Genomic DNA, 144,179 nt, shown 5'->3' with positions numbered 1-144,179 from the left:
CAAAGGGACAGCTCTGAGACCAAGAGCTAGGACACAGCTCTGAGAGCCCTACGCAGGACATAGCTCTGACAGCCCTACCCAGGGCAAAGTTCTGAAAGCACTAACCAGGGCACATTTTGGAGAGCCCTACCCAGGACACAGCTCTGACATGTATTTTTAAAGGTATTTACCCATGATTGACGCCCTGTCCTAGCGTTGGTCCTGTTCAGGGCTCCTGAAGAAGCAATGGACGCGAAATGTACGTTGGGGAGCAGGACCAATGCTAGGACAGGATGTCAATCATGGGTAAATACCTTTAAAAATACATACTGCTCATTTTTACTATTTACAATAATGCACTCCAACAAAGACTGCAATTACATTATTTATGGCACTTTTTATGCTTACCAGTAGAGCATTATATATCAATTTGTTTGGTAATCCATTGAAGTTTATACAATCCTTTGCCTTACAGGACTTTGTACGGATTTGGACAAATATTATCTTGCCCTGTCCTGTTGTTGGTCTCCTTTGTTTTACCTTGGGTCACACTTATAGAGACCTACAGTGGGTACGGAAAGTATTCAGACCCCTTTAATTTTTTCGCTCTTTGTTTCATTGCAGCCATTTGGTAAATTCAAAGAGTTTAATTTTTTTCATATTAATGTACACTGCACCCCATCTTGACTGAAAAAAAAAACAGAAATGTAGAAATTTTTGCAAATTTAATAAAAAAGAAAAACTGAAATATTACATGGTCATAAGTATTCAGACCCTTTGCTTAGACACTCATATTTAAGTCACATGTGGTCCATTTTCTTGTGATCCTCCTTGAGATGGTTCTACTCCTTCATTGGAGTCCAGCTGTGTTTAATTAAACTGATAGGACTTGATTTGGAAATGCACACACCTGTCTATATAAGACCTCACAGCTCACAGTGCATGTCAGACCAAATGAGAATCATGAGGTCAAAGGAACTGGCCAAGGAGCTCAGAGACAGAATTGTGGCAAGGCACAGATCTGCAATTTAACAATACAACAATCCAGAGGTTCTATTCTGAATCTATCTGACTCCAAATATAGACTAAATTCAGCAAAGTCAGTCCTTAAATCATAAGTTAAAACTTAACATTTAATATGCATACCTAAAAAACATGAATAATACATAAAGTGCTCATGATTCACAGTATAATAGTTAAAAAATGGCACAATCTCACCCAAATTGCTGTTTGCTGGCACTCAGGATTTTACTCCAACATCATAGTATCCGAGACCAGAAGATGGGGAGAAAGGACATCAAGACCAAAAAACGACAGCGGGGGGAGGGGAGGGGACGCCAGACAGAGAAACAATAGGGGGCGACAGAGAGGGAGACAGAGAGGTTATTCCGGGAAAGAGAGGTATACAGCTTCCTCACCAAGGGGGGGTTTTTTAGATATGGCATACCCCCTGAGGAATCGGAACAACCCTCCAAACAAAGAATAGACTTACAAGTCATTAATCTATCCCAGAGATCTATCACGGACACTGAGATGACGGTTCTTAGTAAAGGGTTGTCATTTGTGCCCACAACTGATATGGCAGCCTTTGATGTTATTAAAGACGTGAATCTTTTTGTTAGAAAGCTTAGGTGGCACAAGTTTTTTAAGGATAAGGACCAAAAAAACCTGTCGTGAATATAATATCCCCCCTGAAATGTTATCTGATGTACAGTGTTTGGCTGAACTGGATGAGGTGCCACCGATGTCCATGGGTTTGGGGCCGTTCACCCCCCTAAAAAATTCTAGCACTAAAATGCCCCCTAGTGGAGGGGATGTGTCAGTCATTGATGTTTTCCTCAATCTGGTAACAAAAGATATTAAGGAGATGGGAAAAGCATATGTACCACATAATCTATCTGGAGAACAGATGAAAGCCCTCCAAAATTTGGAACAGGATAAGTCCATAGTAATAAAACCCTCTGATAAAGGGGGGAATATTGTTATAATGGACATCAAACAATATAAGGACATGTGCTTCTCTCTTCTCCAGGATACCGCCACATATGAAATTGATAGGGGTAATCCGTTGGCAAAGTGTATTGATACCCTTAAGAATCTGTTGTTGGGAGCGAAAGGGAGTCAATTGATTAGCCAAGATGAATTGGCCTTCCTCCTGCCCCAGTACCCGATTATGGCCACATTTTATGGCCTTCCAAAGGTACACAAAGGGTATACCCCTCTAAAAGGAAGACCGATAGTCTCTGGAATAGGGAGTATTTGTAATAATTTGGGGACATATGTTGATCACATTTTAAAACCTTTTGTGACCGCATTACCATCATACATTCGTGATACAACAGACCTGTTGCAAAAATTAGAGGGGATCCCTATTGAGCAGGAGACGCTATTGGCTAGCATTGACGTGGAAATGCTATATTCCCCTATATCCCATGGTCAGGGGATACAAGGAGTTAAGTATTTCCTTGGGTCTAGAGGATGCCAATTTGAAAAACACAACCAATTTGTTGTAGAACTCCTGGAATTCTCCCTCAAGAACAACTTCTTTACCTTCGATGGAGACACCTACCACCAGCTCAGGGGCACTGCAATGGGTAATCCAGCAGCGCCAAGCTACGCAAATTTGTTCCTGGGCTGGTGGGAGGATACAATAGTCTTCTCCGAGGTCTTGAATGAATTCACCAGATTTGTGGATCTTTGGGTGAGATTCATTGACGATGTTTTTGTCTTGTGGAGTGGTACGAGGGACATGTTCGAGTCATTTGTGGCAGTCCTCAATATCAATGAAATAGGCCTTCGGTTTACCTCAGTGATTGAGATGGATAGGTTACCCTTTCTAGATATCTATATCATCAAAGCACTGGATAAGGGTGTCCTTACAACTTCTATTTTCCGTAAACCCACATCAACAAATTCCCTATTAAGATGGGATAGTCATCACTCGGCTGCTCAAAAAAGAGGTATACCGAAGGGACAGTACCTAAGACTTAAACGGAACTGCTCAGAAAAAAAGGAATTCAAATTCTGGGCAGATGATTTAAGAGAGAGATTCCATAGGAGGGGTTACCCAGATGGGGTCCTGAGACAATGATTTCAATTTGCACAAACCCAATCAAGAGAAGTCTTGTTGAAACCCAAAATAAGGAATGAGGAGAATATGGGGCTTATTCGCCTAATCACTATTTTTGACAATGGGTCATCGGCAGTACGTGATGTCCTGAGGAGACACTGGAATGTTCTTCTAATGGATCAGGACCTGGCTAAAATTATTGGAAGCACTCCCCAAATTACATACAAAAGGGGGAGATCCCTTAGGGATAGACTGGTACATAGTCACCTACAGAGACCCGAGGCTAGAGGAACGTGGCTCCCGGAGAAACCTAAGGGGTGTTACAGGTGTCGGCAATGTGTGGTATGTGATTTCATACAAACTGGAAAAAACTTTGTGAATGATACCACTCAGGAGAGTTTCACAATTAGACAGTTTATAAACTGTAAAACAACAGGAATAATTTACAAGGTTTTGTGTATCTGTGGAAAAGCGTATGTGGGAAAAACAATCAGAGAGTTTAGGCGCAGAGTGGGAGAGCACCTAGGGGACATACGTAATGACAGAGACACGCCATTGGCAAAACATGTGAATAACTGCCATGGCGGTAATTGTGGAGTCATTAAATTCATGGGTATTGACCAAGTGAGAGCACCCAATAGAGGGGGGAATCATGACAGATTGATTCTACAGAGGGAATGCCGCTGGATTTACCGGCTGGACACCCAGTGGCCCCTAGGATTAAATGAACAACTCAATTACAGCTGCTTTCTATAAGAAAGTCTCCCCCTTATTGTGAATAAATATTGACAGTGTTTTCTCATTGAGTAATGTTGGTGTCTGCACCATGATGACTGGTGAACAGGGCCAGGAGAAGCAACCTTTGATGAAGGTATAATAACGACCTTTAATATTAAACCTTGGCTGCATCAGCAGAATACAAAGGTGTATATACTTTCACTGTCGTATCTTTTATTTTGGCGGCACACATTGAGAGATTTGCGTGTACCGTAGTTTTTTCTGGCAGCAGTGAAAGTTTTGTATATGTATACCCTGTATTGGGGAGGTAGAGATAACATTAAACAGAATAACTGGTTTCCAATAAGAAAAGATGTTTATTAAAGTAGATTTTCTACCCCGAGTTCAGTATAGACGGAGATAAACTTGATGATATACACCAGCACATAGAAGGTGCACATGCGTAATCGCCTAAGGGCGGCATACCTAGATCTGGTGGTTATGTTACCATGGGTGCTGAAATTATTTATAAGAGGACGCCCGGTTGGTTCCGGCAATATACTAGGTTGGTACTTGCAGCAGGGGCGGGCAAGCGCATCGCCGTGAATGAACGACGATTAGGACCTGAGATCAGCTGACCAGGTTCTCTATACTAATCCAGACGCGTGCGCAGACTGAAACCAGTGCCGACCAGGACCTGCGGTCACATGGTCTGCATTATCGCTATGGCGCCTGCGCATACCTTGGTAAACATTAAGGAAAACGCCGAGAAGCAGGTAATAAAGAGAACGCCAGCGTTTAAAAGAAAAATAAGTGGAAACAAGGGGTATGGAATTAATATATAGAAAATATATGGTTATGTAGTAAGAAAGAAACATAATCGATCTAAGAATAAAAGAGGAAGTGATGACAGACGCTAAACATGAGCACCACCCTCTAATTTATCTCTCCCTCCCCTATATAATGGCAGTTAATACTGAAAAGGTGAGAGACCATTTTTTCCTCACATAGAGGATTTTGACATACAGAGAGGTCGTACCCTGCCACTGCAGGAGACTTCGGTTTTTTAGCCTGGATAACTTCCCCTGATGAACCCCCCAAACGGGAGGGGAAACGCGTAGGGAAGACATTTTTTTCAGGGAGGCTATATCTGACCATGGGCATCACAAAACAGGCTCACACTTGGGTACTGCCCTTGTAAGGGCGGGAGTTGGTTGCATAGGGCACGACAGGGTAAATAGGCCCCCGTGTTTTTACCCTCCCCTCCCCCCGCTGTCGTTTTTTGGTCTTGATGTCCTTTCTCCCCATCTTCTGGTCTCGGATACTATGATGTTGGAGTAAAATCCTGAGTGCCAGCAAACAGCAATTTGGGTGAGATTGTGCCATTTTTTAACTATTATACTGTGAATCATGAGCACTTTATGTATTATTCATGTTTTTTAGGTATGCATATTAAATGTTAAGTTTTAACTTATGATTTAAGGACTGACTTTGCTGAATTAAGGCACAGATCTGACCAAGGTTACAACAGAATTTGTGCAGTACTCAAGGTTCCTAAGAGCACAGTGGCCTCCATAATCCTTAAATGGAAGAAGTTTGGGACCACCAGAAGTCTTCCTAGACGTGGCCATCCAGCCAAACTGAGCAATCATGGGAGAAGAGCCTTGGTGAGAGAGGTAAAGAAGAACCCCAAGATCACTGTGGCTGAGCTCCAGAGATGCAGTAAGGAGATGGGAGAAAGTTCCACAAAGTTAACTATCACTACAGCCCTCTACCAGTCGGGCCTTTATGGCAGAGTGGCCAGACTGAAGCCTCTCCTCAGTGCAATACATATGAAAGCCCGCATACAGTTTTCTGAAAAACACATGACAATGAGAAATAAGATTCTCTGGTATGATGAGACGAAGATAGACCTTTTCGGTGATAATTCTAAGCGGTATGTGTGGAGAAAAACAGGCACTGCTCATCACCTGCCCAATACAATCCCAACAGTGAAACATGGTGGTAGCAGCATCATGCTATAAGGGTGTTTTTCAGCTGCAGGTACAGGAGAACTGGTTGTCATTGAAGGAAACATGAAAGCGGCCAAGTACAGAGATATCCTGGATGAAAACCTCTTCCAGAGTGCCCTGGACCTCAGACTTGGCCGAAGGTTCACCTTCCAACAAGACAATGACCTTAAGCACACAGCTAAAATAAAAAAAAGAGTGGCTTCAGAACAACTCTGTGACCATGTTTGACTGGCCTAGCCAAACCTAACCTAAACACAATTGAGCATCTCTGGAAATACCTGAAAATTGCTGTCCACCAACATTCACCAACCAACATGACGGAATTGGAGAGGATCTTGAAGGACGAATGTCAGAGGATCCCCAAATCCTGGTGTGAAAAACTTGTTGCCTCATTCCCAAGAAAACTCATGGCTGTACTAGCTGAAAGGGGTGCTTCTACTCAATACTGAGCAAAGGGTCTGAATACTTATGACCATGTGATATTTCAGTTTTCTTTTTTAATACATTTGCAAAAATTACTACTGTTCTGTCCTCACTAATTGAGACAGGCCCACGTAGATATACAGTCAGCTAAACCACTATACCGGAGTCCAATAAGGAGACTGTGGTTGAGTCTGTGCTTTATTAAACGTAGTGGTATATTGATGTGGTGAAACTGTGAACAATGATATACATGGAATCAGTACATGGTATAGAACAAATACATACTACACATGATGTTCATTATGCATAACATTTAGAAAGCTAGTAACTGAACTAGGAGTGCAACTGGTTAAGCTAGGCTAATATAGAGCAGAAATATCTACAGAGAACATAAAGACATACCGGCAATGCAATCGCAAGGGGGATGAAGTGTAAGCGTCTTTCCTGGAAGGCAAACTAGAGGAAGTGAAGGAAAAATGGAGGGAAATATAGGCTGGGCTACCATAATGCATTGCAAGGGAGGAGAATCAGACATGAAAAATACAAAACAGAAAAATAGAACTGTCAACATGACTCTGACCGCTAGAGGGAGCCAAAACACCACAGATAAATATGAACAAATTAGATGGTGGAGACAAAACAACTACATTGATGTTTTTTTCAGCCAAGATGGGGTGCAGAGTGTACATTAATGAGATAAAAATGAACTTTTTTGAATTTACCAAATGGCTGCAATGAAACAAAGAGTGAAAAATGTAAAGGGGTATGAATACTTTCCGCACCCACTGTATATGTATCCATTGTATCACTTTACATGTTTAACAATTTTTGTAACATTCAAGTAAATAAAATTTTGTATTAAATTTCTAATGGCATAAAGTGACTCCCTTTTTCTCCTTATTATACTGATTGTTATGAGTCGCCAATTTATGGGTAGACTCAATATATGGAACCGGTACCTTTTTTGTATTGCACTTCTAATTAGCGCTAGGTGGATAAATACTCTGTAAATGTAAATGCTAATACAAGTTAAATTTATATTACTAATAATTACAGTGCACAATGTGGCTGCTGCAGGTAATTACAGGAACATTTACATAATTCTAGATATGCTGATCAGTAGCGTAGCTACTGGGGGGGCAGATGGGGCTGTCGCCCCGGGCCCTGTCACATGAAGGGGCCCACCGGGAGCCAGGGCAGGGTCACTTCATAGGAGCAGAGCAGTATAATGTCTGCTCTCATCTGACGGAGACTCTGCACGCTGCTAGCACAGTGGCCGGCTGCAGAGTCTCCCTCCTGCAGTGAATGGTTTCGCCCCTCTGACCTGATCATGAAGCTTTTCCCATGGCTGCAATTTTCTTCACTCTGTGCACGCTGGGATTGGCTCAGGCACTCTGGGTCCTAGTGCCCACCTTGCATTTCACGTAGACACTTCCTGGTCCTGCCTGCAGTGCAAACGTTATCAGTAAGTGCTGGGGATGGAACTTATTAGGTTTATTAAATTCAGGTATGTCAGTGTGAGGTGAGTGTGAGACCATGGGGGTATTGTGGGGGCTGAAAGTGAGTGAGGGGGGACAGGGTACTGAGGGGTAAATGTGAGACCATGGGGGTATTGTGGGGGAGGGGAGACAGGACACTGGGGGGTGAATGTAAGACCATTTGGGTGCTGTGAGGGCAGAAGGTGGGTGAGGGGGACAGGGCACTGAGGGGTGGATGTGAGATGATGGGGGTATTGGGGCTGAAGTGGGGGAGGGGGGACAGGTCACTGGGGGCTGAATATTATAATGTTTTGTTCTGATATTATATGTACTCCATGTAATATTTGCTGTCTTGGGAGGCTGAAGATGGGGGGGGGTACGGGGCTTCTGATGCGCACCACCTGTGTCTTTTATGAGTATTAGTATAAGGAGCCCCCATATAGTAACCAAGAGCTGCATCACATTTACAGCACCACTCCAGCATTTTTTCTTATTTCACTGCTGGAGCGGTGCTGAAAATCCAAGTCCCCTACCCCCTGTCTGATACTCACCTTCTGGCGTTATCATCTGTTTTTGTCTCCGCTCGGCTCCGTCTCCTGCAGTTTGTGGCCTGTCCGAGGCTCCAGTGTTTCATGGAGCAGCACAGAGGTCACTAATCAATGTGAGTCTGCGGGAGCCTCGTTCTGGCCTCTTTCTCACTCTCAGGCTATGTGCACACGGTGCGGATTGGCCGCTGCGGATTCACAGCAGTTTTCCATCTGGTTTACAGTGCCATGTAAACCTATGGAAAACCAAATCCGCAGTGCACATGATGCGGAAAATACCGCGCGGAAACGCTGCGTTGCATTTTCCACAGCATGTCAATTCTTTTTGCAGATTCCACAGCGTTTTACACCTGCTCCTGTATAGGATTCCGCATCTGGTAAAACGCAGGTGAAATCAGCACAAAAAGCACAGGAAATCCGTGGTGAATCCGCAACAAGTGCACATAGCCTCATAGTCTTTCAATGAGCGCTTGTGACATAGCTTCTAAGTTCTGGCCTGTCAGAAGCAGTGCTCACAAGTTTGAGCAGCGGCACTGCAGCAGTGCCAGAAAATAGTAAATACGCCGGAGGATGAGTAAATGACCGGGACATCCAAATCATGACAGGGAGCTGTGAGTCCATCATACTGTGTATACGGGAGCTGTGGGCCCATCATACTGTGTACAAGGGAGCTGGGGGTCCATCATACTGTGTATACGGGAGCTGGGGGTCCATCATACTGTGTATAAGGGAGCTGGGGGTCCATCATACTGTGTATAAGGGAGCTGGGAGTCCATCATACTGTGTATACGGGAGCTGTGGGCCCATCATACTGTGTATAAGGGAGCTGTGAGCCATCATACTGTGTATAAGGGAGCTGCGGGCCCATCATACTGTGTATACGGGAGCTGCGGGCCCATCATACTGTGTATAAGGGAGCTGCGGGCCCATCATACTGTGTATAAGGGAGCGGTGAGTCCATCATACTGTGTATAAGGGAGCTGGGGGTCCATCATACTGTGTATACGGGAGCTGTGGGCCCATCATACTCTGTATAAGGGAGCTGCGGGTCCATCATACTGTGTATAAGGGAGCTGTGAGTCCATCATACTGTGTATACGGGAGCTGTGGGCCCATCATACTGTGTATAAGGGAGCTGCGGGTCCATCATACTGTGTATAAGGGAGCTGTGAGTCCATCATACTGTGTATACGGGAGCTGTGGGCCCATCATACTGTGTATACGGGAGCTGTGGGCCCATCATACTGTGTATAAGGGAGCTGCGGGTCCATCATACTGTGTATAAGGGAGCTGTGAGTCCATCATACTGTGTATACGGGAGCTGTGGGCCCATCATACTGTGTATAAGGGAGCTGTGAGTCCATCATACTGTGTATACGGGAGCTGTGGGCCCATCATACTGTGTATAAGGGAGCTGCGGGTCCGGTCCATCATACTGTGTATACAGGAGCTGCGGGCCCATCATACTGTGTTTATGGGAGCTGCGGGCCCATCATACTGTGTATAAGGGAGCTGCGGGTCCAGTCCATCATACTGTATATAAGGGAGCTGCGGGCCCATCATACTGTGTATACAGGAGCTGCGGGCCAATCATTCTGTGTATAAGGGAGCTGCGAGCCCATCATACTGTATATAAAGGAGCTGCGGGTCCATCATACTGTGTATAAGGGAGCTGTGGCCCCATCATACTGTGTATAAGGGAGCTGCGGGCCCATCATACTGTGTATAAGGGAGCTGCGGGCCCATCATACTGTATATAAAGGAGCTGCGGGTCCATCATACTGTGTATAAGGGAGCTGTGGCCCCATCATACTGTGTATAAGGGAGCTGCGGGCCCATCATACTGTGTATAAGGGAGCTGCGGGCCCATCATACTGTATATAAGGGAGCTGCGGGCCCATCATACTGTGTATAAGGATGCTGTGGGCCCATCATACTGTATATAAGGGAGCTGCGGGCCCATCATACTGTGTATAAGGAAGCTGTGGGCCCATCATACTGTATATAAGGGAGCTACAGGCCCATCATACTGTGTATAAGGAAGCTGTGGCCCCATCATACTGTGTATAAGGGAGCTGCGGGCCCATCATACTGTGTATAAGGGAGCTGCGGGCCCATCATGCTGTGTATAAGGGAGCCGTGGGCCTATCATACTGTGTATAAGGAAGCTGTGGCCCCATCATACTGTGTATAAGGAAGCTGTGGGCCCATCATACTGTGTACAGGGGAACTGTGAGGGACATCATACTGTTTGATGGGAGCTGCATGCCCATCATACTGTGTATAGGGAACTGTGAAGGCATATTGTGCATATGGGAGCTGTTGGCCCATTACACTGTAAATAGGGGAGCTCTGGAGGGCATTATGCTTTCTATAGTGGAGTTCTGTCACCATTATACTGAGTATAGGGGAGCATTGGGCTCATACTATCTATAGGGGAGCAGTGGGAACATCATACTGTGTGAAGGGGAGCAGTGGGAACATCATACGGTGTATAGGGGAGTTATAGAATCATCATACTGTGTATAGGGGAGCTGGGGGGCATCAGACGTGTATATGGAAGCCTTGAGCTCACCATACGGTGTATAATGGAGCAGTACATGGGGGAACTTAGGGGACATTATTAAATGTTAAGTGGGCACTTAAGCATTATTGTTATAGGGGCACTCAGAGTATTGTGACCATCAAAGTTGCATATGGTCACAATATGGCGGTAAAGTCAGTTTGTTTTTGTATATAGATTTATTTTCAATAACAGTAGGGTCATATTATGAGGTTCCCCTGTATTCACAATTAGAGTGCGCAACCGTAGCTGTAATCAGGGTTAGCTGGTTAGGGGCCCACTCAGATGTTTCGCCCCCCCAAGTTGAAACCCTAGCTACGCCTCTGATGCTGATGGATAGATTTTGCATTGAGAATCATAATTTTATCCTTACAAGTCAATAGAGGAGAAAAAAGAGTTCTGCACTAGGAAATTTAGTTTCTGCAAACTAATGATTAAGTGACTTTTCATCTTCAATGGCTAACCTTTAAAAGTATAATATGTGTTTGGGGAGTGTTTGATTTCCATTGTTAACCCTAGTATTGTTAAAATGGGAACACTGTGACCACAAAGGCTGAGCTAAGAGGTCAGTACATTGTATACCGGACTATTTATTGATGTCATTTATACTGTATGAATTTTCAAAATGAAGCCTGCCACACTCCATATGTCAGACAATCAGATAAATTCTGCTTTTTTTTTATTTCTTCTCAGATTCATCAAACTGAGGTGCAAACGTTTTATAGACTTTTTATGGACCCACCCTAAAATTTGTTTGAAACAAAGGCTGAAAAAGATACCAAATCAGACATCTTAGCCAAGGAATGGTGGTTTCATAGCCTTTGGCTACATTATGTCACACCAAGCCTTTGTTCAGGTGTTTTATTGCTGATCTTCTATATCAAGCTGGGAAAGACCTCAGGCAATTATCAATACTATATGAAGAAAGAGCTACAGAAAGGAACAGGTGGGGTTATAGTCAATTTCCCATAAATAGAAGTTAGTTAATAGATTGTAGAACTTTATTTTATACTAGCTGAAGAGCATAGTAACTAACTGTGGTTAGTTATAACAAATTATAATGATTATATTGCACATAAAAACATTTCACATCATATATGCAGCACTACAGATTTTCATTTCCCCCTCACATCTCTCATTTTGCCCTCACTCCTCTCATTTTCCCCTCACACCTCTCATTTCCCCCCTCACACCTGTCATTTTGACCTCACACCTGTCATTTTCCGATCACTCCAATATTTTCCCCTCACTCCTCTCATTTTCCACTCACACATCTTCAATTTCACCTCACACCACTATTTTCCCTTCACTCCACTATTTTCCCCTCACTCCTCTCATTTTCCCCTCACTCCACTATTTTCTCCTCACTCCTCTCATTTTCCCCTCACTCCTCTCATTTTCACTTCACTCTTCTATTCCCCTCATACGTGCAGAGCAACTTCCTGTTATGAGCACAGCGGTGTAATCAATGAAGCTCCTCCCTTTCCCTTGAAGTCATGCCTTACAGGAGCAACTCCATTCTAGACATGATGAGCTAGATGTGGCCTGCGCCTGTCACGCACTGATTGTAGCTCCCAGCGGCTGGGACATCGATCAGCCTTATATACATAGTCTATTGTTTTTCCTCAAAACGTTAAACCCAACACATAACTTACATTTTATTAACTATCTGCTCATCCAATGGCAATTCATTGATTATGTATTTATGCTGATTCAACACTTATCATTTAGCACTTATTTTTGTTGGTTTTCATACTACAGAGAATGCATATACCATTGTCCTGTATTTCCCAAACAGAACTAAGTGACAACCACTAATTGAAATTTTTGCTTTTTTACTGCAACTACAGCAATATTTCTCTATTAAGCAAAATTTTTGAAAATGGCAGCTAAAATGTTTCGTTGTGGCAAAAAAGCATTGCAGCTGTAATGTAAACGCAGCCTTAGTGCTCCATGTTAGTTGTAAGTCAGGTAATTATGGATAATGTTCTGTGAGAGTGGTATACAGAACCATAGACTTTCTACTGAGGCTGTATACCGCTCTATGTGCGCGCTCAGGAAGGAGCTCAGAACTGCATAGTATGTTTTGAGCGATTGGTCAGGGTTTCCCCTTGAGTACTGATAATGTAATAGGTGTTATACAAGTCTTCTATTTTTCTGCCCTCCTCCCAAAATCCAAAGTTTAATGCTGCTAACATAAATATTGATGTAGTAAACCTAAACTTGACATATAGCACACTGCTTTATTAATATAGCCATGCAGCATGTCATCTAACAAATCAAGGATTTACTACATTTACTTTGTTGCGGGATCAGAACCACCATTAGTACTTGATTACAGCAGCAGTATCAGTATTAGTACATGCATACAAAACCAAAACTATAATCAGTATATGAATATAGCTTAAATAAGCAGAAAAAATGTAGGGGCCACAAAGAAGCCCAGTCAGCTCACCAACAGATCACAGGAGCATGTGAACCCGTCCTGACCCAGACGTAGCAACAGCTGAAGACATGAAAAAATGTTAAGATTGTTCCAGCTCATTCCAATTAAAAAAATGTTCTTTATTGATCCATATATTTAAAAATCATCCCTGCACACAAGGGAATATGAACAGACAACAGAAACCTGCCTATAGCTATATGAATATAGCCCCAGAACAACCAACAGTACATGACTACAGCACCAGAATCATCATTAGTAAATGAATACAGAACCAGAACCACCATCAGTACATTAATATATCACCAGAACTACCATCAATACAAGAATGCAGAACCACAACCAGTGCTATCAGTACATATGAAACATCGTCAAGTTTAATACAGCCATCAATTGCAATATCAGGTCTACCTCCATCCTATATATTGTATGACATTTATGTGCAACTACCAGTATGACCTTAACAAAGTTGAGGAGATGCTGGGAGTTGTTATTACTAGCTACCTTCAGACTGTGGAACATACAGGAATCACCATACTGATTAGAAGCAATCAGTATCACTATTAAATATTTAACAGTAACTTAACTTCGTGGAGATATTTTATATGTTTTAGCCCTTTAATTTTAAGTAGATCATTGGAAGTCTGCATCCTAAGAGCCCTACCTATTTCTCAAAAGACCTTTTTAAAGTGTTTAGCTTAGAAGACAAGAGAGCACAGAATGTGTATGAATTTCTTCTACATCTATACTCTGCTGTGTGTGATCACACTCCTGAGCTGGGCAATTCTAAGAGGTCTTTTGAGCGATTGGTGTGGATTCTGGGACTTGATCCCCACCAATTTACTCAGCATTAAAGGGTATAAAACTTGTAATGTAAAATGTAATAAAAAGTTTAGTTACTCAGTTACTCTTTACGGTGCAATTACACTGTCAGTTAATCGGTTATCTAAATCTAAATGGTTGTGAATCACCCGATGCAAGGGCAAAACTTCCATTTATCAGGTGAAACGATTTATCAGCTTGCTTAAATATTATCATTTTGTCAGCACATCGTAGTGTGTAAACAAGATATGTGCTGTTAAGAAAAATTTAATAATATGTGTACAGAATGATCATGTTACCGATTATTCAGTGTACATTAAAGTGCAATCAACGTGTCTAAACAGGCTAATAAACTACTGCTGATAGGTTTTATATAGCCATTGCTTCTGTAAATACACCACTGGATCCAGATACCTTATAGGGGATGTCTTCTCTAATTTGAGTCATTCTCATACCTTAATACTCTATTTGGTGCATATGCCAGGGTGATTTTTCACTACCACAAAAATTTTCTGCAGACTTCCCTCTTTGGTCTTCTGCAGCACATCCCGGCAAAGTGCCCTTTAAAATAGCAATCTAATTATAGTGCCCCCTGAATAAAAGTAGAAACCTATGCTGTATCCTAAATAAGCACTACACTGTGCCCCTGAATAAACTATTTGACCCTCCTAAAGGTACCCAGGGCTGCCATGAGGAATTTCAGGGCTCATACTGGCAAAATTTTTTGGCCCCCTTGAGACTTCGCCCAGGCTCCACCCCAGCTCCGCCTTTACCCTTCAAAGCTTCCACAGTCCCACCATCCACTCTTGTAAAAACTCAACTTTTCCACCACATCCTCAACAATCAAATATTAACAATTTCCAGCAAACACTAGATCACATTCATAACCAGCAGCTTTTGTTCTGGCCAAAATAATTTTTAAGCTGCCACCACGACATGGTAGACTCTTTTGGCCGGGCCCTACTCTACTCTAACCTATTAAATATAAATATATATTTGCATATTTCTTTACGGGAATGAGTCACATACATATTTTTAAAATTACCATTAATACCACATACAAGGGACAAATACCGTCACACCATGACCAGACCACATATTACCACCACATAGTGACCAAATAATACCACATACAAGGAACAAATACCAACATACCATGACCAGATCCCATATTACCACCACATAGTGACTGAATGCTACAATACTGATCATTAATAAATAACCCCCACCTTCAAATCAATTGAGAGTCCCTCACTCTCAATTCATCATTAACAGTCTCCCATCCTCTCCCCCACTTCATCATGTGCAGTCCTCCTACCCCTCATTTCATGTGCAGTCCCCCTTACCCCCACTTCATCATGTGCAATACCCTTTACCCCCACTTCATGTGCAGTCCCCCTTTAACCCCCCACTTCATCATGTGCAGTCCCCCTTACCCCCACTTCATTATTTGCAATCCCCTTTACCCCCACTTAATGTGCAATCCCCCTTTAACCCCCAACTTTATCATGTGCAGTCCCCCTTACCCCCACTTCATTATTTGCAATCCCCCTTTCCCCCACTTCATCATGTGCAGTTCCTACTACCCCCTCCCCATTTAATTAATTTTATAGAAAATAAAAAAAAAATTTATACTTACCTCACAGATGTTTCCCAGCAGTGCAGCTCTGCTTCTATCGTCTGGTACATGTCGGCGAGTACGTGATGATGTCATAGTGTACACGTCGTCACCTGACAGGAAGTGCACAGAAGATGGAGGGAGCAGGAGCTGCACAGCTGTCAAGGTAAGGCGGCCGTGCACAGCTCCGAGAAAGCTTCCGGCCCCAGCACTGATATGTGCGCTGCAGTGCACACCACTTTAATGCAAGATGGGGCCAGTGAGTAGAAGTGCAAGAATAGGGCCCTGGATCTGCAGGCCCCTCTGTGTACTGCTGCTCACCAGGCCCCATACAGCAGTAAGGGCAGTAAGGGTAGTAATGCCCTGATGGTAGCCCTGGATGTACCTCCACAAAAAATGACCTACACAATGTCTCTCTTATAATACTTGGCCGCCACACTATCCTCTCCTATTAATTTTGCCATTGCTCTACACCAGGGCCGGACTGGCCATAGGGCAGTTCTGGCAAATGCCAGAAGGGCCGATGGCAGTAGTGGGCCGCTCGAATGTGCCGCTGTCGGCACACTCCCCACGCTGTCGCGGCACACTCCCGGCCCCGCATTCAACTATACCGGCGTCATAGACGCCGGTACAGTTGAATGCACTGATGGAGAAGAGAGCGTCTGCTGACGCTTCCTCTCCCATCATTCCCCGCTCTGCCTGCCGCTGACACTGCGGGTGCGCGATGACGTCATATCATCGCGCACCTGCTGTGTGACCGGGCGGGCAGACTGCGACTGCTGAGGCCGGAGCCAGGAGCAGCGCGGGACACGAGGAGAGAGGTGAGTAGTGTGTTTGTTTGTTTTTTTATCAATGAGTGATGACTGGATTGTGGAGCTATTGGGGGGGGCTGCCTGCATTACATTCTATGGGGGCTGCCTGCCTGCATTACTTTCTATGGGGGCTGCCTGCCTGCATTACTTTCTATGGGGGCTGCCTGCCTGCATTACTTTCTATGGGGGCTGCCTGCCTGCATTACTTTCTATGGGGGCTGCCTGCCTGCATTACTTTCTATGGGGGCTGCCTGCCTGCATTACTTTCTATGGGGGCTGCCTGCCTGCATTACTTTCTATGGGGGCTGCCTGCCTGCATTACTTTCTATGGGGGCTGCCTGCCTGCATTACTTTCTATGGGGGCTGCCTGCCTGCATTACATTCTATGGGGGCTGTGCTGCATTTTATTGTATGGTGTCTGCCTGCATTATATTCTATGGGGCTGGCTGCATTCCATTCCATGGGCCTGTGCTGCATTATATTCTATGGGGCTGGCTGCATTCCATTCTATGGGCCTGTGCTGCATTATATTCTATGGGGCTGTGCTGCATTACATTCTATGGGGCTGTGCTGCATTATATTCTATGGGGCTGGCTGCATTATATTGTATGGGGCTGTGCTGCATTATATTCTATGGGGCTGTGCTGTATTACATTCTATGGGGCTGTGCTGTATTACATTCTATGGGGCTGTGCTGCATTTAATTCTATGGGGCTGGCTGCATTACATTCTATGGGGGCTGTGCTGCATTACATTCTATGGGGCTGGCTGCATTACATTCTATGGGGGCTGTGCTGCATTACATTCTATGGGGACTGTGCTGCATTAAATTCTATGGGGCTGTTCTGTATTACATTCTATGGGGGCTGTGCTGCATTACATTCTATGGGGACTGTGCTGCATTAAATTCTATGGGGCTGTTCTGTATTACATTCTATGGGGGCTGTGCTGTATTACATTCTATGGGGGCTGTGCTGTATTACATTCTATGGGGGCTGTGCTGTATTATAGTCTATGGGGGCTGTGCTGTATTACATTCTATGGGGACTGAGCTGTAATGCTGGATACAGCTGTAATTATACACTCACCGGCCACTTTATTAGGTACACCATGCTAGTAACGGGTTGGACCCCCTTTTGCCTTCAGAACTGCCTCAATTCTTCGTGGCATAGATTCAACAAGGTGCTGGAAGCATTCCTCAGAGATTTTGGTCCATATTGACATGATGGCATCACACAGTTGCCGCAGATTTGTCGGCTGCACATCCCAAAGATGCTCCATACAAGGCAGGATGGATCCATGCTTTCATGTTGTTTACGCCAAATTCTGACCCTACCATCCGAATGTCGCAGCAGAAATCGAGACTCATCAGACCAAGCAACGTTTTTCCAATCTTCTACTGTCCAATTTCGATGAGCTTGTACAAATTGTAGCCTCAGTTTCCTGTTCTTAGCTGAAAGGAGTGGTACCCGGTGTGGTCTTCTGCTGCTGTAGCCCATCTGCCTCAAAGTTCGACGCACTGTGCGTTCAGAGATGCTCTTAGGCCTACCTTGGTTGTAACGGGTGGCGATTTGAGTCACTGTTGCCTTTCTATCAGCTCGAACCAGTCTGCCCATTCTCCTCTGACCTCTGGCATCAACAAGGCATTTCCGCCCACAGAACTGCCGCTCACTGGATTTTTTTTCTTTTTCGGACCATTCTCTGTAAACCCTAGAGATGGTTGTGCGTGAAAATCCCAGTAGATCAGCAGTTTCTGAAATACTCAGACCAGCCCTTCTGGCACCAACAACCATGCCACGTTCAAAGGCACTCAAATCACCTTTCTTCCCCATACTGATGCTCGGTTTGAACTGCAGGAGATTGTCTTGACCATGTCTACATGCCTAAATGCACTGAGTTGCCGCCATGTGATTGGCTGATTAGAAATTAAGTGTTAACAAGAAGTTGGACAGGTGTACCTAATAAAGTGGCCAGTGAGTGTATGTTATATAGTCGTGTTCAGGGCCGGACTGGCCATAGGGCAGTTCTGGCAAATGCCAGAAGGGCTGATGGCAGTAGTGGGCCGCTCGAATGTGCCGCTGTCGGCACACTCCCCACGCTGTCGCGGCACACTCCCGGCCCCGCATTCAACTATACCGGCGTCATAGACGCCGGTACAGTTGAATGCACTGATGGAGAAGAGAGCGTCTGCTGACACTTCCTCTCCCATCATTCCCCGCTCTGCCTGCCGCTGACACTGCGGGTGCGCGATGACGTCATATCATCGCGCACCTGCTGTGTGACCAGGCGGGCAGACTGCGACTGCTGAGGCCGGAGCGAGGAGCAGCGCGGGACACGAGGAGAGAGGTGAGTAGTGTGTTTGTTTGTTTTTTTATCAATGAGTGATGACTGGATTGTGGAGCTATTGGGGGGGGGGCTGCCTGCATTACATTCTATGGGGGCTGCCTGCCTGCATTACTTTCTATGGGGGCTGCCTGCCTGCATTACTTTCTATGGGGGCTGCCTGCCTGCATTACTTTCTATGGGGGCTGCCTGCCTGCATTACTTTCTATGGGGGCTGCCTGCCTGCATTACTTTCTATGGGGGCTGCCTGCCTGCATTACTTTCTATGGGGGCTGCCTGCCTGCATTACTTTCTATGGGGGCTGCCTGCCTGCATTACTTTCTATGGGGGCTGCCTGCCTGCATTACTTTCTATGGGGGCTGCCTGCCTGCATTACATTCTATGGGGGCTGTGCTGCATTATATTGTATGGTGTCTGCCTGCATTATATTCTATGGGGCTGGCTGCATTCCATTCCATGGGCCTGTGCTGCATTATATTCTATGGGGCTGGCTGCATTCCATTCTATGGGCCTGTGCTGCATTATATTCTATGGGGCTGTGCTGCATTACATTCTATGGGGCTGTGCTGCATTACATTCTATTGGGGCTGTGCTGCATTATATTGTATGGTGGCTGCCTGCATTACATTCTATGGGGGCTGGCTGCATTCCATTCCATGGGCCTGTGCTGCATTATATTCTATGGGGCTGGCTGCATTCCATTCCATGGGCCTGTGCTGCATTATATTCTATGGGGCTGGCTGGATTCCATTCTATGGGCCTGTGCTGCATTATATTCTATGGGGCTGGCTGCATTACATTGTATGGTGGCTGTGCTGCATTATATTGTATGGGGCTGTGCTGCATTATATTCTATGGGGCTGTGCTGTATTACATTCTATGGGGCTGTGCTGTATTACATTCTATGGGGACTGTGCTGCATTAAATTCTATGGGGCTGGCTGCATTACATTCTATTGGGGGCTGTGCTGCATTACATTCTATGGGGCTGGCTGCATTACATTCTATGGGGGCTGTGCTGCATTACATTCTATGGGGACTGTGCTGCATTAAATTCTATGGGGCTGTTCTGTATTACATTCTATGGGGGCTGTGCTGCATTACATTCTATGGGGACTGTGCTGCATTAAATTCTATGGGGCTGTTCTGTATTACATTCTATGGGGGCTGTGCTGTATTATATTCTATGGGGGCTGTGCTGTATTACATTCTATGGGGGCTGTGCTGTATTATAGTCTATGGGGGCTGTGCTGTATTACATTCTATGGGGACTGAGCTGTAATGCTGGATACAGCTGTAATTATATGTTATATAGTCGTGTTACACTCCCCTCACTTCTTGTAGCCTACAAGTGTACAAAGATATTATACAGTCACCATGCGACAAGTGGGCCTGTGTGACTTCAAATGCCAGGGCTGAATTTTAGTCCCAGTCCGGCCCTGCTCTACACCGTTCACTTTTGAGCTATTACTGCCACACCTTCCCCTCTCATTGACTATGACCACCACAACATCACTCCTTATGAATTATAACCATCCTACCATCTCCCCTTATCAACTATTGCAATCACAATGTCATCCTATTCAAACTATACTATACATTGGGGCAAGGAGTCAATTAGGGCTCTTCTACCCCTGCAGCACCATCATGCTTGTAGCTCCATTTCTAATCACATTTTACAGAAACAACTATAATATAATGCATTGAACAACATCCATAGTTTTTCTCGTTGGCTCGACCAAATGTCATTTTAGCAGCTGGTGGAGAATTGGCTCAATCCCACTCCAACCCCTCCACCCTCCTGAAAAGACATTAGACATGCCATGAAGTCCAACAGAAGAAAGGGGAGAGGGTTAAAAGAAACAAAAAAAAAACAAAAAAAATATTTTTTTTGCCTTTTATGAACTGGCAATACCCCCTACTGCTTGTCACAATATGTATAGGGACTAGTAGAAAATATGTTCTTGTGAGATGCATATTCCTTAACAAATAAAAGTATCGTCATTTTTTTTAGTGGAATTTTAAATTGTCACTGCTATGTAAAAAAAAATTATATAAATCAATAGTAAAGGTGAATAAAAAAACACTTCAAATTATTATTTTAAAGAAATCTGCTTCTTTATGAAATAATGAACCACTTTTTCACCACCACACCACCAACATTCTGCCCCACATCGCACCCTGACTCCTGAACTCACTAATCAAATGCGTCTTGGCCAAAGTAAGGCCAAATACCAATAAACCAATAAATAAGTATATATAAGTGACATTGTAGCAGCTAGTATCCACCCACTAGCTCAGACATAACTGAAAATTAGAGCCTGGTGAAACTGCAAGATGCAAGTCATATATTGGTCAGAAATAGTGGTATTCCTCATGCACACACCACTGCCACTTCTGAAAATAAACCTGGAATACCAAAGCAGGCAATGAATGTTTATTCAATGACTAAACAGAGATGTATTAATCATAAAAGAAAACTAGGCACATGCCCAAAGCAACATAGAAATGTAAGCGTAATAATGGTATTTACTTAGGTGGCAATTGGCAATGAGACATAAGCATGCTTGGGTAAACTGTTGTTAATTTAGAGAAAACTTATACCATGTGCCAAGGGCAACTTTAAATAAACTTCTGACTTTATTTCTTGCAGGTTCATCTATAATTTTATGTAAATACTAGACTGTGGCCCGATTCTAACGCATCGGGTATTCTAGAATATGCATGTCCCCGTAGTATATGGACAATGATGATTCCAGAATTCGCGGCAGACTGTGCCCGTCGCTGATTGGTCGAGGCAACCTTTATGACATCATCGTCGCCATGGCAACCATTATGACATCTACGTCGATACTGTGCCCGTCGCTGATTGGTCGAGGCCTGGCGGCCTCGACCAATCAGAGACGTGGGATTTCCATTATGACATCATCGTCGCCATGCTGTGCCCGTCTCTGTTTGGTCGAGGCCTGGCGGCCTCGACCAATCAGAGACGCGGGATTTCCAGGACAGACAGACAGAAAGACAGACAGACAGACAGAAAGACAGACAGACAGACACGGAAAAACCCTTAGACAATTATATATATAGATTTGTGCACTGCTTAATATATATATATATCCAATCTTAAAGGGGTCATTCCTTTTCAGATACTGTTTGACTCTGTCCACACTGCGCTTACCTTGTCACTTCCACAGCACAGCAGCCAATCAATAAGCTCAGCATCTCTGAAAGTGTGTTCCGCCTACATTGGCCTAACCGCTAAGCTCACTGATCAAATGCCGTCCAGTTAATGTGATGTCCGCCCTCTGCCAAAGAGCAGCATAGGAGACTAGCTGGTGGACCTGGGGAAGGGGAGTACAGTGCTTTATTTGATTTTTTTAACCCCTTGACAACCTGGCAAATTTAGTTTTTTTTGTTCTTCTTCTACTAAGAGCCATCCTCTTTTTATTTACCCATCCATGTAGCTGTATAGGCTTTTTTTGTGGGAGTAGTACTTTGGATTGACAGCATTTATTTTATCATGTGAAATACTGGAAAGTAGATAAAAAAGATCCATGTGCATTTAAATTGTAAAAAAAAGTGCAATTTAACAATGTTGTTTGTTTTGTTTGCTTCTTTTACCATTTACTATATGGTAAAATTGAACTGCCAATATGATTCTCCAGGCCAGTACAATTACAAAGATACCAAACATGCAGTTTTGTTTTTATTTAAGTGGGGAAAAACTTTCAGAAATTTGTAAAAAATAAAAAGCTTTGCTTTTGTCGCCATTTTCCAAGACCCGTGATGATTTCATTTTTCGGAATATAGTGCTATGTGAGGGCTTATTTTTTGTGCCCTTAGCTGATGTTTTTACTGATACCATGTTGGGTTACATACAATGTTTTGATTGCTTCTTATTGCGTTTTTTTGAAATGCTGCGGCAGCCAAATTCTGGAATTGCTTAGGTTTTTTTTTTGTTACACCTTTACAGATCAAATTAATTTACCTTATATTTTGATAGATCAGACTTTTAAGAGCACAGCCATAAAAAAATCTGTGTAATTTTTTTTTAATTGTTTTATTTTTAATGAGGCAAAGAGGAGTGATTTGAACTTTTGTGTTTTCTTATTTTTTCATATTTTTAAACTTTTTTCTCAAGTTTTTATTATATTTAATAGTCTCCTTAAGGGATTTGAAGCTGTGGTTGTCTGATCGCTTGTGCTCTACATAGATCATCAGTGCTGTAGAATTTAACTATAATTATTATTATGCATTAGTTACATTGTATACCAGTATCATATTCCACAGCACTTTACAGACATTATCATCACTGTCCCCGATGGGGCTCACAACCTAAATTCACTATCAGTATGTCTTTGGAGTGTGGGAGGAAACCAGAGTACCTGGAGGAAACCCACGCAAACACGGGGAGAACATATAAACTCCTTGCAGATGTTGTCCTTGGTGGGATTTGAACCCAGGACTCCAGCACTGGAAAGCAACACTGCTAACCACTACAGTTTCACTGTAACCCCTGATTCTGTTACAAATGGAGTGCAAAACATTGTAGAGATAAAAGTATATATTCTAAGTAAAAATTGGCAACAAGTTGGGCTTCCATTTAAAGGGAGATGTAGAACAAAAAAATCATTTTAACATCAGAGATTACTTGTGATGAAATCTTAATGGATAAGAATGTAATAATCACTGCTCTATGAAAACTAGGGATGGGTTGTCCAGTCACTTTACTGTTAAAAATGCTTAAAATGCTTAAAAATGCTAAAAGTATAAATTGCCTAATTTCTACAAAGTTTTTATTTTCTTTTGTTTTTCAGTTTAGTGACTTGGCAGGCCTTTCAATTTACTTTAAATAACCATTTTAGCAGATTATAGCTTTAACATCTTCTATAATGCTTCTACTCCTACAAAACATGATGTGATTTATTGCATGCCGCTATAGAAAGTTGTGAGCAGCATGTTATTGATACGGCAAAGCAGGGGGCCTATGGCTTCCAACAAAGTCTTTTCCTCTGAAGTCACCTGCAATCAGAAACCCTAGGGCAATTCCCGGGGTTTCTATAGCTTCACATTTGATCTTTATAGAGGCAGGAAACAGTTTTTTTTCCTTCAACAAGGTTAAAATTGAGATTAGGACTGCCCAATTATGTCTTCACAGACAACATTGTATACAGAAAGTCTCACTACCTTCTTCTACAGTGAATAACGTGTTAAATATTTAGTGTGCAGCCGTTAAAAGGATAGTCAAGCAGAATGAGGCAATTTGAACAGATGCATTGAAAAAAAGACACCAAATTTATATCCCATATAGCTCCAGCTCAAAAGCCAAACTACATCATATAACACCAAAAAAATCAGGTTTCCATACCACCATACATCGATAAAATATTCATTTTTATTAGCAAAAAAATTATAGAAAATATTAAAAGATGGACAAAATATCACAGGTACAGTAAAATTAATTAGGTGGATAACCCGGGAAATACCATAAATTAATACAAAATATTACTACCCAGGCAAAGAATCATGAACCATAATTAAATAGTCACACTACATAATTCTCTTTAAGCAAAAGGAGCAATCACCAGAGGGGTTGGAATCCCCATGACGTTCCTCCAGCCAATTTAGTGGCCTAGCCACTTTTTCAGCATTGAAATAACTGTGTCAAATAATAATCCATCAAATTCCTACCCCCTTGGGAAGTAATCGACGGACATCCACCAAAGATCTCCCTCAAATTTGGTTGCGCCATAAGGATAAGCCAGTAATTCTGAATAGTATTATAGACTGCACTTGCCTGATCATCATATGAGCCAATACATCTAACAATCCTTTCCTGTTATCTTGTTTGAGTTCATAAGTGAATTCCTATTGGCTATCTTAGCCCTATTAAAGGCTTTATTTATGTTCCTCTTTGGGTATTTATGCTGAAAAATGCATAAATAAGTTTTCACTTTCTATAAAAGAGTAGGTGTCATCAGCGCAATTCCATTTAGCATGGAGATGCTGGCCTACTGGTATTCCAGATTTTAAGGCAGGTGGATTCCAACTTTCCCAGTGAAGGAGACCATTGATGGATGTAGGCTTCCTATAAATATCTGTAAGTACAGATCCATACATATCGATATAGATGGTTCAGTTAAAAAATTGATCTTTTATGCCCTATTTCACATGTGAAATACATTCCTATCTGATTTTGATTTAAAATACAAACAAAATTCATGAAAAAATCAGTCTCACCATCCCTAAACTTCAAATATCATCAATAAATCTACCTCAAAATAAAATGTGATTGGTGTAGAAAGCTAAATCTTCATTAAAAACTTGCTGATCCTCCCACCAACTTAAAAATAAATTAGCAAAAGTACGTGCACACATCGTGCCCATTGCAGTTCCCTTCATTTGATAATAAAAGGTGTTGTTAAGCATGAAAAAAAGTGTCAAAACAAATCTTAAAAGTGAAAAAACAAAAGAGTTGTGTGCAGAAAATGTTCCACTCTTACTGTTCAAAGAGTGCGCTGTGGCTGCAATTCACAATTTATGATTAATATTACTGTATAGGGCCTTCACGTCTAAACTGGCCAGAATAGTGGTGCCCAATAATGTAATGTCTCTCAACTTTGACATTTTGTGTTATGGATAAACTGGCTCCCTCAGTTAAATTATCATTTCCAGACACTATTGGTCATCCTGGTATTAAGGTGAAATTTTATGGACTTTAGGTAGCGCGTAAAATTATCTATGGTGGGTTGAGGGTTAAATAGGATCTTATATTAAATAGAATCTTATATTCATCCTTCAAAATCAGTCCATCATCTGAAGCCTTACTGATGTTATTCATTCTATTTCTATTAGATCTTATCTTCATCCAAAGGTATGGACAAGTCCTGTCAGATCCATGCCTGGTTCATTTTAAGAAATGTTAGTTTCTCCACATTGGATGTGGAAAGATGGATGCGCCTGTCTGTGATGACACCCCCTGCTTTGCTAAACACACATCCCAACAGTACACTTGCCACAGGGCAGACCAGAACCTCTAAAGGTACCTTCACACTAAACGATATCGCTAGCGATCCGTGACGTTGCAGCGTCCTGGCTAGCGATATCGTTTAGTTTGACACGCAGCAGCGATCAGGATCCTGCTGTGATATCGCTGGTCGTTGAACAAAGTTCAGAACTTTATTTGGTCGTCAGACCGGCGTGTATCATCGTGTTTGACACCAAAAGCAACGATACCAGCGATGTTTTACACTAGTAACCAGGGTAAATATCGGGTTACTAAGCGCAGGGCCGCGCTTAGTAACCCGATGTTTACCCTGGTTACCAGTGTAAAATGTAAAAAAACAAACAGTACATACTCACCTTCGCGTCCCCCTGTGTCCGCTTCCCACACTGACTGAGCGCCGCAAAGTGAAAGTGAAAGTACAGCACAGCGGTGACGTCACCGCTCTGCTGTTAGGGCCGGCGCTCAGTCAGTGCAGGAAGCGGACGCCGGGGGACGCGAATGTAAGTATGTACTGTTTGGTTTTTTTACATTTTACGCTGGTAACCAGGGTAAACATCGGGTTACTAAGCGCGGCCCTGCGCTTAGTAACCCGATGTTTACCCTGGTTACCCGGGGACCTCGGCATCGTTGGTCGCTGGAGAGCGGTCTGTGTGACAGCTCTCCAGCGATCAAACAGCGACGCTGCAGCGATCGGCATCGTTGTCGCTATCGCTGCAGCGTCGCTTAATGTGAAGGTACCTTAAGGCATAAAGGGCCAGCTCAGGCCATATGTCTAATTTGGAGACCCAGAAGTTAAATTGGGCAGACCCATCTGTTAGTACGTTGAGACATGTGGCATATACTCTTCCATTATGTTGTTGTAACGCTGCCTCAGACAGTATCAAATGGTGGTGCCGGATGTTATTGCATGCTCATAAAGTTTTGAAACACTTTGGCCCTGCTAACCCTGCCTTCTGAAAGTGTTGGTGGTGCTTCAGCTGCATTGGCGACTTCCTTCTCCTCCGCCTCTGCCTTCTTTTTCCACTGAGTCACTGCTGTCAGGTGGAAAAGTCATTAGCAGATATACTACAAGCATATGCTAGTATTCATGTATTTTGCGATCCCCCTCTAGTGATGGAAGTAATAATGATACATTTCAGCAGGCATCCAGCACGGTGGCCATCCGGTAATCTGCACTGGTAACAATATGAGCAACTCGGCGGTCATTGCACAGGCACTGCAGCATGTTTTGACTCATGTGTGCCAGGCTGTCCAGAGATAACGACAAGCTCACCTTGGTGGGAGGTACATTGGGTACTCTGCATCATGCTCCAGTGATGCCCATGAGCTGATCTGAGTGCCACCCTGCTGTGAAAATAGTTGTTCGTCCTCCCCTGCTTCCTCATCCTCATCATCATGCTCTCAACCTGTCTCCTGGCTGTACTGTTGGGTACCTGACCAATATTGGGACACTAACCCATCGTCTGAGCCATGTGCAGACGTCAGGCTTGATGTCAGTGTGAATTGGCTCTGCTCCTCTTCCTCCTGTGCTGCCACCTCATCAATCATGGTCTGAATTGTTTTTTCAGCAGGCATATCAGTGGTAAAATAACACTGATGATGGCATCATCAGCGCTGGTCATATTGGTGGCTTATTTATTATTATTATTATTATTATTATTTATTGTTATAGCGCCATTTATTCCATGGCGCTTTACAAGTGAGGAGGGGTATACATAATAACAAGTACAATAATCTTGAACAATACAAGTCATAACTGGTACAGTAGGAGAGAGGACCCTGCCCGCGAAGGCTCACAATCTACAAGGGATGGGTGAGAATACATTATTTGAAGTAGCACAACACGGCACACACAGCTGACATGGAGACCAAGTCATTGGTGGTGAAGTGGTGTTGTTCTGCATTCTGCAGAGCAATTCAGCCTTGCATGATGCAGCTGAAACTCCAGAATTGCCTTCTGCTGCTCACACAGTCTCTCCAGCATATGCAAGTTGGAGTTCCACCTTGTCGGTACGTCGCATATCAGCCTTTGAGCAGGAAGGCAGAAATTACACTGCAGCACAGACAGGTGAGCAGTATCATGGTGAGAATGACGAAAGTGTGCACATATTGCCCTCACTTTCAGAAGCAGTTCCGACATGTGTGGGTAGTTTTTCAGGAAGCTCTGCAATGCCAAGTTTAGTGCATACACCAGGCAAGGGATGTGCGTCAAATTGGCTAGGCTAACAGTTGCTGCAAGATTTCTCCCATTATCTGACACTAACAGAGCGAGCTGGAGGTTCACTGGCACCAACTACTCATCTCTCTGCTGTTTGATCCCCATCCACTGCTTCTGACCTTAGTTGGATTTGTCCCTCAAACAGAGGAGTTTAAGAACAGCCGAATGTCATTTCCCCCTGGTTGCGGTCGAGTTGGTGGTGCTGGTCTTCCTTTGACCGAATGAGGAGGCAGTGGAGGAAGCAAAGTTGGAGGAGGCAACTTGGACAGATAACTGTCCAGCAATACTAGGTGGTGGGTGGTAGGACATGAGCTTGAACACCTGCCACCTCTGTCCCAACCGCCTCTGATGAAACTGCGGGGGCAGTGAAACGCGTGTCGAGGTGTGCTACGGGACCACCATCCAGGCTTGCATCATGACTACAGGTATTCTATGAGTCTTCTGTGGTGCAGTTCAACCCCTGTTATATAGGACGATCTTTTGGCAGGTATTTTATCAGTATGCCACTACTAGTGTTGAGCATTCCGATACCGCAAGTATCGGGTATCGGCCGATACTTGCGGGTATCGGAATTCCGATACCGAGATCCGATACTTTTGTGATATCGGGAATCGGTATCGGGATTAATATCAATGTGTAAAAGAAAGAATTAAAATAAAAAATAGGGATATACTCACCTCTCCGACGCAGCCTGCACCTTACCGAGGGAACCGGCAGCCTTCTTTGCTTAAAATGCGCGCGTTTACTGCCTTCCGTGAATTAGGCATTCAGGACCTGAAAATTACGTCACGGCTTGTTGTGATTGGTCGCGTCGCGGTCACATGGGCGGCACGCGACCAATCAGAAGCTGTGACGTCACGGAAGGCAGTAAACGCGCGCATTTTAAGCAAAGAAGGCTGCCGGTTCCCTCGATAAGGTGCAGGCTGCGTCGGAGAGGTGAGTATATCAATATTTTTTATTTTAATTCTTTATTTTACACATTAATATGGATCCCAGGGCCTGAAGGAGAGTTTCCTCTCCTTCAGACCCTGGGAACCATCAGGGATACCGTCCGATACTTGAGTCCCATTGACTTGTATTGGTATCGGGTATCGGTATCGGATTAGATCCGATACTTTGCCGGTATCGGCTGATACTTTCCGATACCGATACTTTCAAGTATCGGACGTTATCGCTCAACACTAGCCACTACATATGAATTCTTATATGTTGTAGGTTGAGCACCCTATAATTGATTCAGGATACACTATGATAATTGTCTGTTTGTGCCTAGTAGTAGGTAGGACCTGGTACATACTATTGATATGTGCATTTGATATTGGTAACTTATGACAGACCTTGCTACTCTTGTTATCATAATATTGTTATATTAGTGCTTTAAAGCTCATATTGGCAACATTGGACATTGATTAATGAGCAACAGCAATCTAAGTGTGTATCTGCTCTCTTATTCAGTCATGGTGTGACATACCTGGATGGACGTGGCCCCATCCGTTTTTTTCTTATACACAACCAACTTTATTGCCCCCTCATTTATAGGGATATGTCACTTTTTGTGCACTATTTGTGGTAATTTTGTATATATATATGTAGTGTTGATATTTTGATATTTCAATAAATTTATACTTTTTTACATATTTGTACCTTCATTGTCCTCTATGGGATATATGTTTATAGTTGAAGGGATCAGGTGATCATATGTTAGGCCTATCTCTTGTAGGTTTTTTGGTCCGCAACATGTTTGTACAGGGCAGGGATGGTCAGCCTAGAAAAGTAGTAGTGGCTGGGAACAACGTCCTGTGGGACAGCCACTGCCATCAGTTTTTTCAAACTATCCATTTGCACAGCAGGAATGACAGCATTTCGAAGGAAAGTAATTCGGAAATGCTGCAATTCAGGACCATGGCTCGTGGGTGGCTAGGGGCGTATTTCCTGTTTCTCCTGAGGATTTGGGGAATGGAAAGATAAACATTTCCATGTGATGGTGTGGAAATGCTTGGTGACAATGGCGGTGGTGTTGGTGATGCTGAAACATCCTCTCTTTGCAGGGAGGCAGGTGGCTCTGCTGATTGTGAGTAGGAAGAAGACGTGAAGACCGCAGCAGAAGAGGGATCAGGAGGAGGCACTGATCTGTCATGCTTTTTAAGGTGTGTATTCCACTGCATTCATGCATACCCGTCATACAGATGGTGCTCAGATTCAGTACATTTATGCCTTGCTTCAGGGTCTGTGGCACAAGGTACAAACCACCTGTCCCTTGTTGGCAGCACATTCCCTAAAGAAATGAGATGCCAGGGAGCTCCTTTGAGCTGTCTTTCGTGTACTGATTTCAGTGATGTGGTGGACAGTAGCAGCTGATGTACTGGCTAGGGGCTGCCCGCTGTGCCTTTGCACCCTGCTCACTCTTTTGCTAAGCTGTTGTGGTAGCGTGGCCACCTCCTTTTCCTCCAAACTGCACACTTCATAACCCAAGAAATCAAATGGTTACCCTCAACAAGGAGGACGCAATACTATTATAGTCAATAACCATCAACAGAGGGCATGTAAGGCGTCCAAAATAGTTGGAAATCGATATACGTTCAACGCTATATAGATATAATCATATAAAAAAATTGCGTATGAGAACAAATAATATAATAATCTTTATTAAAGAAAAAACAGAAACGGGATATAATCCCTACAGAGCCTAAAACACATTTAAAACTGGTAGCCACAAGTGTGTCAAAAATGATGAGCCAGAAGATGTTAGTGGCACCACACTGAGTGAATATTGTGACAAACAAATAGAAGAAAACGCTACTCTATAATGCTCCTACTATTATCACATAGTACCAAAAGGTACATATACAGCTGCAGTCCTACAATCAGAAGTTACTGTTCAAGCAAAGCTAATCAAGCAACAATGGCATATACTAATGAACGCTGCATAACACGCTACTGAGGATATTCGCAGCTACATGGCAAATATTAGAGCAAGAGAAGCGAGAAAGCTAATACTTTACCTAAACACTCAGAAGATGGTGCCACAGCCCCTACGCGCGTTTCGGCGGCGTGCCTTCGTCAGGGGGAGTGCACTCCCCCTGACGAAGGCACGCCACACTCAGAAGATGGTGCCACAGCCCCTACGCGCGTTTCGGCGGCGTGCCTTCGTCAGGGGGAGTGCACTCCCCCTGACGAAGGCACGCCGCCGAAACGCGCGTAGGGGCTGTGGCACCATCTTCTGAGTGTTTAGGTAAAGTATTAGCTTTCTCGCTTCTCTTGCTCTAATATTTGCCATGTAGCTGCGAATATCCTCAGTAGCGTGTTATGCAGCGTTCATTAGTATATGCCATTGTTGCTTGATTAGCTTTGCTTGAACAGTAACTTCTGATTGTAGGACTGCAGCTGTATATGTACCTTTTGGTACTATGTGATAATAGTAGGAGCATTATAGAGTAGCGTTTTCTTCTATTTGTTTGTCACAATATTCACTCAGTGTGGTGCCACTAACATCTTCTGGCTCATCATTTTTGACACACTTGTGGCTACCAGTTTTAAATGTGTTTTAGGCTCTGTAGGGATTATATCCCGTTTCTGTTTTTTCTTTAATAAAGATTATTATATTATTTGTTCTCATACGCAATTTTTTTATATGATTACACTTCATAACCCGCATCATCTTCCAATGACTCCTCAACTATGCCCTCCTTGCAAGGCTGCACACTGTAGCAAGTCGCTGTAGTTGGCAACTGAGTTTTGTTATCATCTGACATGTCCTGCGGTGGTCTACTGACTGTGTGCACTAGCCCTCCCATGTCGTCATCCTCCAACATAGCAAGTTGTTGGGCATCAGTGGACTCAATCTCTTCCACTTCTGGGCCAGGGCCAGGTGGATGGGCCATGGAACCCCAGCCAGCAGAGTCATCAAAAAGCAAAAGAGACTGTTGCATGACTTGGGGCTCAGACTGCTTAGCTAATTTGCAAGGAGTGAGTTGGATGCCGGATGACCATGGTCATCAGGTGTCAACAGTGCACTTTCTGCAGTGGACTGGGTGGAAGATAATGCAAAGATACTGGAGGCACTCTCTGCCATCCAATCTATCACCTTTCCAACATCTTGTGGCCTCACCAGTCATGCAACAGTATTCCGGTCTATGAAAGGACACATAACGTCCTGTTACCTGTGTGCACCAGAGGGAGGTGTTGTATTTGGACACGTAGCAGGTGCAGAACGACCATGTCCTTTTCCTGCATCAGCTACACCACCATCAGCAACTACACTAGCACCACCAGAGTCACATCCACGTGCCTTATTTGAAGTTCTTCTCATTTTTGGAAGTGTTTTTTCTAAACACTACTCACGGTGAGATGGCGGAAAAGTTGATTTATATATTTGCAACAGATCTAGAAAACAGCCCCAAGTCCAGAAATAAATAAAATAAAATAAAAATAAATTATTTTTTGGGCCTAGAGATAATAATAATAATAAAAATAATCTTTTTTATATAGCGCCAACATATTCCGCAGCGCTTTACAAATTATAGAGGGGACTTGTACAGACAATAGACATTACAGCATAACAGAAATCACAGTTCAAAATAGATACCAAGAGGAGTGAGGGCCCTGCTCGCAAGCTTACAAACTATGAGAAAAGGGGAGACGTGGATGGTAACAATTGCTTTAGTTATTCGGACCAGCCATAGTGTTAAGGTACCTTCACACGAAGCGACGCTGCAGCGATAGCGACAATGATGTCGATCGCTGCAGCGTCGCTGTTTGGTCGCTGGAGAGCTGTCACACAGACCGCTCTCCAGCGATCAACTATGCCGAGGTCCCCTGGTAACCAGGGTAAACATCGGGTAACTAAGCGCAGGGCCGCGCTTAGTAACCCGATGTTTACCCTGGTTACCAGCGTAAAATCTAAAAAAAACAAACAGCACATACTTACATTCACGTCCCCCTGCGTCCACTTCCTGACTGACTGAGCGCCGTACAGTGAGAGCAGAGCGGTGACGTCACCGCTGTGCTGCTTTCACTTTCACTTTGCGGCGCTGAGTCAGAGGAGGAAGCAGACTGCAGGGGACGCAATGTGAGTATGTGCTGTTTGTTTTTTTTACATTTTACGCTAGTAACCAGGGTAAACATCGGGTAACTAAGCGCGGCCCTGCGCTTAGTAACCCGATGTTTACCCTGGTTACCAGTGTAAAATATCGCTGGTATCGTTGCTTTTGCTTTCAAACACAACGATACACAGCGATCGGACGACCAAATAAAGTTCTGGACTTTATTCAGCGACCAGCGACATCACAGCAGGATCCTGATCGCTGCTGCGTGTCAAACGAAACGATATCGCTAGCGAGGACGCTGCAACGTCACGGATTGCTAGCGATATCGTTATAAAGTTGTTTCGTGTGAAGGTACCTTAAGGCTCGGGTGTTCATGTAAAGCTGCATGAACAAGTTCACTGCCTAAGTATGTAGCAGCACAGACACAGAGGCTATTAACTGCAAGAAGTGTATGAGAATATGATGTGAGGAACCTGATTATGTTTTGTTTTTTTTTAATGGGCCACACAGGGATAGTTAGGTTAATGCATTGAGGCGGTAGGCCAATCTGAACAAATGAGTTTTTAGGGCACGCTTAAAACTGTGGGCATTGGGAATTAATCGTATTAACCTGGGTACTGCATTCCAAAGAATCGGCGCAGCACGTGTAAAGTCTTGGAGACGGGAGTGGGAGGTTCTGATTATTGAGGATGCTAACCTGAGGTCATTAGCGGAGCGGAGGGCACTGGTAGGGTGGTAGACTGAGACCAGAGAGGAGATGTAGGGTGGTGCTGAGCCATGGAGTGCTTTGTGGATGAGGGTAGTAGTTTTGTACTGGATTCTGGAGTGGATGGGTAGCCAGTGTAATGACTGGCACAAGGTAGAGGCATCGGTGTAACGGTTGGTGAGGAATATGTTCCTGGCTGCAGCATTCAGTACAGATTGGAGAGGGGAGAGTTTGGTAAGAGGGAGGCCGATTAGTAGAGAGTTACAATAGTCCAGACGGGAATGAATAAGTGAAACAGTAAGAGTTTTTGCAGAGTCGAAAGTAAGAAAAGGGCGAATTCTAGAAATGTTTTTGAGATGCAGATAAGAAGAGCGAGCCAGTGATTGGATGTTGGGGGTGAATGAAAGCTCGGAATCAAGTATGACCCAAGGCAGCGGGCATGTTGCTTTGGAGTAATGGTGGAACCGCACACAGAGATGGCAATGTCAGGCAAAGGTAGGTTAGTAGAGGGAGAGAACATGAAGAGTTCAGTTTTTGACAGGTTCAGTTTCAGATAGAGGGAGGACATGATGTTAGAAACAGTGGTAAGACAATCACTGGTGTTTTCTAAAAAGGTCAGCATGATAACAGGAGAAGAAGTGTATAATTGGGTTTCGTCAGCATAGAGATGGTACTGGAAACCAAATCTACTGATTGTTTGTCCAATAGGGGCAGCAAACAAAGAGAAGAGGAGGGGGCCTAGGACTGATCCTTGAGGAACCCCAACAGTAAGGGGAAGGTGAGAGGAGGAGGAACCAGCAAAAGATACAGTGAAGGAGCGGTCAGAGAGATAGGAGGAGAACCAGGAGAGAATGGTGTCCTTGAGGCCGATGGAGCAGAGCATAGTGAGGAGGAGCTGATGATCCAGTGTTGAATGATGCGGAGAGATCCAAGAGAATTAGCATGGATTAGGGACCATTAGATTTAGCTGTTAGTAGGTCATTAGAGACTTTAGTGAGGGCAGTTTCAGTAGAGTGTAAAACCAGAAAACCAGATTGAAGAGGGTCGAGAAGAGAGTTATCTGAGAGATAGCGGGTAAGACGTGAGTGGACCAGGCGTTCGAGGAGTTTGGAGATGAAGGGAAGGTTAGAGACAGGTCTATAATTAGCGGCACAGTTTTGATCGAGGGATGTTTTTTTAAGTAATGGATGTATGATGGCATGCTTAAATGAGGATGGAAAAATACCGGAAGTGAGAGAAAGGTTGAATATTTTTGTTAGGTGAGAGGTGACAGCCGGGGAAAGGGACTGGAGGAGATGTGACGGAATGGGGTCACTGGTGCAAGTGGTTGGGCGAGAAGATGCAAGGAGCCTGATTACTTCTTCTTCTGTAACTGGCTCAAAGTCAGAGATTGAACTAGATGCAGTGGGGGAGGGAGGACAGTGCATGGTATGAAGAGATTGGGAGATGATTTCCTGTCGAATGTGGTCAATTTTTTCTTTGAAGTAATTGGCCAGATCATCAGCACAGAGATCCGTAGTTGGGGCCTGCACTCTTGGGTTGAGTAGGGACTGGAAAGTGTCAAAGAGATGTTTAGGGTTATTGGACAGCGAGGTGATGAGGGTGTTGAAATAGGTTTGTTTGGAGAGGTGAAGGGTAGAGTTGTATGTTTTTAGCATGAACTTTTAATGGATGAAATATTTGGGTAGATTAGATTTTCTCCACAGACGTTCGGCGCACCTGGAGCACCGTGCAGGAAACGTGTGCAGCGTGTGCCATGGTTGTCGCCGTCTGTGCCGAATTGTTCTATGTATAGGAGGTGCAGCTTTATCCAGGGCACTTTGCAGAGATGGCAACTAGCCAGCTGATTCCAATTATTTATTTCACAGACTAGTAAAAAAACAGACACTAGTCCAGATAAATTATTTTTGGGGCCTAGAAATGGCAACTAGACAGCTTATAGCAATTATTTATTTCACAAACTAGTAAAAAACAGACACGAGTCCAGATAAATTATTTATTGGGCCTAGGAATTGAACTAGATTGCTGATGCCAATTATTTATTCCACAGACTAGTAAAAAACAAACACTAGTCCAGAAAAATGTGTTTTGGGGCATAGAAATAGTACTAGACAGCAGATGCCAATTATTTATTTCATAGACTAGTAAAAAACAGACGCCAGTCCAGATAAATTATGTTTTGTACCTACAAATGGCAACTAGATGGCTTATGTCAATTATTTATTTCACCGACTAATGTAAAACACTCAGCAGTCCAGAAAAAAATATATTTTGGACACAGAAATGACAACGGGACAGATAATATGATATATTTATTTGGACTGCTAATGGCCATGGGACAGCTGATGCCAATTATTTATTTCTCAGACTACTAGAAAACACACAAGCAGCTTCAAGGAATCCCACAGGTGGGGGGAGCTGAGTTCACACAGCAGAATTTAGCACAGTACTCTCACAGACGGGTTTGTAGCACAGCTAGCACCTGTCCCCTGCGTCCGATCCCTACATTAATGAGAGCAGAATGGCAGCGGCACTTGTGATCCGGCCTGTATACATGATAGGTCACGTGGGGCACCGGGCAAACATGCCAAAACTTGGCATGGCTGTTATTGCTCTGTAAGTACCTACAATCTAAAAGCATGTTAATTGGCTATGAAGCAACCTTTCAACAAGCTTTATTAGACTGGCGAACCTGAACAGGAACCAGATATACAGCAAAAAGTTAGTGTTCGGGGTTCGGTACCAAACCCTGAACTTTACAGTTTGGGTTCACCCATCCCTAATTATGACTAGCATTTTGTACACCAGTCTTAATGAGGTGCGTGCAGGAATAAGATATGCCAAATTAATTTAAAAGTGCACATCACTTGATGAATTTTGTGCAACTTCTCAGTGGTCTCGATTAAATTGTTACTGCAGCCAAGCATTGGAGTCACAATTCTGGTATAAGAAATGCAGCCACTATTCATGAATTTGATGGGTGCCGCATCACTCCCCTACTCCTCTCCTGCTCTGCCCATATTGGCGGAGCTGCCAGTAACTTGTAGGAATACACCAAAAGTTGCAACAGTTTTGTGCAACTTAGCAATGTAAAACATTTTGCAACTTTCCAAAGTGTTTTACACCAGTTTTCCAGCATAAACACTTTGATGAATGGGCCCTATATGTAAAGTTTTCTGGTCTGGTACTTTAACCAATGCACTTGTGGGTGAGAATGATCTCATGGAAGTTTTATGGGATCAATTCAATCAGTTTCCCCATGAAATTTCTGAACCATGCCAGAGGAAAAAAAATTGATGACCGGATAATTGGAAAAAACCCTTGAAATGGCAATATACATTTGATAAATGTGAGAATTTTGACACAATTTATCATCTATCTGAACAATGGCTATGATGACAGCAAACTGTCTTTTGTGGGAAGAAAGGCTCTAATATGTTGGGAGGCAACACATAAATTACTACAGTTACATAGTTATTAAGGTTGAAGGAAGACTTTAAGTCCATCTAGTTCAACCCATAGCCTAACCTAACATGTCCTAATATGTTGATCCAGAGGAAGGCAAAAAAAAACCAAGTGGCAAAGAGTAAGCTCCACCTTGGGGAAAAAAATTCCTTCCCGACTCCACATACGGCAATCAGACTAGTTCCCTGGATCAACGCCCTATCAAAGAATCTAGTGTATATACCCTGTAACATTATACTTTTCCAGAAAGGTATCCAGTCCCCTCTTAAATTTAAGTAATGAATCACTCATTACAACATCATACGGCAGAGAGTTCCATAGTCTCACTGCTCGTACAGTAAAGAATCCGCGTCTGTTATTATTCTTAAACCTTCTTTCCTCCAGACGTAGAGGATGCCCCCTTGTCCCTGTCACAGGTCTATGATTAAAAAGATCATCAGAAAGGTCTTTGTACTGTCCCCTCATATATTTATACATTAACATAAGATCACCCCTTAGCCTTCATTTTTCCAAACTAAATAGCCCCAAGTGTAATAACCTATCTTGGTATTGCAGACCCCCCAGTCCTCTAATAACCTTGGTCGCTCTTCTCTGCACCCGCTCTAGTTCAGCTATGTCTTTCTTATACACCGGAGACCAGAACTAGGCACAGTATTCTAAGTGTGGTCGCACTAGTGACTTGTATAGAGGTAAAATTATGTTCTCCTCATGAGCACCTGCAGCGCCCCAGAGTCCTGGTCGTTGCAGTACTGTGGCTCCGCCGCTAAGGGGGGCTATGGTACGTCTGATGGCACTGAAGGAGTTTATCTGACCAGGTATCACAGACACCAATACATTTCACAGTCTGGCCTCCAGGGGGAGCTAAGGGTACTATTCATTAGGCCACTCCTCACAATCTGGTAAAACTGAGGGTTAGGCAGGAAGTTAGGAGATAAAGCTGACTGGGTTGGAACCAGGCAACACCTTGTGGCAGAGGGTGTTGTAGGGGAAGATTCAGAGGGGTCCCTGTCAGGGGTGGGATCCTGACAGAGGCCTAGCAACCAGAGAGAACGTTACGGGACCGCGCCTGCACGATATAGCGGCGGTACCCCAAGAAAGGACAAGAAGCGAGGTTTATTGTGCTGAGTGAGAAACGAGATCAAAGCAACAAGGAGAATACCAGTAGGAGTCATGCTGTAAGACGAGGCAACATCCTATTGAGGCGCATAACCGGTGGCCGGAATGCCGAGGAAGTATAGAGCTCCAAGCCAAACTTCAAACCTACGGCAGGACAGTCAGTTACAGGCGGGCTGTCTCACCCAGACCCAGGAAGACACAGGGGGGTAACAACAGGAGTGGGGCGACGCTGGAGTCCCGGAAGAGCTCCGAGCCTCCCCATCATACGGGTGCGTCCTAACCGTAAGATCAGGGGGACGTAGAGGGAGAACATCAGATCGAGTTGTGAGGGAACACGAGAAACAGACACAACAGTTGTGGGGTACTATCCCGTAAGCACAGCAGGGGAGGACCACAACACATGAGCAGGAAGGTAGGCACAGATTTCCACCTGCAAAGGGAACTCTGGAGGTGCCATCGGACCGGCCGGACTTGCGCAGCCCTGTTAACCGTATTCCGGATTGAGGACTCAGAAGCCTTCAGTAAAGAGGTAAAGAGACTGCAACCTGGTGTCCTCGTTATTGACAGCGACCGGCACTACACCTCACCATAACATCAGCACCATACCACCACCTTTCACTGTGTGCCCCTCAGCAGGGCCACGGACCGGATCTAGCCACCGTGACAACCCCAGAGCAGAGATTCAAGAGGCCCGGTACCGGGTACCCTTCGGCCCTGCGGCAGTGGGGGCGCTACAACTTGGCGTCACGAACAGGATCTACTTAAGCCTGAAGAATCGGGTCATGTGTGCCTTGGAACTGTGATTTATTGTACTTGGACTGTGATTTATTGCAAAGACTGTGTATTGCTACTTGCCGCCAAAAGTTCCCACCAAAACCCGCCGCCATTGCAGCGCCACAGGGAGCGCAGAGGAAGAAGGAGGGCGTGCCATGGGAGGAGACTACCAAAGCGGCGCCAGAAGTAGCGACCACCCCCTCCGACTTCTGCTGCGAGATGACGACTTGCCCAGCAGCAGAGGAGAACCACCCCCTGATTTGCAATGGCGGGAACAAGGTGAAGAGAGAGCTCGACCTCAGAGAAATGGCGGAGCCAGGTGCATGCATTGCCGCCGAATGCCAGACAGCGACGATGAGCAGCAAGTGCCCGAGCAACGGCAAAGTGATCCCGGCTTACCCTCACCCATCAGAGGCGGACTCGTGTCCACCGCCGGTGAAGGACCTGAACTCCTTGGAGCCGCCAGTGGAGGAGCCGAGCCTACCTATCCCAGCCACGGAGCCATGGAGGGCGGAGCCACATCAAGAGGCCACTCCGGAAGAGCCGCGGTCCGGGCTGCAGCCGATTCCAGTGTCCTCGTCAACGGAACAGATCGACATCGGTGGAATCACATCAGGCGCAGGTATGGACGGTGCCCCTACTCCCCCGGCCGATTCTGCTCCCCCGAACGATCTGGCTCCCCTGACCGATCCCGCTCCTGTGACCGCTCCTCGCCCCAGCAATAACTGCTTGCTCTCGGTGGAACGGGTGATCATCACCCCCGATGCGATGGGGAAGCTGGTACCTCCACTACCGACCAAGATGGGAGAACCCATGGACGTGGGCCCAGATGGGGTGGTCCTCCGGTGGGACATCACCTGGACCGGGCCGGATGGAGCCCGGGAGGAGGGCCTCACCCTCGCTGTGCTCACTTGGGAACAGTATAAACAATGTCTGATCCTACATTGGAAAAACCGAGAAGAGACCGAACAGACTGATCCAATAGCGGTACGACGCTCAACGCCTGCGCACGGCAGGAAAGATGCAGTAAAGTGAGGAACTGTGCTGGCCTTTCACCCAAAGCGGGGTTGGGGCTCCATACAGGAACCGGGACTACCGACTGACATCTTCGTTACTAGTTACGACGTGAAAACTCCCTGCTGTAACCAATTTGGTGACCCATTGCAGAAGGGGGATCAGGTGACCTACACCTGCCACCGGAGTGCGCAAGGGTGGTGCGCCCGGAATGTCCGATGCTGTGAGCCAGAAGGGGTGTCACCTGTTGCCCCGACCATGACTGATCCGGGCTTGACAGATCTTGTTACTCTTACCACCGTCCGCCTTTTGGCGGCTACCGAACTTGCAAACAGGGTTAGCCTTCAGATTCAGACACCGAGTGATCTGACGGCACCTGAGAAATCAACTACCGGTACTGATACCGCATCAGCTGCGGATCAGAAGACCACCCCCTGCACAGCTACAAGATGAGTAAGCAAAAATGCTTTAATGATTGTACATAGTTAATTGTTTTCACCGTTTTGCTGCTAAAACCCGTCTAGGGTTACTCTTAAAGGGATCCCTTTGTTGACCCGGGATCCCTATTGTTTTTGTTTGTTTTCTACTTTTGCACAGTTATCAAAGGACTGCCGAATCATGGAAGGTGAATGATTCAAAAACTGATATTGTAAATAGTTTGCACCTTCTTAAAGGTGCTCTCTACTGGTTTTATACAAGAAAAGGACTCTTTGCGAAGATATTGTTTTTGAAGACATTACCGGAGTCCTTATTGCGAACAGACTTGCAGCTTGAGAAGTTGCACTACCTCATAGAGACTTGGTCCCCTCTTAAAGGGGATGTTCATTGATAGTACTTAGAGAATGATGATGCTCTAAAAGGAAAAGTAATAATGCTGACATGTGAAAGTTAAATGTAGCTAACTAGTTGATTGTAAGAAATGTTTAATGATGTTGATAGAAGAACGAGGACAGGAAGTGAACCCGTACGGGGTTAGTTAGTGAGTCCTCCTAGGAGCCATACAGAAATGGCTCAGTGATCCTGAATTGAAAGAAAAATGATATGTTCTATACTGTGTATAGTAGTGGAAGGACAGTAGGCCCGGGCGGAAAGGGGCGGTCCTGTACAGAAAGGAGAGGCAGTAGGTCTGGAGCAGTTAGGACAGGCGGTCCTGCAGATTTAAAGAAGGAGAATGCCTAAAAGTTAAGTAGCCTTATATGTGATATAAGAAGGTCTTTAGTGGATTTAGCGAGTACGTCCTTAAAGGCAATGTTAAATTATTGTTCAAAGATTTTGCACTTAGTAGAATACCCGGTTGGGTAAGAGAAGTTATTTATAGTCTGTTATTTAAAGTATTTAACCAAGTTTGTAACGTTCAAGTGTCCTCACCTCCCATAAAGGGAAGCTCTGTTAAAAAGTTTACTTGTACTTGCATTTTCAAAATTGTATGTCTTTTTGCTGACATGTATTGTTGTTTTCTTCCCAGTCCAGGAGTACTGGATTTAACCGGGGGGGAGTGCAGCGCCCCAGAGTCCTGGTCGTTGCAGTTCTGTGGCTCCACCGCTAAGGGGGGCTATGGTACCTCTGATGGCACTGAAGGAGTTCATCTGACCAGGTATCACAGACACCAATACATTTCACAGTCTGGCCTCCAGGGGGAGCTAAGGGTACTATTCATTAGGCCACTCCTCACAATCTGGTAAAACTGGGGGTTAGGCAGAAAGTTAGGAGAGAAAGCTGACTGGGTTGGAACCAGGCAACACCTTGTGGCAGAGGGTGTTGTAGGGGAAGATTCAGAGGGGTCCCTGTCAGGGGTGGGATCCTGACAGAGGCCTAGCAACCAGAGAGAACGTTACGGGACCGCGCCTGCACGATATAGCGGCGGTACCCCAAGAAAGGACAAGAAGCGAGGTTTATTGTGCTGAGTGAGAAACGAGATCAACACAACAAGGAGAATACCAGTAGGAGTCGTGCTGTAAGACGAGGCAACATCCTATTGAGGCGCATAACCGGTGGCCGGAACGCCGAGGAAGTATAGAGCTCCAAGCCAAACTTCAAACCTACGGCAGGACAGTCAGTTACAGGCGGGCTGTCTCACCCAGACCCAGGAAGACACAGGGGGTAACAACAGGAGTGGGGCGACGCTGGAGTCCCGGAAGAGCTCCGAGCCTCCCCGTCATACGGGTGCGTCCTAACCGTAAGATCAGGGGGACGTAGAGGGAGAACATCAGATCGAGTTGTGAGGGAACACGAGAAACAGACACAACAGTTGTGGGGTACTATCCCGTAAGCACAGCAGGGGAGGACCACAACACAAGCGCAGGAAGGTAGGCACAGATTTCCACCTGCAAAGGGAACTCTGGAGGTGCCATCGGACCGGCCAGACTTGCACAGCCCTGTTAACCATATTCCGGATTGAGGACTCAGAAGCTTTCAGTAAAGAGGTAAAGAGACTGCAACCTGGTGTCCTCGTTATTGACCGCGACCGGCACTACACCGCACTATAACATCAGCACCATACCACCACCTTTCACTGTGCGCCCCTCAGCAGGGTCACGGACCGGGTCTAACCACCGTGACAACCCCAGAGCAGAGACTCAAGAGGCCCGGTACCGGGTACCCCTCGGCCCTGCGGCAGTGGGGGCGCTACACATCTATGCCTCTTTTAATGCATCCCATTATTTTATTTGCCTTTGTAGCAGCTGCCTGACCCTGGCCACTGAATGAGTTTGTCATCCACCCATACACCCAGGTCTTTTTCATTGACGGTTTTGCCCAGAGTTTTAGAATTAAGCACATAGTTATACATCTTATTACTTCTACCCAAGTGCATGACCTTACATTTATCCCCATTAAAGCTCATTTGCCATTTATCAGCCCAAGCTTCTAGTTTACATAAATCATCCTGTAATATAAAATTGTCCTCCCCTGTATTGATTACCCTGCAGAGTTTAGTGTCATCTGCAAATATTGAAATTCTACTCTGAATGCCCCCTACAAGGTCATTAATAAATATGTTAAAAAGAAGAGGGCCCGATACTGACCCCTGTGGTACCCCACTGCTAACCGCGACCCAGTCCGAGTGTGCTCCATTAATAACCACCCTTTGTTTCCTATCCCTGAGCCAGCTGTCAATCCACTTACACATATTTTCCCCTATCCCCATTATTCTCATTTTATGTAACAACCTTTTGTGTGGCACCGTATCAAAAGCTTTTGAAAAGTCCATATACACTACATCCACTGGGCTCCCTTGGTCCAGTCCGGAACTTACCTCTTCATAGAAGCTGATCAAATTAGTCTGACATGAACGGTCCCTAGTAAACCCGTGCTGATACTGGGTCATGAGGTCTAAGGGGTAAGGTGTCTCCTTGAGGAGAGTGACATACCAGCTCTGGCTTGTCAAGGTAAGGAGGCTTATTCGCAGTGCAATGCTCCTCTGGGAAATTTAATATGCAAATTGTCTCTTCAGAGAAAAAGAGGACTTGAACTCTATAGCGCCACCTGTTGGAAGTAGCGATCCTACAAGTCATAATCAACCCTTTAACAAGTCTTGCAATATGACAGGATAAGTGAAGATAGATACTTTGATGAAGCACAGTTGAGCTACACATGAATATTTATTTGGAATCTGATAGCTATCAGCAGAATGAACATCAGTAACCATGTAACGACTGTGGATGAGTACCTTCTGAATTTCTCTGGCAGTTACACTTCTGCTTCCAGTGCATTTTTTGTTTGTATGTTTGTTTGTTTTTTATATTGTCAAGTGAAATAAAAATGCATCTCTGGCTGCCTCAGGCTGTCAGCTGTCAGTCATCCCCTTGAATTACCATCTTCATGCTTTCCTAAACAGAACAATGAAGTTATTTTAGTTATTTTGATTGGAAAGTAAAAAGCATTCATATATAATGTCATAGATATAATTGTAAAATCTATAAAAGCCATCTTATAGTTATCATACTAATATTGAAGCATGGTTTCATCAGGAATTAAATGGAACAAAATCTAGCACTCTAATTTTCACATGACCCTTATTCAGTAAAGACAGCCCTGCTGCAGACAGGTAATTAAGGTTGGTCATCTGATAGATCGCAGACACAAATTCCATGTCCAGCTTGCAGAAGAATGAGGGTGGTGACAGATTTATCATCCTTGTCTCTCTATGTCACAGAACTGGAGTTCAGACTCTAGTTATGAATATTGAGGTTTTTATAAATGGCATAGATATGACAAATATGAGAGACATATTTTTGGCATTGTGAGGAAGTGGCAACGTAAAGCATTGTCTTTCATCACTAGGCAGTTGCAGCAGCACATATTAATATCAGGCAGATGGATGCCTATATATGCCATGCTTCCTGTCTTTGGATAACTAAAATCAAAGGAAATATGACATTATAATCTTCCTCCTGCGACCCCAAGGGAGGAAGATATCCTGAAAGTTGGAGATCTCTTAATTTTTGGGACCCTACCCAATCCCAAGAATCAGCCCCATATGATCTCACCAAGGAGAGGTATGTGGTCATGGATTTTATCTAATAAAAGCAGATTTTGAGTTTTTGCCAGCCAGTCCTGGAAGATATAGTTCGCTGTAGTTCTGCACCATTACCCCCCAAAAAAGAAGGGTTTAGAACATTCCTTCTTTTTATCCTTTTTATTTTATGTGATTGCATATACTGTATTGTTTTGTTCCATTGTGTAAAAACTTTGTATATTTTTTACAAAAACTGCCTACTTTTCAGACTAAATATATAAAACTAGATGGTGGCCCGATTCTAACGCATCGGGTATTCTAGAATATGTATGTCCGCGTAGTATATTGCCCAGCCACGTAGTATATTGCCCAGCCACGTAGTATATTGCCCAGTGATGTAGTATATTGCCCAGTGCTGTGGTATACAGCACAGAGCCACGTAGTATATTGCACAGCCCATGTAGTATATTGCACAGCTCATGTAGTATATTGCCCAGCTACGTAGTATATTGCCCAGTTACATTGTATATTGCCCAGTGACGTAGTATATTGCCTAGTTACATTGTATATTGCCCAGTGATGTAGTATATTGCCCAGTTACATTGTTTATTGCCCAGTGACATAGTATACAGCAGAGCCACATAGTATGTTGCCCAGTGACGTAGTATATTGGCCAGCCATGTAGTATATTGCCCAGTGACGTGGTATATTGCCCAGTGATGTAGTATATTGCCCAGTGACGAAGTATACAGCACAGAGCCACGTAGTATATTGCACAGCCCATGTAGTATATTGCCCAGCTATGTAGTATATTGCCCAGCCACGTATGACACAGGTTAAAAAAATAAAAAATAAACATATACTCACCTTCCGCAGGCGCGTTGTAGCTCTGTCGCCTGTGTGGGGTGCAGGTGGCAGCTTCCGGTCCCATGGTGTGATGACGTCGCGGTCACGTGACCGTGTTGCGGTCGAACGACCATGACGTCACGGCAGGTCCTTGTCGCGCAGGACCTGTGATGACGTCGCGGTCACATGACCGTGTAGCGGTCACATGACCGTGACGTCACGGCAGGTCCTTTCCGCGCAGGACTTGTGATGACGTCACGGTCACATGACCGTGACATCATGGCAGGTCCTTCTGCCAGACCATCCTTGCCACCGGAACGTGCCGCTTGCATCGCGAGGAGTGGGAAAGGCGGCGTAGGTGAGTATATAATAATTTTTAATTTTTTTTATTATTTTTAACATTAGATGTTTTTACTATTGACGCTGCATAGGCTGTGTCAAAAGTAAAAAACTTGGTCACACAGGGTTAATAGCAGCGGTAACGGAGTGCGTTACCCGTGGCATAATGCGGTCCGTTACCGCCGGCATTAACTCTGTGTGAGCGGTGACTGGAGGGGTGTATGCGGGCGCTGGGTAGTGAGTGCAGGGAGTAAGGAGCGGCCATTTTCTTCCAGACTGTGCGCTGTTTGGTCGTGGCAATGGTCGTGGGCGTTTTGGATTCCATGACAGACAGAGGCCGCGACCAATGAATATCCGTGACAGACAGAAGGACAGACAGAAAGATGGAAGTGACCCTTAGACAATTATATAGTAGATGTGATAGCTTTGTTTCTCTTGCTCTATAGACTGCACCCCTCGCTTAGTAGAGAAAACAGACGTGGCCTCATCTTTCGCTCGTCAGCCAATTGCATAATTGTCCTGACAATTGGAGGCTGCTGACTACGTTCCCCTGACATATTAGTACAGACTGTGAGATCTGTGTGATTGCCTTGTTGTGTTCCTTGACAAACTGATGACAGCGGTGGCATCTGCATGATCTTCCTGCTGCTCCCCTGACAAATTGGTGGCAAGTGGTGGGATATAAAGCATTGGTGATCTGGTGTGAGCAGTCATTCCTGTCACTAAAAACTTGCACCGTCCCTGCAAGGATTCTGTGAAGAGTTTTGAGGCGTGTGCTTGGTGTTTACCTGTACTTGGGACATTGAACATTACACCCCTCCTCTTGTTTTTCTATCCTATCTTTTTTGGCAATTATTGCTATAATTGAGGAGGTGTGAAACAATCAGGAGAAGAAGCAGCTGCCATCTGTTTGATCAGACGTATTGAATATGCTTGCAAAAACAGGCAGCAAATGATCGCTAATATGTTTCAATGGAGAGAGGAACACGTGCGTCACCCAAGTGCAGCGCCCCAGAGTCTTGGTCGTTGCAGTAATGTCGTTCTGCCACTAAGGGGAGTGATGTTACGTCTGATTGCACTAAAGGAGTTCACCTGACCAGGTATCACAGTCACACATTACACTTCACACTGTGGCCACCAGAGGGAGCAAAGGGTTCTTTGTATTAGGCCACTCCTCACACTCTGGTAAAACTGGGGGATGGATAGGAAGTTAGGGAGAAGCTGACTGGGTTTTTCCCAGGCAACATCCTGTGAGAGAGGGAGTTCCTGGGAAGATTCAGGGGGGTCTCTGTCAGGGGTGGGATCCTGACAGTAGCCTAGCGAAAAGGACAGATCGTTACGGAGCCGCGCCTGCACCCGTTGCGGTGGCATCCTAAGAAAGGACACAAAGCGAGGTTTATTGTGGAGTAGTGAGAAACGAGATCACAGCACAAAGGAGAATAGAACCAGTAGGAGTCGTGCCCTAAGATCGTGGCAACATCCTACTGAGGCGCGTAGCCGGTGGCCGGAACGCCGAGGAAGTATTGGGCTCCAAGCATTACTTCAAACAGCGGCAGGACAGTTGATTATAGGTTGGCTGTCTCACCTAATTCACCTAAGCAGACAAAGGAGGCAATTGTGGGAGAGGGGTGTCTCTAGGGTCCCAGAATAACTCCAGGCCTACCCCATCATACGGGTGCGTCCTAGCCAAATCATCTGGGGGACAGAGAGAGAAAGAACATCAGAAACATACATGACAGTTGTGAGGACTATCCCGTGGTGCTCAGCAGGGAGGTACTACAACACACAGGCGCTAGAAGGTAGGCACTGATTTCCACCTGCAAAGGGAACTCTGGATGTGCCTTCGGACAGGCCGGTCTCAGCCAGCCCTGTTAGTAGTGCTCTGGATTGCGGATCCTGAAGCTTTCAGTAAAGAGGTAAAGAGACACAACCCTGTGTCCTCGTTATTCATCGCACCTTGCACCATGCACCATCATCACCCCTTTCATTGGACGCCCCTTAGCAGGGTCACGGACCGGGTCTAGCCACCGTGACAACCCCAGGACTGAGAAAGAGAGGCCCGGTACCGAGGCGCGCCAACTTGGCGCGCCAACTTGGCGTCACGAACAGGATCTACTTAAGCCTGAAGAATATCAATATACACAGATGACAACGAAGCATGGTAAAATACATATATGTCAAAAATTAGTAACCATGCAAACGACAGGACGTAAATAGCCTATCATCAACTACTACATAGAACACCCCACACAAAGATGATTAGAAGGCAATATATAATAATCAAAATTTAATTTTATTAGAGTATTACAAAAAAAATTTAAAAACCATATTGACAGCTTTGGGGAATAGGACAATATCATTCTCCCATTACCAATGTTGACGTGCAGCAACAGGTGAAAAACAGGGTACATCCCATATCGGATGTTACAATAGGAAACATTCACGTCATTAATAATTTAATCCATAATAACATCATATAGTTCATCTATGACAGATATGCATCCATATATTTGTACACCCTATCTTGCCCCACTCAGTAAAAAGTCTACACCGCTACCATAAATAAGGCACTAACTGTGTAAGATGTTACCATACAAGTAATAGGCAGTCAGAGGACCGGTATAATTACCTATTCAGAGGTAGAGACTGGGATGTGGGCTCCCCGCTGTCACCTGGACCCGCACGTCTGCCTCGACGCACGTTTTGGACTCCTTTTTCAAGGGGCCTTGAAAAATGACGTGAATGTTTCCTATTGTAACATCCGATATGGGATGTACCCTGTTTTTCACCTGTTGCTGCACGTCAACATTGGTAATGGGAGAGGGATATTGTCCTATTCCCCAAAGCTGTCAATATGTTTTTTAAAAAAAATTTGTAATACTCTAATAAAATTAAATTTTGATTATTATATATTGCCTTCTAATCATCTTTGTGTGGGGTGTTCTATTAAGCCTGAAGAATCAGGTCATGTGTGCCTTGGAACTGTATCTGAATTGTGCTTGAACTGTGACTTATTGCAAAGACTGTGCATTGCCGATTCCCACCAAAACCGCCACCATTACAGCACTAAAAGTAGGGCAGGAGAAGAAGAAGGGCATGGAAGTGGGCGTAAACAAGCTGAAGAGCACGAAAGACAATGTCCGCCCAGTCTAAATATTTCTGTACCGTGAGGACGTGTCTGTCAGCAGCCGAGATCCGCCTCCTAATCCTTAATGGAGGGCGGAGACAAAGAAAAAGAAACCGCCCACGAAGGAGAGAGCGGGAAAAAGATCAGGAAGTGAACCACGTGGAGGACGCCGTAGCCAGTTGCTCAGACCCAGAATGCGTGGTTGAAGCAGAGGACTCCCCCAGCTACCCGGAAGAGCACAGCAGCCAGATCTCCACGATTGGAACTGACCTCCTGCAGATTGAGATGGAGGAATTGATTGAGCAGATTCTCCAACTACGGGTGGAAACCAAGGCCACACCCCGGGAGATGCCAGCGGAGGATGCCCCGACATCGGTTCCTGTGCCACTGCCCGAGTTGCTGCCGATGTCCCCACCGACGTCACCGCCAGCGGAGCCAGCTGAGAGGGAGGACGCCGCACCAGCCGGTAAGCCCGCCGACCCTGCCCCGCTGACGGAGAGCCTGCTGATAGGCCCCGTCGCAGCGCCACCTCCCCTTGGGACCCATAGACTCCAGCACCTTGCACCCTGGGACCAGGCCACGGGCATGGAGCACCTCCTCAAGGACCCGATCTTGCCGATCACCGTGGCGGGAGAGGTCTATGCAGAGCGGACCCTATGCTGCTGGGTGAACCCAGGGTCAGACTTCATGGGGTTCCCTGGAGTACAAATGCAGGAAGGGGAGATGGTGGAAGCCCTTAGCTGGGAGGAATACCAGGCCCAGCTAGATCAATGGTGGGAGAAGGAAGAGAAGGAATACCAGGCCTGGCAGGAGGCCCATCACCAGCGGGACCTAGAGGTGAAGAACAGGGCCCGCAAGTACCACACCACCCACCAGGCACCGCGCAGGCGAGGTACCGTTGTGGCTTTTAGACTCCGTGGGGGTTGGGGCTTTATTAAAGAACCAGACTTGTATGCTGAGGTCTTTGTAAACCGGCGAGATGTAGAGTCCCACCTCAGAGAAGGCCACCCGGACCGAGATCTCTACCCGGGGGATGAATTCACCTACACCCGGCACTTCAGAGAAAAGGGGTGGTTCGCCTTGAACGTCCACAAGAGGCGAAGCTCCGTGACACCCCCGACTAAGGTGCCGGTAAGATTGTCCCCCGTGGTAAAGGCGCCCCCTTGTGGTCAGGCCACGGTTACCACCAAGACCACTGTTACTACCCCAACGTGCACCATCGCCAAAACTATGATCTGCACCGTCGCCACCACCAATGCCGTTGTGGCCAGAGAATTGACCACAGTGGTGGCTGATGCCCAGGCCACCTCAGGATCCTAGACGGTGGGGACACAGACCCCCAAATGGGAAGAGAGACCTCCCTATGTAGTACCCGGCGGGAGCCAATATCCAAAGGGACTACCCCCTCCGGTGCTACCTCCAGAGTGGTTTAAGTAAACCTCGGAGCCATGATACTGTAAATAGTTAACCATTTGTTTCCTGCTGTTGTTGCTGCTAATACCCGACCAGGGTTATTCTTAAAGGGATCCCTTCATTAACCCGGGATCCCTATTGTTTTTGTTTTTGCTTTGCTTTTTGTTCATCATTGTTTACAAAGACTGCCGAATCATGGACGGTGAATTGTTCACAAACTGTGTTGTAAATAGTTCGCACCTTCTTAAAGGTGCCCCCTACTGGTTTTACAAAAAGGAGAACTTTTTGAAGAGACTGTTCTTGAATACAGCGCAGAAGTTCTTGCCTTAAAATGGACTTGCAGATAGAGAGTCTGCACCACCTCAAAGAGACTTGAGTCCCTCTTAAAGGGAATGTTCACGTGTTGCACTTAAGTATGATGTTGCCTTAAGAAAAAGTTGGATTGTAATAATGTTTACATAGGAATAGTATGTAGTTAGTTAGATAGCAATAGGAATTGTTTAATGATGTTACTAGAGATTGAGGACAGGAAAGAGTTGAAAGCCAAATTTCAATAAAGTGAACCCGTAGGGGTTAGTGAGTCCTCCTGGAAACCATAGAGAGATGGTTGATTGATCTTATACTGTGAAAAAAAGATTGAGCTTATAGAAGAAAAAGAGGCAGTATGCCCGGACGAGTAGCCAGGCGGTCCTGCATGTTCGAAGTAAAAGTGTTGTATTTAGAAAATAAAGACAAAGTTAATTTATATCTTAGAGTTTTATAGTAGGCCTTTAGTGAGTTCAGCTTATACGCCCTTAAAGGAAAAGTTAAATTATTGTTCAAAATTTGCACTTAATAGGTAGAATACCCGGCTGGGTAATGATGGTTATTTATAGTCAAGTTAGTCATAAGTGTTATTTATAACCTTGAGTAAAAATGTAAATATGTTCCCGTTTGTAAGGTTCAAGTGTCCTCACCTCCCATAAAAGGAAGCACTGTTAAATTTACTTGTTCATTGCATTTCAAAATTTTGTATGTCTTTTGCTAACATGTATTGTTATTCTTCTTCCCAGTCCGGGAGTACTGGATTTAACCGGGGGGGAGTGCAGCGCCCCAGAGTCCTGGTCATTGCAGTAATGTTGCTCTGCCACTAAGGGGAGTGATGTTACGTCTGATTGCACTAAAGGAGTTCACCTGACCAGGTATCACAGTCACACATTACACTTCACACTCTGGCCACCAGGGGGAGCAAAGGGTTCTATGTATTAGGCCACTCCTCACACTCTGATAAAACTGGGGGCTGGATAGGAAGTTAGGGAAAAGCTGACTGGGTTTTGCCCAGGCAACATCCTGTGAGAGAGGGAGTTCCTGGGAAGATTCAGGGGGGGTCTCTGTCAGGGGTAAGATCCTGAAAGTGGCCTAGCGAAAAGGACAGATCGTTACGGAGCCGCGCCTGCACCCGTTGCGGTGGCATCCTAAGAAAGGACACGAAGCGAGGTTTATTGTGGAGAAGTGAGAAACGAGATCACAGCACAAAGGAGAATAGAACCAGTAGGAGTCGTGCCCTAAGATCGTGGCAACATCCTACTGAGGCGCGTAGCCGGTGGCCGGAATGCCGAGGAAGTATTGGGCTCCAAGCATTACTTCAAACAGCGGCAGGACAGTTGATTATAGGTTGGCTGTCTCACCTAATTCACCTAAGCAGACAATGGAGGCAATTGTGGGAGAGGGGCATCTCTAGGGTCCCAGAATAACTCCAGGCCTACCCTGTCATACGGGTGCATCCTAGCCAAATCATCTGGGGGACGGAGAGAGAAAGAACATCAGAAACAGACACGACAGTTGTGAGGACTATCCCGTGGTGCTCAGCAGGGAGGTACTACAACAGACAGGCGCTAGAAGGTAGGCACTGATTTCCACCTGCAAAGGGAACTCTGGATGTGCCTTCGGACCGGCCGGTCTCAGCCAGCCCTGTTAGCAGTGCTCTGGATTGCGGATCCCGAAGCCTTCAGTAAAGAGGTAAAGAGACTGCAACCCTGTGTCCTCGTTATTCATCGCACCTTGCACCATGCACCATCATCACACCTTTTATTGGACGCCCCTTAGCAGGGTCACAGACCGGGTCTAGCCACCGTGACAACCCCAGTACTGAGACAGAGAGGCCCGGTACCGAGTACCCCACGGCCCTGCGTCTGGGGGCGCGCCACAAGCCCTAATGAAGAGGAGGCGAACCAAGGCCTGGGCAGCACTGCTGCAGAGGTCCCACACGTGGATGCAAGTCACATCAGCAAGCAGGGTACCACCACATGCAGATGGCCCTAAGGCAAATCAATGCAGACAACTGGGAGGAATGGCTGGAGTTGATTTAGCAATACCAAGTGTGAGAGGCTGAGAGGGCCGAGCAACAAACGACAGGGTGAGCAAGAGGTGCGAGATTGACAGGATGACAGAGACCACCACCTGAAGTTAGCCCAACTTCAGATGTAGCAATTTACCTCATTCAACAGGGAGTCCAGTAATGTCAACACCTTTAAACTCCATCCTGAGAATTTTCTTGTCACACAAAAGGACGTGGATCTGGACACATTTTTTAGGTGGTTTAAAAAAGGTTGAAGACAGTAATGCTTTCCTGATGACCATTTGGCTTGATACTTAACCCCAGGTATACGAGGCAAATCTCTAGAGGTATCCTTGAAGTGTACCGCAAAAAGTCCTGGACCCTCCAATGATGAGCTCATGACAGCTATGTTGATGTGGTGGACAAGCTTAGAACCAACTTAGAACAATGGATCCAGGGATTGTCAGTTACCAACTTTGAGGAGTTGAAGGATCTGATGATTAAAGACTAGTTTCTATATATTTGCCCTCTGCAGATGCACCAGTTCGTGATGCACCTGGAGCCAAAGGAGTCCACTAAAGCAACACTTGAACCACTCGCCATAATCTTTGAAAATTTTTGGAGAACAGGAGAAGTCCCAGAAGACTGGAGAAGAGCATATGTTGTTCCTATCTTCAAAAAGGGGAAGAAGGTGGTCCCAGGGAACTATAGGCGGGTGAGACTGACTTCCATACCAGGAAAGATCTTTCAACAAATTATTAAACAACATGTATGTAAGTACCTGGATAAGAATGAAGTGATTAACCAGAGTCAGCATGGGTTTGTAACTAATAAGTCATGTCAGACTAACTTAATTTCCTTATATGACAGAAACACTGACTGGGTGGATTAGGGAAATGCTGTAGATACAGTATATCTTGACTTCAGCAAAGCATTTGACAAAGTATCTCACACTATCCTTATTGACAAAATGACTAAGTATGGAATGAACAAGGCAACTGTTAGGTGGATTCACAACTGGCTTAGTGATTGAGCCAAAAGAGTGGTCGCAAATGGCTGCACATCCAGTTTGAAGAATGTCTCAAGTGGGGTACCACAGGGTTCTGTCCTGGGCCCTGTATTGTTCAAAATAGGGTACACTAATTAAATTTGCTGATGAAACAAAGCTGGGAGAGATAGATAATACTAGAGAAGAGAGAGAGGATTCAAAAAGATATAAATAAACTGGAGCAGTGGGCAGCAACTAACAGAATGGTTTTTAACAAGGAAAAATGCAAAGTACTACATCTGGGCAATAAAAATGAAGAAACCATGTACAGAATGGGAGGAATAGGGCTAAGCAACAGCACATGTGAAAAAGACTTGGGTATACGAATAAATCATAAACTAAACATGAGTCAACAGTGTGATGCAGCAGCAAAAATTGAGGCAAAGAAGGTTAACCCTCTCATGAAAAGACCGGGGAGAGAATAACAAGAAACAAACCCTGGACTGGATCATGACAGTACCACTCTCTCAATGGGGGCCACCGGATACCCAGGTTTCCCTGGGTAATGAGCGTGAAAGGCCTTGACCAACTGATCTGCACGGACTGAATGCGTCGGCACCCACGATCGGTCCTCAAGACCATAACCCTTCCAATGGATCAAATACTTAAGTGAACGGCGGAGAAAACGAGAATTAACAACCCATTCCACCTCATACTCAGCCTGGCCATTCACCACAACAAGTTGTGGATGCAAAGGAGACTCCCCTGAGGAAGACACCAAAGGCTTCAAAAGAGCCTTATGGAACACATTGGTGATCCGCAAAGACGGGGGCAAGCGCAAGCGAAAGGCAACAGGATTAACCACATCCAAAATTTCATAAAGACCAATAAACTTGAGACCCAACTTAGCAGAAGTGGTCCTCAACCTTTTATTCTTGGTGGATAACCATACCTTATCCCCCACCTGGAATGCTGTCCCCACCAACCGTTGTTGCAAAAAAATTAAACTTACCCTGAGCCTCCCCATTGTTCCTCTGGACCTCCCTCCAGACCTTGAATCAGCCCCTGGACTCCCTGAATCCAGATGGGAAAACTCACCAAAGTGAGGATGAAAACCGTAATTGCAAAAGAACGGGGAATCACCAGTGGACTGATTGACATGATTGTTAAATGCGACCTCTGCCATTGTTAACAAAGAGCACCAATCATCCTGTCTAGACGTGGCAAGACACCGTAAAATCTGCTCCAAAGACTGATTGGTCCTTTCAGTCTGACCATTGGTCTCAGAATGATAGACTGACGAAAGGGTCAGGAAACGCAGTACCATTGGAAACAGCAACACACGTGGTCAGGTACAAGCCAGAGAAGTCGGAGCCAGTCAGGAGCAGAGAAACAAGAAACGTGAGACAGACTAGCACGGGGAACAAACACTAGACAAGTGAGGTAACAGGAATGAGAAGACATGGGAACTGAGCAATTGGGCAGAGGACAAATCAGGGAGTAATGGGGTCAGCCACCCGAGTCTGGACAGGAACTATAACTGACACTGCCTGCAGAGAGCAGCAGGCTGAATTAGCCAAACATATCCCAAAATCAGGCAAAGAAAGTTCACCCCCGCATGACCAGACCGGGGAGAGAATAACAAGAAACAAACCCCTGCCTGTATCATGACAATGATGATGCGTTTCATTATAAAGGAGGGATGATGCTGCAGAGAATTCCCTCAAAAGAGTGAGAATCAGTACTAAAGACAATGAAAATGGTTACACTCAGCTGACCACTGTCATGACATACATTGACATGGGCAGTGGTAGCTGCCCGATGATTAGCACTGCTCCTGAGTTAATAGTGGAGAATAAGAATGTGTTATCCAGCCTGACATGGTGATAAGGAAGAGATACCCACAACCTGTTAAGGTGATGGGTTAGTGGGTTTATTCCTTGGGAAAGCAGCATACATAGTGTCACGACACAGCTGTTTGGTGACCCGGGACCAGGGGCTTCCTGTTCCTAACACTAGGGGGCTCCCTACCTCACCCTGCTCTCCGGGATACTTCAAATGGTAAAGATACCGGGGCCTCCGCTCTTGCCTTATCACCTGAGTTAGCCCTTCATCTGTTCTCTTCCCTCACCCAGGGAAGAGGGGACACAGCCATAGTACACCAACCCGACAAACAAGGCAACACAAACAAGAGTTGATAGAAAACTCCAGACATACAAAATATGCACTCACATGTAACAGAGCAATGCACAGGGGTGTGAAGAAAGAGGAATAAACCAAAACAGAGAAGGATAAGGAATTACCACACATACAAACCAAGCAACAGACACTAATAACGCCTTCAACTCTCCTCATATGTACTCCTCTCCCACTGTTAGCCATGCAGCAAATGCTTGCTCTGACAAGGATTTGTAACAGAGACAAGAATATAAAGGGAAAGGGAGTGGCTAACAAAGCTCAGCTGTGAACACAGGGATTTCCAACATGGCCAATTAACCCTTGTTCTGCCAGAAAAAATAAACACATTTAAAATGAAGAAGTGTCTCTTCTTAGCAACCAGAGTAGGAGCAATCAGACGCTGCGGTCTTCTGGCTCCACACTGTTGCGGTAACCTCGTGACACATAGCCACTGCCACTCACAGTTAGAATGCCCAGAATTCAGGCAATGCACTGTCTTCTGGACCCTCATACCCCAGTGAGGTAAAAAGACCAGTTGTGGACCGAGAGCAAGTCCCAGAGGGTTCTAGTGAGGTTGGGGCCTTAACGTCACTTCTGACTGCCTGTAAACAAGAGTTCCATGTGGCTCTGGATGCCAGTCTAGAGGGGTTGACAGACCGAGTCCAACAATGAGCGAGTATTCTTGGACCAGGGATTGTTGTATGAGAGACTGTTCCCTGTAACCTCCAACAGGTGAGGCTGAAGGAAAAATAACTGGTCGTACCCTATCAGGTTAAGGAGGAGTTGCTGCTGATTGTGTATGAAATCCTGCTAGCTGGACACTTGGGGGGTCAGCAAAACTAAGGCCCAGCTGTCCCACCTCTTCTATTGGCCCACAATCGGGACAGATGATTCCAACTGCTGCCACTCCTATATCACGTGTCAAAGAGTAGGGAAGTTGGAGCCTGCTCCCAAAGATTCCTTGATCACTTTTCTGGTGATAGAGAAGCCTTTTCAGAGGATTGCTGTAGACACCTCCAGCTGCTCTGGAAAACATTTCCTTATTACTGTGGTAGACTATGCTACCTAGTACCCAGCGGCAGTGGATCTGTCCTCAGTTAGGGCCAATAAGGTGTCTCCGCAATATAAATAGACATGCTGCAGTCTGGAAAGACCCACTGCATGTCCGTCACCACAGGTAAGCCACGGGCGCCAGTGCACAAATAGTGGGCATGGGATTTCTTGAAACCCATCCACTATGTTGTAACATCTGGAAGCTGCGGGTCTTCATTCAGTAGTAACCTCATGCCACCTCACTACCATGGGAGCTGTTCCAATTTTTACCTACTGTCGCCTTCTTCATTACTTTGTTTATTTATTTTTATGTATATCATATGTATGTAATCCTTTTCAGTATGTAACTCTTTTCACCTGTATATCACCATGAAACAAATGGTGTTTAAAAAAAAAAAAAATAATGCATACGATTTGTATTCTTGCAGTCACAAGCTGACTAGACACGTTGAGCTTCTTTCCTTAAAAGTGAATTGATAGAAACTGGATGAGTCTAGTCAGTGCATGACCACTAGTGTGCAAGTCTTTTCCAAGTAGTCATGTGACCGACCGCCTGCTGGCATGAGCAATACCAGTGTACCATGACATTGTGCATGTCACACTCTGTCACAATTTAGAAGTCTACGGATATTGGACCTTTGGTCCGTTACACAAGTTGTCAGTTACATAGAGTCCCTACAAACTTTTCTCCCTGCACAACCCTGTAAACCATTGGATGTATCGATTTGTCATTTTGGGGCACTATCAACAATAGTCCATTAGTGAATAAATAGAACGGTGGTCCTTCCTTCCACGTCCAGGTGCAGGTTGGTTCATTATACCATATCATATCACTTCACAGCACTTAGTTTTATTTCTCTCAAGTCTGACTTTTCATAGCGCAGTGGGATTTTTCTTATGTGCCTGACACTACCATTTCAGTATATACTACTCCTATTGTTTTCCCAGTAAGGGACTTATAGCACTAGCTATCGTGGCTGTATTGAGGCCATACTGTTTACTGCACTTTGGCACTTTGCACTTTACTGTGATTTGGTTTGTTGAATTGATTTAATCTGATATTTTGAGCCTTTGCCTTATTTATTGTAATTTCATTAAGAGGTTTATTACACAGATCATATTGAGAGATTTGACGAGATAATTTAATAATGGTTTTCTGTGTATTTAACGTCAATTACTAAGTGGCTATTCTTATTATTCCTGCAATACCTTTTCCCTGCACGCGGTACTAGGATGTCATCTGTCACCTTTTTTTGTGTCTATATTTAATTACTTCTGTTCAATTTATTTTAAAATATTTATAATTAAAGTCTATAGAATTTTTACTTAGCTTTAGTGTCCATTTTTTGGGAGTTTCTACCATGACATTGTGTATGCCACACACTGTCACAATTTAGAAGTCTACGGATATTGGACCTTTGGTCCTTTACACCTGCACCCCACATTATTATAGAGTGCAGGCCAATATTTTGTATACAATTTAGAAGTCGTCCGTTACATAGAGTCCCTACAAACTTTTCTCAGTGCACAACCCTGTAAACCATTGGATGAATCAATTTGCCATTTTGGGGCACTATCAACACTAGCCTATTAGTGAATAAATAGAACGGTGATTAAAAATACACACAGCTAATCAATTCAGCTGGGGGACAAAAGTGCTTCATTCTGCAGATTGGTGGTGGTATGACTGCTGAGATTCCGATTGTTGCCAGAACAGGGCATTTTTGTGTCTTATGGATAGATGACAACTTCTTGTAACTGGAATACCCAATTAAATTCACCAAGCTCTAATGATAATGACTAATGAGATGACTCAGCTGACCTTGTCAATTCCACAATGCTGACAAGTCAGGCTAGAGATGAGCAAAAACAATTGAGTGGAATTGAATACTACTTGAATGTTACAAAAAATACACAAATTCTGACGTTTTTGTAATTCTCTTCTGCGTGGTGTAGTGCAGCGGTAGGATCGTACGCAGTGATGAGGCAGGGACCCTCAAAGTTCAAACATAAACCTTCTTTAACGTGTTTCCTCACGGCATTAAAGGGCCCACTTCACACAAGTGCATATAACTTCAGAGCATATAACTTCAGTGCATATGACTTCAGTGCATAATTAGTGTCCATTTCACCATTTGCAATCACATATTATACAGCTTCTTTCCATTGTACAGACACTACACATGCCAGTCCTCCTCTGACTAGTTCCCATTGGTGTCTGCGAGCTGTATCAAAGTCTCTATTCACACAGCATTGCATGTCACAGGCACTACACATGCCAGTCCTCCTCTGACTAGTTCCCATTGGTGTCTGCGAGCTGTATCAAAGTCTCTATTCACACAGCATTGCATGTCATAGGCACTACACATGCCTGCCAGTCCTCCTCTGACTAGTTCCCATTGGTGTCTGCGAGCTGTATCAAAGTCTCTATTCACACAGCATTGCATGTCACAGGCACTACACATTCCAGTCCTCCTCTGATAAGTTCCCGTGGGTGTCCTGCACCGCTGTATCACAGTTTCTACCCCCAGCTGTACACAGACCTTCATAGTACACGGCTTCAAATCACAGTCCCTAGACACGCCAGACTTCCCTGTGTCCTGTTTCCATGGGTGACTGCACGCCATGACAATGTCCCTTTCACTCACAACTTCTCCATCAGTTTGCAGCCACCAAAAATGCTGGACCTTCTTTTGTCCAGTCCCGCGCGGGTGTCGGCAGTGCTGTGCTAGCTGTGGATGCCAGGCGTCTCAGCTCCCCTGGCTGCTTGGCTCTGCTCCATCCGGTGTCACCGCACACCGACAAAGCTCCGCAGAGCCTCTTGCTCTGCCCTCCTCCAAACACCAGCCGGACACTGACTCTGACCCTAACACACCTGACTCTATATTACAGAGCTTTTTAACACAGAAATCTGTGGCCTTCAGCCACATGGAAAACCCGGGCTGGAAATGAAATGGACTGCACCACTAACATACTGCATTCAGTTTCAAAACATACATTTCAGAGCTGGTTTTCCCTACCTCTGTCTTGGACAATAGCATGTCAAAGACTAACACTTATTTTTACTATAGGTATGAATTGCAGTCATCGCTACGCCGGTGACTGCTATGCACTTCTATGGACTTCATACGCCTCCATGCACAATCAGGGGAGAACACACAGTGACCCCTACCTGTGACATTGGTCACTGCTTTACCATTGCAATCACAGCTACATCTGTGACTGCATTCCCTTCTCATGACCTCACTATGCATATGTGCGCATACTGGGGAGCACAAACAGCTTCCTGTGACACGGGTCACTGCCTCACAGTGGATTCAGCAAAATGACAACCAATTTTCTGAAAAACAAATCTACATCAAAATGTTAGAAATAAAAAAAATGCCTTAGATTCAAATCTAAGGCCCCTCTAAGTCACCCATACAGAAGTTCCGGACTTGTGTGAGAGACCCGGGGATTACAGCATGAGAAGCGGTGATCTGAAGATGGCAAAGACCGAACGGGTGGCGATGAGTAGTGAACTAGAGATGTGTGCAGTGAGGTGAGTACAAATTTTTTTTACATCTTACATTTATTATGCTTTGGGGTTTTTCCAGACCATAGAGTATAATAAGGGACATTTGCAGAGAATATTTTCTCCGCAGAACGAATTTACCAGGAACATTGGTGTGAATAGGCAATTTGAATTTAAAAAAACAACATAAGAGGAAAAACCTCCACTATTCCAGACAAAAAAACACCAGTATACAGGCAGAGATGCTTACCTGCCAATATCTAAGGACTCCTGACGCGGGTTGGCAGCTTAAATATTGTGGCCATAATATCGACCAATACCTTGCATACATTGTTATGTTTTTGGTGCACTGTATATTTTTCCAGGGTGCGGCTGGGCCCTAGATGGCTCTGTACACTGTGGCCTCTGTTCACACAGGATGCATTATGGTTAGCCCGCTACATGGCGTCATTAATAGGCTCTGAGCCATATACTGTGCATTCCTGTGTGAACACGCCACATACAGACTATTTGTTTGCACAGGTGCACCAAGCGGCCAATTCCTGATTGTAGGGTGGCTGCCTTATCGGTATTAGGCCGGCCTCACACATGGCGTAAGACAATACGCCACGTATTATACGTCCGTACTACGGCCGTAATACGGAGAAATGTTCCCAAAATATTGATCCGTAGTCAGGGTGTGTCAGCGTATTTTGCGCATGGCATCCTCCGTATGTAATCCGTATGGCATCCGTACTGCGAGATTTTCGCGCAGGCTTGCAAAACCGACATCTAATGGATTTATGTGCTCAAATATTCGGGAAAACATATATACAGTATATATATATATATATATATATATATATATATATATATATATATATATATATATATATATATATATATATGTCATTGAGACACATATATATATATTCTGTATTTAGATTTCATTCAGCGCGATATGTGTTAAAAGCCGGTAATTCAATTACCGGCTTTTCATTTCTCCTGCACAAACCCGACAGGATATGAGACATGGTTTTCATACAGTAAACCATCTCATATCCCCTTTTTTTTTGCATATTCCACACTACTAATGTTAGTAGTGTGTATGTGCAAAATTTCAGCGCTGTAGCTGCGGAAATAAAGGGTTAAATGGCGGAAAAAATTGGCGTGGGCTCCCGCGCAATTTTCTCCGCCAGAGTGGTAAAGCCAGTGACTGAGGGCAGATATTAATAGCCAGGAGAGGGTCCATGGTTATTGGCCCCCCGTGGCTAAAAACATCTGCCCCCAGCCACCCCAGAAAAGGCACATCTGGAAGATGCGCCTATTCTGGCACTTGGCCACTCTCTTCCCACTCCCTGTAGCGGTGGGATATGGGGTAATGAAGGGTTAATGCCACCTTGCTATTGTAAGGTGACATTAAGCCAGATTAATAATGGAGAGGCGTCAATTATGACACCTATCCATTATTAATCCAATTGTTTGAAAGGGTTAAAAAAACACACACACATGATTTAAAAGTATTTTAATGAAATAAACACAGCGGTTGTTGTAATAATTTATTGTTCTCGCAATCCATCAGGAACACCCTCGCTTGGAAAAATAATAAACGCACAAGATACATACCTTCTGGTGAACCGTCTCGTCCCACGAAGTAATCCATCTGAAGGGGTTAACTAATATTACAGGCAGGAGCCCTGCTAAATGCAGCTGTGCTCCGTGCCTGTAATCCCCGGCGAATGAATGAAATGTAGGTCATTGACCTACATTTCCTTCAGTCGCGGTGAGGCGCCCTCTGCTGGATGTTCTCATGAACTGCAGCCTGGGAACTTTTTCCCACGCTCCAGGTCATATGAGGACATCCAGCAGGGGGCGCATCACCGCGACTGAAGGAAATGTAGGTCAATGACCTACATTTCATTCATTCGCCGGGGATTACAGGCACGGAGCACAGCTGCATTTAGCAGGGCTCCTGCCTGTAACATTAGTTAACCCCTTCAGATGGATTACTTCGTAGGACGAGACGGTTCACCAGAAGGTATGTATCTTGTGCGTTTATTATTTTTCCAAGCGAGGGTGTTCCTGATGGACTGAGAGAACAATAAATTATTACAACAACCGCTGTGTTTATTTCATTAAAATACTTTTAAATCATGTGTGTGTTTTTTTAACCCTTTCCTACAATTGGATTAATAATGGATAGGTGTCATAATTGACGCCTGCCCATTATTAATCTGGCTTAATGTCACCTTACAATAGCAAGGTGGCATTAACCCTTCATTACCCCATATCCCACCGCTACAGGGAGTGGGAAGAGAGTGGCCAAGTGCCAGAATAGGCGCATCTTCCAGATGTGCCTTTTCTGGGGTGGCTGGGGGCAGATGTTTTTAGCCACGGGGGGGCCAATAACCATGGACCCTCTCCTGGCTATTAATATCTGCCCTCAGTCACTGGCTTTACCGCTCTGGCGGAGAAAATTGCGCGGGAGCCCACGCCAATTTTTTCCGCCATTTAACCCTTTATTTCAGCAGCTACAGCGCTGAAATTTTGCACATACACACTACTAACATTAGTAGTGTGGAATATGCAAAAAAAAGGGGATATGAGATGGTTTACTGTATGTAAACCATGTCTCATATCCTGTCGGGTTTGTGCAGGAGAAATGAAAAGCCGGCAATTGAATTACCGACTTTTCACTAACACCGCTGCGTATTTCTCGCAAGTCACACTGCTGGTCCGTGTGGAATCCGTATTTTTCTCGCCCCCATAGACTTTCATTGGCGATTTTTTTGCGCAATACGGTGACAAACGCAGCATGCTGCGATTTTGTACGGCCGTAGAAAGCTGTATAATACTGAACCGTAATATACGGCTAATAGGAGCAGCCCCATTGAGAATAATTGTGCAGTTTATTTTGCGAGTTTTACGGACGTAGTTTATGCGCTCATACGTCCGTAAAACTCGCTAGTGTGAGGCCGGCCTAATTGCACCTGTGTATCTGCCATCTTAACTTGGGTCCGCTGCACCTTGGTTAGTGCAATTGTTGGAGGCCTTGGACAGGTAAGCAATTTGAATTTAGCCTGATCCACTCATCTCAAGTATATTCTAATCATTGCATGTGCTTGAACAACTGTTTAAATTGAAATATTTGAGCATTTTTAAATAGAATGCAATATAAAAGTGGAAAAAAAAACGTTAAAAACTGAAATTAATGTATTTTTGGATTCCCTTTAAAGGCTTTAACATTTTATATTTTTCCCACAGTTCATGGCTATCTACTGTATTATAACTAATTATTAAGAACATATTGTGATTCTATTTTACAATGTCTTATTAACACAACAGTCACAATTAAGCAACAGTTTATTGGACAATCTATCTCTAACATGAGGAAAATATATTATTACTGTCATTTATGCTTATAACTATTTTGACTTTTTTTTCTTTTGCAATAATTGCACATCTTCATTGTTTCAAAATATTCAGATAGACACCTGGTCACATTGACAATTAGTAAAATAGTTGTATATATTTTGGCAAATTTACTTGCTGCAAAATCAAATTATTTAGGAAAAATTGCTACGCGCTAAAATTCAAAATTTCAAAAGATCCGCTAATCTCTAATGTTTGTCTTCCAACATGGTATACCCCCAGAAAGTTTTTTCAAAATAGCTACAATCTTTTCAGAAATAGTAACTATCATCGTTTTTTCTACACACTATGAGGCTAACATTTAATTCATGCATCTGGACTTCACATATATTATCTAATCTCCATTAGACTATGATTCCGAAAACAATTACCTACTGCAGTCCAGTAACACAGCGAAGAATTTCTTAAGGGGTGTTCATTTCAGTAGTTTTCAGCCACATCATATCATTTCTAACACATGAAAGACAGAACATTACTCACGGTAGTTAAAGCTTTAATAGTCACAAGTATTAACTTTAACAACAAAAGGTATATAAATGGCAGCATTATTAGAGAAAATATACAATCTTAACATCTTTGTAGTAGAGCTAATCTTGGAGTTTGTTTAAATCACAAAAATGGGAATAATTAATGTGTGGCTACAATAAAAATTGACATAAGCATGTTAATGCTATTACCATGATTGTAACCTTTAATTAGCTTCCATGAATGGTGCTAACACTGAGAAGTACACTTAGCATGACTATGTACACAAAGGAGGATCCAAAACATCACTTTGTGATTAACTTCAAAGGAAAATTATTCCTCGGCCAATTTAACTTTGAACACTAGATTTCATAGTGTTTAGTATTTTCACATTATACAATCGTTTAATTTTCGAGGATCAAACTACTGCAAAGCAAATGATAAAAGTAGGGACAAAAGCAAATAAAATTACTAGGATAATATTAACCTTGTATAAGCAAGATACTGTAAATTACAGAAAAAGTGTTGAAAATAAAACTGTCACTTGGAAATCTATGCAAGTGACAGGTATTGTTAGTCTACTTAAAGGGAATGTGTCAGCAGTATTTGCTATTTAAAGGGAACCTGTCACCCCCAAAATGGAAGGTGAGCTAAGCCCACTGGCATCAGGGGCTTATCTACAGCATTCTGGAATGCTGTAGATAAGCCCCCGATGTTACCTGAAAGATGAGAAAAAGAGGTTAGATTATATTCACCCAGGGGTGGTCCCGCAGCGGTCCGGTATGATGGGCGTCGCGGTCCGGGGCCTCCCATCTTCTTACGATGAGGTCCTCTTCTTGTCTTCACGCTACGGATCCGGCGCAGGCATACTTTGTCTGTCCTGTTGATGCGCAGGCATCGGGAAAGGTCAGAGAGGCCCGGCGCCTGCGCACTGCAAATACTTTGCTCCGCCCTCAACAGGACAGACAAAGTACGCCTGCACCGGTGCCACAGCATGAAGACCAGAAGAGGACGTCATCTGATGAAGATGGGAGGTGCCGGACCGGACCATGACGCCCATTGGACTAGAACCGCAGTGGGACCGCTCCTGGGTGAGTATAATCTAACCTCTTTTTCTCCTCTTTCAGGTTACATCGGGCTTATCTACAGCATTCCAGAATGCTGTAGATAAGCCCCTGATGCCGGTTGGCTTAGCTCACCTTCCATTTTGGGGGTGATAGGTTCCCTTTAATTTGACAGCAGCATAATGTAGATACAGAGAACACAGTTCCAGTGATGTGCCACTTACTAGGCTGCTAGATGTAATTTCAATAAAATCTGTGTTTTATCAGCTGGAGATACCTTTCAGCTGTTATAGGAAGAAGTGACAAACTGCATTTTTTCTCCTGGTGCACGGAAACCAAGATTTGTCTCTGCTGTATGCTTTAGATAAAAAAATAAACTCCTAAAAACGTATGGCTCTGATAAAACAACTGAGAATTTGTCTGTGATTTCTGAGAAACAAACATGAAGAAACCAGGAATATCTCCTTCTCATGTTATAAATAGCTTTGTTACATGATTAATGTTCTTGGATTCATATATAAGTGTGCCAAGATTATGAGGATAAATTTGTTTTGAATTATATCACATTTTATTGTGGGCATAGCTGTCCTCGGAGGCCACAGAATAGCAGTAAAGGTATGAGACACCACTGCATATCTTTTTCATTTCACTAAATAAATTATGTTCACAAACTTTAGTAAAAAATGAAAAATACTCATAAAGGCTAATCACATCTAAATGTGTGAACATCAATAAACACTTTACAATCATAGCTAGAACTTGAACTGATATTTTTATGAGATTACTTCATCAATTATAAATTAAAGCTAGATTACCATTATTCAATTGTATAATGTACATGAATTAATAATGTACTCCTATGTTGCATTGATACATTAGCTACATTCCCATATGTGGCCCATAAGTGAATTATATCCTCCTTTGTTGCCCACACACCAGAGGCGTAGCTAGGGCTTTGGTCCAGGGGGGGTGAAGCTTCCGAGTGGGCCCCTAACCAGGTAACCTTGATTACAACTCAGTGATGCACCCTAATAGTGGAGGAGAACCTCGGCAGATGACCGCGCTGTTACTGAAGATAATCTCTATACAAAGACCAACATGGATATTACCGCCATATGGTCAGTGGTAGATACCAACCCTACAGAACATAGATCACAGCACCGTTACAGATAATGACTTACCGCTGACGTTCTTTATGATGGAATCGTTCACTTTTCCCATCTGCCCCAGAACGACATGACAACTTCTCCAGCCACAACACGGTTGCAGAGAAAAAAACAAAGACACATTTCACTTCTCACATTCCAGCCCCATCACCATCTATCCCCAACCTGCACAAACTCCTCATCCTGTTGATATCCCAAAGGGCTCATTTCCACTGGCGAGGAAAATGGACGAGTGCAATCCGATAAAAAATCGGATTGCACTCGGACCAATGTTATTTAATAGGTGTCTTTTCATTTGCGATTTTTTTCTCAGCCGAAATCGGACTGAGAAAAAAATCGCAGCATGCTGCGATTTGCTGCGAGTCTCGGACGAGACTCGCCAATGCAAGTCAATGGGTGCGAGAAAAAAATCACACAGCACTTGCACCATGCGAGTTCTGTCCGATTTTTACGCACCGGTGTCCTTTGAAAAGCAGGTAATTCAGCACGGTGTACAGTAAAATCACACTGACAGGTTAGAATAGAGTAGATATATACACATAGAATAGGTATATATACATATATATATGTCAGTGAGACACCTATATATGTATATTTATATTTAATGCAGCGCAAGATAGCATTAAAGCCGCTAATTCAATTACCGGCTTTTCATTTCTCCTTCCCAAACCCGACAGGATATGAGACATGGTTTACATACAGTAAACCATGTCATATCTGTTGTGAATTTGCTTTTTGCTCCCTCTAGTGGTTACTAGTTTTTTGACTCTGGTTTTTCTGTCATTCCTTTTATCCGCACCTGGGTCGTTACTTAGGGGTGTTGCTATATAAGCTCCCTGGACCTTCAGTTCAATGCCTGGCAACGTAGTTATCAGAGCTAGTCTGCTGTGCTCTTGTCTACTGATCCTGGTTCCAGTTATATCAGCTAAGTCTGCCTTTTGCTTTTTGCTATTTGTTTTGGTTTTGTATTTTTGTCCAGCTTGTTCCAAATCTATATCCTGACCTTTGCTGGAAGCTCTAGGGGGGCTGGTGTTCTCCCCCCGGACCGTTAGACGGTTCGGGGGTTCTTGAATTTCCAGTGTGGATTTTAATAGGGTTTTTGTTGACCATATAAGTTACCTTTCTTTATTCTGCTATCAGTAAGCGGGCCTCTCTGTGCTAAACCTGGTTCATTTCTGTGTTTGTCATTTCCTCTTACCTCACCGTCATTATTTGTGGGGGGCTTCTATCCAACTTTGGGGTCCCCTTCTCTGGAGGCAAGAAAGGTCTTTGTTTTCCTCTACTAGGGGTAGCTAGATTCTCCGGCTGGCGCGTGTCATCTAGAATCAACGTAGGAATGATCCCCGGCTACTTCTAGTGTTGGCGTTAGGAGTAGATATATGGTCAACCCAGTTACCACTGCCCTATGAGCTGGATTTTTGTATTCTGCAGATTTCCACGTTCCTCTGAGACCCTCGCCATTGGGGTCATAACAGTTTGCCAGGCCCGTATTAAATGTTTAATGCATTGCAGAAGAGGGATTATAAGAAAGAAGATTCTGAGTTTTTTTTTTTTTTCTTCTTCCCCTTTACCTCAGAGTGGCTATGCTTGCTGCAGACATGAATGTCCAGACCTTGATTACAAGTGTGGACCAGCTGGCTACTCGTGTGCAGGGCATACAAGACTATGTAATCAGAAATCCTAGGTCAGAACCTAAAATACCGATTCCTGAACTGTTTTCCGGAGACAGGTTTAAGTTTAGGAATTTCGTGAATAATTGTAAATTGTTTTTGTCCCTGAGACCCTGTTCATCTGGAGATTCTGCTCAGCAAGTAAAAATTGTTATTTCGTTCTTACGGGGCGACCCTCAGGATTGGGCTTTTTCGCTGGCGCCAGGAGATCCGGCATTGGCTGATCTTGATGCGTTTTTTCTGGCGCTCGGTTTACTTTATGAGGAACCCAATCTTGAGATTCAGGCAGAAAAGGCCTTGCTGGCTATGTCTCAGGGGCAGGACGAGGCTGAAGTGTATTGCCAAAAATTTCGGAAATGGTCCGTGCTGACACATTGGAACGAGTGTGCACTGGCCGCTAATTTTAGAAATGGCCTTTCTGAAGCCATTAAGAATGTTATGGTGGGTTTTCCCATTCCCACAGGTCTGAATGATACTATGGCACTGGCTATTCAAATTGACCGGCGGTTGCGGGAGCGCAAAACCGCAAATTCCCTCATGGTGTTGTCTGAACAGACACCTAATTCGGTGCAATGTGATAGAAAAACCGCAAATTCCCTCATGGTGTTGTCTGAACAGACACCTGATTTAATGCAATGTGATAGAATCCTGACTAGAAATGAGCGGAAAATTCATAGACGCCGGAATGGCTTGTGCTACTACTGTGGTGATCCTACACATGTTATCTCAGCATGCTCTAAACGTATAGCTAAGGTTGTTAGTCCTGTCACCGTTGGTAATTTGCAACCTAAATTTATTCTGTCTGTAACTTTGATTTGCTCACTGTCATCTTATCCTGTCATGGCGTTTGTAGATTCAGGTGCTGCCCTGAGTCTCATGGATCTCTCATTTGCTAAGCGCTGTGGTTTTACTCTTGAACCATTAGAAAATCCTATTCCTCTTAGGGGTATTGATGCTACACCATTGGCAGCAAATAAACCGCAGTATTGGACACAGGTTACCATGTGCATGACTCCTGAACACCGCGAGGTGATACGTTTCCTGGTTTTACATAAAATGCATGATTTGGTTGTTTTAGGGCTGCCATGGTTACAGACCCATAATCCAGTCCTGGACTGGAAGGCTATGTCAGTCTCAAGTTGGGGCTGTCGTGGTATTCATGGGGATTCCCTGCCTGTGTCTATTGCTTCTTCTACGCCTTCGGAAGTTCCGGAGTATTTGTCTGATTATCAGGATGTCTTCAGTGAGTCTGAGTCCAGTGCACTGCCTCCTCATAGGGACTGTGACTGTGCTATAGATTTGATCCCAGGCAGTAAATTTCCTAAGGGAAGACTGTTTAATCTGTCGGTACCTGAACATACCGCTATGCGTTCATATATCAAGGAGTCTCTGGAGAAAGGACATATTCGTCCGTCTTCTTCCCCTCTTGGTGCGGGATTCTTTTTTGTGGCAAAAAAGGACGGATCTTTGAGACCTTGTATTGATTATCGACTTTTAAATAAGATCACTGTCAAATTTCAGTATCCTTTACCGCTGTTGTCTGACTTGTTTGCCCGGATTAAGGGTGCCAAGTGGTTCACCAAGATAGACCTTCGTGGTGCGTACAACCTTGTGCGCATTAAGCAAGGTGATGAATGGAAAACCGCATTCAATACGCCCGAAGGTCATTTTGAGTACTTGGTGATGCCTTTTGGGCTCTCCAATGCGCCTTCAGTTTTTCAGTCCTTTATGCATGACATTTTCCGGAAGTATCTGGATAAATTTTTGATTGTTTATCTGGATGATATTTTGGTTTTTTCTGACAATTGGGATTCGCATGTGGAGCAGGTCAGGTTGGTCTTTAAAATTTTGCGTGAAAATTCTTTGTTTGTCAAGGGCTCAAAGTGTCTCTTTGGTGTGCAGAAGGTTCCCTTTTTGGGGTTCATTTTTTCCCCTTCTGCTGTGGAGATGGACCCAGTCAAGGTCCGAGCTATTCTTGATTGGACTCAGCCCTCGTCAGTTAAGAGTCTTCAGAAGTTCTTGGGCTTCGCTAACTTCTACCGTCGTTTTATCGCTAATTTTTCTAGCATTGTGAAACCTTTGACGGATATGACCAAGAAGGGCTCCGATGTAGCTAACTGGGCTCCTGCTGCCGTGGAGGCTTTCCAGGAGTTGAAACGCCGGTTTACTTCGGCGCCTGTTTTGTGCCAGCCTGACGTCTCACTTCCCTTTCAGGTTGAGGTGGATGCTTCGGAGATTGGGGCAGGGGCCGTTTTGTCGCAGAGAGGCCCTGGTTGCTCTGTTATGAAACCTTGTGCCTTTTTCTCTAGGAAGTTTTCGCCTGCCGAGCGAAATTATGATGTGGGCAATCGGGAGTTGTTGGCCATGAAATGGGCATTTGAGGAGTGGCGTCATTGGCTCGAGGGTGCTAAGCATCGTGTGGTGGTCTTGACTGATCACAAAAATCTGATGTATCTCGAGTCTGCTAAACGCCTTAATCCGAGACAGGCCCGCTGGTCATTGTTTTTCTCCCGCTTTGATTTTGTTGTCTCGTATTTACCAGGTTCAAAGAATGTGAAGGCCGATGCTCTTTCTAGGAGCTTTGTGCCTGATGCTCCTGGAGTCGCTGATCCTGTTGGTATTCTTAAAGATGGAGTTATCTTGTCAGCTATTTCTCCGGATCTGCGACGTGTGTTGCAGAGATTTCAGGCTGATAGGCCTGAGTCTTGTCCACCTGACAGACTGTTTGTCCCGGATAAGTGGACCAGCAGAGTCATTTCCGAGGTTCATTCCTCGGTGTTGGCAGGTCACCCGGGAATTTTTGGCACCAGAGATCTGGTGGCCAGGTCCTTTTGGTGGCCTTCCTTGTCAAGGGATGTGCGGTCATTTGTGCAGTCCTGTGGGACTTGTGCTCGAGCTAAGCCTTGCTGTTCTCGTGCCAGCGGTTTGCTCTTGCCCTTGCCTGTCCCGAAGAGACCTTGGACACATATCTCCATGGATTTCATTTCTGATCTTCCGCTATCTCAGGGCATGTCCGTTATCTGGGTGATATGTGATCGCTTCTCCAAGATGGTCCATTTGGTTCCTTTGCCTAAGCTGCCTTCCTCTTCCGATCTGGTTCCTGTGTTTTTCCAGAACGTGGTTCGTTTGCACGGCATCCCTGAGAATATTGTGTCAGACAGAGGATCCCAGTTCGTTTCCAGGTTCTGGCGATCCTTTTGTAGTAGGATGGGCATTGATTTGTCGTTTTCGTCTGCTTTCCATCCTCAGACTAATGGACAGACGGAGCGAACCAATCAGACTTTGGAGGCTTATTTGAGGTGTTTTGTCTCTGCTGATCAGGACGATTGGGTGACATTCTTGCCGTTGGCTGAGTTTGCCCTTAATAATCGGGCTAGTTCTGCCACCTTGGTTTCGCCTTTTTTCTGCAACTCTGGTTTCCATCCTCGCTTTTCTTCGGGTCATGTGGAGCCTTCTGACTGTCCTGGGGTGGATTCTGTGGTGGATAGGTTGCAGCAGATCTGGAATCATGTGGTGGACAACTTGAAGTTGTCACAGGAGAAGGCTCAGCGCTTTGCCAACCGCCGCCGCGGTGTGGGTCCCCGACTACGCGTTGGGGATTTGGTATGGCTTTCTTCCCGCTTTGTTCCTATGAAGGTCTCCTCTCCCAAATTTAAACCTCGTTTTATTGGGCCTTACAAGATATTGGAAATCCTTAATCCTGTATCTTTTCGTCTGGATCTTCCTGTGTCGTTTGCTATTCACAATGTATTTCATAGGTCCTTGTTGCGGCGGTACATTGTGCCTGTAGTTCCTTCTGCTGAGCCTCCTGCTCCGGTGTTGGTTGAGGGCGAGTTGGAGTACGTGGTGGAGAAGATCTTGGATTCTCGCCTCTCCAGGCGGAGGCTTCAGTACCTGGTCAAGTGGAAGGGCTATGGTCAGGAGGATAATTCCTGGGTGGTCGCCTCTGATGTTCATGCGGCCGATTTGGTTCGTGCCTTTCATGCCGCTCATCCTGATCGCCCTGGTGGTCGTGGTGAGGGTTCGGTGACCCCTCACTAAGGGGGGGGTACTGTTGTGAATTTGCTTTTTGCTCCCTCTAGTGGTTACTAGTTTTTTGACTCTGGTTTTTCTGTCATTCCTTTTATCCGCACCTGGGTCGTTACTTAGGGGTGTTGCTATATAAGCTCCCTGGACCTTCAGTTCAATGCCTGGCAACGTAGTTATCAGAGCTAGTCTGCTGTGCTCTTGTCTACTGATCCTGGTTCCAGTTATATCAGCTAAGTCTGCCTTTTGCTTTTTGCTATTTGTTTTGGTTTTGTATTTTTGTCCAGCTTGTTCCAAATCTATATCCTGACCTTTGCTGGAAGCTCTAGGGGGGCTGGTGTTCTCCCCCCGGACCGTTAGACGGTTCGGGGGTTCTTGAATTTCCAGTGTGGATTTTAATAGGGTTTTTGTTGACCATATAAGTTACCTTTCTTTATTCTGCTATCAGTAAGCGGGCCTCTCTGTGCTAAACCTGGTTCATTTCTGTGTTTGTCATTTCCTCTTACCTCACCGTCATTATTTGTGGGGGGCTTCTATCCAACTTTGGGGTCCCCTTCTCTGGAGGCAAGAAAGGTCTTTGTTTTCCTCTACTAGGGGTAGCTAGATTCTCCGGCTGGCGCGTGTCATCTAGAATCAACGTAGGAATGATCCCCGGCTACTTCTAGTGTTGGCGTTAGGAGTAGATATATGGTCAACCCAGTTACCACTGCCCTATGAGCTGGATTTTTGTATTCTGCAGATTTCCACGTTCCTCTGAGACCCTCGCCATTGGGGTCATAACACATATCCCCCTTTTTTTTGCATATTCCACACTACTAATGTTAGTAGTGTGTATGTGCAAAATTTCGGCGCTGTAGCTATTAAATTTAAGGGTTAAATCGCGGAAAAAATTGGCGTGGGCTCCCGCGCAATTTTCTCCGCCAAAGTAGTAAAGCCAGTGACTGAGGGCAGATATTAATAGCCAGGAGAGGGTCCATGGTTATTGGCCCCCCCTGGCTACAAACATCTGCCCCCAGCCACCCCAGAAAAGGCACATCTGGAAGATGCGCCTATTCTGGCACTTGGCCACTCTCTTCCCACTCCTGTGTGGCGGTGGGATATGGGGTAATGAAGGGTTAATGCCACCTTGCTATTGTAAGGTGACATTAAGCCAGGTTAATAATGGAGAGGCGTCAATTATGACACCTATCCATTATTAATCCAATTGTATGAAAGGGTTAAAAAAACACACACACATGATTAAAAAGTATTTTAATTAAATAAACACACAGGTTGTTTTAATATTTTATTGCTCTCTCAATCCATGTGATGACCCTCGCTTGGAAAAATAATAAACCAACAATATACATACCTTCAGATGACCTGTCACGTCCCATGAGGTAATCCATCTGAAGGGGTTAAAATATTTTACAAGCAGGAGCCCTGCTGATGCAGCTGTGCTCGTGCTTGTAAGCCCCGGGGAATGAAGGAAATGTAGGTCAATGACCTATAGTTACCTTCAGTCGCGGTGATGCGCCCCCTGGTGGATGTCCTCATGAACAGCAGCCTGGGAACTTTTTCCCACGCTCGAGGTCATATGAGGACAACCATCAGGGGGCGCATCACCGCGACTGAAGGTAACTATAGGTCATTGACCTACATTTCCTTCATTCCCCGGGGCTTACAAGCACGAGCACAGCTGCATTATAGCAGGGCTCCTGCTTGTAAAATATTTTAACCCCTTCAGATGGATTACCTCGTGGGACGTGACAGGTCATCTGAAGGTATGTATATTGTTGGTTTATTATTTTTCCAAGCGAGGGTCATCACATGGATTGAGAGAGCAATAAAATATTAAAACAACCTGTGTGTTTATTTCATTAAAATACTTTTTAATCATGTGTGTGTGTTTTTTTAACCCTTTCATACAATTGGATTAATAATGGATAGGTGTCATAATTGACGACTGTCCATTATTAATCTGGCTTAATGTCACCTTACAATAGTAAGGTGGCATTAACCCTTCATTACCCCATATCCCACCGCTACACGGGAGTGGGAAGAGAGTGGCCAAGTGCCAGAATAGGCGCATCTTCCAGATGTGCCTTTTCTGGGGTGGCTGGGGGCAGATGTTTTTAGCCACGGGGGGGCCAATAACCATGGACCCTCTCCTGGCTATTAATATCTGCCCTCAGTCACTGGCTTTACTACTCTGGCGGAGAAAATTGCGCGGGAGCCCACGCCAATTTTTTCCGCGATTTAACCATTAAATTTAATAGCTACAGCGCCGAAATTTTGAATATACACACTACTAACATTAGTAGCATGGAATATGCAAAAAAAAGGGGGATATGAGATGGTTTACTGTATGTAAACCATGTCTCATATCCTGTCGGGTATGGGAAGGAGAAATGAAAAGCCGGCAATTGAATTAGCGGCTTTAATGCTATCTTGCGCTGCATTAAATATAAATATACATATATAGGTGTCTCACTGACATATATATATATATATGTATATATACCTATTCTATGTGTATATATCTACTCTATTCTAACCTGTCAGTGTGATTTTACTGTACACAGCACTGATTTGCCGGCTTTTCAAAGGACACCGGTGCTTAAAAATCGGACAGCAATACGGATGTCATACGGATGTCATACGGATGTTGTGATTAAAAAATCGCATGACACTCGCATGACAATCGCACGATTTTCCTCCGTTTTTTCGGTCCGTTAATCGGACCGTTTTGTCTCTCGCATGTGGAAATGAGCCCAAATACTGAGCCGCTGCTGCCGTATATGCCCCTATTACTGCACCTGTTACCCCAATACTGAGCCGCTGCTGCCGTATGTGTCCTTATTACTGCATGTGATACCCCAATACTGAGCCGCTGCTGCCGTATGTGTCCATATTACTCCACCTGATACCCCAATACTGAGCCGCTGCTGCCGTATGTGTCCATATTACTGCACCTGCTGTGTGGTTCTGTGTGCCCTCTAAATTCTAAAGCACCCCTCTATAATATAGTAATGCTGGGTGCAAGAGCCCTAGAAAACAGGGCGCATATTTTGTCCCCTAGAAAGTAATATTGCCCTGTGTGCTCCTTTGACAGTCACAGTAACCTGAGTTCCCCTATAACAATAAGTGCCCACTTTACATTTAGTAATGTCACAAGTCTTCCCCCTGTACAGCTCCCCTATACACAGCATGATTCTCTCTTATACACAGTATACTGACCCCTTAAGGTACTGTCACACAGTGGCACTTTTGTCGCTACGACGGTACGATCCGTGACGTTCCAGCGATATCCATGCGATATCGCTGTGTCTGACACGCAGCAGCGATCAGGGACCCTGCTGAGAACCATACGTCGTAGCAGATCGTTTGGAACTTTCTTTCGTCGCTGGATCTCCCGCTGTCATCGTTGGATCGGTGTGTGTGGCACCGATCCAACGATGCGTTCGCTTGTAACCAGGGTAAACATCGGGTTACTAAGCGCAGGGCCACGCTTAGTAACCCGGTGTTTACCCTGGTTGCCATCGTAAAAGTTAAAAAAAACAAACCGTACATACTCACATTCAGGTGTCCGTCAGGTCCCTTGCAGTCTGCTTCCCGCTCTGACTGACTGCCGGCCGGAATGTAAGAGCAGAGCACAGCGGTGACGTCACCGCTGTGATCTGCTTTCACTTTACGGCGGCACTCAGTCAGAGCGGGAAGCAGACTGCAAGGGACCTGACGGACACCGGAATGTGAGTATGTGCTGTTTGTTTTTTTTTACTTTTACGATGGTAACCAGGGTAAACATCGGGTTACTAAGCGCGGCCCTGCGCTTAGTAACCCAATGTTTACCCTGGTTACCCGGGGCCTTCGGCATCGTTGGTCACTGGAGAGCGGTCTGTGTGACAGCTCTCCAGCGACCACACAATGACTTTCCAACGATCACGGCCAGGTCGTATCGCTGGTCGTGATCGTTGGAAAGTTGCAGAGTGTGACAGTACCCTAAGTAGCATCCAAACTGTTTGATGGCTCCAACACTGTAATCCCCACACTGTATGACGCCCCTCTAGATAGCCTCTTTAGGGTCTATGCACACGTAGAATGGCCCACTGTGGATTTTTCCGCAGCTGATTTAATAAATCCGCAGAGCAAAAACACTGCTTTTTCCTGCGGATTTATTGCAGATTTACTGCGGTTTTTGTGCAGATTCCACTGCGGTTTTACACCTGCGGTTTTCTATTATGGAGCAGGTGTAAAACCGCTGCGGATTCCGCACAAAGAATTGACATGCTGCAGAATGTAAACTGCTGCGTTTCCGCGCGTTTTTTTCCGCAGCATGTGCACTGCGGATTGTGTTTCCCATAGGTTTACATTGTACTGTAAACGCATGGGAAACTGCTGCGGACCCGCAGCTGCAGAAACGCTGCGGATCCGCAGGGTGTGAACATAGCCTTATAGTGCACCAGATAGTCCTCAATATAGTATAATGCACCAGATAGTCCTCAATATAGTATAATGCACCAGATAGTCCTCAATATAGTGTAATGTACCAAATAGTCCTCAATATAGCATAATGCACCAGATAGTAATCAATATAGCATAATGTACCAGATAGTCCTCAATATAGTATAATGCACTCCCCATAGGCTTACTCTATATTGTATAATGCACTCCCCATAGGCAGACTCTGTAGTATAAGGCAGCACCCCATAGTCAGACCCTTAAGTATAGTGTAGCACCCTGCAGGCAGACCCTGTAGTACAAAGCAGCACCCCTATAGACAGACCCTGTAGTATAAGACAGCACCCCTATAGGCAGACCCTGTAGTATAAGGTAGCACCCCTATAGGCAGACCCTGTACTATAAGGCAGCACCCCCTTTGCAGACCCTGTACTATAAGGCAGAACCCCATAAGCAGAACTGGTACTATAAGGCAGCACCCCATAGGCAGACCCTGTACTATAAGGCAGCACCCCCATACGCAGACCCTGTACTATAAGGCAGCACCCCTATAGGTAGACCCTGTAGCATAAGACAGTAGCCACATAGGCAGATCCTGTAGTATAAGACAGCACCCACCATAGGCAGACCCTGTAGTATAAGGCAGAGCCCTCATAGGCAGACCCTGTAGTATTAGGCAGACCCCCATAGGCAGACCCTGTAGTATAAGGCAGACCCCCATAGGCAGACCCTGTAGTATTAGGCAGACCCTGTAGTATTAGGCAGACCCCCCGTAGGCAGACCCTGTAGTATAAGACAGACCCTGTAGTATTAGGCAGACCCCCCATAGGCAGACCCTGTAGTATTAGGCAGACCCCCCATAGGCAGACCCTATAGCATTAGGCAGACCCCCATAGGCAGACCCTGTAGTACTAGGCAGACCCCCCATAGGCAGACCCTGTAGTATAAGGCAGACCCCGTAGTATTAGGCAGACCCCCCATAGGCAGGCCATGTAGTATTAGGCAGACCTCCCCCCATAGGCAGACCCTGTAGCATTAGGCAGACCCCCCATAGGCAGACCCCCCCAGGCAGACCCTGTAGTATTAGGCAGACCCCCCACAGGCAGACCCTGTAGTATTAGGCAGACCCCCATAGGTAGACCAGGTAGTATTAGGCAGATCCCCCAAAGACAGACCCCCCCATTGGCAGACCCTGTAGTATTAAGCAGACCCCCCATAGGCAGATCCTGTATTATAAGGCAGCACCCCTTAAAAATAAATAAATACTCACCTCTCTTCTTCCTGGTTCCTGCTCTGCTCTGAGCTCCCGCTTGTCTCCTGACAGCGGGCGCCGGGCAGTGACGTCATCGCGCCCCCTGTCAGCATTGCCGACGTCAGACGCTGACAGGGGGTGATGGGAGAAGGAGCGCTGCGCTCTCCTTCCCTCATCATTGCGGTCATCCTTGCGATGACAGGCGGGAAGCCCACTGCTGGCACTTGGGCCCCTCCGCCTGCTCAGGGGCCCCACAGCGGCCGGCCGCAGAGCAGGGAGATCGATTATCCCTGCTCTGCCGCAGAAAGGTAACTGCACGCCGATACATTTACAGTAGCGTGGCTCCGGGTGGGACCCCTCTGAGCACCGGGCCCGGGGCACCCGTACCGTCTGCCCCCCGGTAGCTACGCTACTGGTATAAGCTATGCTTAAAATAGATCCAATTTTTTGTATGCTATATCTGTTTCAAACAGATGACCACTGAACATGTGAACTCAGTCTTAAAGCCCCTTCTTACGTCCGTGATTTTTCTCCTTCATATAAAATGGTCAGAGTTTAATTTGTGTTTTGATTACAATTTTGTTAGTTTAATCAGTTTTTCTTGGATGAAAGTATAAAAGATGAAGGTTTCTCAAACTTCTCAGCAAACAGTCTGTGAAAAACACGAAGCACTTGAGTGGCAACTGAGTTTTTTTCACGGACCCATAGACTTTCATTAGTGAGTTTGATTCAAGATTTGGATCAAAATCGGCCAAGTCTCCTTACTTTTGTGTGGGCTACTTGGTCGGAGGCAAAAAGCATATGAATTGCCCCATAGACTACCATAGGTACAAGGGCAATCGCTATAATACACAGATAGCATTTGATCTCAGAATGAGCCTTTTAGATAACGGTCACAGATTCAGTATTTGGTCAGTATTTCACATCAGTATTTGTAAGCTAAAATCAGGAGTGGGTGATAAATACAAAAGTGGTGACGTGTTTTTATTATACTTTTCCTCTGTTTGTTCCACTCCTGGTTTTGGCTTACAAATACTGATGTAAAATACTGACCAAATACTAATAATGTGACCATAGCCTTAACGGATGGGTTCACTCAAGTATCTGCAAAATAATCCACTCTATTACCAGTAAAAACTGAGGATTGTTCATCCATTATTGTCCTTTGTAAGCAAACTATATGCCTTCCGTGTGTCTGTTTTTAATATGTCCGTATGTAAACCAGACAGTAACATGTATTTGATCTGTTTTTTAACCACCTATTATTATTATTATTTATTTTAAAGCACTATTAATTCCGTGGTGCTATACATGTTAAATGGGTTAAATACATATTAACACATAAGGATACAATGTGCAATTAAAAAAATCATGTTTCAAACATCAGAGATTAACATATGAATTCCAATGTATTTCACTACATACATGTTTTTAACTTGCCATTCTAAATGCCTTGCTGATACCTACCTCATTAAATTATTTCTTGCCTGTCGACGTTTCCCACAAGCGTTAGTAGGGAAGTCAATTGATATATACTGTCGGCATATAAACATGGCTTTTTTGATCTAACAAATGCCGTGACTAAGAACGTTCTGACGTTTGATACGTTTTGGGGGGTCTTATTGTGTACTGTATTCTTATATTTTAATCTTACCAATAAACTATGGATTTTAACTGCTGAAGTTTATACATCAGAAGCTTGACAGCTTTGAAATATTTTCCTTATCGTTTGTACACACGTGGTTGGTAGTGTAATTCTATGCTTCACATTCATCCTTAAATAGGTGAGCTGGTGTTTCCATATTAATTTTACGTACATATTACAATCATAACATAAAGTATACAATCTGACAGAAAGGCACAGAGAGGAAAAAGATTCTGCCCTCATGGGCTTACAATCTACAGGGTAATGGAGAAGGAGACAGTAGATTGGGGGTTGGAGTAGCTCTAGTGGTGGTGAGGTGGCTGGGGGGTTACTGCAAGCTGTAGCTGTAGGTGTTTAAGAAATGCATTTTCCGGTTGTGTCTGTAGGTTCCATATGTGGAAGATAATCAGATGTGATGAGATACTGAATTTCAGAGCATGGGGATGCTTGGTTAAAATTTTTGAGGTGATTGGGTGAGGAACATACAAGAGCGGAAGAAAGAAGGAGGGCTTGTAAATCCAGGAGATTACTTGTAAAAAAATATTGGTGTATTAGTTTGGTGATGTATGGAAGAGACAGATTATAGATAGCCTAGTAAATTATCGTTAATAATTTAAACTACATTCACTGAGGAATTGGAAGTCAGTGAAGGGATTGGCAGAGGAGAAAGGCAGAGGATCAATGGTGGGAGAAGTGGATTAGTAGGGCAGCAGAGTTAAGAACAGACTGGAGAGGTGCATGTAGGTTAAACTGGAGAACACTGAGGAGGATACTGCAATAATTGAGGCGATCTGTAGTAATAGGAAGTGGTAATTTGTGTCAAAGGCTGAAGGCATGTTTAGAAGGAGAAGTATAGAAAATTGTGAGTCTTGGTGGATAGTATGTCATTATTAACTTTGGTTAGGGCATTTTCAGTGGCATGGTGGGGATGGTAGCCAGATTGTAGGTTGTCAAAGAGTGTGTTGGATGAGAAGTGGGAGAAAAGTTCAATGTGGGCATGTAGTTTAAGGAGTTTGGAGTCAAACAGAAGTAGTAATCATAGAGCAGTAGCTGGACATAGACATGGGGAAAAGAAATGGCTTCTTCAGGACAGCCATGATTGTTGCATATTTGAAAGTAGAAGGGAAGACAACAGAGGTTAAAGATAAGTTGAAGAGATAGGTTAGGGCTAGGATAAGCAAGGTGGGATAAGATAGGGTCAAGTGTACAAGTGATAAGTGTGACTTGGAGAGAAAAGTTTTCTTTAGTAATTGTGGGAAAGAAGGTTATAAGGGCCTGACATTGGTCTGTTATGCAGAGAGGTTGTAGTGGTTGAACATTAGACATTTGCACTGGAAAAAAAATTCAAGGTCCACTGTTCTCTTCCATATATGAGATTTGCCTATTTAAGTTTATGGGTGTTCAAAAAATGAAATTCCATTTCGATCTTCCATATAGCATCTTATTTTTGCACATACGTTGCAATTCTTTAAAAAAAGGAAACTGTATCTGTTCTTAGACATTTTAATAACTGCTGATATTTAAAAATGGATACCAAATGGATGACAATATAGATGAAAAATCATTCATTTTTTCTGGATGGAAATTTAGTTTTTTGTATGCTGATGTGAATTTAGTTGAATGCTAACAATACACATAACTAGCTATTGAACCCGTTCTACGCCCAGGTGGTGAGCATTTTTATTAGTACATTTTTTATTTTATTAAAGTATTAGCTGAAAAAAAATTTTTTTAATTCTGCAAAAACTTCTCTGTATCCACATTTTTTGCGTAAACTCTGTAGTCTTTATTTAAGTTGCCTCATGGGTCAGTAGTGTAAACTTTTACCTTGACTTGCTGGAAGTCAAAGTTGGCCATGGCTGAAGGTTGGAGATGGAAGATATATGAATCCAGTGTTTGTCTTTGACTTTTGGTGATGGTCATAGCATAGCCAAATCTTAAGGGAAACTGTTTTTGTAAAAGGAAGATTAGGGTCATTTGGTGCCAGAATAACTCTGGGAATGAATATCCTTCTACCTTTAAATGATCTTGAGAGGATTTCACAGTCAATGACTTTTTAAATCATTTGCTTTACAACCAGTCTGGTGCAATTGCAAAGACCTCTTGTCGAGTTAAGGTTTTTAATAGCATGACTACTTCACCAACTTTCAAATTTAGTCTGAGGAGGCATACCACCAGGAGTTAAGCTGTTTAAGAGCGCCATTGGATAGTTTGCCGCTTCCTCAGCATTTGCAGTGTCTTGCTGAATTGAATTAATGCTGGTGTAGTATGTTAATTCAGACTGAACTCACCGAAGAATATTTTCATTCAGTTCATGTGAATCTTGGTGTTTTGGAGTTAGGATTGCACGGTTTGCAATGCTTTCATCTCCTGGTTTCAATGACTTAAGGAAAGACAGCATCAACAAAACATCCATATTATCAAAGGACACAGAAGGAATTTCAAAGATACCTTCCTCTAGTCCTGGTTCTTGAAGCTTTCCATCTCCAAGCTTTAAAAGCCATTACGAAAAGCCTTGATGTTCTTGAGGGAAATGGTGACTGTTTGGTGAAATGGTGAAGAATGTCATATTCTTCAGTTCTTAAGGTAATTTGATTTTTGGCAACCAATTCAAACAGCTCGCCTCAGTTTTAAAATAGGCATCAACCATAATTTAGTGTGTCAGCTTTCATAAATTAAGGAACTGGTTAAAAGAACCATCACGAATGTCAACGTGGTATGAATATCACTGAAGATGAGTCACCTTTCCTTCGCCGACTGTTTTTTTTAGATCTGTACCCAGAGTACCCATAAGGTAAAAGAAAATGGTAGCACATTGGATCACAGTGTCTACTACGGATATATTTTGTAAAATCCCACTTTTAGGATGAATTGTAATGTCATGGTTTTCTGGGGGCGCACAATCTGCACTGAGGAAAATTACAGCAATTTCCCCTCTGGTAGTTGAAGCGTTGATTCTGCCGGCGTGCACAGTTTTTACTTTTCTGCTTAAGAAAGATGTTATATTCAATTTGGCGTTTGGTTTTCGAGATTTGCCTTTAACATTTGTTCTTGTTCAAATTACAACATATCTTTGGGTTCTCTGGAGTAAAAATGTATATCTTTGAGAATTGTTTGGAGATTTTCCATTACATTACAACTGCATCCAGTGTTGGCTTGATTCGGCAATCTTTTATTCAAGGCTTTAGCCGAATCCAGAATATATAAATAGGTGTGTGTTGATGATTTGGTTAGGGTGCAACGCAAATGTTCCATGATAAATTTGCCCATGGATTCTGCAACAGAAAAGACCTGATTACCTGTAAATTGATTAGTCAACTTGTGCGCCATAGATGCTAAAATTGTTTGCACTATTGTATGATCTTATGATTACCATAAAATTCTTGGAATTTGGTTCCGATCCGTTCATGCAATTAGTAATCCAGGGATGCATTTATACTTTTTCCAATATGATGGTCCGGTCCCATTATGACAACAGTTTGTTGTAATTTAATTTCATTTTTGAAATGGTTGGCATTATAAAATGGCCATTTTTTGTTCATTGGGTCAAGATAGCTGCTTCAATGTTGTCTTCGTTGAAGTTTTCAGCAAGCAAAGCAGTACTACAAGATCTGAAGTTCTTACTCCAGAGGGCAGTTTGGTTAGTACGGGCTACTCTGTATCTATAAGAATTGACTTTGCGATGCTGCTGAAGCTTACTTTCCGTCATATTCTGTCAGGCAAACCTACGCCTTTCAAGCATCAGCTTTGAGCATCTGTTGACACTTTTTTTGAGTGAGATTTTGACAGGCATCGCTTTTTCTTACAGCATTGGCTTAACACTACAATTAAAGGTGTTGTTCTGTACCCTTATGTCTATGAACCCTATGAGCTTCAGCATTTCTTACTTTTTTGCCTGAACTTCCTCCTCAGAGGGTACTTGGTGGCATTTGGATGGCATTATTATGGAACAAATAAGATTGTAAAATTTTATTGGCAGTTTTTTAATTATATTGCAGCATTTGCTGATGTAGAAATGTATCTATTGTAAACTGCTTTTTTTAAAACTGTGTGGTATTTCTTTACATTGGGTTGTTGATACTGGAGTTTGTGAGTGGGGTCTTATGTATGTCTTCCTCCTGTGACTGCTTTCCTCCCTTTAATTTTTTTTCAACCACGCCTTGACGTTGTAGGTACTGTGCCAAAAATCCACTTTTTTTTACTATGCACTCATGTCTGTGGGAGTACTGTGCCTAAAACCACTTTTTTTAAGCTGCATCTGTGTCTATGAGAATACTGTTCCAAAAATCCACTTCTTTACTCTGCACCTGTGTCTGTGGGATTATTGTGCAAAAAATCCACTTTTGCACTTTTCACCCATGTCTGTGGGAGTACTGTGCCTAAAAACCTCTTTTTTTACTCTGCACCTGTGTCTGTAGGAATACTGTGCCTAAAAGCCACTTTTTTACTCTGTTACTCTGCACCTGTGTCTGTGAAAGTACTGTGCCTAAAAACACTTTGTTTTACTCTGCACCTGTGTCTGTGGGAATACTGTGCCTAAAAAAAAACATTTTTTTACTCTTCACTAGTGTTGAGCGATACCGTCCGATACTTGAAAGTATCGGTATCGGAAAGTATCGGCCGATACCGGCAAAGTATCGGATCTAATCCGATACCGATACCCGATACCAATACAAGTCAATGGGACTCAAGTATCGGATGGTATTCCTGATGGTTCCCAGGGTCTGAAGGAGAGGAAACTCTCCTTCAGGCCCTGGGATCCATATTAATGTGTAAAATAAAGAATTAAAATAAAAAATATTGCTATACTCACCTCTCCGACGCAGCCTGGACCTCACCGAGGGAACCGGCAGCGTTGTTTGCTTAAAATGCGCGCTTTTACTTCCTTCCGTGATGTCACGGCTTGTGATTGGTCGCGTGACGCCCATGTGGCCGCGACGCGACCAATCACAGCAAGCCGTGACGTAATTTTCAGGTCCTCAATGCCTAATTCTAGGCATTCATGATTTTAAAATTACGTTCCGGCTTGTGATTGGTCGCGTTGCGGTCACATGGGCGACGTGACCAATCACAAGCCGTGACGTCACGGGAGGCAGGAGACGCGCGCATTTTTTAAATTACGTCACGGCTTGTGATTGGTTGCGTGCCGCCCATGTGACCGCGACGCGACCAATCACAGCAAGCCGTGACGTAATTTCAGGTCCTGATGCCTATTTCTGCATTGAGGACCTGAAATTACGTCACGGCTTGCTGTGATTGGTCGCGTCGCGGTCACATGGGCGGCACGCAACCAATCACAAGCCGTGACGTAATTTAAAAAATGCGCGCGTCTCCTGCCTCCCGTGACGTCACGGCTTGTGATTGGTCGCGTCGCCCATGTGACCGCGACGCGACCAATCACAAGCCGGAACGTAATTTTAAAATCATGAATGCCTAGAATTAGGCATTGAGGACCTGAAAATTACGTCACGGCTTGCTGTGATTGGTCGCGTCGCGGCCACATGGGCGGCACGAGACCAATCACAAGCCGTGACGTCACGGAAGGAAGTAAAAGCGCGCATTTTAAGCAAACAACGCTGCCGGTTCCCTCGGTGAGGTCCAGGCTGCGTCGGAGAGGTGAGTATAGCAATATTTTTTATTTTAATTCTTTATTTTACACATTAATGTTGTTTCGATACCGATACCCGATACCACAAAAGTATCGGATCTCGGTATCGGAATTCCGATACCCGCAAGTATCGGCCGATACCCGATACTTGCGGTATCGGAATGCTCAACACTACTCTTCACCTGTATCTGTGGGAGTACTCTGCCAAAAAGCATCTGTGTGTGTACTCTGCACATGTCTCTGTGGGAGTACTCTGCTAAAAAGCCTCAGTGTGTGTAGTGTGTCCTAACAGCCTGGTGCAGAGTGCCATAACAGCCTGGTGTAGCATGTCAAAACAGCCCGGTAGTCATGGAAGAGAGCTTCATCTTCCAAACTTTTTCAAGTCCAATCCTCTTCACAAACATTTTAAATTTATCTCAATTTTTTTCTCAAGTTCTTACTTTTTGCCATTTTGTTCTGTTTCATGTTGTCTCTTATACAGTGAAGAGCGCAAAGGTAACAATGTTTTGAACTTTTGACTTTCAGGCTCCATATCTCACCATCCACTACTGATTTGATAGTGAGACTACCATCATTTTATAGACAATCATTTTGGCTGTCTAATACATAAATTTGACTTGTAACTATTTAGCATATGATTATTAATGTAGATTCTTGTCATGTCACTGTATTGTTACTGTTTTGCTCCTGGTGGTGGAAAAATACTTTTCTTCCTGAATATTACAAAATACAAGCTGTTCTCATATATCCTAACAGCTCAGTGTATTATTAGGTTGATTTCCAAGTGAAAGGTCATAGGTTCGAATCGAGGAGCAGCCATGAAGACGATTTCCCAGGAAAAGAGAAACCACATCATCCAGCTCATCGATAGCAGTCTTTTGGCCAAGAATACAAAGTGAAATCCATCCATTCAGAAGCCAAAAGGTGGACATCCAGGCAAAATATTGGAGTCAACAAGTCTGCTCATCCCAAGGTCTATCAGTTCTGGTGGCTTGTATGCTTCATAATAGTGAGGTCACAGACACAAGGCAAGCACCGTGCAACACACATTACAAAAGTCTAGAATAGTGGCCCTGAAAACAGGTGAGGAAGCCTCAACTTCAATATTGTCATAAGAAGCATCGGTTGGAATTTGCAAACATGTACAAAAAGTTGACATTTAAAGATTTGAAACAGGTGATTTGGTTCGATGAGACGAAAGTTCATAGAGTAGGTACTGATAGGTGCAAATGGGTCTGAAAGAAACAAGAGAAAAACGGCTTTTTGAAGGAAAAGTCAAGTTCGGTGGAGAAATCATGATGATATGAGGTTGTTTCACAGCCAAAGGCATTGGATACTTAACCAGGATAGATAGTGGTTTCAATGCTGAGCTATATGTGAGTATCCTACAAGATGAGTTACTTTGTACATTCAAGTGCTATGGGTATGAAAAGGATGGCATAGTGTTCCAACAGGACAACAACACGAAGCATACTTTGAGACTGGCAAAGAAATGGTTAAATGTAGTGATGAGCGAGTGCACTCGTTGCTCTGGTTTTCCCTAGCATGCTGTGTTGGTCTCCGAGTATTTGTAACTGCTCGGAGATTTAGTTTTTGTTGATGCAGCTGCATGATTTACGGCTGAGTACATGAGGGGGTTGCCTGGTTGCTAGGGAATCCTCACATGTATTCAAGCTGGCTATCAGCTGTATAGCATGCAGCTGAGGCAAGGAAAACTAAATCTCCGAGCACTTACAAATACTCAGAGCACCCGAGCGTGCTCGGGAAAACCCGAGCGAGAGTATATTCGCTCATCACTAGTTAAATGACAATGAAGTAGAGTTGCTGAAATGGCCGCCACAGTCCCCAGACCTCACCCCAATCAAAGACTTGTGGGTAGAATTGAAGAAAAAACTGTATACATACCTAAGTGAGTCGACCAGTATGCATCAACTATGGGAACGTTCAACTCCTAATCACCAGGAAAATAACTGGTGAAATACCGAGGCTAAGACAGAAATACATAAAATAGATATCTTTATTGACATACAGAATATAAAATTACACATAAAACAAGACAAGGAGATTTCCAAAAATTGCGAAATAACTGATGATCACATGTTTACAAAAAAATCCAATGGTCAAAAGAGTACACAGGTAACCAGGGTATACAGGTAAGTCATCTATTGCCCATTTAAATACAATGTATCTCAAAAATATATTTTGCTTTCATTTCATATAGGGCAAACCAAAAAACCTTTACTGTCTACAAAAAAACTCACTTTTAGCCCAGTATATAAAGTGCAAAATCCTGTGCAAATATGCTCATTAATTATATCCTATAGCAGCAATGGTGACCGGCACTATATAAAGTGCTCTGTGCTGTGTAAAAGGAATGCAACCTATAAATGGACCAACAAGATACTTAGTATATCTTGGCCTAGTATAAAGTCCTATGCAAATATGCTAATTAGTTATATCCTATAGCAACAATTATCACCGGCACTATATAAAGTGCTCTGTATTGTGCAAAGGAATGCATATTATGAATGAACCAACGAGGCATTTCATATATCTTAGCCCAGTATAGGATGCAAAGTCCTGTATAAGTATCCTATGGCAGTAATGATGGCAATGATAACCGGCACTAAATAACGTGCTCTATGCTGTACAAAGGAATATATATTATAAATGGATCGACGAGGCAAAAACAGGAACTGGGATATAAAGTGCAGTGCAGAAAAGAAAAGGGCCTGTACCGCAACCCGTGAATATTGTTACTTACATATGAAAGACCATCAGAGACCCCAGGTCTCTCTGGTCGGAGCTAGAAGGCCAGCACCTTATTTCGTCGCTGGATCACCCGCTGACATCGCTGAGTCGGCGTGTGTGACGCCGATTCAGCGATTGTCTTCACTGGTAACCAGAGTAAACATCGGGTTACTAAGCGCAGGGCCGCGCTTGGTAACCCGATATTTACCCTGGTTACCATTGTAAATGTAAAAAAAACCAAACACTACATACTTACATTCCGGTGTCTGTCGCGTCCCCCGGCGTCCGCTTCCCTGCACTGTGTCAGCGCCGGCTGGCCGTAAAGCAGAGCACAGCGGTGACGTCACAGGATGGAGGAGGAGTGCAGGGAAGCGGACGCCGGGGGACGTGACAGGCCCCGGAATGTGAGTATGTGGGTTTTTTTTTTACATTTACAATGGTAACCAGGGTAAACATCAGGTTACTAAGCGCCGCCCTGCGCTTAGTAACCCGATGTTTACCCTGGTTACCCGGGGACTTCGGCATCGTTGGTCGCTGGAGAGCTGTCTGTGTGACAGCTCTCCAGCGACCACACAACGACGAAACAGCGACGCTGCAGCAATCGGCATCGTTGTCTATATCGCTGCAGCGTCGCTTAATGTGACGGTACCTTTAGGCTCATCTGTAGACAGAAATTCCCAAAAGCAGGCAAAATTAACTGACTTAATGACCATTCACTGTTTCACTGTGCCTTCTGTGTGTAGTTGTGGGAGAGGGCCTCATCTTCCAAACTTTTTCCAATCCAATCCAATTCATAATCTTTTTAAAATCATCGCAAAAAATTCTGATGGCAAAATCAAGTTCCTGCTTTGACCCATCTTGTAGTATTTCTCATTGTCAAATGTCAGTAATATCTGCTGGAAATGAGTGTTCCTTCTGGTCACACACATCTCTTCCACAGTCCAGAACCTGTCAACTTTCTGCCATGCCTTCATTGACAGATTCAGACTTTTTGTGGTCATCTGTAGACAGAAATTCACAAAAGGTACTGGTTTAATGACTATAGGCACTTTCCATGTGTACATGTTAGTCGTGGGAGAATTTAGTGTATGCTACTAGAGCTGGAACTGTTTTTATTATAAAAATATACAATCTTACAATAAAAATTACGTTTTACAAAAACGAAAAACACAAGCCACACACAGACTAAAAGTCCAAGAAACAGTACTGAAAAGTCCAGAAAAAAAAACACAGCGAGAAACTCATCCTTTAGGCTTCTTCCTCCTGCTTATCTTTCCATTTCTTTGTATTCACTCTCTTCAATTACCTTCTAACACCTGTAAACCACATTCCACACACCCCCTTTAATAATAACAAAACAAAAAAAGTTTTGGCCCATCGCCCAGTAAAAGAAAGAACAGGCCCTCCGTTTGTAATGCACCCCTTACTTGAGATGGGCGGAACCTTGGATTTTTTTTTAACTGAACAGTTAAAAAAAGTTTGGGTACCAGAACAGTACCGGGACCTGAACCCAGATCCCATTCACTTGAATAGGGGGCCTGAACATCCAGTTTTTGCCACGCTGTCATGTGCATGACAGAGAGGCAAACACTGCTTCTGATCAGCGGTAAAATCAAATGACAGTGTGAACCTGCAGCTGTGATCGGAGGTAAGAAGTTTATCTCTGGTCACTGGCGTCAGCTGATGGGACTACTGCTCCCATCAACTTATGCATGCTGGGATGGAAGTATTCATCATCCGGCACCTGCGCTCTGAATAAAGAACTAATTTTTTTTAAAAATGGCTTGGGTTCCCCTGTATTTTTAATAACCAGCCAGGCAAAACTGACAGCTGGGATCTGGGATCCTCAGGCTGGTAAGGGGCCATGGATATTACCCCCTCAGCCTAAAAATAGCAGCTCGTAGCCACCCAGAAAAGGCATATCTATTAGATGCACCAATTCTGAAGCTTTACCCTGCTCTTCCCACTTACCCTGTTGTAGTGGCAAAGTGGGGTTCATATTTGTGGGGTTGATGTCACCTTCGTATTGTACGGTGACATCAAGCCAATGGGTTAGTAATGGAGAGGCGTCTATAAGACACTTATCCATTACTAATCCTATAGCTATATTGTAAATAAACACACAGCCAGAATCAAGTCCTTTATTTGAAATAAAACAAAACACAATTTTACTTTTTTATTTAAAAAGAACAAACACAGTTATACTCACATAATGCGGCTTCCATTGAAGCCAACATCTCCTGTAATAAAGCAAAAATAATAAACAACCATATCCCTCACCTGTCTGTCGCTCTGTCCCAAGCCTTAATCCATATATGGGGATGAACAGTTTTCAACCTGGACAGTGCCAAGATGCGACCTTCCAGGCTGAGAACCACTGATGAATGAGCATATGTTGCAAAGATGGATTACGGTGTGGGACACTATGGATTCCAGCCATCCCTCCATCCAGCCACCCCTCCATCCATCTCTCAATGCATCCCTCATCCATCCATCCCTCCAGCCATCCCTCCATCCATCCCTCATCCATCCTTCCGTCCATCCCTCATCCATCCCTCATCCATTCAGCCATATCTCCATCCATTCCTCCAGACATACCTCATTCAGCCATCCATTCATCCATCCCTCATCCATCCCTCATTCATCCATCCATCCCTCATCCAGCCATCCCTGCATCCATCCATTCTTCATCCATTCATCCAGACATACTTCCATACATCCCTACATTCATCCCTTATCCACCCATCCAGCCATCCCTCCATTTATCCATCCCTCCAGCCATCCCTCAATGCATCCCTCTTCCATCCATACAGCCATCCAACTGGCCATCCAGCCATCCCTACATCCCACGCAGCCTCAGTGACCAGTGGGTAACCTCAATGATGTCACTGCTAGTCACTGATGCTCGTGTAACAAGGTGAACACAATACGAATAAAACTGAGAAGAATAAAAGTGCAAAAGGGTCTTATCCAGTGACAATAAGATATTAGTAAAAAGTAAGATACACTCACCTTGCTGAGTTGCTTAACCCCTTTACCCCCAAGGGTGGTTTGCACGTTAATAACCGGGCCAATTTTTACATTTCTGACCACTGTCCCTTTATGAGGTTATAACTCTGGAATGCTTCAACAGATCCCAGTGATTCTGACATTGTTTCTCATGACATATTGTACTTCATGATAGTGGTAACATTTCTGTGATATTACCTGCGTTTATTTGTGAAAAAAACGGAAATTTGGTGAAAATTTTGAAAATTTCACAATTTTCCAAATTTGAATTTTTATGCCCTTACATCACAGAGATATGTCACACAAAATACTTGATAAGTAACATTTCCCACATGTCTACTTTACATCAGCACAATTTTGGAACAAAATTTTTTTTTTTGATAGGGAGTTGTAAGGGTTAAAAGTAGACCAGCAATTTCTCATTTTTATAACACCATTTTTTTTTTAGGGACCACATCACATTTGAAGTCATTTTGAGGGGTCTGTATGATAGAAAATAATCAAGTGTGACACCATTCTAAAAACTGCACCTCTCAAGGTGCTCAAAACCACATTGAAAAAGTTTATTAATCCTTCAGGTGTTTCACAGGAATTTTTGGAATGTTTAAAAAAAAATGAACATTTAACTTTTTTTCACAAAAAATTTATTTCACCTCCAATTTGTTTTATTTTACCAATGGTAACAGGAGAAATTGGACCCCAAAAGTTGTTGTACAATTTGTTCTGAGTACGCTGATACCCCATATGTGGAGGTAAACTACTGTTTGGGCGCATGGCAGAGCTCGGAAGGGAAGGAGCGCCATTTGACTTTTTCAATCCAAAATTGACTGGAATTGAGATCGGACGCCATGTTGTGTTTGGAGAGCCCCTGATGTGCCTAAACATTGAAACCCCCCACAAGTGACACCATTTTGGAAACTAGACCCCCTAAGGAACTTATCTAGATGTGTGGTGAGCACTTTGACCCACCAAGTGCTTCACAGAAGATTATAATGCAGAGCCGTAAAAATAAAAAATCCTATTTTTTCACAAAAATGATATTTTCGCCCCCAATTTTTTATTTTCCCAATGGTAAGAGAAGAAATTGGACCATAAAAGTTGTTGTACAATTTGTCCTGAGTATGCTGATGCCCCATATGTGGGGGTAAACCACTGTTTGGGTGCATGGCAGAGCTCAGAAGGGAAGGAGCGCCGTTTGACTTTTCAGTGCAAAATTGACTGGAATTGAGATGGGACACCATGTTGCATTTGGAGTGCCCCTGATGTGCCTAAACAGTGGAAACCCCCAATTCTAACTAAAACCCTAACCCAAACACACCCCTAACCCTAATCCCAACCACACCCCTAACCCTAACCACACCCCTAACCCTGACACACCCCTAACCCTAATCCCAACTGTAAATGTAATCTAAATCCTAACCCTAGCCCCTATCATAACCCTAGCCCTAGCCCTAACCCTAACGCTAACCCTAATCCTAGCCCTATTCACTAAACCTAACCCAAAACCTTGCCCTAACCCTAGCCCTAACCCTAACCCTAGCCCTAACCCTAGCCTTAACCCTAGTCCTAAACCTAACCCTAGCCCTAACCCTAGCCCTAACCCTAGCCCTAACCCTAATGGAAAAAAGGAAATAAATACATTTTTTATTTTTTTTATTTTTCCCTAACTAAGGTGGTGTTGAAGGGGGATTTGATTTACTATTTATAGTGGGTTTTCTAGCAGATTTTTATGATTGGCAGCCATCACACACTAAAAGACGCTTTTTAATGCAAAAAATATTTTTTCCGTTACCACCGTTTGAGAGCTATAATTTTTCCATATTTTGGTCCACAGAGTTATGTGAGGTCTTTTTTTTTGCGGGACGAGTTGACATTTTTATTGGTAACATTTTCGGGCATGTGACATTTTTTGATCACTTTTTATTCCGATTTTTGTGAGGCAGAATGACCAAAACCCAGCTATTCATGAATTTCTTTTGGGGGGGGCGTTTATACCGTTCCGCATTTAGTAAAATGGAAAAAGCAGTTTTATACTTCGGGTCAGTACGATTACAGCGATACCTCATTTTTTTTTTTATGTTTTGGCGCTTTTATACGATAAAAACTATTTTATACAAAAAATAATTATTTTTGCATCGCTTTATTTTGGGGACTATAACTTTTTAATTTTTTCGCTGATAATGCTGTGTTGTGGCTCGTTTTTTGCGGGACAAGATGATGTTTTCAGCGATACCATGGTTATTTATATCCATTTTTTTGATCGTGTGTTATTCCACTTTTTGTTCGCCGGTATGATAATAAAGCGTTGTTTTTTGCCTCGTTTTTTTTTATTTTTTTTGCAGTGTTTTTAATGAAGGGGTTAACTAGTGAGACAGTTTTATAGGTCGGGTCGTTACGGACGCAGCGATACTAAATATGTGTACTTTTATGTTTTTTTTTTATTTAGATAAAGAAATGTATTTATGGGAACAATATATATATTTTTTTTTTTAGGAATTTTTTTCTTACTTTTTTTACACATCTGAATATTTTTTTTTTTACACTATAACATTGCCCCGGGTGGGGCATCATGTTATAGTGTAAGGTCGCTGATCTGACACTTTAGAAACAACAACCAAAGCACCAATAAATATATAATATTCAATTTTTCAGTATATCTATATATATAATTGTCTAAGGGGTACTTCCGTCTGTCTGTCCCGGATATTCATTGGTCGCGGCCTCTGTCTGTCATGGAATCCAAGTCATTGATTTGTCGCGCCAGCTGCCTATCATGGCTACCGCGACCAATCAGCGATGGCCACAGTCCGATTAGTCCCTCCCTACTCCTCTGCAGTCACTGCCCGGTGCCCGCATACTCCCCTCCGGTCTTCCCCCGCAGACCCCGGCATTGCCAGTCTCCTGCCCGCAAACAGCTCAGGTGGTGGGTAGGGTTGAGCGAAACGGGTCGGCAATTTTCAGAAGTCGCCGACTTTTGGCAAAGTCGGGTTTCATGAAACCCGACCCGACCCCTGTGTGAGGTCGGCCATGAGGTCGGCGATCTTCTGAATCTGGAATCGGAATTCCGATACCGATTCCCGATATGTTTAAGATATCGGGAATTGGTATCGGAATTCAGATTTAAGTGTAAAATAAAGAATTAAAATAAAAAATATCGCTATACTTACCCTCTGACGGGCCCTGGTACTAACCGGGAACCTTCCTTCCTTAGAATCAGCCTTCCAGGACCTTGCGGTGACGTCGCGGCTTGTGATTGGTCGCGCGGCCCCCATGTGACCGCTCGCGCGACCAATCACAAGCCGCGACGTCACCGTGACGTCACCGAAGGTCCTGGAAGGGCTGATTCTTAGGAAGGAAGGCTGCCGGAAAGAAGCAGGGCGTGTCCGAGGGTGAGTATATACCTAATAGGAATATACTCACCCTCGGCTTCGTTCACATGGGGGCCGCGCGACCAATCACAAGCCGCGACGTCACCGCGACGTCACCGCAAGGTCTTGGAAGGCTGATTCTAAGGAAGGAAGGTTCCCGGTTAGTACCAGGGCCCGTCAGAGTGTAAGTTGTCATGGTCCCAATGGCAGGGAATTTAGCAACATAACACGGGCAAAACCAGGACGAGCTCTAGGGTGATGGAACCTGAGCTGACCGCGATCCTGAACCTCAACACTCAACTAACAGTAGCCGGGGAACGTTCCTGGGGGGCCCCTAGACGTCTCGCGCCAGCCGGAGATCTAGCTTCCCCTATCAGAAGAATAACAGACCTATCTTGCCTCCAGAGAAATATTCCCACAGAAATAGCAGCCCCCCACATATAATGACGGTGAAATGAGAGGAAGACACAAACATAGTTATGAAAATAGATTCAGCAAAATGAGGCCCGCTTAAGCTAGATAGCAGAGGATACAAAAGGTGAACTGCGCGGTCAGCTTAAAAACCCTTCAAAATACCATCCTGAAATTACTTGAACTCATGTGCCAACTCATGGTACATGAGTGGTAATTTCAGTCCACTAGAGCAACCAGCAGCAGAGAATTACATATCTGCAAGCTGGACTAAAAAACATGAAAGCAATCATGAAACAGGGAAATCCAGACTTAGCTTGTCTTGAAGGCCTAGGAGCAGGTAACAGAGACACACTGATACATTGATAGCCGGCAAGGGAATGACAGGAAAGCCAGGTTAAATAGGAAACACCCAGCCGCTGATGGACAGGTGGAAACCAAAGACCGCAACCCACCAAAGTCACTCAGTACCAGTTGTGACCACCAGAGGGAGCCCAAAAACAGAATCCACAACAGTACCCCCCCCTTGAGGAGGGGTCACCGAACCCTCACGAGAACCCCCAGGGCGATCAGGATGAGCTCTATGGAAGGCGCGGACCAAATCAGTCGCATGAACATCAGAGGCGACCACCCAGGAATTATCCTCCTGACCATAACCCTTCCACTTAACCAAATACTGGAGTTTACGTCTGGAAACACGAGAATCCAAGATCTTCTCAACAACATACTCCAATTCTCCCTCCACCAGCACCGGAGCAGGAGGCTCAACCGAAGGAACAACGGGCACCTCATACCTCCGCAATAACGACCGATGGAACACATTATGAATAGCAAACGATGCTGGGAGATCCAAACGAAAAGATACAGGGTTAAGAATCTCCAAGATCTTATAAGGACCGATGAACCGAGGCTTGAACTTGGGAGAAGAGACCTTCATAGGGACAAAACGAGAAGACAACCACACCAAGTCCCCAACACGAAGTCGGGGACCCACGCGGCAACGGCGATTAGCAAACTGCTGAGCCTTCTCCTGAGACAACTTCAAATTGTCCACAACCTGATTCCAAATCTGATGTAGCCTATCCACCACCACATCCACTCCAGGACAATCCGAAGGCTCCACCTGACCAGAAGAAAAACGAGGATGAAACCCCGAATTACAAAAGAAAGGAGAAACCAAAGTAGCAGAACTAGCCCGATTATTAAGGGCAAATTCGGCCAGTGGCAAAAAGGCAACCCAGTCATCTTGATCAGCAGAAACAAAACACCTTAAATAAGTTTCCAAGGTCTGATTAGTTCGCTCCGTCTGGCCATTCGTCTGAGGATGGAATGCAGACGAGAAAGACAAATTAATGCCCATCTTAGCACAAAACGTCCGCCAAAATCTAGACACAAACTGGGATTCCTTGTCAGAAACGATATTCTCCGGAATCCCATGCAAACGAACCACGTTCTGAAAAAATAAAGGGACCAACTCAGAGGAGGAAGGCAACTTAGGCAAGGGTACCAAATGAACCATCTTAGAAAAGCGGTCACACACAACCCAGATAACGGACATTTTCTGTGAGACAGGGAGATCTGAAATAAAATCCATGGAAATGTGCGTCCAAGGCCTCTTATGGATAGGCAAGGACAACAACAACCCACTGGCCCGAGAACAGCAAGGCTTGGCCCGAGCACACACTTCACAAGACTGCACAAAGGTGCGCACATCCCTTGACAAGGAAGGCCACCAAAAAGACCTGGCCACCAAGTCTCTAGTACCAAATATTCCAGGATGACCAGCCAACACAGAAGAATGGACCTCGGAGATGACTCTACTGGTCCAATCATCCGGAACAAACAGTCTTCCTGGTGGACAACGATCAGGTTTATCCGCCTGAAACTCCTGCAATGCACGTCGCAGGTCTGGGGAGACGGCGGACAATATTACCCCATCCCTAAGGATGCCAGTAGGTCCAGAGTCTCCAGGAGAGTCAGGCACAAAACCCCTGGAAAGAGCATCTGCCTTCACATTCTTTGAACCTGGCAGGTATGAAACCACAAAATTGAAACGAGAAAAAAACAACGACCAACGAGCCTGTCTAGGATTCAGACGCCTGGCAGACTCAAGGTAAATCAGATTTTTGTGATCAGTCAAGACCACCACACGATGTCTAGCACCCTCAAGCCAATGACGCCACTCCTCAAATGCCCACTTCATGGCCAAAAGCTCCCGATTACCCACATCATAATTGCGCTCGGCGGGCGAGAATTTTCTAGAAAAGAACGCACATGGCTTCATCACCGAGCCATCGGAACTTCTCTGTGACAAAACCGCCCCCGCTCCAATCTCGGAAGCATCAACCTCAACCTGAAAAGGAAGTGAAACATCTGGTTGACATAACACAGGAGCAGAAGAAAACCGGCGCTTAAGTTCCTGAAAGGCCTCCACAGCCGCAGGAGACCAATTAGCAACATCAGCACCCTTTTTAGTCAAATCAGTCAAAGGTTTAACAACACTGGAAAAATTAGAAATGAACCGACGATAAAAATTAGCAAAACCCAAGAACTTCTGAAGATTCTTAACAGATGTAGGTTGTGTCCAGTCACAAATCACCTGAACCTTAACGGGATCCATCTCAATAGTAGAAGGAGAAAAAATGTACCCCAAAAAAGAAATCTTCTGGACTCCGAAGAGACATTTTGAGCCCTTCACAAACAGAGAATTGGCCCGCAAAACTTGAAACACCTTCCTGACCTGTAGAACATGAGACTCCCAGTCATCAGAAAACACCAAAATATCATCCAAATACACAATCATAAACTTATCCAGATATTCACGGAAAATATTGTGCATAAAGGACTGAAAGACTGAAGGAGCATTAGAAAGTCCAAAAGGCATTACCAAATACTCAAAATGGCCCTCAGGCGTATTAAATGCGGTTTTCCACTCATCACCCTGCTTTATCCGCACAAGATTATACGCACCGCGAAGATCTATCTTAGTGAACCACCTAGCCCCCTTAATGCGAGCAAACAAATCAGTCAATAATGGCAATGGATACTGATATTTGACTGTAATCTTATTCAGAAGGCGATAATCTATACAAGGCCTCAGGGAACCATCTTTTTTAGCCACGAAAAAAAAACCTGCTCCCAGAGGGGACGAAGATGGACGAATATGTCCCTTTTCCAAGGACTCCTTAATATAATTCCGCATAGCAGTATGCTCTGGCACTGACAGATTAAATAAACGACCCTTAGGGAACTTACTGCCAGGAATCAATTCTATAGCACAGTCACAATCCCTATGAGGAGGGAGCGAATTGAGCTTAGGCTCCTCAAAAACATCCCGATAGTCAGACAAAAACGCAGGGACCTCAGAAGGAGTAGATGAAGCGATTGAAATCAGAGGTGCATCATCATAAACCCCCTGACATCCCCAGCTTAACACAGACATTGTTTTCCAGTCCAGGACTGGATTATGAGTTTGTAACCATGGCAGACCAAGCACTAGTACATCATGTAAATTATACAGTACAAGGAAACGAATCACCTCCTGATGAACGGGAGTCATGCGCATGGTCACTTGTGTCCAGTACTGCGGTTTATTCATAGCCAATGATGTAGAGTCAATTCCCTTCAAAGGAATAGGAACTTCCAGAGGCTCCAGACTAAAACCGCAGCGTTTGGCAAATGACCAATCCATAAGACTCAGGGCAGCGCCCGAATCCACATAGGCATCGACGGAAATGGATGACAGTGAACAAATCAGAGTTACAGACAAAATGAACTTAGACTGCAGAGTACTAATGGCAAAAGATTTATCAACCTTTTTTGTGCGTTTAGAGCATGCTGATATAACATGAGCTGAATCACCACAATAAAAACACAATCCATTTTTCCGCCTATAATTTTGCCGTTCACTTCTGGACTGAACTCTATCACATTGCATAGTCTCAGGTGCCTGTTCAGAAGACACCGCCAACTGGTGCACAGGTTTGCGCTCCCGTAAACGCCGATCAATCTGAATGGCCATAGCCATAGACTCATTCAGACCTGTAGGCGCAGGGAACCCCACCATAATATCCTTAATGGCCTCAGAAAGACCATCTCTGAAGTTTGCAGCCAGGGCGCACTCATTCCACTGAGTAAGCACCGACCATTTCCGAAATTTTTGACAATATACTTCCGCTTCATCATGCCCCTGAGAGAGGGCTAATAAAGCCTTTTCAGCCTGAATCTCCAGGTTTGGTTCCTCATAGAGCAATCCCAGTGCCAGAAAAAACGCATCCACACTGAGCAATGCAGGATCCCCTGGTGCCAATGCAAATGCCCAATTCTGAGGGTCGCCCCGCAGGAAAGATATTACAATCTTGACCTGCTGAGCAGGGTCTCCAGAGGAGCGAGATTTCAAAGAAAGAAACAATTTGCAATTGTTCCTGAAATTCAGGAAGGTAGATCTATCTCCAGAAAAAAACTCTGGAATAGGAATTCTAGGTTCAGACATAGGAGTGTGAACAACAAAATCCTGTATGTTTTGAACTTTTGCAACAAGATTATTCAGGCTGGAAGCCAAACTCTGGACATCCATGTTAAACAGCTAAGGTCAGAGCCATTCAAGGGTTAAGAGGAGGTAAAAAGCAGCTAGACAGCAATTAAGGGCTAGGCAGCAAAACTCTGAGGGGAAAAAAAAAAAAATTTCCTTCAACACTTCTTTTTCTCCTGCTTCAGCCCAAACAATTAACACTTTGTGGGCCGGCTATACTGTCATGGTCCCAATGGCAGGGAATTTAGCAACATAACACAGGCAAAAACAGGACGAGCTCTAGGGTGATGGAACCTGAGCTGACCGCGATCCTGAACCTCAACACTCAACTAACAGTAGCCGGGGAACGTTCCTGGGGGGCCCCTAGACGTCTCGCGCCAGCCGGAGATCTAGCTTCCCCTATCAGAAGAATAACAGACCTATCTTGCCTCCAGAGAAATATTCCCACAGAAATAGCAGCCCCCCACATATAATGATGGTGAAATGAGAGGAAGACACAAACGTAGTTATGAAAATAGATTCAGCAAAATGAGGCCCGCTTAAGCTAGATAGCAGAGGATACAAAAGGTGAACTGCGCGGTCAGCTTAAAAACCCTTCAAAATACCATCCTGAAATTACTTGAACTCATGTGCCAACTTATGGTACATGAGTGGTAATTTCAGTCCACTAGAGCAACCAGCAGCAGAGAATTACATATCTGCAAGCTGGACTAAAAAACATGAAAGCAATCATGAAACAGGGAAATCCAGACTTAGCTTGTCTTGAAGGCCTAGGAGCAGGTAACAGAGACACACTGATACATTGATAGCCGGCAAGGGAATGACAGGAAAGCCAGGTTAAATAGGAAACACCCAGCCGCTGATGGACAGGTGGAAACCAAAGACCGCAACCCACCAAAGTCACTCAGTACCAGTTGTGACCACCAGAGGGAGCCCAAAAACAGAATCCACAACAGTAAGTATAGCGATATTTTTTATTTTAATTCTTTATTTTACACTTAAATATGGATCCCAGGGCCTGAAGGAGAGTTTCCGCTCCTTCAGACCCTGGGAACCATTGGAAACCCAATGCACTGCATTGGGTTTCGAGTTTCGGCCGACCTCGACCCCGACTTTTTTATAGGATCGGCCTATTTCACTCGACCCGACTTTTGAAAAAGTCGGGTTTCGTGAAACCCGACCCGATCCTATAAAAGTAAAGGTCGCTCAACCCTAGTGGTGGGCTCCACACTCCCACCAGCCTGGCACACCGCCCTCAGCCTCCCAGGACTGTCCCCTGCTTACCGTCACCCCGTACTTGAGAGCGATGCCCTGCAGGGTGTCCCTGGGGCAGACCGGGTGCTCTATGTACCTCTCGGCCCAGGGCGCCGTCACGCTGGCCGAGGCTGTAGCTCTGGGCACAGTCCCGCCATCTTCTGCGGAGGACTACACGCTCCGGTAACGGTAAGAGCACTACATGTGCTGAACTGGAGCCTCCACTGCCAGCAGCCGCCGGCAGGGGGCGCTCCTCTCATCCAGCACGTGGAAGCGCGGCCGTGTTATCCCGGGACCCCCGGTGTGGAGAACGTGTCCAGGAATGCTCCGCCCCTGGCGACATCTCCAGGCTGCATGGTGTGCACGGCAGACATGCTGCGACCTCAGGACACAGTAGCATTCATCTTATTTACTCTATCAGTGCTGTTAGTATTTTATGGGCAGTATACTACGTGTGTGTGCTGTATACTACGTGATTGGGCAATATACTACGTGTCTGGGCAGTATACTACGCATCTGTGCTGTATACTACGTGACTGGGCAATATACTATGTGGCTGGGCAATATACTACATTACTGGACAATATACTACGTGGCTCGGCAATATACTACATTACTGGGCAATATACTACGTGGCTCTGTGCTCTATACTACGTCGCTGTGCAATACACTATGTTACTGGGCAATATACTATGTAGCTGGGCAATAAACTACATGGCTGGGCAATATCCTATGTGGCTGGGCAATATACTACGTGGCTGGGCAATATACTACGTCGCTATGCAATATACTACGCAGCTGAGCAATATACTACATGGCTGGGCAATATACTACGTGGTTGGCCAATATACTATGTGGCTGGGCAATATACTACGTGGCTGGGCAATATAGTATGTGGCTGGGTAATATACTACATGGCTGGGCAATATACTACGTGGCTGGGCAATATACTATGTGGCTGGGCAATATACTATGTGGCTGGGCAATATACTACGTGGCTGGGCAATATACTACGTCACTGGGCAATATACTACGTGGCTGGGCAATATACTACGCGGCTGGGCAATATACTACGTGGCTGGGCAATATAATACGCAACTGGGCAATATACTACGCGGCTGGGAAATATGCTACGCGGCTGGGCAATATACTACGTGGCTGGGCAATATACTATGTGGCTGGGCAATATACTACGTGGTTGGCCAATATACTATGTAGCTGGGCAATATACTACGTGGACATGCATATTCTAGAATACCCGATGCGTTAGAATATATATATAATAGTCTAAGGAGTACTTCCGTCTTTCTGTCTGTCTGTCTGCCTTTCTGTCTGTCTGTCACGGATATTCATTGGTCGCGGCCTCTGTCTGTCATGGAATCCAAGTCGCTGATTGGTCGTGACAAAACGCCCACGACCATTGCCACGACCAATCAGCGACACGCACAGTCCGGAAGAAAATGGACACTCCTTACTCCCCACACTCCTTACTCCCCACACTCACTGCCCGGCGCCCGCGTACTCCCCTCAGGTCACCGCTCACACAGGATTAATGCCGGCGGTAACGGACCGCGTTATGCCGCGGGTAACGCACTCCGTAACCGCTGCTATTAACCCTGTGTGTCCCCAATTTTTTACTATTGATGCAGCCTATGCGGCATCAATAGTAAAAAAATGTAATGTTAAAAATAATAAAAAAGCAAAAAACCTGCTATACTCAAACTCCGTAGTCCGCTGAGCCGCTCGCGCCGGCCGCCATCTTCCATTCCCGGCGATGCATTGCGATATTACCCAGAAGACATAGCGGTCTCGCGAGACCGCTAAGTCATCTGGGTAATTTCGCAATGCATCCTGGGAACGAAAGATGGCAGCCTGCGCGAGTGGCTCGGTGGAGCTTCAGTGGATCCCAAGCGTCGGTAACCGCTTCCTGGATCCAGGCGCCAACGGAAGGTGAGTATATAACTACTTTTTATTTTAATTATTTTTTTATTAACAGGGATATCATGCCCACATTGCTATACACGTGGGCTGCGCAATATACTACGTGGGCTACGCAATATACAGCATTGGCTGCGCAATATACAACGTGGGCTGCGCAATATACTACGTGGACTGCGCAATATATTACGTGAGCTGCGCAATATACTATGTGGGCTGCGCAATATACTACATGGACTGCGCAATATATTACGTGGGCTGTGCAATATACTACGTGGGCTGCGCAATATACTACGTGGGCTGCGCAATATATTAAGTGGACTGCGCAATATACAACGTGGGCTGCGCAATATACTACGTGGACTGCGCAATATACTAAGTGTGCTGCGCAATATACTACGTGGGCTGCGCAATATACAACGTGGGCTGCGCAATATACTACATGGGCTGCGCAATTTACAACGTGGGCTGCGCAATATGCTACGTGGACTGCGCAATATACAACCTGGGCTGTGCAATATACTACGTGGACTGCGCAATATACTACGTGGGCTGCGCAATATATTACATGGGCTGCGCAATCTACAACGTGGGCTCCGCAATATACTATGTGAATAGCACAATATATTACGTGGGTTGCGCAATATACAATGTGGGCTGTGCAATATACTACGTGGGCTTCGCAATATACAACGTGGGCTGCGCAATATACAATGTGGGCTGCGCAATATACTACGTGGACTGCGCAATATACTACGTGGGCTGCGCAATATACAACGTGGGCTGTGCAATATACTACGTGGGCTGCGCAATGTACAATGTGGGCTGCGCAATGTACAACGTGGGCTGCGCAATGTACAATGTGGGCTGCGCAATGTACTACGTGGGCTGCACAATGTACTACGTGGGCTGCGCAATATACTACGTTGGCTGAGCAATGTATTGCGTTGGCTGAGCAATGTACTGAGTTGGCTGCGCAATGTACTGCGTGGGCTGCAGAATGTACTGCGTGGGCTGCGCAATGTACTGCGTGGGCTGCGCAATGTACTGCGTGGGCTGCGCAATGTACTGTGTGGCTGTGCAATATACTACGTGGGCTGTGCTATACACTACGCATACATATTCTAGAATACCCGATGCGTTAGAATCAATAATAGTGTATATCGATCAATAATGGTGCTTTGGAGGAAAGGAAAAGTGGAGACCACTCCAATATATGTATAAAAGACACCACGGTGCAAAGACAATGGACAAACAGGGAGTCAGGCAAGAAAATAGGTGAAATATTATTACATTTTATTAATTAATTGCGGCAACAGCATTCCACAATAAATAAGAAATAATAAAAAACAATACGCATGTATGCAAGATGAATATATGGAAGAAATCAATCAATATACATAATTAGTTCATTTAAAATCCCTAAAAAAGAATAATGACTATAGACCCATATGCTATTATAACTGTGCAAAAATTACACACTATGTGCAAAAAACGCAAAAAATATAAATATCATAAAAGAATCACAAGTGAGGACAGTATTTACTGTCACAATAAAGTGCCAAGTGATATCAAGATAAAGTGCAAGGGACAGCAATTCCCTAAATGAAAACCAGCACTCTTTAAAAGTGAACCAGTGCAATTAGAAAATCAGGTGAATTTTGCAGGGCATATTGGGTTTTAAGTATAGGATGGTATACCTTTAAGGGATGAGTGAGTCCAGCATACACGCGCCCCGACGTGCGTTTTCTGAGCGAGTCCTTTGTCAGGGGGTGAGTATACTGTCCAAACTGCTCTTATTTATATAGACCTCATATTACCAGGGATGTCAGCAGCCCGAGCGTAGCGGCGCATGCGCCGCCAGGAGGTCCCGGAAGTCCGCGGCAGCCGCGTCACGTGACCGGACGCACGGAACTGTGGTCCGGCGTTTCCTAGGTCACAGAGACGTGGTGAGCCCAGACCGGGGGACACAGGCAGTGTATGCGCACAACTAGGGACGCGGCATCAGAAGAAATATCAATGGGGACATGAACAAATCCATAGGTATGATTCTAAACATATCTATATAAGAACGAGCAAGTATATAATCCAAGATATCAAATCTCATCATGGAACAATATTTACATGATTATAAACCTCATCATATGCAAATATATATGTACAATCATGGTCAAATACATTAGACATCAGTGGGACAAAACAAAATTGATACATAAGATCATAACTATATATCACACCATTTAGTCTATGCAAATGTATATGCACAATCATAATCACATATATACATATTAAATATCAATGGAAAAATGGGGCAAAAAATAGGAAAAAAATTAATAAAAAAATAAAAAAATAAGAAATAAATTATAATAAATAAATATTAAATAATAAGACAAAAAGTAAATAAATGAAATTTATAAAAATGGATGAATATATAATGATAGTTACTATTATATGTATAATAAAGGTTAATGAATAAAATAATAAGAAATAAAAAAATAAATTAATAATAATAATAATAATAATAATAATAAATAAAAATAATAAAAAAAAAATAATAAAAATAAATAAAAAAATATTAAATAATAAATAATGTATAATATAAACAATACATCAGAATATTAGATATTTTAATTTCCATAGATGAATTATTCAGGATAGATGAGCGTCATATAAGGTCCAGTTCTGGTGTCGAATGATCCCATCAGTACTACCAGATAAGAAAGATGAGCCAATGGATAAAAATGATCATGATATCCTATAATAGTAAAATTAAGATGTTAAAATAAGAACAGTGAAGAAGATAAAAGGTGGATATAAAAGAAGGGTGGTTAAAAGACCGAATGGAAAAACAAGGGGGGGGAAGGGGGAGGGGGAAGGGAAAGAAAGGGAAAGGGAAGGGCAATCTATAATATAACGCTGGGAGCGTCACTCTGTCCGAAGCCTCTATAGACTGCGCAAGCGCAAGCGCCGGCGCAGTCTGGACCGCACAGAGCGACGCTCCCAGGAGATCGCGGTATGCGTAAGCGCTGAACGCACACCGCGATCTCCACCGGACAAGCAGGGACGAGCCAGGAGGCGGAGGGTGAGTATACTTACCTGACCCGTTCCACCGACGCGCTTCCGGGCTGTGACTGTCCCCCTGCTCCCGGAATCGGCGCCTGCGCAGTCCGCGCTTTCCGGCGCCATTTTCTTGAAGACACATTGCAGTGTCTTCAAGAAAATGGCGCTGGAAAGCGCGGACTGCGCAGGCGCCGACTCCGGGAGCAGGACCAAGAAAATGGCCGCACCCAGCACAGCCGCCGCGCCCAGCACAGCCGCCCACAGCAACGCACAGCCGCCGCACCCAGCACAGCCGACCATAGCCGCCCACAGCCACGCACAGGCGCCCACAGCCACGCACAGCCGCCGCACCCAGCACAGCTGCCCACAGCCACGCACAGCCACCCATAGCCACGCACAGCCGCCGCACCCAGCACAGCCGACCACAGCCACGCACAGCCGCCGCACCCAGCACAGTCGCCCACAGCCACGCACAGCCGCCCACAGCCACGCACAGCCGCCGCACCCAGCACAGCCGACCACAGCCACGCACAGCCGCCGCACCCAGCACAGTCGCCCACAGCCACGCACAGCCGCCCACAGCCACGCACAGCCGCCGCACCCAGCACAGCCGACCACAGCCACGCACAGCCGCCGCACCCAGCACAGCCGCCCACAGCCACGCACAGCCGCCCACAGCCACGCACAGCCGCCGCACCCAGCACAGCCGCCGCACCCAGCACAGCCGCCCACAGCCACGCACAACCGCTGCACCCAGCACAGCCACCCACAGCCGCCGCACCCAGCACATCCGCCCACAGCCACGCACAACCGCTGCACCCAGCACAGCCACCCACAGCCGCCGCACCCAGCACAGCCGCCGCACCCAGCACAGCCGCCGCACCCAGCACAGCCACGCACAGCCGCCACAGCCACGCACAGCCTCCGCACCCAGCACAGCCACGCACAGCCGCCCACAGCCACGCACAGCCGCCTACAGCCACGGACAGCCGCCGCACCCAGCACAGCCACCGCACCCAGCACAGCCGCCGCACCCAGCACAGCCGCCCACAGCCACGCACAGCCACCCATAGCCACGCACAGCCGCCGCACCCAGCACAGCCGACCACAGCCACGCACAGCCGCCGCACCCAGCACAGCCGCCCACAGCCACGCACAGCTGCCCACAGCCACGCACAGCCGCCGCACCCAGCACAGCCGACCACAGCCACGCACAGCCGCCGCACCCAGCACAGCCGACCACAGCCACGCACAGCCGCCGCACCCAGCACAGCCGACCACAGCCACGCACAGCCGCCGCACCCAGCACAGCCGACCACAGCCACGCACAGCCGCCGCACCCAGCACAGCCGCCCACAGCCACGCACAGCCGCCGCACCCAGCACAGCCGACCACAGCCACGCACAGCCGCCGCACCCAGCACAGCCGCCCACAGCCATGCACAGCCACCCATAGCCACGCACAGCCGCCGCACCCAGCACAGCCGACCACAGCCGCCGCACCCAGCACAGCCACGCACAGCCGCCGCACCCAGCACAGCCACCCACAGCCGCCGCACCCAGCACAGCCACCCACAGCCGCCGCACCCAGCACATCCGCCGCACCCAGCACATCCGCCGCACCCAGCACAGCCATGCACAGCCGCCACAGCCACGCACAGCCGCCGCACCCAGCACAGCCGCCCACAGCCACGCACAGCCGCCCACAGCCACGGACAGCCGCCGCACCCAGCACAGCCGCCGCACCCAGCACAGCCGCCCACAGCCACGCACAGCCGCCGCACCCAGCACAGCCGCCGCACCCAGCACAGCCGCCCACAGCCACGCACAACCGCTGCACCCAGCACAGCCACCCACAGCCGCCGCACCCAGCACAGCCGCCGCACCCAGCACATCCGCCCACAGCCACGCACAACCGCTGCACCCAGCACAGCCACCCACAGCCGCCGCACCCAGCACAGCCGCCGCACCCAGCACAGCCGCCGCACCCAGCACAGCCACGCACAGCCGCCACAGCCACGCACAGCCTCCGCACCCAGCACAGCCACGCACAGCCGCCCACAGCCACGCACAGCCGCCTACAGCCACGGACAGCCGCCGCACCCAGCACAGCCACCGCACCCAGCACAGCCGCCGCACCCAGCACAGCCACGCACAGCCGCCGCACCCAGCACAGCCTCCCACAGCCACGCACAGCCGCCTACAGCCACGCACAGCCGCTGCACCCAGCACAGCCGCCGCACCCAGCACAGCCACCGCACCCAGCACAGCCACCGCACCCAGCACAGCCACCGCACCCAGCACAGCCGTCCACAGCTGCCGCACCCAGCACAGCCGCCCGCACCCAGCACAGCCACGTCACATACAGCCGCCCGCACTCAGCACAGCCACATACAGCCGCCCGCACTCAGCACAGCCGCCCGCACTCAGCACAGCCGCCCGCACTCAGCACAGCCGCCCGCACTCAGCACAGCCGCCCGCACTCAGCACAGCCGCCCGCACTCAGCACAGCCGCCCGCACTGATGGGGGCGCAGGATGGAGCAGCACGTGATAGGATGGGGGCGCAGGATGGGAGCACATGACAGGATGGGGATGAGGATGGAGCAGCACATGACACGGTGGAGTGGCACATGACAGGATGGGGGCGCAGGATGGAGCAGCACATGACACGGTGGAGCAGCACATGACAGGATGGGGGCGCAGGATGGAGCAGCACATGACACGGTGGAGCAGCACATGACAGGATGGGGATGCAGGATGGAGCAGCACATGACACGGTGGAGCAGCACATGACAGGATGGGGGCGCAGGATGGAGCAGCACATGACACGGTGGAGCAGCACATGACATGGTGGAGCAGCACATGACAGGATGGGGGCGCAGGATGGAGCAGCATATGACAGGATGGGAGCAGCACATACCAGGATGGAGACCATATTCCAATATAAATGCTCGCCACCCGGGCGTAGAACGGGTTCAATAGCTAGTATAAAATAACATTAAAATATACATTTTTAAAATAAGAATAAAATTGGAAAATTAAAGGAAGGGGGCAAAGCTAAGATTTTCATTTAGTCCACTAGGGGAGACAGTATTCAGTGTCCAGATCCACTTAGTTTCCATCCTCAAAAGTTGTGTGGTTATTTTACCACCGCATTCATTTTATCTGATCATGTCTATCCCTATTACTTTTAGGAGGGATGAATCACAATTATGATGTACTTTAAAGTGTTTGGAGATAGTTTTCAGAAGAGCAATATCATCTATTTCTTTGGCTGCTTCTATCCCCAAAACATGCTCACGTACTCGAATTTTTAGTTGGTGTGTAGTCATCCCAATATAAATCAAGGAACAAGGGCATGTAGCATAGTATATTACAGCCCTTGAAGTACAGGTTATAGCATGTTTGATGGAAAAAGTGGTTGTCCCTGTTGAATTACAGAAGTCCTGACCTCTCATGATATTCGGACAGGCCACACACTTACCACAGGCTTTACAGCCCTGTGGAGGTTTAAGGTCAGAGAGGAACGAAGAAATAACAGAATTATGGGCATAGTGACTCCAAACAAGATAGTCTTTCAGATTTTTGGACCTCCTATAAGTAATACTAGGTTTATTGCCAACATATTGGCATAGAATGGGGTCGGCTTGAAGGATTGTCCATGACTTTATTAGACATTGCCTCATCATATCAGTTTGACCATGATATTTTGTAATATATCTGACTGAATTATTGGTTGTAGGAGTCTTTGTTTCGTATAGGGCATGGTGACGTGTCGTATATTTTGCACGATGGTAGGCCCTTTTGACCGAGCGTCTACTATAGCCACGATCGAGAAATCTCTGTTTAAGTTCTGTAGCTTGTTTTTCGAAATCATCCTCACTGGAACAAATCCTACTTATTCGTATGAATTGTCCAATGGGGATTGAATTAATCATGGCCGGTGGGTGTGATGAAGTTGCATATAAAAACTAATTATTTGCCTTTGGTTTACGGAACAGATCTGTATGCAGGCAATTGTCCTCACCCCTAATGATCTTCACATCAAGAAAATCAATTAGGTCTCTCTCACATTTATATGTAAGGTGAATATTTTTGGAGTTCTGATTTAAAAAAGACATAAACTCATGGAGGGACTTTGCTGATCCCTGCCAAATAAAGAATATGTCATCAATGAATCGCACCCAAAATTGGACACAATCCATAAGCGGCACATTATCAGAGGAAAAAAGGTCCTTCTCCCACAGCCCCAGGAACAGATTTGCATAAGATGGCGCAAAAGACGCTCCCATTGCTGTGCCCTGGAGCTGCAGGTAGAAGGACCCTTTAAATAAAAAGAAGTTATGGGACAATGACAACTGAAGAAGTTCAACGGTGAATTTTTTCATAGACATTGGTGAGGATGATGAACGCAAAAAATACTGCACAGCCTCAACCCCATCAGCATGTCTTATATTTGTATAAAGTGACTCCACGTCACATGTCACCAGGAAGGTATCCAGGTCAATATGGAGTCCATCGATCTTTTTCAAAAACTCGTTGGTGTCCTTAATAAAAGATGGCAATGTTTCCACCAAAGGTTGTAGCCTAGAGTCCACAAATTTATTGATATTTTCCAGATAGTTTCCACAACCAGAAATAATTGGTCGACCGGGGGAACATCCTGATTTTTGTGGACTTTAGGCAACAAGTAGTATGTGGATATAGTTGGTTCAGAAATTTGTAATGCAGAAAATAAGTCTTTAGAAATAATACCCTCATCCAGTGTCCTACAGAGAATTGTTAGTAATTCTTTGCGGAATTTGCTCAATGGATTAAATGTTAATTTTTTATAACATACAACATCCCTCAGTTGTCTGAATGCTTCCGTTTCATACATTTGTTTGGGCCAGACAACCACATTTCCGCCCTTGTCAGCCTGTTTTATCACTACATCAGTCAATCCCTGTAACTTTTTAAGTGCCAATTTCTCTTCTTTATTTAAATTATCAATATCAGGAAAACAAGGAATTTTTTCAAATTCCTTGCTTACAGTCCTTACAAAGGTATCGAGTGTGGAACAGGTTGACAAGGGAGGAAATTTTTTTGATTTCTGTCGAATGGATATAGGAACCTTACCTCCTACTGGACAATTATGTTCTTGCGCCAATTCTTCTAGGGTAGCTAGTGCCTCCTGTTCCGTCTCTGTGGGGAATAATTGTAAGGTAGTTTCATTATGAAAATGTTTTTTAAAAAGTAGTTTCCTAGCGAACAAATGTAAATCTTTGATGGCAGTGAATTTGTCAAAACGTGCTGTGGGACAAAACATTAATCCTCTATTAAAAATATCAATCTCATTATTTGAAAATATATGTGTACTTAATTTAATCACCTTGAAATTGTTCTTAAAATTATCCGGTGAGTATCTGGGTGCACGTTTTGCTGGTGTATATCGTGGTTCTCTTTTACGTTTAGGAGTCGAGAGAAGGGAAGAGGAAACAGAGACGGAAGAGGAGGCACCAGAAATATCTCCTATTGCTTGATTAGATGAAATAGATACAGTCCATTCACGGGCATCCATATTCGGTTGAAATTTGCGCCACCTATAAACTTTTCCATTGGCAAAGTCTCTTTGGTCCCTCATGAGTTTATTTGTTTGTTTAGATTCAATATCTTTAATCCATTGATCTATATGTTTACCAAGTTGAGGGTCAATGGATTGGAATTGATCATTATTGAGGCTTGCTTTAGCCTGAGAAAAAGCTTCCTCAAGAGACTTATTAATATCCGCCAAAGTTTTTGAATTTAATTTTACCAACAGCTCCATTAATTGTTTTGACGCCTCATTACATATACATTCCCAGTTTTTCACAAATTCTTCGTCATTAACAGGAAAAGATGGAGTGACCTGAATTTGTAAACCTCTTGGTAGGAGGTTTAAGGTCAGAGAGGAACGAAGAAATAACGGAATTATGGGCATAGTGACTCCTAATAAGATAGTCTTTCAGATTTTTGGACCTCCTATAAGTAATACCAGGTTTATTGCCAACATATTGGCATAGAATGGGGTCGGCTTGAATTCAACAGGGACAACCACTTTTTCCATCAAACATGCTATAACCTGTACTTCAAGGGCTGTAATATACTATGCTACATGCCCTTGTTTATTTATATTAGGATGACTACTAGCCAACTAAAAATTCAAGTACGTGAGCATGTTTTGGGGATAGAAGCAGCCAAAGAAATAGATGATATTGCTCTTTTGAAAACTATCCCCAAACACTTTAAAGTACATCATAAATGTGATTCATCCCTCCTAAAAGTAATAGGGATAGACATGATCAGACAAAATGAACGTGTTGGTAAAATAACCGCACAACTTTTGAGGATGGAAACTAAGTGGATCTGGACACTAAATACTGTCTCCCCAGTGGACTAAATGAAAATCTTAGCTTTGCCCCCTTCCTTTAATTTTCCAATTTTATTCTTATTTTAAAAATTTATATGTTAATGTTATTTTATATTGCCCTTCCCTTTCCCTTTTTTGTCCCACTAATGTCTAATGTATTTGACCATGATTGTACATATATATTTGCATATGATGAGGTTTATAATCATGTAAATATTGTTCCATGATGAGATTTGATATCTTGGATTATATACTTGCTCGTTTGATATGTTTAGAATCATACCTATGGCTTTGTTCATGTCCCCATTGATATTTCCTCTGATGCCGCGTCCCTAGTTGTGCGCATGCACTGCCTGTGTCCCCCGGTCTGGGCTCACCACGTCTCTGTGACCTAGGAAACACCGGACCACAGTTCCGTGCATCTGGTCACGTGACGCGGCTGCCGCGGACTTCTGGGACCTCCTGGCGGCGCACGCGCCGCTACGCTCGGACTGCGGACATCCCTGGTAATATGAGGCCTATATAAATAAGAGCAGTTTGGACAGTATACTCACCCCCTGACGAAGGACTCGCTCCGAAACGCGCGTCGGGGCGCGTGTATGCTGGACTCACTCATCCCTTAAAGGTATACCATCCTATACTTAAAACCCAATATGCTCTGCAAAATTCACCTGATTTTCTAATTGCACTGGTTCACTTTTAAAGAGGGCTGGTTTTCATTTAGGGAATTGCTGTCCCTTGCACTTTATCTTGATATCACTTGGCACTTTATTGTGACAGTAAATACTGTCCTCACTTGTGATTCTTTTATGATATTTATATTTTTTGCGTTTTTTGCATATATTTTGCAATTTTTGCACAGTTATAGTAGCATATGGGTCTATTGTCATCATTCCTTTTAGGGATTTTAAATGAACCGATTATGTATATTGATTGATTGCTTCCATATATTCATCTTGCGTACATGCGTATTGTTTTTTATTATTACTTATTTATTGTGGAATGCTGTTGCCGCAATTAATTAATAAAATGTATTAATATTTCACCTATTTTCTTGCCTGACTCCCTGTTAGTCCATTGTCTCTACACCGTGGTGTCTTTTATGATCTGACACTTTGCAGAGCACTGTGTCAGATCAGCGATCTGACGTGCACTGCAGAGAGCCTTCCCGTCGCCTGCTCTGAGCAGGCGCTGGTAAGCCACCTCCCTGCAGGGCCCGGATGCAACCCCAAGGCCATTTTGAATCCGGGGCCTGCAGAGAGGAGACGCTCAGTACAACACGAGCACATCGCATTGTACCGAGGGTCTCAGGGAAGCCCGCAGGGAGCCCCCTCCCAGTGCGATGCTTCCCTATGCCCCCGGAACACTGCGATCATGTTTGATCGCAGTGAGCCAGGGGTTAATGTGCCGGGGGTGGTCCGTGACCACTCCTGGCACATAGTGCTGGATGTCAGCTGCGATAGTCAGCTGACACCCGGCCGTGAGCTGTGACGTACTATCCCATCGGTGGGCATAAGGGCCTGGAGCGCCCCAACTGTCGCAGGGCCGAGGGGTACCCGGTACCGGGCCCCTCTGTCTCGATTCGGGGATTGTTACGGTGGCTAGACCCGGTCCGTGACCCTGCTGAGGGGCGTCCAGTGAAAGTTGAGAAGGATGTGGTGTGGTGCCGGTCGCGATGAATAATGAGGACACAAGGTTGCAGTTTCTTTACCTCTTTACTGAAGGCTTCAGGATGTTCAATCCAGAGTACGGTTAACAGGGCTGTCTGAGACCTGCCTACCTTCTAGCGCTTGTGTGTTGTAGTCCTTCCCTGCTAAGCACCACGGGATAGTCCTCACAACTGTTGTGTCTGTTTCTGAAGTTCCCTCACAACTGATTCTGATGTTCTTCTCCGTCCCCCAGATGATATGGCTAGGACGCACCCGTATGACGGGTAGGCCTGGAGTTCTTCCAGGACCCTAGAGTCGCCCCTCTCCAACTGTTGCCCCCTATGTCTGCTTAGGTGATTTAGGTGAGACAGCCCGCCTATAACTGACTGTCCTGCCGTAGGTTTGAAGTAAGGCTTGGAGCTCAATACTTCCTCGGCGTTTCTGGCCACCGGCTACGCGCCTCAGTAGGATGTTGCCTCGGTCTTGCAGCACGACTCCTACTGGTGTTATCTCCTTGTTGCGTTGATCTCGTTTCTCACTCTTCACAATAAACCTCGCTTCTTGTCCTTTCTTGGGGTACCGCCGCAATGAAGTGCAGGCGCGGTCCCATAATGTTCTTTCTGTTCGCTAGGCCTCTGTCAGGATCCCACCCCTGACAGGGACCCCCCTGAATCTTCCCCTGCAACACCCTCTGCCACAGGATGTTTCCTGGTTCCAACCCAGTCAGCTTTCAACCTAACTTCCTATCTAACCCCCAGTTTTACCAGATTGTGAGGAGTGGCCTAATACATAGCACCCTTAGCTCCCCCTCGAGGCCAGACTGTGAAGTGTATTGGTGTCTGTGATACCTGGTCAGGTGAACTCCTTCAGTGCCATCAGACGTACCAACCCCCCCCTTAGCGGCGGAGCATCAGTACTGCAACGACCAGGACTCTGGGGCGCTGCAGGCCCACCCCACCTCGACAGGATAGTACATCACATGTCAGAAAAGGGTTAATGGCAACTAGTGTTGAGCATTCCGATACCGCAAGTATCGGGTATCGGCCGATATTTGCTGTATCGGAATTCCGATACCGAGATCCGATACTTTTGTGGTATCGGGAATCGGTATCGGGATCGATAATAATGGGTAAAATAAAGAATAAAAATAAAAAATATTGATATACTCACCCTCTGACGCGCCCTGGTTGTAACCGCCAGCCTCCGTTCATAAGAATGAGCGCTTGAAAGTCCTTAGATGACGTCGCGGCCTGTGATTGGTCGTGAGCGGTCACGTGACCAGTTTCCTCTCCTTCAGACCCTGGGAACCATCAGGATACCTTCCAATACTTGGTGTCCCATTGACTTGTATTGGTATTGGGTATCGGTATCGGCGATATCCGATACTTTTCGGGTATCGGCCGATACTATCCGATACCGATACTTTCAAGTATCGGACGGTATCGCTCAACACTAATGGCAACACATGAACAGCATGTAACAGCTTCTGCACAGATACCGGTCGAGAGGACGACCACTGATATGAGGAAAATGAAGCAAGGTACCACTTATGCACTGCTGAGATGAAATCCTTAAAATCAAATCATTTATTGGAACAGGTTTATAAGTCAATGTATTTCGAGGTCACTCAGAACCTCTTCATCAGGACAAACTTCCAGGTTTTTCCAGGGAATTCACGCCATTTTTTTCTTCTTCAACTATTTATTTGTGACCAGAGATAAACTTTTTATCACAGCTGCGGGCACCGTGGGAACTGCGGCGGTCTGAACGGCAGTAACGGTGTACGGGGGGCCAAGCCCGAACAGTAACACAGACTTCTTGGTGAAGTCCATGTTTGGTGTCTGTGCTCAAACAGTTGGTGTTCCGTAAAGGCGCCAAACTTTACTGCTTGGGGTCGCCCATCTCTACCTCTTACCTATATCTTTTTAACACACGCCTTTTTTATACTTTTTTTTGTATATTTTTTCTTATTAATACCACACCAAGAACTCTACTTTAACTAAAGCCCAGAACACCGCACACAAAAAGGTCCATGGAATGTCCATTTTCTTCATGTTCTATACTCAGGTCCTTTTGACTTTTTTGTTTTTCATCCTTCCTGAGGCTATTCATTTTATAAAAGCCACACCCTTCACCCCCCACCTAAAACTAGACCCACCCAACAACCCCTCACATCAAACAATTTCCAACAGCAAAACAATAGCAATATAATGCAAATAACAAATACACATAGCAATCCTAAGCACATTTTCTACAACATCTTAAACAAAACTTACCAAGTTTGGTGCCTGCAAGCCCTATATCCTTAATGTACCCTTTTCTCAAAACAAAAAGCTACACATGCAGCCCAAAGCAGCCCACCACCAGGTAGCTGGAGACTAAAGAGGCTCCTACACTGATTATTTCATACATATCACCCTGTCCTTTGCTAACTTAACTTCTGTCCTTATTTCCCTACAAAACTCACCGTATGTATCCCTATCTGTCCCTCACTAAACCTCGTCTACCTACCTTATTATTCATCTGCCTATCCCTAGACAGTCGCTTCCTGTCCCAATCTGTCCCTGCTATAAATCAACACTTATCTCACCCTTCCATTCACTAACTACCAAACTAGCTATCCCTAGGGTACAATAAAGGAGAATCCCCTCCAAAGACGGGAAGCCGTCCTTGCACTCATCCTCTCAATCTCCAAAGAACACAGTTTACCTATGTCACCCAGAATGTTACTAATCACCTCATCTCGGGGGAGGGCTTTTTGTTGTGTGGACACTGATCATCGTGCATTCCATATGTAGAACCTAGTCACTAAACTGAAAATAAAGTGCCACAATCTTGGCCACCCAGGGACCTGAAAACCCCTTAGGCCCACTTCCATAGGAAAGGCACACCAGCCTGTTACAAACCGCTGTATTAAAAGGAAACTGAAGGAGGAAGTGCTCGATGCTTTTCAGCATGCCCCCACACTCCTCGTGGGGACAATCCCAGTCATCAAAGATACCGTACTTCAAATTGTCCCTCACATTCAGTTTCACATAGAAACTGTGCCAAGCCAAGTCCCAAAACTTCAGGGGGATCCATGATGAATTCAATGACCTGAGCCCCACCTCCAGATCCCGGCTTGGGCAATCTTTCAGAACTAGAGGCTTCTGAAAATGGGTCAACAGGACCTTACTGTCAAGCAACTTCCTCGACACATTCCTCATTTCCCACAATCCCAGACCCCACTGACGTACTACCTTCAGCGTTGGGGTAGCATAAGCAGGAAGATGTCCTTGTGGTGTCCGAAGGTCATTCACTTGCCCTCCTATCTCCCATTCCTGGTAGAAAGCCCAAAATCATTCCCTGCAGGAGCATACCCATGTAGGAGCCCTCCCTAGCCAGGGGTTGGCGAAATTTGTCTTAAGAAAGGTATTCACTAGAACACCTTCCGGGTTGACAATACCTAATCCTCCTAGTCTCCTCGTATTCTACAAAACCTCCCTCTTGATTAGATTCAGATCCAATCTGCCTCCTCTCTTGAAGATACAGAAAGGGAGAAGTCGGCGGCGTATGCTACCACCCTTAGAGTAGTCGCCGACTCTGCCCGGTCTATCCCCGACTCCCTCCAATGGCCCGTGTTCCATCCTCCTTCAAAGGGATCGATTGCGAAGACATATAACAGTGGGCTCAAAGGACAGCCCTGGAGGAGCCCAGAACCAACCTCAAAAGGGTGACCAACCTAACCTTTCACAGGCAGAAAAGTCTCTGCATTTCTGTACAGTATCTTCAACCAATCAACAGACCTCCCAGGCAGACGTTACCTCAAAAGGACAGACTAGAGGTACTCATGATCAACCTGGTCAAAAGCCTTTGCATGATTTAAGGACAGCAGGTAACCCTTCCAGTGACATGCCCTACTTTGTTCCACTGCCTCTCAGACACTGAGCATAGCACTAAACATACTGTGGCCTTGAACAGAGCAGTGATAAGCCCCTGAAAGGGGCCCGGGTGCAAACTTCACCAGTCGATTAAAAAGCTCCTTTGCCAGAACCTTTTAGTCCATATCCAGAAGCACTATGGGATGCCAATTCTCAATTCAGGACGAGTCTTTACCCTTCGATTGGATAATCAGGATAGACCTCCTCATTGATCTGGGTAGAGTGTCTGAGGAGCGACACTAGTTGAACACCTCAGTAAAGGTGGACCAAGGGGTCCCTAAAGGTCTTGTAAGTTTCAGATGTTAAGCCATCCACAGCTGGCTATATTTTGGGCTGGAGCTCATCAATTGCCAGTTTCACTTTCTCTTCCCTGATTGTCTCTGCCAAAACATGAAGACAGGGGTCATTCCATGGCTCAGGAATGGTTTCAGCCAGAAAAGCCAAAATCCCATCTCAATCAGGATCTACTATCTTACAGTTTCTGTAGTAGTCAGGTGAGCTGTACCTCCTGAGATCCCTCACAAAAACCAAAGATGCTATCATGCTGACACCTCTTGAGTAAAGACTTCACTTCACCCTGGAGATTTCTTCTCAGTCACCCTCAGTCGAGACAAGCTGTTCGAGTTTCCTCCTTAGATCCCGATACAAGCTAAACTTGTTCAGACCTCTAAGGTTCCAGAGGATATGCAAAACACTCACCACCCTTTCTTTGAAGATCTCCCACCATTCAGACTTACTGATGCAGAGATCCAAGAGTGGTAACTGGCTCTAAAGAAAACTCCTCAAAAGACTGTCTTACTTCCTCTTCTTTCAGAAGAGATAAATTCAGCTTCCATAGCCCTCTCCCAATCCGGGGAGTCTCTGCAACATTCAAGGAAAAGAAAAACAGTGGTCAGAAAATTCCACCTCAACAGCGGACACTGCCGAAGAGATGGCTTCCTCCTTTTAAAAAACTATTCTAGACCTACTGCTACCCTTATAGCAGGTGAAACCCCCGTGAAGTGGTGGGTTCCACCATAATGAGTGATTAAGATAAATGGTCTTTTTTGTCCCCACTCCCCCTTTTCTTTCCCCTCTAAAGTGGTGTCTGGCCCCACCCTCTCATTTTTTGCTTCCTCGCCACTAGACTTCAGGGCAGTCACCCCTCCAGAGGGACATATATCCTCCGGAGGATGGTCCCCGTCAACCATCTCGAAGCCTCCCAGGTGTTGTCCCCGGCTCCTTACCCCCGACCTCTGTCTCAGCAGAATCGTCGAGGGCTTGGAACCAGTTGGAGAAGGGGATCAGTGGGGAGCCAGTGAGCCCTTGCTTAGGCACATTCACGGTCGGGGGAAAGGTTTTTTAACCTTCTTCTTTTTATTTTTGTTCCTGCGCCACCCTTTTTTTCTAGGCTGCACCATGATCTCTTCATTCAAAGTTTCATATTGGGAGGAATTATCGGGATCAGCCAACTCCTCCTTCTCCATTCTCCTGATCTCCTCGCATATCTCTTCCTTCCCTGGAGCCTCAAAGAGACCGGACACCACCCCCAGGGGGCAGGCATCACCCCGGTTTCCCGAGGGTCTCCCTGTGCCCTGTCCATGTGGCACTTTGCCTGCTGCCTCTGATAAGTGGCGTTTCTGGCCCTGTCCTTCTTCACTGGACCCTAGCTCTTTTCCCACAGCCTCCACCCACCTCAGCAGAGGTTGCACCACCAGGAGCTCCCTGTTGTGAACTCTGTTTTGAGGCTCCCTCTTGTGGTCACAGGTGGTATTGTGTGACTTTTGTTTTGGGCTCCTGTCGTGTTCTCAATGGCAAGAGAACATAGCATCAGCATATATAGGAACTAGCTCTTGGAAGATGGGAACTGAGCTGACCATGAACTAAACCTAACGCACAACTAGCAGTGGCCGGGTAGCATGCCTACGTTGATTCTAGATGCCCAGCACCAGCCGGAGGACTAAATAATGCTAGCAGAGGAAAATATTAGTCCTAGCTCACCTCTAGAGAAATACCCCGAAAGGAGACAGAGGCCCCCCACATGTATTGGCGGTGAATTAAGATGAAATAACAAACGTAGTATGAAAATAGGTTTAGCAAATTTGAGGTCCACTTACTACATAGCAGAAGACAGAAAGGACACTTTCATGGTCAGCTGAAAACCCTATCAAAACACCATCCAGAAATTACTTTAAAACTCTGGCATTAACTCATAACACCAGAGTGGCAATTCCTGTTCACAAGAGCTTTCCAGACACAGTAACGAAACTACAGCTGTGAACTGGAACAAAAATGCAAAAACAAACATGGACAAGAGTCCAACTTATCTAGTAGTTGTCTAGGAGCAGGAACAAGCACAGAGAGGCTTCTGATAACATTGTTGACCGGCAAGCAACTAACAGAGCAGCAAGGTTATATAGCGACTCCCACATCTTGATGGGAACAGGTGAACAGAGAAGATGAAAACACCAGTTCAATTCCACCAGTAGCCACCGGGGGAGCCCAGAATCCAAATTCACAACAGTACCCCCCCCTCAAGGAGGGGGCACCGAACCCTCACCAGAACCACCAGGGCGATCAGGATGGGCCCTATGAAAGGCACGAACCAGATCAGAGGCATGAACATCAGATGCATTCACCCAAGAATTATCCTCCTGGCCGTATCCCTTCCACTTGACCAGATACTGGAGTCTCCGTCTGGAAACACGAGAGTCTAAGATTTTCTCCACAACGTACTCCAACTCACCCTCAACCAACACCGGAGCAGGAGGCTCAACGGAAGGCACAACCGGTACCTCATACCTGCGCAATAATGACCGATGAAAAACGTTCTGAATAGAAAAGGATGCAGGGAGGTCCAAACGGAAGGAAACAGGGTTAAGAATCTCCAATATCTTATACGGGCCGATGAACCGAGGCTTAAACTTAGGAGAAGAGACCCTCATAGGGACAAAACGAGAAGACAACCACACCAAATCCCCAACACAAAGCCGAGGACCAACACGACGGTGGCGGTTGGCAAAAAGCTGAGTCTTCTCCTGGGACAACCTCAAATTGTCCACCACCTGCCCCCAGATCTGATGCAATCTCTCCACCACAGCATCCACTCCAGGACAATCCGAAGATTCCACCTGACCAGAGGAAAATCGAGGATGAAACCCCGAATTACAGAAAAACGGGGACACCAAAGTGGCAGAGCTGGCCCGATTATTGAGAGCGAACTCTGCCAATGGCAAAAAAGCAACCCAATCATCCTGGTCAGCAGACACAAAACACCTCAGATATGTCTCCAGGGTCTGATTAGTCCGCTCGGTCTGGCCATTCGTCTGAGGATGGAAAGCGGACGAAAAAGATAAATCTATGCCCATCCGAGCACAGAATGCCCGCCAAAATCTAGACACGAATTGGGTCCCTCTGTCAGAAATGATATTCTCAGGAATACCATGCAAACGAACAACATTTTGAAAAAACAGAGGAACCAACTCGGAAGAAGAAGGCAACTTGGGCAGAGGAACCAAATGGACCATCTTAGAGAAACGGTCACACACCACCCAGATGACAGACATCTTCTGAGAAACAGGCAGATCTGAAATAAAATCCATCGAGATGTGCATCCAAGGCCTCTTAGGAATAGGCAAGGGCAACAATAATCCACTAGCCCGAGAGCAACAAGGCTTGGCCCGAGCACAAACGTCACAAGACTGCACAAAGCCTCGCACATCTCGTGACAGGGAAGGCCACCAGAAGGACCTTGCCACCAAATCCCTGGTACCAAAAATGCCAGGATGACCTGCCAACGCAGAAGAATGAACCTCAGAGATGACTCTACTGGTCCAATCATCAGGAACAAACAGTTTATCAGGTGGGCAACGATCCGGTCTATCCGCCTGAAACTCCTGCAAGGCCCGCCGCAGGTCTGGAGAAACGGCTGACAATACCACTCCATCCTTAAGGATACCTGTGGGCTCAGAGTTACCAGGCGAGTCAGGCTCAAAACTCCTAGAAAGGGCATCCGCCTTAACATTCTTAGAACCCGGTAGGTATGACACCACAAAATTAAACCGAGAGAAAAATAATGACCAGCGCGCCTGTCTAGGATTCAGGCACCTGGCGGTCTCAAGATAAATCAAGTTTTTGTGGTCAGTCAATACCACCACCTGATGTCTGGCCCCCTCAAGCCAATGGCGCCACTCCTCAAAAGCCCACTTCATGGCCAAAAGCTCCCGATTCCCAACATCATAATTCCGCTCAGCGGGCGAAAATTTACGGGAAAAGAAGGCACAAGGCCTCATCACGGAGCAGTCAGAACTTTTCTGCGACAACACTGCCCCAGCTCCGATCTCAGAAGCGTCGACCTCAACCTGAAAAGGTAGAGCAACATCAGGCTGACGCAACACAGGGGCAGAGGAAAAACGGCGCTTAAGCTCCCGAAAGGCCTCCACAGCGTCAGGGGACCAATCAGCAACATCAGCACCCTTCTTAGTCAAATCGGTCAATGGCTTAGCAATATCCGAAAAACCAGCAATAAATCGACGATAAAAGTTAGCAAAGCCCAAAAATTTCTGAAGACTCTTAAGAGAAGAGGGCTGCGTCCAATCACAAATAGCTTGAACCTTGACAGGATCCATTTCAATGGAAGAGGGAGAAAAAATATATCCCAAAAAGGAAATCCTCTGTACCCCAAAAACACACTTAGAACCCTTCACACACAAAGAATTAGACCGCAAAACCTGGAAAACCCTCCTGACTTGCTGGACATGAGAGTCCCAGTCATCCGAAAAAATCAGAATATCATCCAGATACACAATCATAAATTTATCCAAATAATCGCGAAAAATATCATGCATAAAGGACTGGAAAACTGACGGAGCATTTGAAAGACCAAAAGGCATCACTAAATACTCAAAGTGGCCCTCGGGCGTATTAAATGCGGTTTTCCACTCATCCCCCTGCCTGATTCGCACCAAATTATACGCCCCACGAAGGTCAATCTTAGAGAACCACTTGGCCCCCTTTATGCGAGCAAACAAATCAGTCAGCAACGGCAATGGGTATTGATATTTTACAGTGATTTTATTCAAAAGCCGATAATCGATACATGGTCTCAAAGAGCCGTCTTTTTTTGACACAAAGAAAAAACCGGCTCCTAAGGGAGATGACGATGGACGAATATGTCCCTTTTCCAAGGACTCCTTTATATATTCTCGCATAGCAGCATGTTCAGGCACAGACAGATTAAATAAACGACCCTTTGGGTATTTACTACCCGGGATTAAATCTATGGCACAATCGCACTCTCGGTGCGGAGGTAATGAACCAAGCTTGGATTCTTCAAAGACGTCACGATAGTCAGACAGGAACTCAGGAATTTCAGAGGGAATAGATGATGAAATGGAAACCACAGGTACATCCCCATGAGCCCCCTTACATCCCCAGCTCAACACAGACATAGCTCTCCAGTCGAGGACTGGGTTGTGAGATTGCAGCCAAGGCAATCCTAGCACCAAATCATCATGTAGATTATACAGCACCAGAAAGCGAATAATCTCCTGGTGATCCGGATTAATACGCATAGTTACTTGTGTCCAGTATTGTGGTTTATTATTAGCCAATGGGGTGGAGTCAATCCCCTTCAGAGGAATAAGAGTCTCCAAAGGCTCTAAATCATACCCACAGCGTTTGGCAAAGGACCAATCCATAAGACTCAAAGCGGCGCCAGAGTCGACATAGGCGTCCGTGGTAATAGATGACAAAGAGCAAATCAGGGTCACAGATAGAATAAACTTAGACGGTAAGGTGCAAATGGAAACAGATTTATCAAGCTTTTTAGTGCGCTTAGAGCATGCTGATATAACATGAGTAGAATCACCACAATAGAAACACAACCCATTTTTCCGTCTAAAATTCTGCCGCTCGCTTCGGGACAGAATTCTATCACACTGCATACTCTCTGGCGACTTCTCAGTGGACACCGCCAGATGGTGCACTGGTTTGCGCTCCCGCAAACGCCTATCGATCTGAATAGCCATTGTCATGGACTCATTCAGACCCGCAGGCACAGGGAACCCCACCATAACATCCTTAATGGCATCAGAGAGACCCTCTCTGAAAGTCGCCGCCAGGGCGCACTCATTCCACTGAGTAAGCACAGACCATTTACGGAATCTTTGACAGTAAATTTCCGCTTCATCTTGCCCCTGAGATAGGGACATCAAAGTTTTTTCTGCCTGAAGCTCCAAATGAGGTTCGTCATAAAGCAACCCCAAGGCCAGAAAAAACGCATCCACATTGAGCAACGCAGGATCCCCTGGTGTCAATGAAAAAGCCCAGTCTTGAGGGTCGCCCCGGAGCAAGGAAATCACAATCCTGACCTGCTGTGCAGGGTCTCCGGCAGAGCGAAATTTCAGGGACAAAAATAATTTGCAATTATTTCGAAAATTCTGAAACCCAGATCTATTCCCCGAGAAAAATTCCGGCAAAGGAATTCTCGGCTCAGATACAGGTGCATGACAAACAAAGTCTTGCAAATTTTGTACCTTCGTGGCGAGATTATTCAAACCTGCAGTTACACTCTGAAGATCCATTACAAACAGGTGGACACAGAGCCATTCAAAGATTAGAAGGAGAAAAAAAAAAAAAAATTCTCAGCAGACTTCTTATTTCTCTCCTTTCTCAGCCAAGGATTTTAACCCTTTAGTGGGCCGGTCAAACTGTCGTGTTCTCAATGGCAAGAGAACATAGCATCAGCATATATAGGAACTAGCTCTTGGAAGATGGGAACTGAGCTGACCATGAACTAAACCTAACGCACAACTAGCAGTGGCCGGGTAGCATGCCTACGTTGATTCTAGATGCCCAGCACCAGCCGGAGGACTTAATAATGCTAGCAGAGGAAAATATTAGTCCTAGCTCACCTCTAGAGAAATACCCCGAAAGGAGACAGAGGCCCCCCACATGTATTGGCGGTGAATTAAGATGAAATAACAAACGTAGTATGAAAATAGGTTTAGCAAATTTGAGGTCCACTTACTACATAGCAGAAGACAGAAAGGACACTTTCATGGTCAGCTGAAAACCCTATCAAAACACCATCCAGAAATTACTTTAAAACTCTGGCATTAACTCATAACACCAGAGTGGCAATTCCTGTTCACAAGAGCTTTCCAGACACAGTAACGAAACTACAGCTGTGAACTGGAACAAAAATGCAAAAACAAACATGGACAAGAGTCCAACTTATCTAGTAGTTGTCTAGGAGCAGGAACAAGCACAGAGAGGCTTCTGATAACATTGTTGACCGGCAAGCAACTAACAGAGCAGCAAGGTTATATAGCGACTCCCACATCTTGATGGGAACAGGTGAACAGAGAAGATGAAAACACCAGTTCAATTCCACCAGTAGCCACCGGGGGAGCCCAGAATCCAAATTCACAACAGGCTCCCCCTGGTGGCTTTGTTTGTTATCCTGCGGGTCTGTGGCTGATCAGCTGCCTCGTTATTCACTTGGGAGTTTCCTATTTAGCTCTGTTTCACTTCCACTTGTTGCCGGCTGTCAATGTACTCAGTGCTATTCTGATTACTCCTGATTATCTTCGGTTTCAGTCTCTTCAGGAGAAGCTAAGTTCTGTTTAATTATTTTTTGCTCATCAGTCTGCAATATGATTTCTGTGTATGATGAGTTTAGTCCAGCTTGCTAATATGTGATTTCTTCTGCTGGTTTGCTCTGGGGTACAGAGTTGCTTCCCCCGCACCGTTAGTTGGTGCGGGGGCTCGAGCGATCTCTGCGTGGATATTTTGAATAGGGTTTTTAATTGACCGCACAGTTCCCTTTCTATTTTCTGCTTTCTAGTGTTAGCGGGCCTCATTTGCTAAATCTAATTTCATCTCTGCGTTTGTGCTTTCCCCTTAACTCACCATTAATATTTGTGCGGGGCTATTCTATATCTTTGGGGTCATTTCACTGAGGCAAGTGAGGACTTTCGTTCCCTCTAGGAATAGTCAGTTTCTCAGGCCGTGAAGAGACGTCTAGGATTTTCAGGTAACGTTCCACGGCTGCCTATAGTTGTTTGCGGATAGGATCAGGTTGCGGTCAATTCAGTTACCATTTCCCCAGAGTTTGTAGTTGGTTTAGTTACTTAGCTAGTCCTACTTGCGATCCTTGCCACTAGGATCATAACAGTACAGCCGGCCGGTAAAGTGTTAATTGCATGGCAGAAGCAGGAGAAAAGAAGCCTTGAGAATTTTTTTTTTTTTTTTGCCGAGTGTCTAGCTGCTGTGTGTCTAGCTTCTCTCCTCCTCTTAATCTTGGTGTGGCTCTGAACTCAGCTGCTGATATGGATATTCAGAGTTTGGCCTCCAGTGTAGATCATCTTGCTGCAAGGGTGCAAAGTATTCAGGATTTTGTTGTTCACAGTCCTATGTCAGAGCCTAGAATACCTATTCCGGAGTTGTTTTCTGGAGATAGATCTAGGTTCCTGAATTTTAAGAACAATTGTAAATTGTTTCTTTCTTTGAAACCTCGTTCCTCTGGTGATTCCGTTCAGCAAGTTAAAATTATAATTTCTTTCTTGCGTGGTGACCCTCAAGATTGGGCCTTCGCATTGGCGCCAGGGGATCCGGCATTGCTCAGTGTTGATGCGTTTTTTCTGGCCCTTGGATTGCTCTATGAGGAACCTAATCTTGAGAACCAGGCTGAAAAAGCATTGTTGGCCCTCTCTCAGGGGCAAGATGAAGCAGAGGTGTACTGCCAGAAATTTCGGAAATGGTCGGTGCTTACTCAGTGGAATGAGTGTGCCCTGGCTGCAAATTTCAGAAAAGGTCTTTCTGAGGCCATTAAGAATGTCATGGTGGGGTTCCCTACGCCTGCAGGTCTGAATGAGTCAATGACTCTGGCCATTCAGATTGATCGGCGTTTGCGGGAGCACAAACCTGCGCACTATTTGGCGGTGTCTTCTGAACAGACACCTGAGTCTATGCAATGTGATAGAATTCTGACCAGAAGTGAACGGCAAAATTATAGACGGCAAAATGGGTTGTGCTTTTACTGTGGTGACTCAGCTCATGTTATCTCAGCATGCTCTAAGCGCAAAAAAAGGTTGATAAATCTGTCACCATTGGTACTTTACAGCCTAAGTTCATTTTATCTGTTACCCTGATTTGTTCCTTGTCATCTTACCCGGTTATGGCTTTTGTAGATTCAGGTGCTGCCCTGAGTCTGATGGACTTGTCATTTGCCAGGCGCTGTGGTTTTGTTTTGGAGCCTTTAAAATTCCCTACTCCACTAAGGGGAATTGATGCTACGCCATTGGCTACGAATAAACCTCAGTACTGGACACAAGTGACCATGTGCATGACTCCTGTTCATCAGGAGGTGATTCGCTTTCTTGTGCTGCATAATTTGCATGATGTTGTCGTGTTGGGTCTGCCATGGTTGCAGACTCATAATCCAGTCCTGGATTGGAAAGCAATGTCTGTGTCAAGTTGGGGTTGTCAGGGAATTCATGGCGACGCTCCTGTGGTGTCAATTGCTTCATCCACTCCTTCTGAAGTCCCTGCATTTTTGTCAGACTACCAGGATGTATTTGATGAGCCCAAACTCATTTCTCTACCTCCTCATAGGGATTGTGATTGTGCTATAAATTTGATTCCTGGTAGTAAGTTTCCTAAGGGACGACTTTTCAATTTGTCAGTGCCGGAGCATGCTGCCATGCGGAGTTATATAAAGGAGTCTTTGGAGAAAGGACTTATTCGCCCCTCCTCCTCCCCTCTTGGTGCGGGGTTCTTTTTTGTGGCTAAGAAGGATGGTTCTCTGAGACCTTGTATTGATTATCGCCTTCTAAATAAAATCACGGTCAAATTTCAGTATCCTTTGCCATTGTTATCTGATCTGTTTGCTCGCATTAAGGGGTCTAGTTGGTTCACCAAGATAGATCTTTGGGGTGCGTATAACCTTGTGCGTATTAAGCAGGGTGATTAATGGAAAACTGCATTTAATACGCCCGAAGGCCATTTTGAGTACTTGGTGATGCCTTTTGGACTTTCTAACGCTCCTTCTGTCTTTCAGTCTTTTATGCACGACATCTTCCGCAAATATCTGGATAAATTTATGATTGTGTATCTGGATGATATTCTGTTTTTTTCTGATGATTGGGAGTCCCATGTTAAGCAGGTCAGGATGGTGTTTCAGGTCCTGCGTGCCAATGCTTTATTTGTTAAGGGCTCAAAATGTCTTTTTGGAGTCCAGAAGGTTTCTTTTTGGGGTTTCATTTTTTCTCCTTCTACTATTGAGATGGACCCAGTCAAGGTTCAGGCTATTCATGACTGGACGCAGCCTACATCTGTTAAGAGTCTTCAGAAGTTCTTGGGTTTTGCTAATTTTTACCGTCGCTTCATCGCTGATTTTTCTGGTGTTGCTAAGCCTTTGACGGATTTGACCAAGAAAGGTTCTGATGTTACTAACTGGTCTCCTGCGGCTGTGGAGGCCTTTCGGGAGCTGAAGCGCCAGTTTTCTTCGGCTCCGGTCTTATGTCAGCCAGATGTCTCTCTTCCTTTCCAGGTCGAGGTTGATGCTTCCGAGATTGGAGCGGGGGCTGTTTTGTCGCAGAGAAGCGCCGATGGCTCTGTGATGAAGCCATGTGCTTTCTTTTCAAGAAAGTTTTTGCCTGCCGAGCGGAATTATGATGTCAGTAATCGGGAGTTGTTGGCTATGAAGTGGGCATTTGAGGAGTGGCGACATTGGCTCGAGGGAGCTAAGCATCGTGTGGTGGTCTTGACTGATCACAAGAATCTGATTTATCTTGAGTCGGCCAAGCGGCTGAATCCTAGACAGGCTCGTTGGTCATTGTTTTTCTCTCGTTTTGATTTCGTGGTCTCGTACCTGCCTGGTTTGAAGAATGTAAAGGCTGATGCTCTTTCTAGGAGTTTTGTGCCTGACTCTCCTGGAGATTCAGAGCCGGCTGGTATTCTCAGAGAAGGGGTGATTTTGTCTGCCATCTCCCCAGAATTGCGACGAGTGCTGCAGGAGTTTCAGGCAGATAGACCTGACCGTTGTCCACCGGAGAGACTGTTTGTCCCGGATAGATGGACCAGCTGAGTTATTTCCGAGGTTCATTCTTCGGTGTTGGCGGGCCATCCTGGAATATTTGGTACCAGAGATTTGGTGGCCAGGTCCTTTTGGTGGCCTTCCTTGTCGCGGGATGTGCGTTCCTTTGTGCAGTCTTGTGGAATTTGTGCTCGGGCTAAGCCTTGCTGTTCTCGTGCCAGTGGTTTGCTGTTACCTTTGCCTGTCCCGAAGAGGCCTTGGACGCACATTTCCATGGATTTTATTTCGGATCTCCCTGTCTCTCAGAGAATGTCTGTCATCTGGGTGGTGTGTGATCGTTTTTCTAAGATGGTCCATTTGGTGCCCTTGCCTAAGTTGCCTTCCTCCTCCGAGTTGGTTCCGCTGTTTTTTCAAAATGTGGTTCGTTTGCATGGGATCCCTGAAAATATTGTTTCCGACAGAGGATCCCAGTTTGTGTCTAGATTTTGGCGGACCTTTTGCGCTAAGATGGGCATTGATTTGTCTTTTTCGTCGGCCTTCCATCCTCAGACGAATGCCCAAACCGAACGAACTAATCAGACCTTGGAAACCTATTTGAGATGTTTTGTTTCTGCTGATCAGGACAACTGGGTGACTTTTTTGCCATTGGCTGAGTTTGCCCTTAATAATCGGGCTAGTTCTGCTACTTTGGTTTCTCCTTTTTTTTGTAATTCGGGGTTTCATCCTCGTTTTTCCTCGGGTCAGGTGGAGCCTTCTGACTGTCCTGGAGTGGATGTTGTGGTGGATAGGTTGCATCAGATTTGGAATCATGTTGTGGACAATTTGAAGCTGTCACAAGAGAAGGCTCAGCGCTTTGCCAACCGCCGTCGCTGTGTGGATCCCCGACTTCGCGTTGGGGACTTGGTGTGGTTGTCTTCTCGCTTGGTGTGGTTGTCTTGTTCCTATGAAGGTCTCCTCTCCTAAGTTCAAGCCTCGGTTTATCGGTCCTTATAAGATTTTGGAAGTCCTTAACCCTGTGTCATTTCGTTTGGACCTCCCAGCATCGTTTGCTATTCATAATGTGTTTCATCGGTCGTTGTTGCGGAGGTATGTGGTGCCTGTGGGTCCTCCGGTTGAGCCTCCTGCCCCTGTGCTGGTTGAGGGAGAATTGGAATACGTGGTGGAGAAGATCTTGGATTCTCGTATTTCGAGACGGAGGCTTCAGTATTTGGTTAAATGGAAGGGCTATGGTCAGGAGGATAATTCCTGGGTTGTCGCCTCTGATGTTCATGCGGCCGATTTGGTTCGTGCCTTCCATGTGGCTCACCCTGATCGCACTGGGGGTTTTGATGAGGGTTCGGTGACCCCTCCTCAAGGGGGGGGGTACTGTTGTGAACTCTGTTTTCAGGCTCCCTCTTGTGGTCACAGGTGGTATTGTGTGACTTTTGTTTTGGGCTCCCCCTGGTGGCTTTGTTTGTTATCCTGCGGGTCTGTGGCTGATCAGCTGCCTCGTTATTCACTTGGGAGTTTCCTATTTAGCTCTGTTTCACTTCCACTTGTTGCCGGCTGTCAATGTACTCAGTGCTATTCTGATTACTCCTGATTATCTTCGGTTTCAGTCTCTTCAGGAGAAGCTAAGTTCTGTTTAATTATTTTTTGCTCATCAGTCTGCAATATGATTTCTGTGTATGATGAGTTTAGTCCAGCTTGCTAATATGTGATTTCTTCTGCTGGTTTGCTCTGGGGTACAGAGTTGCTTCCCCCGCACCGTTAGTTGGTGCGGGGGCTCGAGCGATCTCTGCGTGGATATTTTGAATAGGGTTTTTAATTGACCGCACAGTTCCCTTTCTATTTTCTGCTTTCTAGTGTTAGCGGGCCTCATTTGCTAAATCTAATTTCATCTCTGCGTTTGTGCTTTCCCCTTAACTCACCGTTAATATTTGTGGGGGGCTATTCTATATCTTTGGGGTCATTTCACTGAGGCAAGTGAGGACTTTCGTTCCCTCTAGGAATAGTCAGTTTCTCAGGCTGTGAAGAGACGTCTAGGATTTTCAGGTAACGTTCCACGGCTGCCTATAGTTGTTTGCGGATAGGATCAGGTTGCGGTCAATTCAGTTACCACTTCCCCAGAGTTTGTAGTCGGTTTAGTTACTTAGCCAGTCCTACTTGCGATCCTTGCCACTAAAATCATAACAGCTCCCTCACGGCTCCCCTCTGCTTGGTCACAGATGGCATTGAGAAAAGGATGAGGGCAGCAATATAAGGGTGACCTAGGTCACCACACAGGTGACACCTAATGTCACCAGGGGATGCAGCGAGATGGCACACTGCACCACACAAGGCACATTTCTGTACCTTGCAGCCTGCACTGAAGTGGCATGGATCGCCTCACCTGTGGCAGATCTTTGGTTGTCCCTGGTAGAAAACCAGGATCCTATCCCTCCCTAGAAATGCCAAGGAAGGGATGTGGATAACCAAACCAACTGAACACTTCAATCTTAACATAAAGGTCCAGCCCCCTGACCAGATACCAAATTTGTCTCGGTTCTTCTTTGGGACTTCAATGACATCCCCGTACCGGGAAAGCCACATCATGATATCCACACCAGAAAGTGACTCATTTCTTGTTAGCACAGTTACTTTCTTATTTCCATTGGCTTGACACCACCTGTATGGCAAAGTCTCCCCAGCCAGGCTCCTCCTTTGCCAGCTCATAATTCAACCAGAATAGCTCCAGACTCTCCTGTCGAACGAAACTGTCGTCAAAGACAGGAGTTTCAAAAGGATGGATCAGAGCAAAGATTTCTCATCGGGGGAAAGGTTGAACTTGCTGGACCTAGGTCTTTTTTCAACCTATGTAACTATATGTGTAAGATGTCCATCACTCTGAAGCCCATCTTCAGGAGGAGCTCCACCACCTTAGCCCTTGGTGGGCACGCTTCACTACCTCTTCATTAAAAACTAACCACATTTCTTCTGGTCGCCCCTGGCCCAGCTGTCAGGAGGGACAATGCGGTTTCCTCCCCTCTTTTATCTTATCTATTTTATCTCTCTATCCAGAATGACAGGTCCACCTCTCTTCCCTCTACGTTGACCATCCGCTCTCTCTTTTTAAGGGCTTTCAGGAAACAACGGTGCAAAACACCAGCCCCAGAGTCCAGAGACGCAGAAACACCCGTGGCCAAGGAGGCAGATGGGCCAGCCCCCCACCCCGTACATTTCCACCACTGGCACTCACCTTATTAACACTTTCACTCGTACCTTCTTCACCTACAGAAATATCCATATCCCCATCATTTTCACCACCATTCACACCAGACTCACCATTCACCACACTCACCACACTTACACCCTCACTCTTTTAATTTATGTGTATAGTGTTCTTGTCATCCTCTGGAAGCTTACTTTTTACTGCTGGGGTTTTACTTTGATTGTGCTTTTTAGCACTGCAGTTCCTTTAAAGGAGACTCTACAGCTCTTAAGCAGCGTGCCCTCTGTCAGGGATGCAGCGCTCATTAATACTGAGCTAGGAGCAGGAATGAACACACCTCTTGTTCTCTACTGCTGACAGACACATCACGGCTGATGGTGCAGCTGCCTGAACCCCTGCTGCCCCTGACTCAGTTAAGAACAGGGACACAGGGGATCCTGGTAGTCCAGCACCCCCCCATCCCCCGCCATTGCTACAGGCGGGGCTTCTTTCTGTGGGGGTGGGATAGTGGGCATCTTTTAGCCATGACCACACCTTCATGGGTGAGCTGTGCAGAAGCCACATCCCCCGGAGGCAGGAGCACCTTGGCCCCTGATACAGTATGTGGTGTGGGGCTATATCTGTGCAAACAGGGGCCCCTGGTACAGCAGCACAAGCCCCTAGGGATGCGACCCCACACCAGCCACCGTCGACCTCATCCAAATAGGTCTCTTGTTTCAAGATTATTTTTTATTATTTTTTAAAGGGGTTGTCCTACCAACCAAGTTGTCTTTAGTCAATACATCTTGGAATAATAATAATTTCCACAATTGGATGTTGTGGAAACACAATAGTCAATGCGTGCTCTTGTCCGCTGGCCCAGGTGTCTTAAGAAAGACTGCATAGACCTGGGCTCATCCTACTGATGCGGGCACTCCTTTTTCAATGGGCAGAATACTACTCAGACAACACAGGGTGAGGGTAAAACAATGTGACAATACTTTATTGAACCACCAATAAACAATAACATATAGAACAGTCCTAGCAAATACCCAAGATGATGTAAATTACACACTCTCACCTTTCCGCTGGCTCGCCAGGATTTGAACAGCTGTGACTTCGGGGCTTACAGGGCCAACTGTTCCCAGCAGTGGCACCCTGCTTTTTGTGGGCACCCAAAGAAAGGAGGTAATGACAAGCTTAGGAAGCTGACAGTCCATTGAGGTACATGGCCAGTTGACCTTATTGTCCCAACTTGGCTTTTCTGAACATCTCCATGGTTCCAGGTGTCCGGTGGGTCCCAACCTGGCTTCACCAAACGTCTCCATGGGTTCAGTGATGATCAATGGAGCATATCTGTATTCCTCAAGCTAGGCCATGGTCCCATAAGCTGGAATCCTGTAGAATGTTGAATTTGTATTCCTTTTGATGAAGCCATGGTGCCTTGGCTGCTGTTCTGTAGAGTCTCCCTGCATAAGGATATAGGTCTCTTCTTATACCCACAGCTGTGGTTCAAGCCATCATCCACAGATCAGGAGGAAAGGTGGGATCAGATTAACTCTCATTGAGTATTTAATCAATCTGCATAGTTTGACCTTCACTGTTAAGGTACCGTCACACTAAGCGACGCTGCAGCGATACAGACAACGATGCCGATCGCTGCAGCGTCGCTGTTTGGTCGCTGGAGAGCTGTCACACAGACCGCTCTCCAGCGACCAACGATGCCGAGGTCCCTGGGTAACCAGGGTAAACATCGAGTTGCTAAGCACAGGGCCGCGCTTAGTAACCCGATGTTTACCCTGGTTACCAGTGTAAAATGTAAAATAACAAACAGTACATACTCACCTTCGCGTCCCCCGGCGTCCGCTTCCTGCACTGACTGAGTGCCGGCCCCAACAGTAGAGCAGTGACGTCACCGCTGTGCTGTACTTTCACTTACGGCCGGTTCTCAGTCAGTGCAGGAAGCGGACGGCGAGGGACGTGTGACAGACATCAGAGGGTGAGTATGTAGTGTTTGTTTTTTTACATTTTACACTGGTAACCAGGGTAAACATCGGGTTACTAAGCGCGGCCCTGCGCTTAGTAACCCGATATTTACCCTGGTTAACATTGTAAAACATCGCTGGTATCGTTGCTTTTGCTGTCAAACACAACGTTACACGGCGATCTGACGACCAAATAAAGTTCTGAACTTTAATCAACGACCAGCGATATCACAGCAGGATCCTGATCGCTGCTGCGTGTCAAACACAACGATATCGCTAGCCAGGACGCTGCAATGTCACGGATTGCTAGCGATATCGTTTAGTGTGACGGTACCTTTAGCTACATGGACTTATACAATGATACAATTGGTAATCAACATATTAGCAAACATTGATTGTTCAATGTCCCTGTCCTTCAAAGATAGCAGTGCAATAAACTGTAGGAGCTGATTTAATAGGTAAACAGTAGCCATTCAACAATTCACAAACATCAATTCAAGAGTCAATGCTCAGACTTAGGGCTGTCCCACACGTCCAGATAATTCCGGTACCGGAATAAATCGGTACCGGAGTTATCCGTGTCCGTGTGCCTGGGAACTCACGGAGGCCATACCTGCGGCACACGTGTGCCGCCCGTATGGCGAGTGGGTACCACACGGAGCGTGTGGTACCCACTCTGCATGGTGCTGAAGCTGCTGAAGCTGCGATTCATATCCTCTCTGCAGTAACGTTTGCTGCAGAGAAAATATGAAGAATAGTGTTAAAAATAAAGATTTAGGTGTCCGCCGCCCCCCCACCCCCTGTGCGCCCCCCCGCTGGTCAGAAAATACTTACCCGGGTCCCCCGTCGGCTGTCGCTCCTTCTTGGTCTTGCCGCGGCTTCTCCTGCATGCGGTCACGTGGGCCCGATCATTTACAGTCATGAATATGTGGCTCCACCTCCATAGGGGCGGAGCCGACTATTCATGATTGTAATTGATCGGCCCCACGTGACCGCATACAGTAGGAGGCGCGGCCAGACCAGGAAGGAGCGACAGCCGACGGGGGACCCGGATAAGTATTTTCTGACCAGCGGGGGGGCGCACAGGGGGTGGGAGGGCGGCGGACACCTAAATCTTTATTTTTAACACTATTCTTCATATTTTCTCTATAGCAAACGCTGCTACAGGGAAGATATGAATACCGGCTTCAGCACCATGTGGGGGGGACAGCGCTTACTGTAGCGCTGTCTCCGGCACGCACACGGACCCCAGACGGAGAATGTCCGTGTGAGGTCCGTGTTTTACGCGGACCCATTGACTCTATTGGGTCCGTGTAAAACGTGCGCTCCCACGAACACTGACATGTCTCCGTGTTTGGCACACGGAGACACGGTCCGCACACGGTCCGCAAAAAATCAATGACATCTGAACAGATGCATTGATTTTTATGGGTCTACGTGTGTCAGTGTCTCCGGTACGTGAGGAAACTGTCACCTCACGTACCGGAGCCACTGACGTGTGAAACCGGCCTTATACAGACAATAGTCTATGTCTCTAAAGGTACCGTCACACTCAGCGACGCTGCGGCGATATAGACAACGAGCCAACCTAAACTAGATCGCTGGAGCGTCGCTGTTTAGGTCGCTGTAGAGACGTCAAACACAGCAACTCCAGAATGATGCAGGAGCGATCCAGTGACGTAACGGCGACTCACTTCTCGTTCTCGCTGGTTGTTAGCTCCATGTCAAACAGCTGGAGTGTACCGACTGGCTAGAATGCGACGCTGCGACGCCCCCTATGCTCGTTGCTGGCGTCGTTGCTTTTGATGTCAAACATGACGATACACGCCGACCTGGCGACGAAATAAAGTTCTGGACTTCTAGCTCCGACCAGCGATGGCACAGCGGGATCCAGATCGCTGCTGCGTGTCAAACACAATGAGATCGCTATCCAGGACGCTGCAACGTCACAGATTGTTGACGTTCTCTTTGCAAAGTTGCTGAGTGTGACGGTACCTTAAGCCTACTGAAAATAGACGTCTGTCATAATTAAAATGAAATGATGTGTCATCACAGATGTATTTAAAAAATGTTCCTGTGCTGAGATAATCTTATGAATGTACCCCACCTGTGTACTGTGTAATGGCTGTGTCCTTTTACTATGGTGGTGCTAGATGTTGTGGCTTGCTAAGAACAGTTAGCCCTCCTTTCCTAATCATCATGGCTGTCTGTTGGATTAATTACAATCAACTTTAAAATTAACTTTGTTCATGGGAAAATCCCTTTAAGTCATTTTCCTATCCAAATTCTTCGCACCCCAAAAAAGTCCAGAGTATGGCGTGAATACAGAGAAAGTGACCAGCAGATTATTACACTGCCTGTACGCAGAGTGCCCCCACAGAGCCTGTTTTCAGAGTACCTCTAAAAAAACAAAACACAAAAACAGTGTTGGGTACCTCCTCTATCTCTTCCACTTACACTGTCAAGTCCCACTCCTCCTCAACCTCCTCCTCCACTTACACCTCCACTTCCTAGTCCAAGAATATTATTTTATTTTTATTCTATGTTAATTTAAGTCATCTCCCTATCCACATTTGTTTACAGGTCAAGTGTTCTGCATTTACTCCCATTTTGCTTACTTTTGCAGCCCGGTAGCCCTATCTATGTCTATTTTACAGCCATTTAAAAACAATGAAGTTGGGGTCCCCATTTACTTCAATTGGGTTCGGGGTCACGTTCTGGTCAAGTTTTGATGCTTGAACCAAACTATGAACCACAGTTCGTCCAAACCTGACGAACCCAAACATCCACGAGTCCGTTTATCCCTACTGATTTCTAGTCTCCAGCTCTGAAACTAGTGATTTAGAAACTTGGATGATGTGTGACAAGTAGTAATGAGCGAGCGTGCTTGGATATCATGTTATCTGAGCATGCTCGGGTGTTATCCAAATATCTCAGCCGTGCTCATATATTATGTTTGTGTCCCTGTGGCTGCATGTTTCATGGCTGTTAGACAGCTGCATCAAATGCGAGGATTACCTAACAAACAGGCAATCCCTTGCGTCTAAAGGTACCGTCACACTCAGCGACGCTGCAGCGATATAGACAATGAGCCGATCGCTGGAGCATCGCTGTTTAGGTCGCTGTAGAGACGTCAAACACAGCAGCTCCAGAACGATGCAGGAGCGATCCTGTGACGTAACGGTGACTCATTTATCGTTCTCACAGGTCGTTAGCTCCATGTAAAACATTGCTGACATCGTTGCTTTTGCTGTCAAACACGATGATACATGCCGACCTGACGACCAAATAAAGTTCTGGACTTCTAGCTCCGACCAGCGATATCACAGCGGGATCCAGATCGCTGCTGCGTGTCAAACACAACGAGATCGCTAACCAGGACGCTGCAACGTCACGGATCATTGTCGTTCTCATTGTAAAGTTGTTCAGTGTGAAGGTACCTTAACAGCTGCAAATAAAGCGGCTGCGGGAACTTGGACATGTTATTCGAGCCCTGCTGAGATACTTAGTTAACACCCGAGCATGCTCAGATAAAACGATATACGAGCACACTCGCTCATCACTAGTGAGAAGTACTCCGTCTCTTTTTGCCTAGTGCAATCTTTTGCCACTTTTCTGCTCCTCTCTGCTGAAAAATTATCTGCCACAATTGCTCCTACTGTGCTATCTGCCTTATAAGCACACAACCATTAGCCTTGTGCACTGTCCATTTCATGCTCGCAGCAAATTTTTTTCTCTGGAATCCATTTCCTCCAGTAGCGCCCCCTTGCACAGCATGCTGAAAAATTCAGCTGGTAATGAGCATGTATGTAATTGTTAGGACATGTTCAGTATTTGGTCAGTATTTTACATCACTTTATTTAAGCCCAATCTAGTAGTGGGTGATAAATACAGAAGTGGTGACGTGGTTCTATACTGCTCAAAAAATGAATGGAACACTAAAATCCCACATCCTAGATATCACTGAATGAAATATTCCAGTTGTAAATCTTTATTCATTACCTTATGGAATGTGTTGAGAACAATAAAGCCTAAAAATGATCAATGCAAATCACATCTAATATCCCACGGAGGTCTGGAGTTGGAAAGATGCTCAAAATCAAAGTATAAAATGAAGTTACAGGCTGATCCAACTTCAGTGGAAATGCCTGCGGATGGTCTCCTGATGGATCTCCTCCCAGACCTGGACTAAAGTATCCGCCAACTCCTGGAAAGTCTGTGGTGCAACGTGACGTTGGTGTTTGTTACGAGACATGATGTCCCAGATGTGTTCAATCGGATTCAGGTCTGGGGAATGAGTGGGACAGTCCATAGCTTCAATGCCTTCATCTTGCAGGAACTGCTGACACACTCCAGCCACATGAGATCTGGCATTGTCCTGCATTAGGAGGAACCCAGGGCCAACCGCACCAGCATATGGTCTCACAAGGGGTCTGAGGATCTCATTTTGGTACCTAATGGCAGTCAGGCTACCTCTGGAGAGCACATGGAGGGCTGTGCGGCCCTCCAAAGAAATGCCACCCCACACCATTACTGACCCACTGTCAAACCGGTTATGCTGAAGGATGTTGCAGGCAGAAGATCACTCTCCATGGCGTCTTCAGACTCTGTCACATCTGTCACATGTGCTCAGTGTGAACCTGCTTTCATCTGTGAAGAGCACTGGGCGCCAGTGGCAAATTTGCCAATCCTGGTGTTCGGTGGCAAATGCCAAGCATCCTGCACGGTGTTGGGCTGTGAGCAGAACCCCCATCTGTGGACGTCGGGCACTCAGACCATCCTGATGGAGTCGGTTTCTAACCGTTTGTGCAGACACATGCACATTTGTGGCCTGCTGGAGGTCATTTTGCAGGGCTCTAGCAGTGCTCCTCCTGTTCCTCCTTGCACAAAGGCTGAGGTAGCGGTCCTGCTGCTGGGTTGTTGCCCTCCTACGGCCCCCTCCACATCTCCTGGTGTACTTGCCTGTCTCCTGGTAGCGCCTCCAGTCTCTGGACACTACGCTGACAGACACAGCAAACCTTCTTGCCACAGCTCGCATTGATGTGCCATCCTGGATGAGCTGCACTACCTGAGCCACTTGTGTGGGTTGTAGAGTCCGTCTCATGCTACCACAAGTGTGAAAGCACAACCAACATTCAAAAGTGACCAAAACATCAGCCAGAAAGCATTGGTACTGAGATGTGGTCTGTGGTCCCCACCTGCAGAGCCATTCCTTTATTGAGTGTGTCTTGATAATTCCCAATAATTTTCATCTGTTGTCTATTCCATTTGCACAACAGCATGTGAAATTGATTGTCAATCAGTGCTGCTTCCTAAGTGGACAGTTTGATTTCACAGAAGTTTGATTTACAGTACTTGGAGTTATATTCTGTTGTTTGTGTTCCCTTTATTTTTTTGAGCAGTGTATTATACTTTTCCTCTGATTGTTCCACTCTTGATTTTGGCTTACAAATACTGATGTTAAATACTGACCAAATACTGAAGTGTGAATGTGGTCTTAAATGGAGACTGCTGGAGGAACAGCAGCTCAACCCTGACCCATATGACAAACCACCCATTCTTCCATAGTGAATAATATTTTGCACACCATTATTTGTTAAATCTCTATTCAAAGTTGTATCATTTTCCACTTGAATGCCTGCACTGTACGCATTTAATTACTTTCCTAACAGCTTGAATGAGATTGCATGCCCTGGACTGCTGCAATGCTTTGTAGGAGATATGTTTTTTTTTTCTTTTTATCAAATCAGTAAAGTCACTGACTAATAGGAACACTATAACTCCACAATGGCACAGTATCATTCCCACATACCCCCTCTTCTGGATAATGAGAGTATTTATATTGATGATACAACATAATACAACCTAACAATAAGCAGCAGGATCATTAGTTAGGACACTCTCCTTAAGTAATGAGAGTCTACATTTAGGCACAAATAGTTTGATCCTTTACTGCTGTAACCAATGTGATATTCCTGGACTATATGACTTTGACACTATTTTAATCATATTTAATTAATGTAAGACTATATATAGTGTATGTGTATATATATATATATATATATATATATATATAATATTAAATAAATATTTTATCATACAAATACAAAAAAAAATTTAAAAAAATAATTGTGCTTATATTATTATTATGCAAATTGCCTCTTCAGAGAAAAAAGGACTTGTACTCTATAGTGCCAACTGTTGTTATTATTATTACTTTTGCTATTAAAACGTGTTTTGATTTGCATTGTGACGAGACCATATATTATAGGTACATATATTAATCTCGTCAATGCACATTTTTGCAGTTTCACTTATTTTATTTTTTTTGCTTAATTTGCATAGACATTTCTTGAATTTGCCCGAGCGTGGTATCAATTATTAAAATGTGACATCCTTCTAGTAGTTCTACATAGCGTACATTTCAATGGTTCCTAAAAGAAACATGTGATAATATATATATTTATTACTGCCGTGTAGTAAAATCTGGTCCACATTACAAAAAAAAAAAGCCCATTCAACCGACCATGCTGCCGTTAACCCCATCCCTGCCAGACGCACAATACAATTCCGCACAATAAAACAACGGGGAAACATTTTTGTCCTCCATAAATAGATTTAATCAGGTCTTTTTTTTTACAAAAGAACTGATAGGTGTGCAGAGCATGCTCCATAGTACTGTGTCATGGTGTTTGGTCTTCGGAGGTGCCACAATAAGAATAAGAGGTGTGCGAGAGGGGATATTTATGTGCTCCCTGGTCCTCTGATTGATCAGAACAGCAGGAATCAAATGGTAGAAAGCTAAACAACATCAGCATGAGCTGAACTTCTAAAAAGCCTTTCACCTTTCAAGCTTCCATACTTAAAGCGACAGCCCTAGAAGTTTGAGACACTATATTAATTAGTGCAACAAGCCATGAAAATGGGGCAGAACCAGCATTCTTTCCTTCAGCAAAACACCCAGGACTAATAAACTATTGTTAAGTTGGCCTGTTGCCTTTGCTAAATTACACAGCATTAAAAAATAATGCTTTTCATATTAGGTCCTAATTAAAGGTTGGGACAGCTTTAAAACAAGAGGAAATCAAAGAAAAAAAATATATATAAAAAAACTCTGTCAAGAGTTATGGGAAGCTAATAAAGCAGGCCTGTTATGGTGCAGCACTTTGCCCCCAGCTACAGCCAAACTGGAGCCACCACAATTGGCTTTCAATGAGATAATGATATTCCTTCTTTGCCATTAAAAGGCTCCTAGTGTAAAGTTAAAATGATTTATTTAATTTAGGAAATTATGAGGTGTAACTTCAAAGATGAAGCCCTTAGTAATGGAAAACATCAGCTTGTTTGAAATTATAATAATAATTGTTAGTAATACAGTGATATCAAGGTTCTTTCATCAAGCACATGAAATCTAACCCAGACAAAAGGTCTATCCAGGTTTATTAGGTATGTTCTTGTTTTTTTATGGTTTCCGTATAGGGGCAATAGTTTAGTGCAACCTTTCCGTGCTTTGATGTTCTGACATTATTAAATTTGATTTTAATACTTTTCCCTAAGGGATGCGCAATGGTTGTTTGACAGAGAGACAGTTCGATAAATGTGCATGGGAGCGTGCAAGCACCAACACTATGTATATATTAGATATATTAGATAGATAGATAGATAGATAGATAAATATTAGATAGATAGATAGATAGATAGATAGATAGATAGATAGATAAATATTAGATAGATAGATAGATAGATAGATAGATAGATACATATGAGATAGATAGATAGATAGATAGATAGATAGATAGATAGATAGATAGATAGATAGATAGATAGATATTAGATAGATAGATAGATAGATAGATAGATAGATAGATAGATAGATAGATAGATACAATGTAGCACCAACGGGGTGTGTATGTTACAAACCTTCAGGATTTGAAGAGTGTTTCTGTGGAAGAATAGGCCAAAATCACACCTGAGCAATGCATGCATCTAGTTTCTCCATAAGACACGTCTTGAAGCTGTCATCACCAACAGAGGCTCTTGTACCAACTGTTAAATAATTGTTGGTAAGCATGTTCAATACTTTTTCCCGGTGTTATTACTCATTATTACACATAACTTAATTTATAAACGTCTATGTTTTGATTCCTTTGCCTGTGTGGATTGGATGGGTTGTTATCGACATCTGGTGAGAATTTTATGTCAATAGCATCTTTAGAAATATATTTACTTAGAAAACTGGTGACGTGTTCAATACTTATGTCACCGCTGTGTATATATATATATATATATATATATATATATATATATATATATATATATATAATGTAAATATGTAAACACACAGCACTCTACCATGTAGATAGATAGATAGATAGATAGATAGATAGATAGATAGATAGATAGATAGATAGATAGATAGATAGATAAGGAAAAATAGCAACAGTCCTAGTTTTGCAAAGAAGACTTAAAACGTGGAAAAACTATAGATTGGAGCAGCACTCCAATGGAAATGAGTGAAAACCGTGGCCTTTATTCACACAGATACATGTAATGTTTCAGCTCCTCAAATGAAGCGTGATGCTTGAGAAAGGCTTTACATAAGGAGCTGCATGTATCTGTGTGAATAAAGGCCACTTTTGTTCACTGATTTCCATTGCAGTGCTGCTCCAATCTAATATACACATATGGCTAGATTCGTGGAGTTTCTTTATATTTCCAGTGTACATTTTTCTTCTTTGTGGTGTATGTCTCTACACTTATATATCGGTATTGAAATATGTAATAAGGGTTGAGTTGAAAGACACATACACAATTATATCATTATGACAATTTAGTCTATTCTCTTTCATCAGAAAATCTAAAAAAGGACTGAAAAACTGGAAAGGATTGCCTGAAACCCCTGTGCTGTATTCTTGACAAAAAAAATGCATCTTCTAGTCCAAATATGACATGTTTATATATATTTGTCTATATATAACATACTGATCATATTACTAATGTCAAATAATAGCAGTATTACAGTATTAATATATATTTATATATACATATATATAGTTTTATATATATATAAATATATATATATATATATTAGTACCTTACAAACACGCACATACACACAAATGTATAACAGACATACACAGGTGTGTTTTTTTATATACATTTTTAAATGTATGATATTAACAATAATAAGATTGTCATTACCCACATCAGTCCTTGTGTCTCAATGGAGCTTGCAATCTAATATATATATATCTATATATATATAATACATATATGATATCGATCTGACATATGAACATATGATGGAATATATATATATATATATATATATATATATATATATATATATATATATATTCCATCATGTTGGCTTGATTTGATTTGCTCCCCTACAGTTGGAGTGTTCATGCCATTATTATTTTGTTGTTTCACTGGGGCCATTAAACTCTGTGTAACTTTATAGTAAATGAATAGGTGCAGCATATTTTATGAATTATGTTCCTTTGTATGCTGTTAAGGTCTTAGAGAATCGTTTTAAGGTGGAAGTCTTCTTGCCAACTTGCTGAACTTTAGCTGTAAGGGCCATGACTGTATTTTCATTTCCTTTAAGTACGTTGTTAAATATTATTTGTATTCTGGAAATATTTCAGAACTTGTGCTTCCCAGGCAAACTTACAGTCACCCCCTTTAAAAGTGCACACGAGCTGATGAAGAATGCCCGAGCTGGAGCTTTATGAAGCGTTATTTCCCTGTAAACTACAAAAGGGGATTTTGTACATATGAGGGAAAAAAGGTTAAAACGAGGAGAAGTTTCTAATTCCTATGCATGGAGTCAGTATACGGTAATTTGTACTGAATGTTCTGTTTGAAATGTGGTTTGAGCAAAATGAATCTGCATCTATTGAGAATAACTATTACATAATGTATGGATGGAAAGAGATAGATTATAGAATGTTACATAGATAGATCGATGGATAGATAGATAGATAGATGATAGATAGATAGATAGATAGATAGATAGATAGATAGATAGATAGATAGATATGGGATAGATAGATAGATAGATAGATAGATAGATAGATAGATAGATAGATAGATGATAGATAGATAGATAGATAGATATGGGATAGATAGATAGATAGATAGATAGATAGATAGATAGATAGATAGATAGATAATAGATAGATAGATAGATAGATAGATAGATAGATAGATAGATAGATAGATAGATAATAGATAGATGGATAAGGCAATGCAAGGAGAGGGCAGTATAGTGCAGACATCCTTGGCTGGATGGATGATGGTACTATACAGCTTGTGTTGTCAGCCTCCAGCGATCACCCTGCTCGCACAGGACAGTGTCCACCACATACATGCTATACAGCAGCGGCGCCCTGCTCCGGGGGGCGGTATAGAGGGGCCGGCTGGCAATACTGGCCGTGTATAGAGCTATAGAGGGGGCAGCGGCGCTCCTGCAGTACCCCGGCTACAGCACTGCACGGAGCCGTCACCTCCCTGCCCTGCTCTCCCTCTGTCTCCCTTCTTCATACAGCTTTGTCTCTCATCATCATCTATCGCTA

The sequence above is a fragment of the Ranitomeya variabilis genome, chromosome 5 (assembly GCF_051348905.1).
Source record: "Ranitomeya variabilis isolate aRanVar5 chromosome 5, aRanVar5.hap1, whole genome shotgun sequence".
NCBI classification, from domain to species: Eukaryota; Metazoa; Chordata; class Amphibia; order Anura; family Dendrobatidae; genus Ranitomeya; species Ranitomeya variabilis.
This window is presented reverse-complemented; position numbering follows the sequence as displayed.